Genomic DNA, 129,007 nt, shown 5'->3' with positions numbered 1-129,007 from the left:
CTACCCTTTTCCTTTTCTGTTGTCGACTTGTATTTGAGGTAATTTAAGATAGTGATGGTAAAAAGACTACGTGAAGAATGGACCAAAAAGGGAGTGATGCAATGAAGATAAATGGAGCAAAATTGGAGACAAGACATAACAAGCTCAAATTATACTCCATATAACTCCATTGCCCTGCAAATTGACAAGTCTGTGCAGGGCCATTGACCCCAAGTCTTTGCAAACTTACAAATATTTGCTCATATAAAACTAAACATTTTTTATTATCCAACTCAACCGCCATGAAGTTCCAAACTATTAATAATCTCCTCCTTCTCCTCCTCCTCCTCCATATCTTCCCAGTGACAACAAGTGTTGCCACCACAGTGCCTGCTTACACGCCAGCTGACCGTATCCTCCTCAACTGCGGTGCCTCAGGCATCTTCAACGACACCAGCCACCGGAGTTGGGTGGGCGATGCCGAGTTAAAATTCATGCCAGCAAATGCAGCTGCCATATCTTTTTCATCCACAGCCTCAAATATAGATCCCAATGTTTCTCCACTCCCTTATCACACCGCTCGTATTTTCACTAACTCTTTCACCTACACATTTCCCATCACCAAAGGCCAGAAATTCCTTCGCCTCTACTTCTACCCCAGCATTTACTCCCACCATGACACTTCTAAATCTCTCTTCTCTGTCTCTGCAAATTCCTTTACCCTACTGACCAATTTCAGCGCTTTCCTTCATTCCCGGAATTCTTCACAGCCATCTTTCATGAAAGAATTCGCCATCGATGTCCAAGATTATAATCAAACACTAGTTTTAACTTTCTCCCCAGAGCCATACTCCACCGGTTTCGTGAATGGCATTGAAATTGTGTCAATCCCGGATGAACTCTACTTACATAGAAATGATTCAATCAAATATGATGGCAAGAACACTCAGATATTTTATCAGGGTCGCAGTTCAGCTCTTGAGACTCTTTACAGGCTAAACGTTGGCGGCGACAGAGTTAATATTGAAGACGACAGTGGCATGTACCGGGCATGGTACCCAGATGATGGCTACTTAAGTGGCCAAGCTTTTGGCTACACTCAGGCCATCGGCAATTCCGAGGTTAAGGCCACTGTTCCATACACTGCTCCAGAAGTAGTCTACACAAGTGCCAGAATGACCTACAACACCAGTAGCTTAAATTGGGAATTTCCAGTGGATTCAGGGTTTAACTATCTTGTCAGGTTGCACTTTTGTGAATTTACGCAAGGTGTAACTAAGTCAGGACAAAGGACTTTTTCGATTCTCTTAAACAAAACCGCTGCTGATATTGCAGCTGACGTTGTCTCTTGGGCCGGCGGTCCTCTAATTCCCACCTTCAAGGACTACATCATATGGCTACCTGATCACCACAACGATCGTGGGAAACAAAACCTGGGCCTGTCTTTGTCTCCTAACTCTGCAAAAGATCAACAGTATCGTAATGCTTTCTTGAATGGCCTTGAAATATTCAAGCTCAATCGTACAAACGGGAGCCTAGCATCTGCCAACCCTGAGCTTGCGGTCAAATCTATTGAGCTGACGGTGAAGCCCAAGCAGGAGAAGAAAATTCGAGAATTGTCTATAATTTTTGGGAGTGTGGTTGGCTTCCTTGCAGTGGCTGGAGTCACGGCTTTCCTGATTTGTCGAAGGCTGAATAAAGGGAAGGAAGCATCTAATGGCAGTGCCGCCGAGTCATCCTTCCAACCTTCTTCAATCACGTCAACATACACAACTAGTACTACTGCAGATCCGCATCCTTGGAAATCCTGCAGATATTTCGCGCTCGCTGAGATCAAAGCTGCAACATCCAACCTAGATCGAAACTCCATCATTGGGAGAGGAGGATTTGGGTGCGTTTACATGGGAGTCATAGATGACGGTGCCACCACCGTGGCGATAAAACGGCTCAACCCGTCGTCAAATCAAGGGGCTCATGAGTTCCTAACCGAAATCCACATGTTGTCAAAGCTGAGGCACCTCCACTTGGTATCACTAATTGGCTACTGCGACGAGGATGGCGAGATGATCTTGGTGTATGATTACATGGCCCACGGCTCTTTACATGACCATCTCTACACCTGCCGCAACCCCCAATTATCGTGGAAGCAGCGCCTCCAGATCTCCATGGGCGCTGCAAAAGGACTGCACTATCTCCACACCGGCGCTGAACACGCCATCATACATCGCGACGTCAAGTCCACTAACATCCTACTCGACCACAACTGGATCGCCAAGATATCTGATTTTGGACTGTCCAAAATGGGAGAGTCGAACGATTCGTTCACTCATATCAGCACCAACGTCAAGGGCACCTTCGGGTACTTGGATCCGAAATACTTTTCGACTCATCAACTGACAAGAAAATCAGATGTGTATGCATTTGGAGTGGTTCTGTTCGAGCTTATTTCTGGAAGAGCGGCGGTGGATGTGAGGCTGGATGAGGAGCAGCATAGCCTGGCTGGATGGGCTCGATTTTGTGTGCGAGAAGGAAGAGTGGACGGACTCATTGACAGCAACCTTGAGGGGCAGATTTCAGCAAGTTGTTTGGATGTGTTTGTTGGAATAGCAGGGAGATGCATACACATTCAGCCATTGGAAAGGCCTACCATGGCTGATGTGGTGATGGGCCTCGAATTAGCAGTGTCGTTACAGGAGACAACCGTGGTGGAAGATAATGAAAATGATGCCGGAGGGATTCACAGCGATCGGAGCCAGGTGGCTGTTGATGTGATATGTAGCACAGATTGATGTGATATGTAGCACAGATTGTACTATCAAATATATACTATATCTATGCATGATTAGGAGTCCCTTTTTATCACAAATTTTAAGAATTTTGAAGGAATGTGAGTTGAAAATGTAAACAGTCAATGGAATCAGTAGCCTATGGAGTACTATTCAGAACAAAAGTAAAATATGACTTGTGTAATACAAGTGGATCAAGTCATGCATGAGGAATAACCTTTCTGGTTGTATCAATCCCTTTCTAGTTGGGAGAACAGCACTAGACAGCCTAAATATATTCGTAGAAACAGCTGGTAGATGCCTACTGGATCGTGGAATCGACCGGCCATCAATGAAAATGTCTTATTTAGAAGCAAGTTATATAAGCAACAGAGACACTAATATTGGCTTATCACCTTCAAATTACTATGTCTATCAACTATCAAGGACTCAAAATTTACCTTTGATCACATTCGTCAAGCTGCAATGCTTTGCCCAATTTTCGCTTCACAGCTTGGAATCCAGATGCACGACCTAAGCAAGTCCAATAGCCAGAATCACGAGTCGAAGAAAACCGAGACTTCCATCACCAAACACCACATAAAATCTTAGTTAACAACAGCCTAAAATAAAATATAAACCCAATTACTCTCTTACTTTATTGGAGTATTTTTTTATTTTACTCTTCTATTTTATTCTCTCTTTATTTTACTCTTACTTTTTGAACATTGTCTTTTAAAATTTCATGTCCAAAAGAAATGTCTTAACTTATAACCAGGCTGAGAAAATATCATTTTTCTCATTTTTGCAAGTACACCAAAATTAGTAGTACTATCATTGTAATTTTTGAAAAAGTGAAAACTTATAGTACTAGGAGTACTTTTCTTGACAACCGATGACTCGGAAGGTATTTCGGATCCAAATACTCAAAGGTGTCGTTGATCTTGATGATCCGACAAGGTGCCTTTGTGGGAATTATAGAGATGGTCATTACATGAGTGCAAATACTTGGTAGTTCGCAAGCAATGGAATCTGATGAATCCACTATCCTCCTTCAGAAGTTACAAAATAGAAAACACGTACTGTATAAAGGAAGACGAAGAAGAGGCTGGCCTCACCATCATTTTGCTCTTGATTTATATCCAGATTTTGAGAGGTGCATATAAAGTGTATCTTTAGCTACAAAACTGCCAAAAAACAAACATTTATAGGAGATGCTTCTTCCCACATTCGAACATGATTAAAGCTCTTGTGGTAAATGCATGCTACTTTTGTCTCACGCAAAAGGTTTTAGTTCCTCGCACAACGGGATCGCAGTCTTGCCAATTTTGATCATCCAATATCGGCTTAACTGAGGGAACACCTCTGGTCCGAGGATAAGCACCAACACAATCAAGTTTGAATAACTCACTGAAAAAGCATAAAGGCTGCGAGTGGTGGAATGAGAAATATGAGGACCATGACCAAAACATAATTGAATTTCAGCTGCCTTGCATCTATGTTTCGAGTAGTGTCGGCCTCAGAGGGGGGATCATGCTGCCCTGCATTGGCTTCGGTTTTGACGAATCCTTTTGAGCATTGCCCTCCATCTAGAAACAAACATTAATCACGCGTTAACCCCAGAAAACATATGTTAAAAATCATTCATAGTAAACAATAATGTCTTGCAAAGTAAAATTCAAAAACGTAATTACAGGAGAGAGCTGTGTGATAGAGGAAAGAAAGATAAGCTTGAGATAAAAGCTAATAATCTGATGCACTACTAACATCTTTTACATGCCTGGCAATTACTATATACGAGTAGAACACATGTATGAGTGTATTCACGAGATTTAAAATATCCACACTGACGACTTGGAGCAAGCATTAATCAAATAAGAGGCTTACAAGTGAACTATAGTATTAAGGAAGGAGAGAATAACAGAAACACCAAACCTCATAGTTGATGGCTTATGGTTCAGTAGGTGAACCGGCGAAGCTATTGGCTTATGGTTCAATTAGTCAGACCGAAATACTATAGCAAATAGAAAATATATATAATAGTATATGGGTAGTGATAAAATGCAAAGTCTATATATTGTACAAACTCCAAACTATGACATGGACCATTAGAAAACGTCAATAGATACAAAATTATAATAACAACAAATGTCAACACAGCATCAACCGTTGACTTTGTGTTGACATTTTTTATTGACGTTCCAGATCATAGTTTGGAGTTTGCATATGATTACATCGCGAATATATATTATATAAAAATATCATAATTTAGTGAATGGTGTAAAAAAAAGATACTAAGTCTTTAAGTTTTTAAGTTTGTAAATAACATAAAAAAATTGATCATTTCGCCAATCAGTAGTTTAATTGGGGATTCATTTTTAACTATCCATTATACTTAGACTCAAGAGATTTAGCATAGCACTGAATCAAATTTAGAATAAATAATCAAACTATATGTATGATTAATGATAAATGAAATGAAATGATAAATGTAGCAATCAGACGCTCAAGAGTTACCAAATCTGGAGTATCCATGGCCCATGAATTGCAAACAAAGAAAGATGCTCAAATGACATCTTCACCAGCTCAAGATTATGCTCTTCTCTGATAGGGAATTGCGAGACAGAATCAGACATGATTCTTGTGTACGAGCACATGGAGAATGGGACACTCTATGACCATCTGCATGATGCTTTAAAGGATCCCCTTCCATGGAAGCGAAGACTTCAAATCTGCATTGGTGCAGCTCGGGCTCTAGAGTACATTCATTTCACAGTCAAGCAGACAATGCTTCATCTTAACCTGACGTCAACCAACTTCTGGTTAAATGAGAACTGGACTCCCAAGATATCTGGATGGGGTTTGTACAAAATTACAGGAAACAATCAGGTGCCATCAGTCATTTTAGATTCAATTTATATACGCGGAGAACAGTGAACAGAAATGTCGTGTGTCTACTCATTTGGTCTGATTTTGTATCGATCCCTTTCTAGTTGGGAGAACAGCACCAGACAGCCTAAAGACATACTTAGAAACTGCTGGAAGATGCCTAATGGATCGTGGAATTGACCAGCCAACAATGACAGATGTAGTGGCAAGACTTGAGGATGCATTACAGCTCCAAGAAGCAACAGAGCTACTAAGGGTATCCAACCCCGAAGGAGCTGACCAGTAACCCATATCTGGCATGTTTGCAAGGCAAAGGATCAAGAATGTCCCAATGTGTCGACGCGAATCAAATGTAGTTCAGGGCTCTGAATTCTCCCTTTCTGATTTTAACTAGTTAAAATAAGTTGTGTGTAAAAAACTAGATGAAGACACAAATCCTTATCCATTGCACCATGCTACCATGTAAGCTCAAATAAAAAAATGATACACCATTGTAAAATGTCATTAAGTGGAACACCTCAAAATGACATGGTCAAAAACTTACTCATATTCTAAGTGAGAAATTGTCAATATATGTGGGATATATCACAGTCACGTTATCAGAAGCACAATGAAACTAAAATTTAATTCATATTCAAGTGGAACATTTAAGTCAATATATGTGGGATATATCACAGTCACATTATTAGAAGAACAATGAAACTAAAATTTAATTCATATTAAATTGGAACATTTAAGTCAATATATGTGGGCTATACAACAGTCACGTTATTATAAGCACAATGAAATAACAAGGCTATTATGAAGTAATTTAATAAGAAATAACCTTTCTGTGAATTGGCCCCACGAAGGAGTAGTTTATGACGGGAGGAAGCTTCCATATCCAATTCTTCTCCGTGAACACAGCTAAGAAATAAAAAGGAACAAACCAAGAATTGAAAAGATGCGAAATGAAAATATACTGCATGAAACAATAGCCGACAGCAGACTACTTTTCCAAACAAATCTTGTGACTGAGCAAGAGCAAGATGATGCAAATCGACAATTTTATCTTTAAATAAAACAAGAGACTTTAACAGTTGACCAGAGAAAAAAATATACATATCACAATATAACAGGATATGATCTATACCTAGCTTACATCCTCTCCCACAACACAACCCATCTTTCGAGAAAACAAAGATTAAAAATGTCAGTTTCAAAATTACCATTTATTCTCATATTCCTGAGTTTGTTGTGCCAAATCTTTATCATATTTGCCAGCCACATTCCTGCTACTACTAATCCCCTGCCTGACAGTATTGCCATTTCTTGCGGTTCTTCGGGCAGCTTGGCCGCGCTGGATGGACGTTTTTGGATGGGGGATTCTGGAGTTGAATCCACCTTGTCACTGCAGATCAATGGAAAATCTTCCAACTCAAGAGCCATTCACCAACTTGCTTCATTCGATCCTGTGCCCTGCAGGACAGCTCGAGCATCGCACAACACATTCAGTTACATCTTCCGAGTCAAGCCCGGACAGAAATTCATCCGCTTGCACTTCTATCAAGATTCATACAAGGGGTTTAAGAGGTCGGAAGCTCTGTTCACTGTTAAAGCAGGTCCTTACACACTCCTCAGTAACTTCAGCACAGTTCTTGCTGCTGATGTTTTGGGTGAAAAACATATCATCAAAGAGTACTGTGTTAATATTGATGATGGGTGGGCTTTGACTATAACTTTCTTACCAGCTCAGGGGAAAAAGAAATCAGATAACTTCTATGCATTTGTCAATGGTATAGAGGTTGTCTCAATGCCCACTGGTCATTATTTCACTCCCGAAGGGGAGTTGGGTGCTCTTGTTGTCGGAAAGAAGTACAGATTCTTTGTTGATAACAGCACAGCATTAGAGCTGGTTCAACGGTTGAATATTGGTGGAACCTCCATCTTGCCGGCTCAAGATTCCCACCTGTTCCGCCGATGGGATGAAGACTCCAACTACTTGCTCGAAAGAGGTCAAGGTGCTCTTCCTGTTAATACTTTAACCACAGTTAGATATGCAGACATGTTAACATATGTTGCACCAGTTAAAGTATATCAAACGTCAAGGATGATGTTAGCAGACACTAAATTGAGTGCCAGTACTCTTAAATGGAAACTGTCAGTGCACTTAGGATTCAGATACCTAATTAGGCTCCATTTTTCAAAGTTTGATCAGCAGACGATGGAGAGTCCCAACAAGAACTTCTCTGTTCTCATCAATAATCAGATAGCTGAGGATAATGTCAATATCATTCAATGGGGTGGAGTATCTGGAGTTGCAGTCTACAGAGACTATATAGTGATGATGGAGGGAGATAAGATGGAGGAAAAGAGCTATCTTACCATCCTGTACCAGCCAAAGTTTGAATCAACAGCTGAACAATTCCATAGCACACTGATTGCCTTGGAAGTATTTAAGCAGAGCAACCCCGACAACAACCTAGCAGGAAAATGGCCAGTTCCTGAGCTGCAGCATTCAAACTCAACACCAAAGCAAAAGAAATCAAAATCAAGTTACCGTATAAACTTGATCTCGGCTATCCTCACAGCTATACTAGCATTAATGAATGTTGCAGTTTACAACCTTAAAAGAATTTCAGACTCCAGTTCCAGAAGGGTAATGGGATCATCCTTGGTGGAAGATCGATGCCGGAAGTTTTCAATTGAAGAAATACGTTTGGCAACCAACAGTTTTGATCCTCAGTTTCAAATAGGAAGTGGAGGATATGGCAGAGTCTATAAAGGGAACATCAACAATGGAGCAACTGTTGTTGCAATCAAGCGATTGAAAACAGAATCTCGGCAAGGAGAAACTGAGTTTCAGACGGAAATCATGATGCTATCCAAGCTCAGGCATGTCAATCTTGTTTCACTTATTGGTTACTGCAATGATGGTCAGGAGCGGATTTTGGTTTACCAGTATATCAGCCAGGGAACACTTGCCGACCAACTCTACAAAGCCAACGGAATTGGAAGGTCTAATCTTCCACTTTCTTGGGAACTTCGACTCAAAGTCTCAATTGGGGCTGCATGTGGCTTATATCATCTTCACTCGCAGCACGGGATCATACACAGGGATGTGAAAAGCACAAACATTCTGCTGGATGAGAATTGGGTTGCCAAGATCTCAGATTTTGGGCTGTCCAAAATGGGACCACCAAATGATTCATTCACCCATATTAGTACGAATGTCAAAGGCACATTTGGGTACCTAGATCCAGAGTACTTCTTAACTCGTAAATTGACGAGAAAGTCAGATGTCTATGCATTTGGAGTGGTTTTATTTGAAGTTCTTTCTGGAAGACCTCCAGTGAACATAAGACTTGACGAGGAGCAACACAGCCTGGCTGGATGGGCTCGATATTGCATACGAGATGGAAGAGTGGATCGACTCATTGACCCCAACTTGATGGAGCAGATATCACCTGCTTGTTTAAAAGTGTTTGTTGGAATTGCAGGAAGATGCCTACACATTCAACCCCAGGGAAGGCCTTCTATTGCAGATGTAGTGGTGGGCCTTGAATTAGCTTTGTTATTACAGCATACAAAAGATCCTATAGAACAGGAGGAAGAGGATGAAAATTCTGGAAGAAGTTACAGCGACCATAGTGATGGGGTCGTTTGTATGGATGATATAAGTTTCCCCACTGGAGAATCATACAGGATTAGCAGTGAAGATGATCCCAGCTCCAGTACAACCAACGGAGGCAGTGATCAGAAGAGCAGAAAAAAGAAGGCCAGGGATAATGGCTTGAACAATGATTACACAAGATGGTGGTGGGACCCATTTGGGATTTTACCAAGAACAACATCAAAGTCAAAACAGCGAAGTGAGGTAATCCACCAGTTTTCCCTCCAGGAGATTCAGAGAGCCACAAATAATTTTCACAAAAATCTCATGATTGGCTATGGAGGATTGGACAGTGTATATAAAGGATGCCTAGATGGTGGTAAAAGAAATGTAGCAATCAGACGCTCAAGAGCTACCGAATCTAGAGTATCCATGGCCCATGAGTTGCAAACAAAGAAAGATACTCAAATGACCTCTTCACCAGCTCAAGATTATGCTCTGTCTCTGATAGGGTATTGTGAGACAGAATCAGACATGATTCTTGTGTACGAGCACATGGAAAATGGGACACTCTATGACCATCTGCATGATGCTTTAAAGGATCCCCTTCCATGGAAGCGAAGACTTCAAATCTGCATTGGTGCAGCTCGGAGTCTAGAGTACCTTCATTTCACACTCAAGCAGACAATGCTTCATCTTAACCTGACGTCAACCAACATCTGGTTAAATGAGAACTGGACTCCCAAGATATCTGGATGGGGTTTATCCAAAATTACAGGAAACAATCAGGTGCCATCAGTCATCAAGAGTAACTGGGGAATTTTGGATTCAAATTACATACATGGAGAACATTTAACAGCAATGTCGTGTGTCTACTCGTTTGGTGTGATTTTGTTTGAGGTGCTGTTTGCTGAAAAGGAATCAGACCGCTGGCTCAATGAGGATCATGTGACTCTAGCCCAGTGGATCAAGACATGCACGAGGACTAACCTTCCTGGTTGTATCGATCCCTTTCTAGTTGGGAGAACAGCACCAGACAGCCTAAAGATATTCGTAGAAACTGCTGGAAGATGCCTAAAGGATAGTGGAATTGACCGGCCATCAATGACAGATGTAGTGGCAAGACTTGAGGATGCATTACAGCTCCAAGAAGCAACAGAAGCTACTCAGGGTATCCAGCCCCGAAGGAGCTGACCAGTAACCCATATCGGGCATGTTTGCAAGCAAGAGGATCAAGAATGACACGAGTCAAATGTAGTTCAGGGCTCTGAATTGCCCTTTCTGTTTTTAAATAGTAAAAGTAAGTTGTGTAAATACTAAGATGATGAAACATATCCTTATCCATTGTACCATACTACCATATAAGCTCAAATTTATGCCTAATGCTCTTCACATGTGCTTCTACTGGATTCTTTCATGTTAAGAACAATACAAAAGGGGAAGCAGAAGTTCAGCAAGATAATGTCTTATTTCTCCAATTTGAAATCACATCATATTCTCAGGAGTCAGAGAAAACTGAAAAATCCTTGATAATACACTACATAAAATCTTAGTTAACAACAGCCTATGATATAATTCGAACTGAATCACCAAGACGGATTAAACAAGCAAAAGCTAAAAAAATCAACAATGCGGTCTAAGTTCCACAGAAGCGCGAATTCGTATGTCACATAACCAATACATGGAATTCATACTGTCAAATTATAAAAGTTGGAATCAAAGTTGGAATCAGCGAGAAGCAGAATTGAGAGGAATATACCTGAATCGCACCGAAGACTCCTGCGTGCTAGCGCGCATCGCACATATTTTATCTATATGCTCCATATATGTATGAACATGATTGATTAAGTTTTAATTATGGTAATTAAGGTTTAATTAGGGTAATTATGTGAACGCCAATGATGCTATTCAAATAATTAAGGCTTATCGCACCGAGGGAAAATTAATTAGTAAGAATAATGTTTTTATTTATGAAAAAAAATAAAATTGAATGAAGTGTTTAAATTGAAATAATTATGAATACACATGCAATGCAATTTAAGATGATTATTTTTCTTTTTTTAGTTTATTGAGTAAACTGCGTCCTTAGTCCTTAACTTTTTGAGCTGTGACACCATGGATTCCTAACAAAAAAAAAATAGTGCAAGAGAAATAAAGTTTTATTTAATCACGAATACATTATTTTTAGCCACTTTTCGGACGAAACTGCCCAAATTGCTTGAAAGGCATTTTCGGCAATTCTTAAATTCGCTGACATATGAATTCTGTCACAATTCTGTCGACAACTTTTTATATGATTTCCTAAAGTTCTGGTACACATAGTGCAATAGGCCAAAGTGCAAAAAGCCAACTAAATAGAGGAGAGCAATAAAGCTAATTAAAGATGAGTAGTGAGTGTTGAACAGAAGTCTCTACCATTTTCTAAATATTTTGAAGATGATTTTTTGAAATCCGCTCTTACCTCAATTAAATAGGTTTGTGAAGAACATGATGTTAAAACCTATCCATGTAAGTTTTATATGGCGAATTTCTCTAACACCTAACCCATCAACTTCATCATGTTAAGATTAATTTTACTGAAGAATTAAAACTAATAAAATCAGTTCCATGTTTAGGATTTCGTCTTACCAAATCAAATCTCCAAGCAGAAGTCTTTTTATCATCACTCTAAATGTAGCTCCATTTTCTTTTACAAAGTGTGACCATAATATGCTAGCTAGCTAATCCAAAACCACAAGAAAAGATATCAAGGGTAAATATAAACTGTGTAGAAATCGAAATCAAATAACAAGAAAAAAAAAACCAATTCATTCAAAAAATTCTTATTGGTTAGGAATAAAATATCTCTAAATTTGAATCAGCCATGTCCACAGATCTTGTGTAAATCCTCTCAACAATGGTGTGTAGAACACAACACTGAGGTTCAAAAAAGGCCTCAATTTCCTTTAATTATGAATATTCGCAAAACACCTTTATTTTCTCAAAATCTAAGTCAACTTTCTACAATTCAAGAAATATTCATATCCGAAAATATCACCTGAAATTTGTTTGAAGATATTTAATGGCGAACAAAAAATAAAAGGGTCAAAATTTATAAGTTGGGAACTTGGGATAAGAAATAAATATGCAATAAAGATAATACTTATATGCAGAACATTACCGTGGCCAATTTATTGTTTGGGCTATCAATTTCACACCTACCTATCTCATTTATTATGATATGATATTTCTCCAAATTAACAAAAAAACAAATCCTAGACAACAAATAAAATTAATTTCCTACGAAATTGTTGATCATGTTGACTCTAGTAAGACTATGTCTAGAAGGCGACTTATGCTGCTTCCCAGCAAACTCCTCGTCATTGAATTTGATATTTAGCTGAGATGAGTAAGTCAAAGTCTACAAGATCAGCTGCTGATGCTTCTAACTAAACAACCTACTCCTCATTGACTTCGAAATTCATCTCTCTGACTATTCACTTCATTCATTCCAACAAGTTGCTCAGATTCCACAGATACACAAAGATCACACAGAGAATAATGCATCACTTTTCACTTTCCATTGCTCTGTTGCTTCTTTTTCACCTTGGTGCATTTCCAGTAGCAGCAGCAGCAAGTAGTAATGATCCAGTTACAACCACATCCAAGCTTTCCATTAGTTGTGGCTCGGTTGCCACGTCTGCAGCTCTCAACGGCAAACAGTGGATCGGAGACATACAACCAAAAGGATCATCCCTGCTACAGATTAAGGGTTCATCAACCGACTCAACTGTCAGGCATAGCTCCACCTCTGCTCGTCAAGTTCCCCACAACACAGCTAGAATCTCTACTTCTCAATTCTCCTATGCATTTCGAGTCAGCCCGGGTGAGAAAATTCTCCGCCTTCACTTTAATCCCGCACCATATAAAGGCTTCGAAAGGTTGAACGACTTGTTCAATGTTGAAGCTGGGCCCTTTACTCTGCTCGCTAACTTCAGCGCTTCGCTAACTGCTGCTGCTCTTGGTGTCAACACTTTCTCCAAGGAGTTCTGCATAAGCATAGAAGAAAACCAAACACTGAGCATAAACTTTTCTCCTGCAACTAGTCGATTAGGAGATACCACATATGCTTTCATAAACGGAATAGAGATAATCCCAGTACCTCTACGTCTTTCATACTTGAAAGGAAGAGATCATCGAGCCCAAGTGGTAGGCCACAAAGCTCTTGTGTCTATAGACAATACCACTGCACTTGAATTAACATACAGAGTTAACATGAAACAGTATCTAGTATCATTTTCTGATGAATTTGATGATAGAGCAAAGGAATACGAGTTCAACGGTCTTACCTGGAATACACCGGTGGATGTTGGCTTTAGGTACTTGGTCAGGATTCATTTCTGCAACCTAGGTCTCCATGGAGAGAGACTCAAAGTCCTTATTGGTCAAGTAGTAGTGGATGCTAACATTTCGATACAACTGGATGATGAATATGGCATCATAGAGTACAGGGACTATGTAATGGCAGTTAAAGGCCGAAAAGAGGAGGGTAAACGAGAGCTCTTGATTTCCCTGCAGTATAATGATGAGTTTGATGGTGCACATCAACTCATCAAGGGATTTGAGATATTCAAACTGAGCAATACTGATAACAATCTTGCCAGTCCGAATGTCTTCCCTCCGAAAAGTGATTCTGCCCCTCGGATTATCAACAACTTAACGCCTATTCTGTCTCAAGGAACTGCAAATACAACTCTTGCAATAGCTATACTTGCTCTGGTGAATATAATTGTCTATAAGCTGCGGGAAATCTATGAAGGAAGGAGCGTTACGGAGGATGAAAACATACCATCAGTAAAGGCTGAACGACTCTGTCGACGTTTTTCTCTGGCTGAGATTCAATCAGCCACCAAAAACTTCAGTGAAAGGTTACTCATCGGAAGGGGAGGATTTGGTAAAGTTTACATTGGATCTATTGATAATGGGCGAGAGACTGTTGCCGTAAAGAGGTTAAAATCTAACTCAAGACAAGGGAAACATGAGTTTTTGACAGAGATTGAAACACTATGTGAGCTCCGACATATTAATCTTGTCTCTCTAATAGGCTACTGCAGTTATCACAGGGAAATGATTCTTGTTTATGAGTACATGCCCAGTGGCACACTGGCTGATCACCTCCATGAATATGCCAGGGAAGACAATGTTTCATGTTCTCTCACTTGGAAGCAACGCCTAGATATCTGCATAGGAACCGCCCGAGGATTAGATTATCTCCACACAGGCAACAAAGTCATACATCGCGATGTTAAAGCTTCAAACATCCTCTTGGATGAAAATCTCATAGCCAAGGTCTCCGATTTTGGGTTAGCTAAGCATGAAGATCTAATCAAGCTACAGAGCCATGTTAGCACAAGAGTTAAGGGCACCCCTGGGTACATGGACCCATATTATCAAAATACTGGCAAGTTGACAAGGAAAAGCGACGTATATGCCTTTGGTGTTGTGTTGCTGGAAGTATTGTGCGAGAGAAAAGCACTAGGTCAAAGGTTTGGAGAGGAAGATTTCTATCTCACCATATGGGCTCGAAACAAGATTAAGGAGGGGGAGGTTAATAAGATTGTATCTTCGAGTTTGTTGGATGAAATCTTACCAGACAGTCTGAAGGCATTTGTTGAGGTTGCTGAAAGATGTTTGCACAACGAACCAAAGCAAAGGCCAACGATGGCTCAAATTGTGGTTCAACTTGAGTCTGCTCTTGAGCTTCAGGAGAGTGGAAAGACTGCTGAACCAAATCACGTAGCACTTGTTGATAATAATGCCTGTCCAACAAATGAACATATGATGTTCTTTGCAAACACTGCACTATCAGCAGAAGCCGCTGCAGACGTACATGTTGATATTCCTCCTCCTATGGAACAAACTAATCGAAATCACTTTCTAGATGGAGAAGAAGATTGGAGAGAACCAAAATCGTATAAGGGACGTTTTTGGGCATTGGATACACTGTGGAACAGGTTAAAACCATCCAAGAGAAAAGAAATTAGCTTAACATCAGGTATTAACTTGTTCCAAACACTTTCTATAATATGCTAATTCTTCAACCCATTATTAAATCATCAATCTGTATACTCCAAGCGTAAGATAGAAGTGTGCAACGATTTTGCAGAATTTGGTGAGGCAGACATAAGAGTACCCAAGTATGATTTTAGCAAGCTTGCGGCTGCTACCAATCTCTTCTCCTATTCCCATGAGATTGGAACAGGTGGATCAGCTCGAGTCTACAAGGTGACTCTTCAAGGCTGATGATTTCCCTTTTTTATTCCTTTAGATATGACGATGGGAAATGAGTTGATTCTTCTCCAAACTAATTCGTATTTGAATCTTCGTATAGACTGTATTACCCAGAGGAAGGTCAGTCGCAGTAAAGAGATATTCTTCTACACGAGACCATGTCCCATGGTTCAAAAATGAGATTCTCTCAGTTTCCAATCTCCATCACCAGAACATCATTATACTGCTTGGATATTGCATTCATGACAAAACATGTATGCTTTTGTATGAGTTCATGGAGAACGGAAGTTTAGATAGATATATATTTGGTTGGTGATTTAGACTCTTTCCCTAGTTTTTTTCAATTTCAAATGGATGGATAAATATAGTATCTAACATTTTTTTCTGTTTCTTGAATGTAATGGAACATTTGCACATAGAAGAAGAACGACGTCGTAGGTTCCGATGGTCAGATCGCTTCAAAGTCATTATTGGAATTGCTAAAGGAGTTATCTATCTTCATCAAGAGTCAAGTCCGAAAATGATTCACAGGAATCTTAACTCAACCAATATATTACTGGACGATGAGATGAATCCTAAAATATCAGGCTTTGGCTTTGGCTTAGCCAAAATTATTGAAGATGACCAAAGACAAGTGTCAACCCGTGTTATTGAGACCGCGTATTTTTTTATATATGCATCCTTTCCTATCCACTCTAACTTTGTCTTTCTGAACCCCGAATATTGATATTTTGTTTCTTTGATTTTTGTGTGCAGATTTTATCCTCCACCAAAATTTTATAGCAGAGATCAAGTGTCAGAAAAGTCAGGTGTCTACAGTTTTGGTGTATTAGTCTTGGAGATATTGAGTGGCAAGAGATATAATAGAGAAAGGGAGAATCTCATTGGCAGTGTAAGCATAACTAACTTTTGTGATATTCTATGTATATATAATGTGTATGCAATGCAAGTTCATAATGGATAGTAAGGATTGATTTTATACAAATAGATGAACGAGAGCAGTCTTTTCAGTTACTATAGAACATACCAAGTCGAACCACTGATGAAGCATTCATAACTTTTCAAAATTTGTCCTACTTGCTGCCTTTAATTCACATATTATCATACTATACATACATGAAATAAAAGAGCAGAACTCAAGTGTGCAAATAGACAAATTCCATGAGTATATACACAGTACAGCGGTGTCAGAGTGCATTTTGCCAGTTTATGACCGTGAATGCATTATGATATGATGAATGTCCAGGCTTGGGAGCTGTGGGAAATAAATAGAAATGTATTAGCGATGGTAGACGAATACCTTGGAGGATATTTTTCGGCAGAAGAAGCGGTGAGATGTATACAAGTATGCCTGTTGTGCACTCTATATGACCCGCAGCAGCGCCCAACAATGGCTTCTGCACTGAGAATGTTGCTTGGAGAAGACTTATCGCTACAAGAGAAGATGGAACAGGCACAACGCCTTTCCAATGTCGGGCAGAACAAGCTGGCAGACTCAGAGGTCTCACTGTCTCAGTAGCTTCCAGTTGACATTTTTATGTTAAATTTAGTACCCTTTAAAGAATTCAGTTACATTCTGCTTTTTTCACACTACGAATGCAACATGCATATCCTTATTTTAAATTCCTACTATATAAGATGATAGTCATTCTAAATTTAAATTCTTTCAAATTTTAAGAAAATAAAAGTTATACTCCTATTTATGTGTGTCTATTTTATATAATTTCATCAAGTGTTATACTGTTATCTACCTAAGAACAAATAAAAAAAAAAACAGAAGCCAAGCAACATAATACAGGAAAAAGAGTTTTGCATCACCAGATTTTCCAGAAATGACCAAACATATTAGTATCAGTGGTTCAATATGTATAAAGTTCATACGCTGCGGTCTCAGTTCCAGAGAAGCGCAAATTCATACATCATACAAATTACAACCAATAGATGGAATTCATACTCTCAAATTAGTACTATAAAGTTGGAATCAAAATGCAATCAGCGAGAAGAAGATTGAGAGGAATATACCTGAATCGCACCGAAGGGCGAAGACTCCACTCCTGCTGGCTAGCGAAGTGTAATATTTTTATTTTAAAAAAATACTTCAAATAGTTACGGGTACAACTTTGTTTATACTTGAAAGGAGTAATTATTATGTTCAATTCAAGATGTTCATGATCCTTTTTAAATTTATTACAATAAATATATTCTTTTTCCTCTTTTAAATAAAACATGTTTATTTATATATCTTTATTAAAATATTTAATTATACATATCTGTTTCAATAACTTTATTTAAAATGTGTCATTTAAGAATTTAGTTAATCTTAAATGAGACGAATGGATTAGAATTCAACCAAAAATTGGTACCGTTAAGTAATAGTTGGGCTTAATTTAAAATTTACACCAGTATTTTGTAATGCTTGATTTACTTGATACTAACACTTGGCTTATTAGTTAAAAATAAAACACGTCTCATCTAAAAACATTTGATTTTCTAATAATATTTGGGAATGGGAGTGTTATATTGCTAATTACAATTAAATAATAGTCCTTAGATATTCAAATTAAGAGCCTAGATCATCAGCTCCGGAATGTCAATATAATCAACAAAAAAACGTCAATAAGGATATTAAGATCAATTTACAACAAATTAGTTGTAACCAACGTTTGAAAAATATCACATAACTTTAAAACGCATACAACTTTCTCGATTTAAATTATTTTTTCACAAAACGTATATCAAATTAAAGATAATTTCATAAGGATTCTAATAGATCTCACTTGCATATGTTCTGATGTCAAAATTTGAAAAAAAAATATAAAATTTTCAATTTTTTCGTATAGCAACAAATGTCAACGCGTAGTATATAAAATATGTCAATATAATTACGGGTACAAGTTTGTTTATACTTCAGATAATTATGACTATGAGTAACGTTCAATTCATGTTCATTTTCCTCTTTGAAATAAAACATCTTTATTATAACTCTTTATTAAAATATTTTATTACATTTTTCTTTTTTCATAATATACTCAATAACTTTATTAGAAATCATGTTTCATTTAAGAATTTGATCATCTTGAATAAGACAATAGATTAGAATTCAACCAAAAATCTGGTACTGTTAATAACGTACCAATAAAAATTTTCGCCCCTACCAATATGACCTAGGCAGGTTGTTAATTGAATCTATTTTAAGAAATACTTGGGGGAATCAGTCTATTAATAGTAACCATAGATTTATTTTGATGACCGATTTAATATAGTTTGTAATTTTGCATGCCTAGGGAAACTTTTTGTGTGAAGACTTGATCAGTTATTCAGTCACAAAGTAAATGGGCTTACATCAATGATTTTAAGTCAATGGATTTATTATATGATTTGTCAATGGCAATGATTTGTCTTAGTCAATGGACATACTATTAATAATATTTATTTAAATTAAATTAATTGATATTTTAATTGAAAATTAATCAGTAAATCTTACTCCTTAGAAATCATCTCATGCCAGTTAAATCCTCGTTTAAAGTTAATTAAATTATAATTGGAGATTATTAAATTTTTTTCATAATTAATCAACTCTCAATTATTAGGATTAGAGGATTCCTTTTTTTCTTCTTAGGATCTCTCCCTTCAATTTTTTTCAAATTCTGATTCATTCTTATTTTCCACTCACAATGCAGAGTTCTTATCTCATACTACTAGTTCTTATTTTCCTCGTTTAAAGTTCTTATTTTGCACCACCAATTTAATATGCCTAATGGATTAATTAGTTGTATTATTAAAGATTTATATTTTTTATATGCAAATTTAATGCTACTATAATTTAGCTAGTTTTACTTTAACCAATATTTAAGTTTCTCAAGAAACACAAACCCATATATTAAGACAATAGATATTAACTAGTATTTGCGTTTTATTTCTCGTGTTAATATTCGCCTATAATGGTATTTTCCCAAATGAAAAATAGAAGAAGAATATTCATACACAAAAAATCATCGCATTTGTATTGTGGAGGCTCCAATTTTATGGCGTCCTAATAAATTATTAAATCTTTTTTAGTTAAATGTTTTTGTTAGTTGAGTGTAGGTTTAGATAAATTAATTAAAGAATTAAGTACAACCAAATAACCAATCAAACAAAGCTGAATAAACAAACGGCCGAAAAATGCTCAAAATATAAACTGCATTGACAATTAATGAAACAAAATTTGAACATTTTAATAATTGCTTTGTTTGAATTAATCCTCAACAACAAACTACAAAATGCACCACGACAAACCATAGTAATTTGATCAAACATCCAACACAATATCACTCACTACAATCTTTTTCAACTTGGGAATAACCCAATTATATCCATTTTGTATTCATGAGTAGGGAATAGTTTATATGTCACCAAAGACGGCGTCTAAGACTACGTCAAAAAATGGTGTAATCCAATGAAAGTCTAAGACTACGTCAAAAAATGGTGTAATCCAATGAAGATGGATGGTGAATACATAGAGAACAAGTCCTAAAAGTTGTTTGTTAAGTTTAAAGAAAGTGGAGCAAGACACAGGTAGTTCGGTTACACGAATATAAATATCAGTTTCATTGACATCCATACTTACCAGTCTTTGAATCACATTGTCCTCAAAACTATACCTTTCCTCTAGCCCCACTACATTACAAAAAACTCGCAGTTTATTGACTTACACATCCGTTAGTGAACAATGTAACCAACGAATTTCTGTCCCAGACTCCGCCCGCTAAGTATTCCAACGACGTATCTGTTGGAATTTCGTCGTTAACTAACGATAGATTTCAAGCCGTTGGTAATTCCCTCAGTAAATAGCATCTTTTTTATAATGTACACAACAATCATGAAGCTCCATAGTATCAATATTCTCCTCCTCCTCCATATAAACTTCTCAACAACAACAGAGCCTGCTAACACTCCCGCCAACCTTATCCTCCTCAATTGTGGTGCCTCGGGCATCTCCAACGACACCAGCCACCGGACTTGGGTGGGCGATGACCATTCAAGCTTCTCGGCTGTATCTTTAGCATCCACAGCCACCAATATGGATCCCAATGTTTCTCTCGTCCCTTATCAGACCGCTCGTGTTTTCAACAACTCTTTCACCTACACATTTCCCATCACCAAAGGCCAGAAATTCCTCCGCCTCTACTTCTACCCCAACATCTACTCCCACCACAACACTTACAAATCTCTCTTCTCAGTCACTGCAAATTCCTTCAATCTATTGAGCAACTTCAGTGCTTTCCTTTACTCCCAGAATTCTTCACAACCATCTTTCATGAAAGAATTCATCATCAATATCAAAGATCATAGTAAAAAACTAGCTTTAACTTTCTTCCCCGAGCCATCCTCTACTGGCTTCGTGAACGGCATTGAAATTGTCTCAATCCCGGATGAACTCTACTTGCGTAGAAATGAGGTCATCAAATATGTCGACGAGAACACTCAGATATATTATCTGGATGGCAATTCAGCCTATGAGACTCTTTACAGGCTAAACGTTGGCGGTGGCAGAGTTAGTATTGAAGACGACAACAGCATGTACCGGGCCTGGTACCCAGATGATGATTACTTAGTCGGCAAAGCTGCCGGTAAGACTTATCGCGCCAACAACAACATTGAGATTACCACACTTCCACACTATGCTCCAGATATAGTATACACAAGTGCTAGACTGACCGCGAATACCACTGTCATCTTGGGTTGGGAATTTCTGGTGGATTCGGGGTTTAACTATCTCATCAGGTTACACTTCTGTGAATCTACACCGGGTGTAACCAAGTCAAGACAAAGGACTTTTTCGATATCCTTGAACAATATTGAAGCGGATAATGCAGCCGATATTGTTTCTTGGGCCGGCGGCCCTCTACTTCCCACCTTCAAGGACTACATAATATGGACACCTGATTACCGCGGCGATCGTGGGAAACAAAACCTGGTTCTGTCTCTGTTTCCTGTCTATGCAGAAGATCCACAGTATCGTAATGCTTTCTTGAATGGTCTTGAAATATTCAAGCTCAATCGTACAAACGGGAGCCTAGCATCTGCCAACCCTGAGGCCACAGTGAACCATTTTCACCCATCTCTGAAGGAGAAGAAAAGTCGAGGATTGTCTGTAATTATTGGTGTTACGGTGACTCTGGTGATCGGCGTCCTTGCTGTGGTTGGAGTATTGAGTTTTCTGATTTATCATAAATTGAAGAAGCAATCTTATGGCAGTATGGCCGAGTCATCCTTCCTACCTCCTTCAACCACGTCAACATCCTCAACTACTACTGCTGATTCGCACCCTTGGAATTCATGCAGATATTTCTCGCTCGCTGAGATCAAAGCTGCAACATCCAACCTAGATCGAAACTCCATCATCGGGAGAGGAGGATTCGGGTGCGTGTACATGGGGGTCATAGACGAGGGTGCCACCACCGTGGCAATCAAACGGCTAAACCCGTCGTCCAATCAAGGGGCTCGCGAGTTCCTAACCGAAATCCACATGCTGTCGAAGCTAAGGCACCTCCACTTAGTGTCACTTATCGGCTACTGCGACGAAGAAGGCGAGATGATCTTGGTGTACGATTACATGGCCCACGGCTCTTTACATGACCATCTCTACAGCTCCCACAAACCCCCTTTATCATGGAAGCAGCGCCTCCAGATCTCCATGGGCGCTGCAAAAGGACTGCACTATCTCCACACCGGCGCTGAACACGCCATCATACATCGCGACGTCAAGTCCACTAACATCCTACTCGACCACAACTGGATCGCCAAGATATCTGATTTTGGACTGTCCAAAATGGGAGAGTCGAACGATTCGTTCACTCATATCAGCACCAACGTCAAGGGCACCTTCGGGTACTTGGATCCGAAATACCTTTCGACTCATCAGCTGACAAGAAAATCAGATGTGTATGCATTTGGAGTGGTTCTGTTCGAGCTTATTTCTGGAAGAGCTGCGGTGGATGTGAGGCTGGATGAGGAGCAGCATAGCCTGGCTGGATGGGCTCGAACTTGTGTACGAGAAGGACGAGTGGACGGGCTCATTGACAGCAACCTTGAGGGGCAGATTTCAGCAGGTTGTTTGGATGTGTTTGTTGGAATAGCAGGGAGGTGCATACACATTCAGCCACTAGAAAGGCCTAGCATGGCTGATGTGGTGATGGGCCTCGAATTAGCAGCAGCGTTACAGGAGACAACGGTGGTGGAAGATGATGATAATGATGCCGAAGGGATTCACAGCGATCAGAGCCAGGTGTTTGTTTCTATGGATGTGATATGTGGCACAAATTGTTCAGAATCAACCGGTTAGGCCAGCCGAAATATTGTTCAACTCCACTGTCATCCCTCCCAAGTTACAAAATAAAAAATACACTCCCTACAAAAGAAAAGGAAGACAGAGTGGCCTAAGCATCATGTACCTCTTGACTTGTATCCAAATTTTTAAAGGTGCATATAAAGTGTACGCTTAGTGACTTAGTCACAAAACTGCCAAAAAAAATATACTTCTTCCCGTGTTCCAACATGAAGCTCTTGTTGCAAAGGCATGTTTCCCTTGTCGCACGGAAAAGGTATTAGTTCCTCCCTCAACGGGCACGCAGTCTTGCCAATTTTAATCATCCGATATCGGCTGAACTGAGGGAACACCTCTGATCCGATGATAGGCACCATAGCAATCAAGTTTGAATAACTCACAGAGAAAGCATAAAATCTGCGAGTGGTGGAATGAGAAATATGAGGACTATCACCAAAACGTTAATTGAATTTCAGCTGCCTTGCATCTATGTTTCGTATAGTGTCGACCTCAGAGGGGGGATCATCCTGGCTTGCGTTCGCTTCGGTTTTGATGAATCCTTTTGAGCATTGCCCTCCATCTAGAAAACGTGTTAAAAATCGTTCATACTAGTAAACAATAATGTCTTGCAAAGTAGAATTCAAAAAAGTAATTACAGGAGAGAGCTGTGTGATAGAGGAAAGAAAGGATGAGCTTGAGACAAAAGCTAATAATCTGATGCACTCCAAACATCTTCTTCTGGTAACTCAAAAAGTACTTGATTGGTTTTAGTTTATTTTATTCTTTTACATGCCTGACAATTACTATATAAGAGTAGAACAGTTGTATGAGTGTATTCACGAGATTTAGAATATACACACTGACGCCTTGGAGCAGCATTAATCAAATAAGAGGCTTACAAGTGAACTATAGTAGTATTAAGGAAGGAGAAAATAACAGAAACACCAATCCTCATAGCTGATGGCTGAAGAGCCTGTTTTTTCCTCATTTAACTTCTTTTTCAGGAATTCCATTCTTGCTAGTATTATTTTTAGAGAGCTTAACTGCTTCTACTTTGACTACAGTTCTAAGAAATTCATTGCAACTTTCTTCTCTTTTACTAAGGATGATATCTTCGACATGAAACACAAATAACCGTTAGTGGAAAAGTGGAGACTCCTTAATTAAAAAAAAAAAAGGAATATTCTAGAATTTCCAAGTTTGGCATAGATCTCTTTACTAGTACATCACAATCACTAAAATACTCGCAGGTGACAAGCCTAAGACTAAGCCTATAATTAGTGAAAAAGGATAAAGCAAAAATAGTAGTACACACTTTTTCACTCATACAAAACCTTTTCTTTTACAATTTTTAATATGTTTTATTAGGAAAAACTGATAATAAAAATATGGGAAAAATTCACTATACATTGAATATGTAATTTAAATTTTATAGAATTTTGTAAATTTATTAAAAAAGGATTGGAATGTTTTAGTAATAATGAATAAATGAGAACATTGAGAATATAGCTGTCACTATTTAGCAAATCAGACACACTTATAATAATATGAGTACGAAGATATTTTCTGAATTTAGCTGTCACTACAAAGATAGTTTGTGCGTCCACCCCAAGTACGAAGACTACGTCAAAGGGCAATGAAGATAAATGGTGAATACTTAGGGAACATGTGTCAAATTTGATATGGAACAAAAGTGGAGACAACAACAAGACATAACAAGCTCAATTATACTCCATATAACCCTCCAAACTGACTTGTCTTTGTAGGACCATTGACCTGCAAACTTACAAGTCTTTGCTCATGTAATGATAAGAGGTTTTGTGAATCAAATTCAAACTGAACATTTTTTTACTATCCAACTCAGCGACCATGAAATTCCATACTACTAAATATCTACTCCTTCTCCTCCTCCTCCATCTCTTCCCAGCAACAACAATGTCTGCTGCCACAGTGCCTGCTTACACCCCAGCTGACCGTATACTCCTCAACTGCGGTGCCTCAGGCATCGTCAACGACACCAGCCACCGGAGTTGGGTGGGCGATGACAGGTGTAAATTCATGCAAGAAAATGCGACCATATCTTTATCATCCACAGCCTCCACTATGGATCCTAGTGTTTCTCCAGTCCCTTATCACACCGCTCGTGTTTTCAATAACTCTTTCACCTACATATTTCCCATCAGCAAAGGCCAGAAATTCCTTCGCCTCTACTTCCACCCCAACATTTACTCCCACCAAGACACTTCTAAATCTCTCTTCTCTGTCTCTGCAAATTCCTTTAATCTACTGACCAATTTCAGCGCTTTCCTTCATTCCCAGAATTCTTCACAGCCATCTTTCATGAAAGAATTCGCCATTGATATCGAAGATTATAATCAAACACTAGTTTTAACTTTCTCCCCCGAGCCACACTCCACCGGCTTCGTGAATGGCATTGAAATTGTGTCAATCCCGGATGAACTCTACTTACGTATAAATGATTCAACCAAATTAATTTGGGAGAACATTCTGGGTCGTAGCAATTCAGCTCTTGAGACTCATTACAGGCTAAACGTTGGCGGTGGCAGAGTTAATATTGAAGACGACAGTGGCATGTACCGGGCATGGTACTCAGATCATGACTACTTAATTGGTCAAGATTTTGGTTACACTCGGGCCATCGGCAATTCCAAGATTAAGGCCACTGTTCCATACACTGCTCCAGATATAGTCTACGCAAGTGCCAGAATGACCTATAACACCAGCAGCTTAAATTGGGAATTTCCAGTGGATTCAGGGTTTAACTATCTTGTCAGGTTGCACTTTTGTGAATTTACGCAAGGTGTAACCAAGTCAGGACAAAGGACTTTTTCTATTTTCGTTAACAATGAGGCTTATCCTGCATTCGATGTTGTCGATATGGCCGGTGGCCCTCTAATTCCCACCTTCCAGGACCACATTATGTGGCCCTCTAGTTACCACGATTATGGGAATCAAAACCTGATCAGTGTGTCTTTGCATCCTGACTCTGCAGAGTATCGTAATGCTTTCTTGAACGGCCTTGAAATTTTCAAGATCAATAATACCAACGGGAGCCTAGCATCCGCCAACCCTGAGCCTGTGGTCAAATCTTTTGAGCTGACGGTGAAGCCCAACCAGGAGAAGAAAATTCGAAAATTGATTTTAATTTTTGGGAGTGTGGTTGGCATCCTTGCAGTGACTGGAGCTTTCCTGAGGCTGAATAAAGCGAAGAAACCATCTTATGGCAGTGCTGCTGAGTCATCCTTCCTACCTTCTTCAACCACGTCAACATCCACAACTAGTAATACTGTAGATTCGCACCCTTGGAAATCCTGCAGATATTTCTCGCTCACTGAGATCAAAGCTGCAACATCCAACCTAGATAGAAAATCCATCATCGGGAGAGGGGGATTTGGGTGCGTTTACATGGGAGTCATAGATGACGGCGCCACCACCCTGGCGATAAAACGGCTCAACCCATCGTCAAATCAAGGGGCTCATGAGTTCCTAACCAAAATCCACATGTTGTCGAAGCTGGGGCACCTCCACTTGGTATCACTAATCGGCTACTGCGATGAGGACGGCGAGATGATATTGGTCTACGATTACATGGCCCACGGCTCTTTACATGACCATCTCTACAGCTCCCACAACCCCCAATTATCATGGAAGCACCGCCTCCAGATCTCCATAGGCGCTGCAAAAGGATTGCACTATCTCCACACCGGTGCTGAACACGCCGTCATACACCGCGGCGTCAAGTCCACTAACATCCTACTCGACCAAAACTGGGTCGCCAAGATATCTGATTTTGGACTGTCCAAAATGGGAGAGTCGAACGATTCGTTCACTCATATCAGCACCAACGTCAAGGGCACCTTCGGGTACTTGGATCCGAAATACCTTTCGACTCATCAGCTGACAAGAAAATCAGATGTGTATGCATTTGGAGTGGTTCTGTTCGAGCTTATTTCTGGAAGAGCTGCGGTGGATGTGAGGCTGGATGAGGAGCAGCATAGCCTGGCTGGATGGGCTCGAACTTGTGTACGAGAAGGACGAGTGGACGGGCTCATTGACAGCAACCTTGAGGGGCAGATTTCAGCAGGTTGTTTGGATGTGTTTGTTGGAATAGCAGGGAGGTGCATACACATTCAGCCACTAGAAAGGCCTAGCATGGCTGATGTGGTGATGGGCCTCGAATTAGCAGCAGCGTTACAGGAGACAACGGTGGTGGAAGATGATGATAATGATGCCGAAGGGATTCACAGCGATCAGAGCCAGGTGTTTGTTTCTATGGATGTGATATGTGGCACAAATTGTTCAGAATCAACCGGTTAGGGACTTGAAATATTGTAGCAAGTATACTGTATACACGATTAGGAGTGCTTTATTCTTCGCAAATTGTAAGAAATATGAAGAAATGTGAGTTGAAAATGTAATAAATTAATGGAATATATGGCCTACTTACTAACTTAATGAAATGTGAGTAACGGTAAAACCTGACTTGCATAATACAAGTGTATCATGTGACTTTAGCCCAGTGGATCAAGTCATGCACGAGGACTAGCCTTTCTGGTTGTATCGATCTCTTTCTAGTTGGGAGAAGAAAAAGCTGGAAGATGCCCACTGGATCGTGGAATCGACCGGCCATCAATGACATGCACTACAGCTCCAAGAAGCAACAGAAGCTATTAAGGGAATCCAAGCCCGAAGGAGCTGACCAGTAACACATATCGGGCATGTTTGCAAGCAAGAGGATCAAGAATGGTACCGAGAAAAATTAAGTAGACAGATGGCACATATCCTTATCTCATGTAGTACTACCATACTACCATGTAATCTAAATTTATGTAATGGTTTTCAAATGTTTTCTTCTGGATTATTTTAAGATAAGAACAATACAATAGGGAAAGCAGAAGTCATCAGGAAAATGTCTTATTTAGAAGCTACATAAGCAACAAGACACAAACATTGGCTCCTCGCCTTCAAATTACTTTATCATCTTAATAAATAAACGGCATGTCTATCAGACTTTAAAATCTACCTGTAATCTCATTCGTCAATGCTTTTGCTGAATTTTGGTTTCAAGGCTTTGAATCCAGATGCACGACCTAAACAAGTCCAATAGCCAGAACAAATAGACTAATAAACCTAATCAGTACTTTTTACTCTCACCTAATTCAAACAACAATACAACCAGCAAACTCTGGATTTCTTTGGTCCAATTTGACATTTACATCACATTCTGGGCATTCGCTTTGCTCTCCGCATAAATTTTCAAGACTCGAAGAAAACCGAGACTTCCATCACCAAACACCGCATAAAATCTTAGTTAACAACAGCCTAAGATAAAAGCTTAACTAAGAAGATCGGCGCTGCGGTCTCAGTTCCAGAGAAGCGCAAATTCATACTCTCAAATTATAAAGTTGGAATCAAACGTGCAATCAGCGAGGAGAAGCCGAATTCAGCTGAACTTACTGGAATCGCAATGCTCTGCGGAATGCACAACAAAAGGCCCGGTGTATCTATATTGCATGCAATTAAAATTTACCTCCAAAATATTAGTGGACAAATGTAGGGCTGCTTAATTGTATAATGGGCATTTGTTCCACTCCCACATAAGTTATTTGTAGTATTTCTTTTTGAGATGTTAAATTAATTCATTTTCTTTAGCAAAATATAACTGTATTATTCTCTCTGAAAAATGATATGTTACATATTTTGAGCATCACTCTCGTTTGACGCACGATTAGTATCGATCATTTTAATTTATATATTCAGTTTGATTCTATTCATTAAAAAATGTTATTGAAAATTTTAATTTCACAAAATTCATAAAAATCAAAGCTCGATTTATTCGTTTTCTTTATAATTTCGAATAAGGTTGTTGTCAATGAGCATGTCCACTTGTCCTTCCCGTACACATATTCGAGCTCATCCAGCCAGGCTATGCTCTCCTCATCCAGCCTCACATCCACCGCTGCTTTTTCCAGAAATAAGCTCTAACAGAACCACTCCAAATACATACACATCTGATTTTCTTGTCAACCGATGAGTCGAAAGGTGCCCAAGACATTGAAGATCCGACAAGGTGCCCTTGTGTGAGTTGAAGAGATGGTCATTACACGAGTGCAAATACTTGGTACTAGTTTGCAAGCAATGGAATTTGATGAATATAATCAAGTGTCTAACTCCACTATCCTCCTTCCCAGGTTACAAAATAGAGTAGAAAACACGTAGTATAAAGGAAGACGAAGAAGAGGCTGGCCTCACCATCATTTAGCTCTTGATTTATCAGATTTTGAGGTGCATATAAAGTGTATCCTTCGTTACAAAACTGCCAAAAAAAACATATGGAGTAGTGCATTTATAGTAGATGCTTCTTCCCATATTCCAACATGAAAGCTCTTGTTGCAAAGGTATGTTTCCCTTGTCGCACGGAAAAGGTATTAGTTCCTCGCTCAACGAGAACACAGTCTTGACAATTTTAATCATCCACTATCGGCTTAAACTGAGAGAACACCTCCGGTCCGAGGACAACACCAACACAATCAAGTTTGAATAACTCACTGAGAAAGCATAAAAGCTGTGAGTGGTGGAATGAGTAATATGAGGACTATCACCAAAACGCAGTTGAATTTCAGCTGCCTTGCATCTATGTTTCGAGTAGTGTCGACCTCAGAGGGGGGATCATCCTGCCCTGCACTGGCATTGGTTTTTGATGAATCATTTTGAGCATTGCCCTCCATCTAGAAACAAACATTAATCACGCCTTAACCCCAGAAAACATATATTAAAAATCGTTCATTATAAACAATAATGTCTTGCAAAGTACCGTCTCCAAGACAGATTTTCAAAAGTGAAATTCAGAAAACGTAATTACAGGAGAGAGCTGTGTGATAGAGGAAAGGATAAGCTTGAGACAAAAGCTAATAATCTGATGCACACCAAACATCTTTTGGTAACTAAGTACTTACTCGATTGATACATAGTATAGTTTATTTTATTCTTTTACGTGCATATAAGAGAACTTAGAGAGTTAGAGTAGAACTCATGTATGAGTGTATTCACATGATTTAAATTAAAAATATCCATACTGACGGCTTGGAGCAGCACAAATCAAATAAGAGGCTTACAATTAAACTATAGTATTAAGGATGGAGAAAATAACAGAAGCACCAACCTCGTAACTGATGGCTGAAGAGCCTGTATTTTCCAAATTAACTTCTTTTCCAGGACTTCCGTTCTTGTTATTATTCTTAGAGAGCTTAACTGCTTCTACTTTGGCTTCAGGGCTTCCAATCAAAGAAACTGAAGGGTCTTTTACCCGTTGTAAGAACCTCACTGCAACTTTCTTCTCCTTCATTAAGGATGATATCTTGGACATGAAACAGAGATACTCGTTAGTGGAAAAGTGGAGATTCCTTAGCAAAAAATGAATATTCTAGAATTTCCAAGTATGGTATAGATCTCTTACATCACAGTCACTAAAATACTCGCAACCTCCTTATTACGCAAAATTTCTTTTATTTGCAATCTACTTGAAAAGGTAACAAGCCTATAATTAGTGAGTAAAAGGATAAGAGAAAAACAGGTACATACTTTTTTAGCATGAAAGCTGAAGTAACCTGATTTAACAATTTTTCTGCGTATTTACAAGTCAGCTCTGCTCTTTAGTCTTTACCTATCCCCATCCCTTTCATTCAATTCGTGATACTAGATTTAGAACTTCATCATGTCAGTATTTTTATGACCCTCCATGCCACATATATCCATAACAAAACACATGATGCAAATGCAGAATTCTACAGAAAAAATGGATTGAGTTTGATCCCATAACCGACTTGGATTTTGTTACGATACTGAAAGAAGGTTTTTAGCCTGCATCCTCCTTAATACCAAATAAATTACAATATTAGACTGCAGCATTATGAATGTGCTGGTTCTGCCCCCATAATCTTTCAATGAATTTTTTTTTTAATACTAATAATTAAGAAAATAAGTGCAATACATTGAAGATCCCTACTAGGATAAAACTGTCGGAGAAACACATAAATTAACTATTGATAAATCTTCAAATATTAGAAAATAGAGATCAGCATTGAAGCACTCAGTAAGGAAAACCACTTTAGAAGAGATGAAACAAAATAATTTGCCTTCTATATTTCCGAACAACACCATAGTCATAAGCCATACACATATACTAGCTAGAATAGGACGTATCTCAAAATCAATAGAAGCTTACAAGCATTGGGAACTAAAAGTTAAGGAGTAATGCAGAAGCATTGTGCTCCTTAGGCAAATATCCTGAGAACATTTCTTAGAATAGTTTAATGAGCTCCTTATCCAGAACCTTCAGGCACACCCCACAAAACAAATGTTTTAAATTAAAAGGAGTGGAAATCCAATAAACAAATAATATGACCAACCCCTATGACCAAAAGAGTCTTTGTTACCAACTTCACAAGTTTAAATTGTGCGAAGAAGTGTAGCTAACCTGCTTATGAAGGCGCTCTCTTTCAAGTGCCAACTGCAATACCAAATCTGTAATCAATTTAGTACGCACCCTAATATCTTTTGCAGTTTCATTCTTAGCTTCATTGGCATGCTGCAAAGAGGTTTCTAAGTGTTCCACTCTACTGGTTAGAAAATTTATGTCATCAGTCAGTTCCGCATTGGATTCAGATAATAAAATACACTTGTCTTCAGCACTCTCAGTCTGACTTTCGGCCCTTAGAACCTTGGATTTTAGATCTTCAATTAAGTTTCCCATGTCCTTGATTATGCAATCTAGCATGCTTTGCTTCTCTTGACTAGCTTCAGCAGATGCCACGGCATGATCTCGCTTAATCTCAGAATCCTTCAATTGTGTCTCCAATTGTTCCACCTTATTAGTTGCATGAGTAATGCTACTCTTCAGGTGGATGACATCTGTTGTGAGCTCCATGTTAGACATCCTAAGCTTTTTACACTCAGCTTCAGCAATCTCAGCTCTCTTTTCAGCTTCAGAAGCCTTTTCTGTCAATTCATTATTTTGCTCTCTAAAATTTTCAAGTTTAGATCTCAACTCCCCTTCTCGTTCAATCAACCGATTCATACTAAGCTGTGCCATCTGGATTCTCCCACTTAGTTCTTTTGAAACCCCAGAGAGTATTTCAGCACTATTTTCTGCCTCAAACAATCTTTCCCATGTATCATCAGCTTCAGAAGCCTTTTCTGTCAATTCATTATTTTGCTCACTTAAATTTTCATGTTTAGATCTCAACTCCCCACCTTGTTCAGTCAACCTATTCATACTAAGTTGTGCCAACTGGATCCTCCCAAATAGTTCTTTAGAAACCCCAGAGAGTATTTCTGCACTATTTTCTGCCTCAAACAGTCTTTCCCATATATCTTCAGCTTCCTGTTCCATGCAAAATACTTCTTGCTGCAGCCGAAGTTTTAACTCTTCTTCAGTTTCTCTTGCCTCATTTAGTTTCTTCTCAAGATTCAATTCCCGAGCTAAAGATTTCTCCAGCATTCTCAAGATACTCTTCTGCTGTTCTGCTGTCTGCGTTTTTATCTTTGCACTCAAATTTCGATCGTTGTTATTTTCCAAACAACCAACATCTTCGTTATCTTTCCCTGTCAATAGTTCAAGTTATTATTAGATAAAGAATCACATTCTCTATAAGATATAACTCTCAGAGGTCACATCATTGAAAGTGGATATGAAAGACCACAGCAACTCCTGCTGGACAACATGGCCTCACAATCAAAAGTGACTACATCCCATGTTAAAGAGGTTAAAGTACAACAAAATATAATTTAAAAACTTACGTTTTTCATCACCAGAAAAAGCTAATAAGATCCTCTGGAAGTTGGCAGATTGCTCCTTTAAGCCAGAAACCTGCTCGAAAGACTGCTTCAAAGAATCCTCACAATCATGCAACTTATCTTTTATATCATAAAATGTATCACCAAGTTGCGTGAATGAAGAAACAACTTTCCGAGAGCTGACAATATCAGTATGAAGAGCTGATAGAAATTTCTCCAGTTCTGTAACTTCAGAGTCCAAAAACCCAGATAGGAGGTCAAATTCTAATGCTTTCAGCATCGGACCTTCCTGAGTATGATTTTCTACCAAAAACGCCTCAAAATCACTTCCCCTTGAAGCCACATGCATGACGAGTACATCTAAATTAATCAACTTCTCGGAGTAATGTGCTATATCTAACTCAACTTTTGTTAAATTTTCTGCTACACTTTCAACTTCGCGCATAGTGTCTCCACCAGATGATACAACTTCAAGTGAATCAACATTATTTGATTCAGACTCTAATTCACCATGATTGCCATTTTCAATTGAAGAGGGTTTGTCTTCAATACTATCTAAGTCCATTTCAAGTCTTACAGTAAATTCTGTACTTGTGTTCCTGAAAAAGAGAGAATACTTTGTGTTTTATCATATTGAAAACTACCAGAAGTTAACCTAACCCAGTAAAGAAGATGCATAATATCAGAAAAAAGAACGAAGTACTATACACAATCCAAACTACTTGCAAGTATAAAGAACGTTTGCATGTTATATGGTCAAGTGAAACAGGAAACATGAAAGATGAAGGAAAAAAAAGTTCAGTACAAGTGTTCCTTAGCAGTTTCAGTAATGCTACCTAAATCTGTAAATTGTGCACTAAACAACATAACTTTTAACCACCAATAAAAGTTTATCGCATTAGGACATAAGAAGTGAAAAAGTTTAACCAATGGAACTGATGGTTAGTGACACATGAATGCCAACACTTCCACCCTGTGAAGGAGAAACTCGATTATAGATCACGTCTGATCATAACAAAATTCGCGGGTTCAATACGAGAATGATAGCGATGTCTAAATCTAAATGCACACTATCATATTTTTTCATGTCCCTCTGCCTTCTAATTCTATGCATTTTCCAAGCCCAAATTAACCTCAATGTTTTAACAGCTTCATTATTTTTTTTCTATCTCAGTCTGTCAGTCAAGTGGAGATACAGATACTATAAATCAATAAACTCATTTTATTGGAATACCATCATCCTAAATGCACAATTTGCTTCTGCCACGTCCAAATTTTAAAAAGCAAATAAACTCAAGTATTTGTGATCAAATTTTTGTATCCATGTAAACCCAATCCTACAAACATAAAGCCACCTACGGCGCCATTTTATAATTAATTAGTGAAAACATGAGATTTTAGAAGTACAAGGTCTTGTTCTCTCTAGATGATCCTAAAATGTTCACTAGTCAGTGGCCACGATTGAAATTCCTAAAACAATTATGGAAGCACCAAATCCAAAATACAAGCAATCATAGTTTACTGATTGAATTTCTTAAACAAAAATATCCTATTATTCGATCGATATACTATCATTTGCTTCTACATGGCGCAGGCAGACAATCATGATTCATGATGATTGGGGAAAATCAGCAGCTAAAATTTGCCTTCTAATTCATAATTCAATTCAGCAGCAGCTTCCATATAAGATAAACATAGTTCCGAAAACCAAAAAATCTGCAGCTCCAACAAACTACCGTATCATTGCTTACACACACAGATGCAGCAGCACGAATCAATTCTCGATAAATTAAACGAAAATGCTCAAAAATAAGTAATTCGTCAGCTGACAACAATATGGCGTAGACAGGATTGAGAGTAATATGGATGATGGAAAGAAAATAAAAGCAAAGGAAATTATTAAGAACGAACAGTTCAGAAGTGGCTTGGTGAGTGTGGAATTAATTTAACTCTTTATTTATTATTTCTAGAAAATATGATTCAAATTAACCGACTCAGAGCTGTTTAGGCCGCACGTGTGGTCACGTGCAGATGATGCAGGCTGTCTGCTGTTTTATTGAAGCATTTGGGCCCCACGATTCATCAGCATCTTGGGCTTTTTCTTAAACAGAATGCTTCCTAAGCCCAATAAGAAACCCACTTCTTCAAATCTCAATAGATTTTTCTGGGGTGAAGCTTAAACTTTAAAATTATAAATAAATAACCTATATTTTTTTAATAAAAAATTGTACTCCTTATCACCGAACTTTGAAAAAAATATATCTTCAAATTTCAAATGAAGTTATAATAGGCTTGAGCATACACTTCAAGGCTCGCTATGACGTAGAAGACTCAAAGTTAACATAAAAAGACTTGGAAATTCTAAATTTCACTCAGATAATATCCAACATGGTATTAGAATTCTATCATCCATTTAAAAGATTCAGGCCTCCGGTGAGATGTTCCGGGTGGAATTTGGAATGTCCACATCAACTTCAAGCCTAACAGGTCATAATTCGAGTTTCAAAATATAAGCTTGTGTCATTTTTACATTTTTTTTGAAAATTCAGGTCATATATTTATACTTAAAATTTGAGTTGTTTTTAGTTTTTACATATGTGAAATAATTGAGACGAAATCCTATCAGAATATATAAACAATGTTAAAAAATTCTTTACATTCCGATTGATCACCATGTGTTGTCCAGCCATGAAATATCTCCTATGGCATGCAGAATCTATTTTGAAGATTCCTAAATAATGCAATAGAATTATTTGACTGACATAAGATATATTAAGATATCAACTTAGAATCTTAATTGTTTGCACACCATAAAAGTTACAGTATTAGTTTATAGTATTAGTTTATCAGAAGTCATTTATTTTACATGTTCATCCTAGTTTAAATATGCAAATTCAATCTATATGTCTTTGGGAATTGGTGGTGCACACCCGAACTCCACATCAGTATGATATTGTCCGCTTTGGGCAAAACTCTTATGATTTTGCTCTTGGGGTACTCCCAAAAGGAGTCATACTAATAGAGTTGGGGTACTCTTGTTCATTCTCCGATGTAGGATATGGTTTGCCCTCTCAATCCTCCCCTCAAACCAAGACCACCAAACCAAGACCACATGTCTGCCTCATGTTACAGATCACCAGATCACTGCAGGTCTTGGTCGAGCTCAAACAGAGACATTGGAGAACTTGCAAGCATAACCACCGAACCCCGAGCCACACAGGCCAAACCCCGAACTAGGCTCTGATACCGGAGTTGGGAATCGGTGGTGCACACCCGAACTCCACAGTAGTATGATATTGTCCATTTTGGGCAAAGCCCTCACGATTTTGCTCTTGGGTTACTTCCTTAAAGGCCTCATACTAATGGAGTTGGGATAGTCCATTTATATATTTGCAACTTTTGTTCATTCTCTAACGTAGGATATGGTTTGCGCTCTCAATATGCATACATCACATCTTGAATGTGATCCCATGTGAATGTCACTGTACTGCAAAGAAAACGGAAATGATGCAATCAGGCAGTATTTCTGGCAAACTCGTGCAATTTATAAAATGGGGATCTCAAATTTAAAATTGAATGATCTCGTTAGAATTGGGCTTTTATGAAAATGGCAAAATTATAAATATCCACCACAATTTATAATATATATTGGAGCTAAATTAAGTGTATTAAAAAAAACAGTACTCTCTGTCCCAAGGAAGATGATTCATTTGGCAGTACGAAATTTTATGTAGCTTTATTTTGTGTGTTAGGTGAAGAAAATAAAGAAAGAGAGAAAGAATAAAGTAGAGATAAAGAGGTTTTTATTTTTAGTAATGGATCATCTTCGATGGGATGAAGCGAGTATTATGCAATAAACGAGCATGATGGTCAAAAATGATATTTATATAAATTATATAATTTGAAAAGATAGGACCCACATTCCACTATCTTTTTTCACTAATTTTCCTTTACATTTCTTAATACCTGTACCGAACTCAACCGGGACTCCTAAAGTGGGACGGAGGAGTACTTTTTTTATATATTTATATATGTGTGTTGAACAAAGATTATCTTTATTAACATGCTCTCTTTATTAACATACTCTCGAAGATTACCTTCAAATGTTTCCAGAATACTCTAATTCTATTTTAAAAAATCTGAAAAGGATAAGAGCAAAATCACATTGATGTTTTCAGAAAATTCAAATTTTCGTATTCAGACTTCTGGACTATGTGAAAAAATTGATCTGTGAAAAAGATGGATAAAATTTTGCTTTTGTCGGATTCAATAAATACTATAATAAGCCATTATCTATTCATATTTTTATTGGTCAGAATATTGATAATATACTTATTTAGGCGTTACCCTACCCATTATTTATAATCCCTAGATACCAAATTACTCAACGGTCACTGTTTTTCACATCTACTAAACTATAATTACTGAAAGACTATTTATCCAAGAATTGACAAGTAAGTCGTTGCTGGCCATCAACCTTAGTTAGTGGATTTGCAACATGATTTGTAAAATTATGGACTTGCACCCTTTAATTTAATTATAGTGCATAACAAATTATTTCATACGTACTATTAGTACTACTATTATTAAGAAATACGACTGCATGCAGTGTTATGCTAAAAAAATACTATTTGCGGTATTTTATAATTACGAAGATAGTAGTTATTTAAATCTCGAAATATGATTAATTTTTATCAGTTAGTATCATATTGTAAACAAAATACTAGTAATAAAATTTTAATTTTTTAAAAATTACGTGGAAGTCGATCAATGATTATCATAGCACCGGCCACCTTATATTGACATGAAACCCACCAATGTGTACTGGTATTCGTCAACTCGTAGTAGCCTTCACAATCATATTCAAATTCACATTACTTAAATAAATAATTTTCGTATCATCATGCTAATATTTATTATTATTGGGACTTATACTTACGCGGCGGCCACTATTTTCCTAATAGACTGAAACTGATGTAGTTGATTAGCATCAAGTCCTAATCACATAATTAATAAAATAGAATTAAGCTTTTTTTAAGCATTCACAATCATTTTAGAGGCCAGGAAGATGCGTCGTGATTCCGAATATTTAATCACCCAATCAAAATTACTGCGAGATTCCAAATAATCACCCAATCAGCAAAACTCAGTAATATGTGTATCCAGGTGTCACAATGAGAGTCACAAATTATTTTAAAGATATTGCATAGTAATGTTCAATTTGATTATGATTAACTATTTTGCCTAACTCCGTTTCCATGTCCACATATTAAAATAACTTATCAAATTTTGAAACTGTCAAGATGTATGTGACATCATAAGTATTGGCCTTTTACCCATGAAATCATCCGAGTTTGCTTTGATTCGGCTTTAGATACGACTTCTATTCTTCTAAAACTTTATTTTAGTGGTTTTCATTTTTCATTTGTAACAAAAATAGACGATGTCAGAAATTTGTGATGATAAAAATATGTTATGTGACTTCTGTATAACAATAATTTGTGAGAGGAGTAGTAGGTTATGCTGAAATCAAAATATCTAAGAGGGGATATTTATCATAATTATGAAATAGATTAAGATAAATACTAAAATTTATAACAAATATATATATTTGAAATTTTTGAAGGAGCATTTGCCCCTCCTAGATAGACGTGTTAAAATGGGTACTGGTAATCACTCGACCCGATACTAGAAATTGCTAAATGTCGGGTATCAATGTAATTACCAAATAAAAATCTTGATTATTCAATGTCATTTTGGCATAACTATGATTTAAATTTCTAGATTTCAACACTTCACTGTTCACAAATAAAAAAATTCGAATTCAAACTTCCTCTCACGCGACTTTGTCAATCTATCCCTAATGCCCCTTTTTTCTTTATAACTCCATGTTGCAACCACCATTATCTCGTGCATTATAGCCTTTAAGTTCAAATCCACACCAACTTAGTCTAGTTTTGAGTTTCTAATGTTTCTTATAAAAATTTGAACTCGCTAGAGGTTCTGATTAAAGAATCGTTGTTTATATGTAGTTTGTTATTATCTTCAGTTTTTCATTCTAATATTCTAAGAGGTTCTGATTAAAGAATCGTTGTTTATATGTAGTTTGTTATTATCTTTAGCTTTTCATTCTAATATTCTAGTTTAATAATTGTTGAGATGTTGCTCAATTACTAAAAATTGTCAAAGGATACATCGTTATGTCTATTCGTTTGCTCAATTACAATTTAACTTATATCAAATCTAGTCGAGGTTGATGTATAAAAAGCTCCCAAGTATTGGTGCAAGCAATTTCCACATAGTTACTCCTAATATTAATCAGCCGCAAACGTCACATCATTTATCTAATCACAAGTTAGTGAATTTAGGTTAAGAATTAAGAGCATCCGCACCGGTGCTCAAAACGTTGTCCGTTCGTCCGTGCCAGCGGCAAGGACGATCTCGTCCGCCGCTGCGAGCTGTCCATCCGTGCCGTTGAGCAGCCCTACGTGGCGTCTTCTTATTGGCCAACGGCATAGCCGTTGGCATATTCAAATTTTTTATTTTTTATTTTAAAAAAAATCGAAATTTATTTTAAAAAATGTTTTTAAATAAAAAAAAATTATTTTCCCACTTCCCAAAAAATTATATCCGTTTTCTACCCACTTTAATTTATTTTTCTGTTTTTTTCCCCCAAAATTCACATTTTCATCTATAAATACCCCATCTTCAACACAAAAAAAATCACATTCTCATCTATTCTACCATCTGCATTCTCTCATCTTTTTTCTCATATTCTCTCATCTAAATTCCCACCACACTACACAATGTCCGGCTCCGGCGATCACCCTTCCGGCAATCGCGGTTGGAACCACGATTGGTTCAACTCCGACTCATCCCCTAGTCCGGAAACGCAATTTACAGCCCCTCCTCAAACCCAAGGTTCGCAAGCTCCGGGTGACTACCGTCCTTACCCGGTGCACGACCAAAATGCCTACTCCTACTCCTACTTCTATTTCAACTCCTACTCATCCTGTCCGTGGCACCTGCACCCCGTACACTCCGGGTGAGATGATGGCGATGTTCAAAGCCTACTTGGCAGTCTCCGAAGATCCGGAGACTGGCACGAACCAAATCGGAGAAACGTGTTGGTGGCACATCACTCGTCTTTACAATGAAACCCGGCCGGGGGAACCATCTATCGCAATGATAGTATGGTGCGCAATTGCCTCTTCGGATGCAACGAGACAATCGGTAAGTTACAGGGGTATTACCTCCAGGAAGAGCGGTCGGCGGGGAGCGGCACGAGCGAGCTCGACATTATCACTGCCGCCTTGGCGACCTACCAACGCATGGAGTTCAAAGCGTTCAAGTACCTCGATTGTTGGCAGGAGGGGCGCTTACATCCGAAATATAAGGGCGGCGTAGTAGCATCCTCCTCCAGCTCCTCCAGCAAACGGTCGAGGTCGGTAGCCCTATCCGACGGCGCCTCCGATGATGTGGCTACCCAGCTTGCCGGAACTAACTTGGATAGCCCCGACGCTGTCCCGAGCAGTTCCCGCCGGCCGTAAGGAAAGAAGAAGGCGACGACCACCCGCCGTCGCGCCTCGACTCTATCCGCCCCCGCCCCCGCTCCCTTTGTGCCTCCTCCACCCCCGAACAACACGTTGTGGACCCTCTTGGGTTTTCAACTCTATTTGAACGATACGTCTAAGATGACTCCGGATCAACTTGCAACACATGAGCAAATGATCCGGGGTCTCAAGAGGCAATTGGGGATAGAGGACTAGTCTTCCACGTGTGTAATTTTTAATTTGTAGGATTTTAATTATGTATTTTTATTTTTTAAGATTTTAATTATGTAATTTTAAATTTTTAATGCATTTTAATATTGTGGAAATGTTTTTATTTAAATTGAATAATAGAATAGTGGGACCCTTGAGCTTGTCCTTAGCTAAGAGCACGAATATGAGTGTTGTGCTCTTAGCTAAGGACAAGGAGTAAAAATGGATCTGGACCCACTTTTGTGCTCTTAGCTAAGAGCACGGATAGAGATGCTCTAAAGTAACCCTAGTCCCCAGACACTACATGGCATTATTCAATTTATTTACTTAGTCACTTAGTTGGATATTCTATGATAATATAGATTCATAGATCCCAAAAATTTGCTCTCATACAATTCATATAAACGCTAATGCCAAAATATGTAGATATTGAAATACTCCACATTACATCTATAAAAATATATAGAACTCATACAATTCATTTAAATATTGGCAAATTTTAGGACCGAACGATGGCATATTGGCATGTGTTTCAAATTCATTTCAATGATAATCCCAAATCCAAATTTATTCTACTTGCGTATGTAAATTCATTTATATTTTGATCTAAATATGCTTTGCTAGACTTACCAGCAATTAACTAAAAAAAATCGAAACTTCATATAAATGGACAAACAAAAATAAATCAAATTGTTAACGCGTCTCTGTCCAAACAGAAAGGATCACCTAATCCCAGGGACGAATCCAATTCATAGTGAGAAGGGGCAAATGCCCCACCTCAATTTTCCACGTACATGTACATTTATATAGCAAATTATATTAATTTATTAACTAAGCACTAAATTGCCCCTCCATATATTATAATAAAAAAGTACAATTGCCCCATCTAATAAGATAAAATGCAGTCAGAATCCAAAATAATAGAAAACATGGATAAAATATTTTCTTTTTCCTCAGATAATAGAACATGTAGAAAAAACTCAAGGGTTTATAGTTGTCGACGAACAAAAATTGGAGCTTCTTTAAAGAAAAATTTGAATGTTTATATTTTTGCCCCCTCTACTATAATTTTCTGGCTCCGTCCCTGCCTAATCCGGAATCTAATACATTTCCTACTCCACCTCTCACAAACATAAAATATAACGGTGGGGTCTACTATCATGTTTGTGAGGGGTGGGATAGGAAATGTATTATGATCCGGATTAGGTGATCCTTTCTGGTGTCCAAGTAGGGCAGGGAGTCCATTATTGCTCTAAGCTAGGCAAGCTTAATTAATATAATTAATTAATTAATTTATGATTAATCATTTGTAACAGCTAGTAATAATTGGACAAAATGAATATTTCTGAAATTAGAACAAAAATAAAAACAAACATTCCACAAAAAAATATTCACGTGTCTTCATCTTCTTCATTTGGATTTTGTATAAAGCATCGAAAAATCGATCAGAAGACACACCATTCGCGTCCTCTCAAGTTTTTGGAGGTCACCTTTTTCTCTCTCTGAAACGAAGGGGACCCCCAAAGCGAAATCATCCATTGACAGCGACACCTGAGGTCGTCGTTTCATCGCTGGAAATTATCGTTCCATTTACTGCTCGCAGAAAAATCTAAGGTTTGATTTTTTTTCTCTTTCTTCGATAATTTTATGTTCAACAGTGAATCCTCATTATTAATATTATATACATTCGTGAGAAACGTTGCGTGAAGGAATCTTCTTCTCTCTCTTTATATTTGTTGATTGCCCCTCTGTATCAAAGCAGTCATTTGGCGAGATATCGACTTTTCCTTGTTGTTCATTTGTTATTTCGGATTTCAAATCGTTCGATTGTTTGTTTTTCTATTTGTTTCGGTTCATAGATTTTGATAAGAATATACGAAAATTGATGTACACAATCGTATAGGGTTTCTTTTAATTTTGCTTCGTCATCAATTTCTTTGAAGGAATCCTTATTAAGGTAAGCGAGTTCATTAGCTCATCCTTCAATTGCTCTGATTTATCGTAGATAATTTGATTTTCGTTTTGTGAAAGTTATCATATTTATCCTGATTGGAGAAAATTGATCTGGATCTTATTCATTTGTGCAGATTTTTTGTAAGGACTCAAGAGTTTTGTCTATTTTATTTAATTCTAAAACTCTCCTTTAGATAAATTGGAAAAAAAAAAGTTTGAAAATGACGATTGGAGGTGTTAAGCCTATCAAAGAGAAGAAGGCAAGGAAGAGCAAGCAACCACTTGTTGATGAGAAATCCCCGTTGCTGCCCACCAAGCATGGGGAAGATAGTTTTGATGAGTTCAATGGTGCTTCCTTCAGCGGGGCCGTGTTCAATCTGTCCACCACAATCGTAGGTGCAGGAATCATGGCTTTGCCTGCCACCATGAAGGTGTTGGGACTTATCCCAGGGGTTGCTGCAATCATCTTTATGGCATTCTTGACGAATGCTTCAATCGAGTTCTTGCTCAGGTTTAGTCGGACGGCAAAGTCAGTTTCTTATAGTGGTCTTATGGAGGATGCATTTGGAAATTGGGGCAGAATCTTGATTCAACTCTGTGTATTGGTTAATAACATCGGCGTGCTTATAGTGTACATGATTATCATAGGTAACATCTTGATTGAATTTGAGTTGTGTTTGTGCCTGATGTGCATCTTCCGGATCTCAATTGATTGGACTCTTATTCATTGTAGGCGATGTGCTTTCTGGAACCACATCTGATGGAGTCCACCATGCTGGTGTTCTGGAGGGTTGGTTTGGAGTACAGTGGTGGACTGGACGATTTTTCGTTCTCGTTGCAACCACACTTGCTGTATTTGCGCCACTGGCTAGCTTAAAGAGAATTGGTAAGATCCCTTTTGTTTAGTCTATCTATTAATTGGAAGATAATACTCTCTGCAATATTCAATTAGTTGATGAAATTAGACTGCATTGGAGTTGATGAATACTTTTGAAGATCAGGTGCAGTGTTCTTTAGATCTGTCAATATAGTTAATGATGATTGGATAATTTGGATTACATTGTCAGTGAACACCACTGCAGTGCATACATAAGTGGGAATACTAATAATGATGATGATGATGATCATAACAATAATACTAATACTCAACTCCTCATAAATTTTGAAATATCAATCAATGTAGGTCTTTTCCGTTAATATGCAACATAGAACCTCATAATAGCATAAGAGGAAACTTGCTAAGTTTTTTTTTTTCATTATGAATCTTTTATCTGCATGTTTTGTTTGTAGGTTGTATCTCTTTCTGCAGATTGCTGGGCTAAATTATTCTTATATCTGTGTTTGCAGATTCATTGAGATACACATCTGCTTTATCAGTTGCTCTTGCTGTTGTATTCCTTGTTATTACTGTGGGGATAACACTCTACAAGTTGATAGATGGAACTGTCCAAATGCCTAGATTGTTCCCAGAAGTTGCAAATATGACGTCGTTCCTCAATCTTTTTACCGTAGTTCCTGTCCTTGTCACTGCATACATCTGCCACTACAATGGTAAGTAATGAATGTGCATTGACTAGCTTGCATTCTGATGCCTTTCCATTTTGGAGGTTCATTGGCCATTTGAGAGTTACGAATTTTATATATTTGAAATGGTCATTGTGGCACTAGCTTTTGCCTAACATTATTCTTCCTCGACATGATCACTTTGATATTATATATAGTCCTATCTTCTACACAGTAATAGATTGTTAATTAAGTCTTTCGGATGAAAAATCTCTGGTATCATGCAAGTTTGAATATGCTTCTTCAATACACTGCTGGAGGAGAGAATTGTGTATGTTCTAGGAGTTGCTTATACTGTGCAATAGCAATATCCATGTAACTGAGATGTTTCATCGTTGGATTTCTAAGCCTCAGATTAATTCCGAATCACATAAGCTATTTGCTTCCTTGACCATGATTCAATTTCTTTTCTTTGAGCTATTACTATTTTAGATGAGTAGCCTATTTTGACGACAAGCTATGTTTGCAGTTCATTCAATAGACAATGAACTTGACGATAACACAAAGATAAAGGCAGTCGTCAGCAGTTCCCTTGCTCTCTGCTCAAGTGTGTATGTGATGACTAGCATCTTTGGGTTCCTCTTATTCGGTGATGAAACTCTCGATGATGTATTGGCCAACTTCTCCACTGACCTCGGGATTCCATTTGGATCCGTACTTAATGATTCTGTGCGCGTTAGCTATGCAGCCCACTTGATGCTTGTCTTCCCTATTGTATTTTATCCATTGCGGTTAAACTTAGATGGTCTCATTTTTCCAGTGGCAAGTCCTTTGACTACAGATAATACGAGGTTTGCCTCACTCAGTATTGGGCTCATTGCTGTTATCTTTGTGGCTGCAAATTACATACCAAGCATTTGGGATGCTTTCCAATTCACTGGAGCAACTGCAGCTGTTCTAATCGGTTTCATCCTTCCTGCTTCCATTACTCTCCGGTAAGTCAATATTTTCATGCATTTCGGTGTATTAAACTATTACTCTGTCAATGTATGCCTAAATACCAAGCATAATTGTAGCATTAGAGTTAATCGGGAATCAATGTTAAGAAAATAAGTTAACTAATGAACCAGGCCTGCCAATATTCTTCATTGGTATCTAATGTATATTTGGTCCAATCTTAACTTATCACCTCTTATTTAATCTTTGTTTTTCTTCACTATACAATATGAGATCTCTGATGAAGTGGGCTTGTGTCCTAGTTAAACCCTTTAGAGTCTTAACTTTGAAGCTTTGCTACTTATCCTTGGCATATTTTTAGTACGAAAGCACAAACCAGAACCAGTAATCTGATAGGCGCCAATCCTTACCAAAAATATCTCCAACTGAACTTGCCTCCTTGTGATGTTTGTTGCGATTCTCATGTGACAGTCCTTTTGGAATCGGAAGGATCTTAAAAAAACTTATGTACTAATGCCCTGTTTGTTAATGTATCTTCTAGTTAAGCTAACACGCTTGAAATTTAGTCATGACTTGGGCTCAAATCATAGCTTACTTATACTATATACGAGGCTCTCTTTGCGTGTATTTCCTCTCCTGAAAGTCTGATTTTCAACTCTCTGATATATGATGGTGTTGTAATTCAGCATGCTAATCATCCATGAAATGTGGTTTGTTTGTGCAGCGATCGGTACGGCATATCCACAAAGAGGGACAGGATCCTAGCCATTGCCATGATCGCCCTTGCCGTCTTCTCCAATGTGATAGCGATATACAGTGACGCCTATGCATTGTTGAAGAATGGCCCAGCTACTCGAGAATGAAGCATCCACCGATCGTTTGGCCCGACTTGGTAGAGAGGTAATCCGAATGAGACTCGTCTTATTCGCAGGATACAGTATCGTAGAACTGTGCTCGGCCAAATTCGATTGTGCCACCGATCTGCTCAACGTAGATGTTGAGTGGCGTTTCTAGAAATGTACAGAGTTGTTTGAGCAACCCAGCATCTTCTATTCCTATGCCATTTGTTGTATTTCAGTGTGTGTTATAGTAGTAATTTTGTTTGCGAGCTAATAATGTGTAAACAATAAACTAAAAAAATGTGTATGAATATGCCTCTGTTTTTGGTTATGCAGTTGAGTGCAGTCTCCTTTCCTATGTACACTATTTTCAATTATATTGGAATTTAGACATATTGGCTTTCTCAAATTATCTTTCTTTAGATTAATTAATTTGTAGTGCATGCTTTTTGCATTTTGATTACCTAGTTCCATAAGATATACTTAGTAGAATTTTTCCAAATTGGTGAAAATCTGAATTGTATTACTTCATATTTGATTTATTAATTCAAAGTTAGTACGATTTAATATGTTATTAATTCTTTTTCTTGTCGCCGCCTCCCAACATATTTATTAAGCTTGCCATCGATCGAGTAAAATAATTTTTTTGTGGGTCTAGAGAAATATATTTTACCATCATTAAACACAAAAAGTAATTTTAACAAATTTTAATGAAAGTTAGTACAGTAAAAATGTTTTGTAAATAATTGAAATGTGAATTATAAAAAATTAGACTCATTCCATAAAAAGAAAAACTTTCTATAAATAAACTAATTTTGATGAATGACTTTAAACGAAAAAAATAAAACAATTTTTCATGAACAAAGTTATAGTACTAATAAACTATAGAAAAGTATTTTACCCTCTTCACAAAATTAGAAATATTTTAGTACTCCATTTCATTTTCAAATTTTTAAACTCGTGAGGAAAGCTTCTGTGGACTCTGAGGGTTAAGTTTATTCCTAGAAAAAAGTTGGCGATTTGCTTGCAATTCACAGAACAAAACGCCGTCGTTTAGTGCTGCACCACCGCCACCAATCCACCTATCTCCGCCGCACGCACAGAAGAACACACACCATGGCTACAAGCATGGGCCCTCCGCCACCTAAAATCGCCACCGCTGACGATGCCGCCGCCGAGCCTTCAACATCCAAGCCTACGGCGATGCCGCCGCCTCCGCCTAGACTCTCGAATCCTTCCAAACCTGAACCCGCCGCTGAGCTATCCCAAGGCCGCGAGGAAGAAGCCGAATTAAACACTAGCAGCAGTGTTTCCCCAGGAAATTCGGATCAAGCTTCTAATTCCAGCGAGAATCCGAGTAATGGCGAAACCAAACAGGAGCAGCCGAATAGTAATTCGGCTGTGCCGTACAAAATTCCTCCGTGGAGTGCCCCCCCTGGCCATGAGTTCTTCCTTGAAGTCCTCAAAGATGGGGCAATCATCGATCGATATGATGTGTTAGTAGTTCTCCCCTTTTCTGTAGCTATTGTATCCCTTTAGTTTTAGTTTATATGCACATTGAGATTTTCATGAGGAGTTTGTCTGAGTTACACTTCTGCTGTTTCTAATTTCAGAAATGAGAAAGGGGCTTACATGTTTGGCCGCGTAGATATTTGTGATTTTGTGCTCGAGCATCCTACTATTTCTCGGTTTCATGCTGGTATAGTTTCTTTGCCTGCCCTTTCTACAGCTATTACACTTAATAGTCTTTTTTTTTATTGTTTTTTGGGTACTGTATATGGCTCCAATAAGCCTTTTGAAGCTTCAGATGATTTCTTTTGGGTGAAATATGTAGCTAATTCACTTGTTTACTCATGAGATTCTTAGTACTTATGTCCTCGTGGAAAACTGTTAATTCTGTGGGAGAGAGATCCCTATGAGAAATGGAACATATATCTTTGGAAATATTTGACTGTTCTGCTTTGCATTGTTTTGTTGTGGTAAATGGAAGATATATCTAATGGACGTTTGACCGATGTTGGATCCTTCGACAAAGAAGGAACATTGGAAATGTTAATGAAACTAAACATAGTTGAATGTTTTATGCTTTCGAGTGTTGTCTTCATGAACTTGAGCAGTCCATGGTTAAGTATTATCTATACATTGTAGCTCTGTTTTTTCCTGATTACTTTCTGTCCAGCTGTGTTTTTTGTTATGTTCCATTGGTTTTTGGTAATAAATATGTAATGAAACAGCCAAGTATTTAGTTTCCATTAAGTACATCTTTTGCATAAGGTATATGAGTATACTATATCTTATATTTGGAAGTTGACAAAGTCTGGAAATTCCTTAAGATGTACTCCTACTAATTTTCTATTATTAATTCCTTGCTTGGTTCCAGTTCTTCAGTTCAAGAGCGACAGAGGCGCATACCTCTATGACCTTGGCAGTACACATGGGACATTTATAAACAAGAACCAGGTACAATTTCCTTTACCGAACTCTCGCGCATGTATTACATCTGCTGATCTGCAATAACTTTGGTTGCTGGTCGTTGAGTTTATATCGTATTGCTTTTACCTATCATTCATGAATTCTTTTTGGATATCATATATTCATATCCCTTGGTAATACACTGGAGGCCCTGGTCACTATTTAGTATTTATTTAAGTCGAAACATTGAGATTATGTTTGAACCATAAATTAGAACGGTATCTCCATCAAGTAATTACTTGATCTTCGTACCATATGCTCCTTGAATGAGGAGGTGAATGTTTGTAACTCTTCATGTATGTACGGTAGACTTCCGGTAAGTTATGATATTCTTTTCTAATTAACTGTTGGGCGAACATCAGGTAAAGAAGAGGATCTATGTGGATTTGCATGTCGGTGATGTCCTCCGGTTTGGCCAGTAAGTAGTATCATTAATAATTTTCCCATGTATTGGATATTTGCATATTTTGATATGTTTTTTACTGTGGCATAACTTGTGACCTCTTTTTTATGCCTGATTTTTTTTTTTTTTTGTGCAGCTCATCTAGACTCTACATATTTCAAGGACCATCTGAATTGATGCCTCCGGTAAGTTTCTTTAATTTAGAAGTCATAATATTAACAGCATTGCTTGTATAAAAGCTATTTAATTTCGAAGGCAGCTGATGTATTGTGGTATTGTTTTGGTAGGAAGCTGATTTAAAGAGGCTAAGGAAAGCAAAGATGCAACAAGAAACAAAAGACATGGAAGCATCACTTTTACGTGCAAAAATAGAGGCTTCTCGTGCTGATGGGATTTCCTGGGGCATGGGCGAAGATGCTGAAGAGGAATTGGAGGTTTGTTGCTGATATTGTTCAAGTGTCATATGAATTTTTTCCAAGATTTTGTACTGCTTGATAGAATATGAGTGAAACTTTAGTATGTTAGTCCTCTACATTCATGGTCTGCCATGTTTCGTTGATAATATATTTTTGTCCAATCTTGCCAAATGGGTAAATTACTGGGAAGTGGGTTACTGTTCCTTCTCTCTATTGGTCATTGTGGTTGGAAAGGAGTTGGTGAATTCTTGAGTATAAAGAAGAGAATAGACATGTTTAATTTAAAGTAGCTTGGTGGGTCTATAAGGATTTATGTTTGCTGTGTTTCAGATGTAGTCATGTAGCTAGATGCTGAAATTGTATTTTTACCTAAGGATGTTAACACTATTTGGGGGGGGGGGGGGGGTAATTATGCTTTATACAAATCTCATTTCTTATACTAAAAAGTGGGGTAAAACTCGAGGAACACTGATCCTATGTTTTCCTACAATGCTTATTGGAAACTAAGAATGAAATTGTGTATATCTGAATAAAGCCTTCGTGAGAATTTCATATTCATATCGGGTGTTCAGTGTTGAAATTGATTTCTGTTTAAGAGCTTTTAATTCCCTATCTAGTTCTTAGTGGAATATGGAACTTGCTCATGTAGGCCGGCCTTGATGAGCAATATGCCCTTGTTTTCTTCATATATCTGAATTCTTGTTGGTTTTGTCATGGCGCATAACATGTGAATTAAATTCACTGTAGTAATACTTTAGAATGGCGAGGAATTGGCTTAGCTTAGTTTATATATTTATTTTACGCTCTACTGTTCTACAAACCAAACACTAGAGACTGGAGTACCTTTAATGTTGTTATTTAATTATTTTCCTTCCAAATTGTGGCATGTTTTCCTCGTCTTATAGCATATGTCCTGTCCTTTGCTTTCTCTAGCTTCACACAAATTGCGTGATTTGTCTTTGTTCACTAATAATATGATTTCTTGTTCTCCACAGTTTTCTGTTTCATTACTCTTGCATGCTTTGTCAAATATCAAAATTTTGTAGCTTCTTTTTATCTCTGTCTTTTTTCATTTGTAAACATTTCTGTATGTTTAGGATGAAGCTGAAGAAATAACTTGGCAAACTTACAAGGGGCAGCTTACTGAGAAACAGGAAAAAACTCGAGATAAAGTTATTAAGAGACTTGAAAAGGTTTGTTACGTGTTTATTGCTTTCATGATCCATGTTAATAAAGCGGCCATGATCCTGCCATGGCATCTTTTTTGTGATTGCTTAATCATCCTGTGTATTACTACTCTTGCATCTATTTGCATCCAAATACATTACTATTGTGATCTTCTTGACATGTAAAATTGGAGAATTCATGTGATATATGATTGTAACATGCATATTTTGGTCCTATTGATCTGTAATCTAAGAGGGAATATCATATGTTTGTTTCCCTCTAACATAGTTTCTTGCTAGCATTTGCAACTCTCATCCATTCATACTTCTTTATGCACTTTTCATAGATATTGAAGTCCTGATTGATCTTGGGACTGTACCACGAAGATTTGGCATCTGACTAAATGTCATTAATTAAGTAGTAGCATATTTAGTGGGTGGTGATTGATGGGGAATATTTTAGTTTTGTGAATGAGTCTCGTTTTCTTTTCCTTGTCATCAAAATCCATTTTAGACACCACCATCATCAAGAAGCAATGTTCTATCTTAGCTTTAGCTTATATCCATTATATAGATTTGCATATATTTGGTAAATTTAAGTCACATTCGATTCTGAACCATATTGCAATTCAGAAGTGAAATTCAAAATCCGCAATATCTTGAAAAGTTCCAAACTAATCTTTCACAACAAATTAATAGAAATGACTACCCAATCAACTTTGTTTTATCTAGAAACCATCCAAATTGTTGAACGGACAGTTTCATGGCAGCTTATCTAAAATGGAATCCTAATTATGGGAAGAAAGATTTTTAGAGCTCTTTTACTTCGTAGTATAAGATTCTAGTCTGAAAGATGTAGTGGGTTAGTTGCACTTGGAAGTGCTGAACTTCTAACTTAGACCATCCTTTTGTTGCAATGTAGCATATCTATCACAGCCATTTAATGCTCTGGCCCATAGGGACTTGGTTTCAGGTCTACGATGAAAGATTAATATGGCTTAGTTTGCTTTATTAACCGGTTCCGCCACTTTTGTAGATAGCTCACATGAAGAAAGAGATTGATGCTATTCGAGCAAAGGACATTGCTCAAGGTGGCTTGACACAAGGACAACAAACTCAGATTGCTAGAAATGAGCAAAGGACATCACAGGTATGAGTTAGGGGTTTTATTTGGTACTTATGTTCAAAGTCTGGTGCTTCTCTTTCATATACTCCCCATTTATGTATTTTCTGTATTTATCTTAGCTGAGTATCGCATTTATTTTTCTGTTTTCTCCAATCCCCTTTTACATAAGGATAGCATCTTCCAATGTGGGTTCACTGCCAACCTATTATCAGAATATATGTACTATGAATTAGTGTTCGGAATTTGGAATCAGATTTTGTAATTCTAATACCCAAAGCTTTATTTAGATAATGGAGGAGCTTGAGAACTTGGAAGAGACTTTGAATGAAAGTATTCGAGAAAGTATAGGTGCAAAAGCTGGAAAGCTGCCTCGTGGTAAGCACAAAGGGCCCATGGGAGATGATGAAGAAGATTATATGAGGTATTACTGTAAAAAAGCTGGTTCACTTTCTGTTTAACAAGAAGCTTATGAATGCTAAATTTCCATTTATGGTGTGTTTTGTCTCTCAGTTCCAAGTACGGTCACTGTAACGAATTCCATTGGAACAGTCAACTGCGTTTTCTTTTTCTAACTGCTGCATGTACTGTATGTTATGTGATTACTGTATGTTATGTAACATCTTTTCTTGTCGGAATGGTGCATTTACTCTCTTCTTGATCAACAGTGACGATGATGATTTCTATGATCGGACGGAGAAGTCCTCAAAACCCAAGAATGGTGAAAGTCAATCAGTGGAAACTGCTGATTCTCTTCTTGATAAGAAAGATGTTCTGGTTAAACAGATAGAAGACAAGGAAAAATTACTTGCGGACGAGGATAAATCGGCAGCGGTGAATGAGATTGCTGAAGCTGGAGATGCACTTGATGCATACATGTCTGCAGTGTCATCTCAGCTGGGTAAGCTAGTTGTCATATTGTGTTATTTAGTCATTTTCATAAGCCAACTACTGTCTCCTTTTATATAAAATGGATGCTCTTTTGGTTGCAATGCTTGATGTCATGCATTCTAATGTGTTTAAAGATACTCACCTAGCATCATGAACTGGTTATCAGTCACCATGCTGATGCCATTTCCTTTCATGTGTTTCCAAAACTTGCCAAAGCACTTACAGCATTGTGCTTGTGCAGAGAGATAATAAACTCAAACGTTATGGAGCTAAAATGAATGCTGCCTCAATTCTCTTTAAGAAAATTAGGGAAGTAATGTTTCCCTTGAGTTGTTTTTCACACATTCTGAACAGTATAAGGCTGGAAGTTTAACTTATTGATTGAAAATTTGACCAGTCCTAAATGGTTGATTTTCCTTTGTTTAGTTAAAGCAATCGAATCTACTCATGCAGTTGTTCCATTGTCATCTCCTCTGCCTTTGACTTTCCTTGTAACTATGTGTTTGTTTCATCTCTCAGCTTGCGCCTTCCTCTCTAAGTATTCTGACCGTGTTTTGTTTTGTTTCCTTGTTTGGTGACAGTTTTGGATAAAAAAGGAAAGATCCAAAAGGAGCTGTCTACTCTCCAATCGGAGTTGGATAGGATTGTTTACTTGCTGAGAATAGCAGATCCATCCGGAGAAGCAGTTAGGAAAAGACAATCCAAAGACCAGAAGCCTAAGATAACCATCGAGAAGCCTGTTTCACATGCAGGCAATAAATCTGCACCAGAGAAGAATAAAAAGATCGACCCTTCGCCAGTAAAGAGTAAAACTAGTGTACCAGAGGCTTCATTAGTTAAACCAATGGAAGAAAAAGCTACAGTTGAGGCAAAATCAGAACCTGACAGTGCGAAGGATGAACCAGAATTAACAAACAATGAGAGTACTTCTACTGCATATACTGTTGCTAAACCTCAATGGCTTGGTGCTGTAGACAATATCAAAAAGCAAGAACCTGTGCTGAAGCCAACAGAAACGCAGGAGAGCGATGAGTTTGTAGACTACAAAGACAGGACATCTATTTTGAACAAACCAGATTCGGCGGGTGGGATAGAAGATGCAGCACCTGGTCTAATCATAAGGAAGCGTAAGCAAGTTGGTCTGTCCAAGGACAGTGATGCTGTAGATTCTGAAACAACTGCTGCTTCCCATTTCAAGGCAGATGATGCTGTGGCCTTGCTGCTCAAACATTCAAAGGGGTACCATGCAGCAGATGATGAAGATGGAGCTGCGACTGAAGACGTACCTGAAAATGAAGAGAAAGAAAAGAAGGGTGGGAAAAAGAAGAAGAGAGTTCTAGGTCCAGAGAAGCCATCGTTTCTCGACGAACCAGATTACAGTTCCTGGGTACCACCCAAAGGTAATTAGTTTACAACTTTACTATCAAGGAACAGCATAATAAAATCTGATATGTGACTCTCTGTGCTCACTTTTCGTTCCACTGTCATTCTCAGGTCAATCAGGCGATGGACGGACCTCCCTGAATGATCGTTTTGGCTACTAAGGCAGCTGCTTATTGGTGTTGGCTCTGATTATACTTGAACGTTTCTCATTCTAATCAGATCTTCTAACGAGCTACTGAATGTCCCTGATTATACGTGAAGCATAGTTGAAATTTTGAACATCACTAATGTGTATATTGATTGCGAAATATGAAAAGTTTTTACATTTATTTTGCATTTATGCCGAAATATGATTGCTAATGTTACTTTGCATGATTTATTATTGTGATTAGTCAGGTGGAAGGAATGGTGCGTTTTACGCTAAATCGTGTGGTAAAAACTTAAACTTGATTCAGATTTAATTTTCCTGAACGCTAATCAAAATAACAAGTTTCTTCTAAAATTGTAAAGAATGAGTATATTTTCACAAGGCTTTTCCAAAGCACAGCCCCTTTCCATCATTGCTCTAAATACACTAAAATATATAGTAGAATTGTCATTATTATTACACCATTATGTGCATCTTAGTAAGATGTACTCCCTCCAAAATATAAACATTTAAAAATATCAAGGATTTTAGTGCAAAATTGTTAAAGCAAAAAAAAAAAGTGTGTTGGTGGAAAATAGATTCTAAATCATTTGAGAGAAAAAATGCTTTAAATGAAAAGTTTCTAATTTTATAGAACAGACCAAAAAGGGAAAAAATTCTATTTTTTAGAGGACGGAAGGAGTATTTGAATGTGAGTAACTCTTAAGTTTGTAATTCTAAAAAATTTGATCTGATTTTTTCCTCAGATTTTTCAAGGTTGTTCAAAAACCATAATAGTGAAACCAAAAACAATTCACTGGGAAATAGTTGCAGTTTACAGTTTACACCATGACATAAAGCAACATACTATCAATTAGGACTCTTCGCAAACTAAAAAATGCACTATCTCCATGCCACGATAACTGACATAACTGAAGACGCAAAAAAATGAGGGCAGAATCATTGGAAAGTCGAAGTTGTAACATGATATACCAAGCGATTTACAACGACACAGCCAGCTTCCCTAAGCAAAGTTATCATCTACATATCCGTTTCCCATTTCAAAACCGTGATCCAAATGAACCAGCCCAGGAGTTGTCTATTGGGACGAGGCGAGCCAATGCCCCAAGTATCGCTCTCTGTTGCTCTAAGTATCTGGTAATAAGAAATAACAGTTCCAAAATTACTAAATTAAGTGGCTATGCTTGTAACCATATCATTGGTGCTAGAAGGTCAGAATTGGCAAATTATGAAACTTCCTTCATATTCCACTTCCACCAATCTAGAGTCGAATCTACAAGAGACTGGTAAACTATACAGTGTTGGACATCTTTGTCCTTCAACATATACCCAATTCAACCAGTATCTATCGTCACGGGGAAAGAGTTTTCAATATGAATTAAAGCTCGTGAGAAACAAATGGATATGTATGATGGCAATGAAAATACATTATCTGCAACTTGAAGACGTTCAAAACATGAAACTGATAACCAATGAAAATGCTAAGATTACTCGCTGCCTGGAAATCTAAATACTAACCTAAAGCAAAGATTAAAAAAAAGTTCTGAGCTATTTCAACTGACCTCCCCTCCATCCTCAGACCTTTGTCCTCACAGGCTTGAAACAGTCGATATTGCACAAAACAGCTGATCTCATCATCTCTCCGAAGCTGCCATAATTAAAATCTGACGGTCAAGGAAAAGTTTTCGCAAATTTGCAAAATACGTAAGCTTAAGAATTAAAGGAATGATAATAACACACATATATAGAGTGAAGGAATTTCATATATCTAAGTTGAGGCCAACCGATCTATGCTGTTCCTAGCTTTCTCTGGCTGCTCAGCGTTATTACTGGGCTTCTCTGTTAACTCCGTACTCTTTCTTGATCTTTCTCTCTTGTCAACACTGGCTCTGGATTTCTCCTTTCGGTCTATACTTTCCCTAGGCTTTTCTCTATGATCTGTGCTTGATCTAGACTTTTCTCTATGATCTGTGCTTTGTCTGGGTCGGGAATCTATACCTTTTTGTGTGTCCATCTGATCCACAGATTCTACAGATCCACTTCTCAGATGCGCTGATTTCTCGATAGCTAGTATGAATTTCTTCAAATGCTTTATATATTCTGGGTAAAGCTCCAGGTCACAGTGATTGCCCCCTTTAACCCATAATGGCTCGTACTTCTCTTTGCACAGCTCCCAGAGCTGCTTACCATGAGAGTAATCTACCACATCATCGTCAGTGCCCTGTTAAATACCAGATAGAGATGCATGTGTTAAGAAAGAGTAGATTGATCTCCCAAGTAACATAAAAAACTTACGCAAGCATGATCTTAGCTATATATAGCAAAAATAGTGTAGGTCATTCCTTGATTACATTTTTTAAAGGATGTTGGCTTATGGAGCATGGAAATGTCTTCATAAAACATTTACAGTATTTTATGCATTTTAGAGACTACATAACGGGTATGGGGTGGATCAGGTGGTACTGTTCGAGTCTCTAGAACGTGTCCTACTGACAAACTACCACTGACTTAATAAAAAATACTACTATAAATGTCATGAATCTAACAGTACATATACTACTAAATCCAACTATTATGCTAGAAAATTTTACCTATCTGAGCATATAATCTCTATTTTTTTCTGTTACAGTATTTCTAGGTAGGGATGATGCACAAAAGTGTCAAAAACCATTCACATGATCTCAAGTTCAGTGACATCTATTACCAAAAATAAATTTAAGAGAAAATGGACAAGTTGAAACAACTGTTGATATTTAACAATGGGCAGTACACAATATCCAAAAATAGTAGTACTCCCTCTGTGGAGTAATAGAGGCGTTTCGTTTTGAGCACTCATTTTGAAAAAATAATAACAAATAGTTAAAGTGGAGAAATAGTAAGGTAAGAAAGAGAATGTTGTAGATAAGACTATTCACTACATTATTCTCTCTCTTACTTTACTCTCTCTCCACTTTAACTATTTATTATCATTTTTTCAAAACGAGAGCTCAAAACGAAACGCCTCTATTACTATGGAACGGAGGGGAGTATGATTTAAAAGCTTCAGTTGAGGATTAATTCTGTATTTTCTGTTCAGAGTTTATTCTCCATCCTTGTTCTGTTCGATCTCTTTTGTTTATACTGTTCGCTTACAGTCATCCTCTGTTTTTACTCTTAACACATTCACAAAGCAAATAGAAATGATGTTCTAAAACCAGCCCACTCATTAAGTACAAACCCTGCAACATCCAAAAGGTAAATCGATTATAAAAAATAGGAAACGCATCACATGACCACCAACAGTAGGGAAAATCAAGCCAAGCCCGATCAGTTATGCTTTCACAATGCGGAGAAATTGGTTAAACCGCTTTGATTCAGTCTTAACTACCAAAAGGCCAAATATATCTCTCTCTTAATCAGTTCAGCAGTCAAAAGCTCTCACTCCCTATCCTCTGCTTTCACTATTTACACCTCTGCCTAACCCCCCCACCCCACATTATCTTCAGCAAAAATATTAATGCATTCTCGTCTCCCTTCTCTAACTCTCTAGATTCTCCACTCGAGATTAGATATTGCCAGTATCCTGAGCCTTTGGATTGACAGCATCACAAAATGCATTAGATACAGATCGTAAAATTTCACCTCCTATTCAGCTGATCATGTCGTCAAATGTATGAGGTTTAGAGTGCATGTATCAGAAGTAATCTGATATCTCCAGATCACATCTTGCCAGTTTCTACATATCTTCACATGGCTTTTGTATCTCGTTTGTTTTCCTATTCCCTTCTTTTTATTTGAACATCTTGTTCTTAGAATCATGAATATGGGGTTCTTTGCAATAGAAAGATAAAGACTGAATCATGGTACATGATTCACAACTATTTTGTTGTTTGAGATGTCCAGATGAAAACAAGAAACTGGCCAACTGAACCATAATTTTGGGTCTAGAAGAAATGTGTGCCTCCATTTATTCAGTTTTGATTGGGTTCACACTTTATGTAATTTCATATTTCAATTTGGTCTATTATGTGACTAACAGATGCTCACTCTTAAAAAAATAGCCTTTGTCTTCCAAAATAATGTCAGCGCTGTGTTGGAGTTTTAAAGGTGAATGGAACTAACATGTTTACCAACAAACCTAATGTAAAATGCTGGAGTTTACAACTAGTCTTATAGATTTATACAGCTAGCAAACAAGAAAAAGAAGATAAGACAATACTTACGTGAATAACCAGCACTGGGCACTGGACCAATGGGATTTTGTCAATATTCTGTAGAAAGAGCACAAAGAACAAGATATTACAATGATATTCAACAAAAGTGCAAAACATGAAACACTAATAGGAAATAATTACCTTATAAATGTCAAACCAGTATGTTCGTTTAACAGGATACATAACTCTAAGTCCTGACAGGATTGGGCTGTGAAGAACCACAGCCCTTAACCTGGACAAACGTGATGAAAGATCCAAAGTAGGACCACTCCCTACCGACTGTCCATACAATATTACATCTTCCTCTTTTACCCCATAAGTTTCTTTCAGGCACTCATATGCAGCTTCAATGTCTGCATAAGTATTCTGCTCACTTGGCTAAGAAAAGAATGACACACGAAGTTAGCCTTTTTTCAATTAAAAGCTCCTCGAAACTAGAGTGATGTCCCACTTCCCATACCTTTCCTGTGGATTGTCCATATCCGGAATAGTCATACCTGCAGCCAGGAAAAAATGATAAGCATCCACACTTCATATTCACTGTTTAGCCGGATTGAAACAAATAAGTATATCATTTATGACATAAAGTTCATATAGGTTCCAAAAATATGAGATCTACATAAGAAAAACTTAATCTGAATTAGATACTCCACATGCAATGTAGTAGTAAAAGGTAAATCCAGTAGATGAATAGATAGTATACGGGAAATTTAACTAGATTGATATAATTATGACCAGTGGCACTATAAGCAATATGCCATCACAATTCAAAATCAGCTCTCAGTTACAATTAACAAATATCCGTATCTAATCCAAAGCTCAATCCAATTCTTATTCCAATCCTTTGCAGGATGTCAGTGTCCTAATCTTCAATAATTCACCTATAATTCCTTATCCTTTTGCAGCTGATGCAGGGAATTGTGATTGAACGCTAACGAGGAGCGAGTGATGCCATCAAGCTACACCGATCGTGGCTAATTTACCACTCATGAAATAATTTCATGATCCACGGTTCCATTCATAACTAATCTCACCAGTGAAACATCAAGAACCTAAACATGAACAAAAATGTAATCACAAATCTCTATGAAAAATACCCCATCAAGTTGACTCGGAGGTGGAAGCTGAGTTCACTGAAGAGATCATACATCTGCCCTAGATCAGCAGCGTTCCCGTGCGAGTACAGCAGCGTCAGCTTCGCCGAGGGATTCTTCACGTACACCGCCACGATCTCCGTCCCCCTCTTCGTCTTCACTTTCAAAACATCGACGTTATCGTGGTTCGCCACCTCCGTCATCTTAAGCTTCCCCGTCTCCTCCGCCACCACCCGGTACGACGGCGGATTCGGAGGAAAAAACGCGAACTTCGCCGCCATCGACGACGTCATCCCCCCCATCGCACACTCACAATAATTTACACCCTAGAAATGAATCAGCCAAAAAAAAATCGCGCAATCGAAAATTGAACCTCTGCCTCCTGATTCCAACCAACAGAGATTGTTTTCATGAAAAAATCACAACGAATCGGGTGATTGAACCGAATCTAGGCTCAATTATTGACGTTTTGGGAGAATGTATAAATCGATAGATACAGAGGGAAAGCTATATGTAAAGGTGCGTGTTTGTGTGTGTGTGATTTTGAAAGGGGAAACGGAAGGAGGGATTTCCGCCGTTAAAGTGGATGGTGACACGTGTGAAATCCCCAATGACGATCGCATCGGAGGGTGTACAGTGATCCCCTTCTTCTTAAAATCGTTGATTATGCAAAGCGATTTAAGGAGAGGTCTGTCGACACGTGGCGGATGTGGATTGGATGGGTGATTGTAGTGCAGTGGTTGCGGGTTAAAGTTGACTAATTAGAGAGGTGGGGTTTTCTCAAAATTATTATAATGAGAAAAGGGTGAAGAACTATGCTAAAAGTGTTTTTTTCATTTGTTTTTCAAAATAATTGAAAAGGTGATTTTCTAATAACATGAAAAAAGTTGATTTCTTTTTGTGTGGTGGGGGTTTTCCCTCATGTGCTTAACATCATTGGGCAATTTCTGTTCATTCCAAAACTTTTTATGTGGTAGCTTTTGGCAAGAATCCAAATTTTACTTATGATTTCATATGGATCCTTAACAATGATGGATTTTTCTTTTATTTTTGAGTTATTTACTTTGTGGTGGATGAATGATAATTACTTAGGTAGATCATTTTAGTTTCATAGGATCATATTCTCACAATTATATCAAATATTTGAAACTGGTGACATTTATAAGAATAGAGACTAAAGGCCCGTTCGATGTTCATTAATTGAGCATAAATGGTGTCAAATCATGAGAAAGTCGTCGGTTCGTTGTTCACTAACTATCAATGCATGGCCCTAGTTTGTAGTTGTTGCCTGCATTGTACACTTTGACTTTAGGTTGAAATAATTAAGACGAAGTACTTGATTTTGAAAATTTTGTCCGCTACAGTTCACCAGAATTGTTGGTGAAATGACTACATCGTCCCTTAACTTTTGGGGGTTCCCACCATTTACGCACGGTGCATTTGAGGGTTCAAATTCATTTTATCTTAAATGAAAGACATCGAAATGTTTAACTTGCATATACTATAAATATACGTTTCATTTCATTTTTATCTATTCAACTGCAATTTAAACATTGCACAAGTTTTGAGTAAAAAAAATTGTCCAGTCTATATTGTCTGATTGTCTTATATTGTTAATTTCATTGCAGAATGTTCACAATTCAACTTGAATAACCGAAAAGCTAAAAATTCATCACATTGATGTCTAACCCAATTGCACTAACACTGGATGTCAAATGAGAAATTGATAATGAGAGATTACAACTTAGATGACGGGTATGTTAATTCTTCAATCAATTGTGATTCTAAATATAGAATGAAAATCTAAGAAATTCATCACATCGATGTCTAACCCAATTGCACAAACACTAGATGTCAATTGAGAAAATTGATAATGAGAGATGGCAACTTCAAATTTATAGTAGAATGAGAGATTACAAAATTGATAATGAGAGATTACAAAATTGATAATGAGAAAATTGATAATGAGAGATTAATTCTTCAATCAATTATAATTCTAAATGTAGAATGAATCAACTTCAAATTCATAAAAAAAATATGGAGTAACTGTTAAAAATTTATAGTAGTATCATAAAGATTACGACATTACTAAATTTTTAAAATAATTGAATGTATTTACAGCAAGGTTTAAAATTTGAAATTCAAAATGCAATTTTCTTTATTTTGTTTTATTAAATGGATAAGGATGTGTTAATATAGTGCAAAATTCAAAGTTACATTTGAAAATTCAAACGGTCCAAAAGCCCAGTGGGTTGGCTGGCTGCGTTATGAATGTTCTTTATCAGTGATAAATGATAGACCACCAAATAAATAATGATTGAGCAATAACTCTTTAGGAAATTAGGACTTATTTATAGACACTTTTTAATATAATAGTCAAGCTGCAATAATTGTGATTCTATTATACCTTAAATACTTAATTTATGTGGAGAAGTTGGTGAGTTCATCATTGATTGCTTATGGGAGTGAGTATTGTGAGAGGAAATCTAACACTCCTACTAATTTAAAGTAAAAGATAAATTATCTGAATTATACTTTGGAATTCATTTCTCACAAGTTTGGCTAATTGAGAGTTTGAGATGATGTGTTTCGGTCATGTTTATACTTGCTAAGTCCTAAAAAGTATTTTTGTAAGTATTATTCTAGAAAACATTGTATTGTACTACTCCATCAAAGATCTCAATCAAATATACATCTTAGATTATTAACATTTTCCATAAATTCGCAATTGAAAAAAAAATGAATGTAGAAATAATGTAGTTATATAGTGTAGAAAATGTGAATAACAATATATATCTTTTTATGTGGGATTTTTCTATTGGTGATAAGCATTAAATTTTTGATATGGAATACAAATTTTTTGAAAATGGAGTATGCATCAAAAATTTGATTTTAAAATAAAAAGTTTGAAAATGAATGATTATACCACGCAATTGAGAATCGTTATGACTTATGGGCATATATCACTAATCATTTTTAATAATGATAACCCAGGAGTAGTAACATAGTACTACTAGTAGTTTCTAAATAGGATTATATTAAGTTCATGGCCACCCTATAATTGCATCATAAGTATTGAATTTTCTTTTGTCCTCGTTGTCAATTAAGAATCCATTGAATATCTAGTACTGTCTGACACAGACTAATTTTCTACTTCTATGTCTTAAATTGCAATTACATTTTCCTTTAATAAGAATCATTATTGCTTATTTAAAAGAAATAATTTTCTAACAAATGTAAGGTCAAACCTACCTACACCAATACTACTCCTTGTTAAGAATTTAACAATTTGATTTCAGCGGTTAATTTGTACTCCTCTGTCCACGAATATGAGTTCCATTTTTTCATTTTAGTCCGTCCGCGAATAGGAATCCCGGTTTACTTTTATTATAAATGATAACGGGGTCTCACCTTCCACTAACTCATTTCACTCACATTTCATTTAAAAATAATATATACAAGTAGGACCCCTACTCCACTAATTTTTTTCAACTCATTTTTCTTAACATTTTTTAAAACTCGTACCGCCCATAAATGAGACTTCTAATGGCGGACGTAGGGAGTATAGTGAATCAAATAACATTAAGTGTGAACACATTAACTTCATTCAACTACAATTTACAACAATTAACCACGTTTTTATCAATTAAATAATTCTTATAGGAGTATATATATATTAACATAGTTTGTTTATTTTAAACCCATATTTTGAATATTATAATCGAATTAAAGATTTTTCGCACTCTTTCGAAAGATGCATATAGAATATATTATTTAGAATGATATTACATGAAAATAGAAGTTTTTTGCGTACAAAATGAACAAAATACTAGTACTGTGAAAGAAATTACTAAAAAGGAAGAACAAATAGAGTAAAATGACATTAGTAATAAAATACTACTATTTCACAATTAGTTCAGAAATATATTTTGAATATTATGTACTACTCATCCCGTCCAAAATAGTTAAAGTGTTTCTTTAATATACTTATAAAGTAATTAAAATTGAGAAAATAAAGTTTATGGAGAGAATGCTTTTTTATGTCAAAAGTTTTACATTCAATCAAGTCCAACTAACACAAATAAGAAATGAAACTCGAACTGTGCATTTCTCAGATAAAACTAATCCAAACGCCAAATTTGAAGTATATGTGAAGTCACTTTTACTTTTGCATAAATGTGAACAACCATTAATTATAATAGGCTTATAGCTAGCATAAATTATGTGATCTCATAAACAAAGTTTAGGGCATATATTAATGAAGTGAGTGAGAGAATAAAATATGGAGTAACAAATTATTAACTTCACTTACTTTTACGAGGGATCATGACTACACTCAAGGTACCCACCTTAGAATAAAAAATGTACATGTAACTATTTGTTCACGGTGATGATAACTATTGAGGTAATTTCCTTATAAAATAGAGTATTTTTTTCAGATCAAACATTATAAAACTATATGAGTACCGGTACGTACAAAGTTAAATTTTTATATTTTTATAGAAACAAAACTTGGATCCTTACATGGCTGCAACTAATCTATATTATGACAATTTTATGGATAATCTTCTTTCCTTTCTTGATAACTCCCTTTTTGTGAATGAAAATTTTCATTAAACCCTAATCCAATTCAAAGTGAATAATGTTAGTCTATCATTGTTGAACCACTTGATCAAAATTCGTCTCCACCTTGCCCATAGATTTGAATTAAAATTTGCTTTGAGCAAAAAACTTTAATTAATTAGCAAAGAAAAGTTATTGCACTTTCTTAGTAGGAGTATTTTTGTTTTAATTATGCATAATATAATTTTTTTAAGATGAAGATTGACTGGGTGCTATAGCATTGGGACTTTAATTGATTTATTAATCAGGGGTTTATGTATAACAGTATAAGGACCAAAATCAGGTCTAGCAACTCTTTCATTAATCAATTTTCTATTAAGACGATTTTCCATCAAATTAAATTTTAGTACATGACATGTCAAAATCTCTATGCGGCCTAAAACGACAACGTTTTTTATGTCAAAATTTCTATGTAATACAAAATGGCATCATTTATGTCAACATATGTATGTGGCCTAAAACGATATATAAGTCGAAATTTCTCGGTAACTCAGAATGATACTCCCATTTAGGTTTAAATCAACAATTTATTATTGTTCAAGACAAATAAAACATTAGCTTTGGTACTCGTAGCATTACTTTCTGTCCACGTGTCTGTTCCTCTTTTCTTGAGCTTCTTCACATGATCAACTCGAACTCCAATTCACATTAGACAAAATCCTACTAATCACAAATATTATTCTAATATTCTATACTATGATATGTATAATGATGCCTTTAGATTTGACAATAAAGCACAAATGATCCGAACTAAAATACCTCCTTTGACCTATGTGGTAGTCTTAATTTGGTTCAAAATTCAAAAAAAATTCTACCATAATGAAGCAAATAAATCATAATTGAACACAGATGAAATCCAGATGGAATTTAAAATAAAAGATTAGTAACCGACTAAGGATGATTAAGCACTGATATCAAGATGACTAATGCTCCTCGTGGCCTAATGAGGTGCTAACACCAAAACTACTATCTTAAATAATTCCTTAAAAGGGAAGAAATTGAGTAATTCTATGCAAAAATAACTAGTAGCCCACGTTCTTGATGCTCAGATTAATTTTCTTTGGGAAAATCTCTTTGTTAATCTCAAAAGGAGTGTGTTTACTTTCCACACACCTCACATTTTAACCTCCAAATTTGGTGCTTTTCTTTTCCAAGTAAGAGTAGTATATTAGACTCCATTGGTGAAGTGAGTTGAGTTTGTGATCAATGATTATGAGCTAAGTAAAATAACTAAATCATGCATACATATACTAAACAAGTTGTTTAAAAACTAGCAAGATTCCTTTCCAAATTTTGAATGAAATCATGCTAAACTATATAATTAACACAAGTATTAGGTATCCAAAGATATGCTTTTTTCACTCTAATCTCTCTCTCAGAGATCATTCAACACTGGTAAACGAATCTCTGACTACTGATAATTGTTTACTTAAAAAAATAAATTAAAAAAAACCCTGATGTTTTAATTTCACCTTTTTGCTCATGAACTTTCTAGTATAATAAGGGTAAAACAGCTCATAATAACTGTCAACTTTTGACCTTGTATTTCATGTGTGACTTCCAAGAAAGTTTAGTTTGAAAATACAAAGTGAAATATTATTTTTGCATGGAATTTCAATTACACACCTCTTGTGATATGTACTCCTATATAGGAATACTTATTAAAATGGTGCAAGATCAGCAGTATCTTTGGGCAATGCAGCTACACCACTATTCAAAATTGGCATCTGTTTTCATATGGTTTTATTCAGTACATTTCTGATTATAAAATGTGATTATTTAATCTATTGAGTTTTCCTAAGTCCTGTTTGTAGCCAGAACCAAGCTTAAAATATTCGAATGCAAGCAGCTAGTTGTCGGAATCCTTACCTTTGACTCCGGTTTGAACTCTATAAAACCACACATTGCATTTTCTGGGCTTCTCTGTTCACTACTTGTTGCAATCTGAAATCTAAAATTGAAGTCATTTTTTAACAAACTCTGGAGAAAATAAAGTAGATGGCGCATCGATGTTTTTCAGGATTACTATTGAGTGTTGTGATCATTTTGGTTGCTCTTGGGTCTGCAGAGTGTGATCAAGGTAGTTGTAATTCTTGTTGTATGATTGTTCATGATCAAGATCCTTTTTTTTTTGCTAAAAATTGAATCTTTTTACAGGCAATCTTGGAACAGAATCACAGAAAGATGTGTTTCTTCAGAGTGTGAGTCTCTTTCTATGTTTGGACACTTTGTTTCATATTAGATGATCATGGTAATAATTATTCAGTGTCAATGAAACAGGATGTTAAGATTCTTTTGGGAAGAAAAATGCTGCAGCATTCCCGAGAATCCAACTCCAAGAAGACCGATGAAACAAAGGCGTTGACTGAGGCAGCGGACGAGGTAGCAAACCTAATGCACAGGGACTATGGAAAGATGGCGCGGCGAAAGCCACCAATCAACAATCATGTGCCTAAAGACTGAGGGATGATGCAGTTTCTGTTAGCATAGATTAATTCCTATTGGCTTCACAATTTTGCTCCACTGAGTGAGGCCACTCCACATATATAGTTTATGTAGTCCTAAACAAAAGTTAGTCATTCAGATAGTTGTGTCTTGTTTAGTTGTTTGATCACAAAAAGCAGATGATATAGTAGTTTTTTTTATTAAGTGTAGGAGTTAGTTTGTGTTTCTTTAGCATCATCATCATCAATAGAGACTTGTTAGTATTGTACATTATACAATACACTTGTTTAGTTGTGTTTTATTTGTTTTGTTTGTGTCAAACTTTTAAGAGAAATAAGTGGTGGTAGAGACATCAAACAAGTATTGATATCAGGTTGTTTGCAAGCAATTTCTACCTACATAACCATATATACGTACTCTATTATTTTGAGTTCAAAATACAATACCATTTGTGTATTTCATGTTTCTTCACAATTCAATTGTAATCAATTTTAACCAGCCATTCTTTCATTGAAAAACAGAACTCCTCCTGCAGAGAAATAGGAGAAGAGTTAATTAAGATTAAGATGAGTCTATTATAAGGTCACTTGCCATCAAAATTGATACATGAGTTTGTATTACACTACTATTACAAAAAAATCCCAATCTCAGTTAGTCCTGCTTCTTCTTGCACCATCTCGCGACGCCCATCAAACTGCCTCCAACCACCAATCTCTCTGCACCAACTCGGACACGAACACAAACACGAACATGGCCTTTGAGCCATGTCAACAAGCAGGCATCTCAGTCCTCACACGTTGGTCCCAGAAAATCCTATCCTGTAGCCTCAATCGGGTGGTGTCCATACCATACGAAAGCATCTGTACAAACGATCAACCAGATCATCTCAGTTACCTTTCCCCACCTTCAAGCTCTTCTTGATCATCCATTTGTGTTTCTTCTTTGTTGCTCATCTCTACTCCACTGCCCTCGTTGCTGTCACCAACTTGGCGGAAGAGAACTGCAGCATCTGGCGAGTCCGGGTCATCTTCATAGACATCATCCCCCTCATCACTTTCCTTGTCCCTTGGATTTGAAGTGGCATTCCTGTCCATCCAGGACGGGCACTTCGCTATAGAAGCTAACACTTTGCGCAGGGGTGGTTGGCTTAGAGGGGTCGAGGAATTAGCCGGAACTGCACCAGTTTGGCTACCCCCCGAGCAAGAGCACTCTGCGACAGGGAAAGACAGAAAAGACAATGGTTTCGATCTAGTGAGTTCCTCTGTTAGTCCATCAACTATGTTCCTTCTCAGATGCCTGCGTACAGATGCTATCCACGTCCCGTTGATTTGATAAAGGTGGTCACGTATCTCATCTAAACCTTTCGCCATCACTTTCCTATAAGAGCAGAAAAGGCACATTATGTAATGATAGGAGTCGAGACATCATCCCTCACCACCAAACCACCCAATGCAAGAAGATGACATTGCGAACTTGAAATGACCGCGGGAAAAGATAAACCTCCCAATATATGGCAACGTATTTTTACACAAATTGATTATTGAGCAAATAAGAATACAGCATCACTAGTATTGAAAAACTACCCTAATATAGGAGGTAGAAGTTAAGAATATGGGAGTAATACCTGTCTATTCGAAAAGTTTTCAAGGAGGCAGCCTGATACAGCCTGTGTCCCATTACCAAGCTAGCAAAATTTGGGTTTCCTCGACCATCACGATCAAATCCTGGAACGAACGCATCTGCTTCTACACATATGGTGTAGTCAATTGCTTCCCACAGCAATTTGTGTGCATTGGTTCTCAGCTCCATAACTGTACTCTCTGGCTCATTGTCGCTCTCAGCTACCCAACCCCACCAGCCTTCGATGTTGTAAGGATATTTGAATCTTGCTGGGGGTGGTGGGAGTGGACGGGGACGAGGACCAGAATTTTTCCAAGCATCGGGTTTCTTTTCCACTTTAAGTGGAGGTGAAGTCTTAGGTTTGTCGACAAGGTTGGCTTCACGGCCATACATTTTGTCCAACTCCCATACCATGCTTAAGGAAGTCCGATCTACAACATTCTCGAACATAGCATGAAGGGGAATCAACTTCTTCTGCCCACCAAAGACCTCTCCACCAGAAACGTAAATAATAGTGTCCCACGAATAGCCATAAGCACGAAGAAGAATACCAATCTATAGGAAAAAATAAGTAATCATATCAATTGTCAACCATCATATCACACATGGAATGCTTAAAACGACAAGCACTTGGATCAGGATATTAATCATTACTAGCTCAACATGAATAATAAAAGTAAAAACAGATGAGAATAAGTCAACATACTTCCTCAGGCATAAGTGGACATAAACCGCGAAGTCGCTGCTCAGCTGAATCCACAGTGAGGTTCCCTTTGACGATTCCACGTTTAATCATCCAAGCTCGTTTATGTTGAATGAGCTCAGTGTGCACATCCTAGAAAAATTGGTTGGCACAACACTAATTAATAAGCAAACCTTTGCAGATGAAATTAATATCACCAACTTTTGGTAAACCTATCAGACATTCAGAAGTTCTCCCGCATGATACCTGAAAGAGTTCAGCACAGCCATGATAAGCTAATGATTCTCTTGTCATTCCAGGATCATAGGCTATAAACGGTCGGCCTGAAGATCTTAATCTGTATAGGATCCTTGAGGCAAGTTCTTGGACCTCCTCTCTGAACTTCAGAGCATGGAAAGCAACCCGACACCTAAGCCTTTGGTACTCTTCTAACTGTGGAGGAAGTAAGGCCTAGGAGACAAAAATTCAACCACAACGACATAAGCATCCAGTCGCGCAGGTGAAGATGTTCAATTAACGTTGAGAATCAAACAATTAATTATTCAACCAAACTAGTTCTTCTACAAATTATATTTGGAAATGCATAATGCATATTACTCATTGACCCAATGGCCAAAGGTCTGAGCTCCCCGCCTTCTTTCTGACATTGCTTTGATCATAGTGGCATCAATGATGACAATTGTACAGTATAAACCACCAAGAGACTAGGGTACCTGCAAGCATCCACCATCTGGGACAACAAGCTCGACAACCGCGTGTTTTTTCAGCACTGGCAGAACATGATGAAGATAGAAATATGGAGACGCGGAGCTTGGTACTTTGAAAGAAGGAATTTCTTTCTTCCTTCTTGCTCCTTTAAGATCCTTAGGCAGTGTTTTCACAACTCTGATATCTCCAACCAAAGCTGTCATGAATTGATCCTCGCTATACAGGTAGGCAAAACTCTTGAACTCTGTGCTGAATAACATAAGAGAAATTATAGAAAGATAAAGAGATAAGTTCAGAAAACATTCAAGAAAAATTAACACAACAATGACAGCATCGTTTGGTTGTATTGTAAAAGCATGTAACCATGTCAGGAAAGGAACCGACCTGATCCCTTTGCTACTCGTTGTGGATTGAATCTCGGGAATCACTAGGGTGGCATTAAGAAGCCGAGCAACCACAACAACATCACATATCTGCAAACACATAAAATAATGAACCTCTAAATAAGATTTTTAAAAACAATAAACCAAACTACTGTATGCAGTAATTACAAGAGTTCATACTCACCGAGTTCCTTATTTCGTGAAAACCCCCTCGTATCCTTACAAAAATAAATCTATCCGTCTGTGGAGGAGGAGCTGCAGTGTATGGAGAACAGGGTTAAACAGCAAAGAATGTATTCCTTCTATTCCCAAATATTATAAACAAAGGCTACTTTCAAATGTTAAACCAAGTTCCTGAAATAATCAAGATAAGATACACAATCAACACCCCCAAATGTCACATACATAATTCAACTCTAAGTTTTGATTTATAAACCCTTGATCCGGAGAAAGGAAGCAATGTTGTGTGTGTGTGTGTGTAAATAGTAGTATACTCCATTTTGAGCATTGAATAAGCACACACAGAAGCAGATCTAACCTACATAGTTTGCTCTAGGATTTGCATAGGGATTTAAAGATTCAAGATGCTTCACAGGGGCCCAAAGTCTTCTGTACAATCCAGGCTGCACAAATCATAGATTCAAATCAGCCAAGAATGAAAACCAAACATGATTCTCGAATTAGATTTAAAAAACAAAACATGTACAGTATACTACAGCTAAGGATTTCCCAAAAAAGATAGTAATACAGAGTCAAACAAGACATTCTTGAAAAAACAAACATTATGATTCTGAAACACAAGAAAATAGGAAAACTGGCATCGGAAATCGAAAACCACATTTTATAAGCTAGCAAAAAGAACAATAATTAAAAATTTAACCCCAAAAGATTGACCCCACTAATCTCACCACATAAACAAAATTATTACTACACAATTGTATCTTGCATCAAACACTACTCCCACACCAAAAAAAAAATCACTACTTTCCATGATCCACAACTAAATTCTGCGTTTCCGAAAAGCAAAAAAGGTGCAATCAACCCAGATTCAAACCAAAAACGACGCAACAAAATGAAATTGGAGGAAAATTAGCATAAAAGATGAGATCTTTATGACATTACAGGTGGGGGAGAATTGGCATTCTCGAAAATGGGCCTCCAAGAGAAGATTGTGATTGAAGATTTATACTCGGAAACAGTAGCACCAACGCTGTATCTGGCGAGGAGAAAGTGGGTGAAGAGAGAGAAAGCGGAGAGGACAAGACCAAACAGTCCGACCCACTTGAGCTTGGACTTGAAAAGCAGCGGCTTGGCCTCCCCGCCGGCGCCGGCGCCACCGAGTTTGGTGGGGGAGACCCACTTCATGGTGTGGAGCTATTTCACGCGCAGGAGCAATGAGTGGGCGTGGGTGCAAGAGAGAGGGAAAATGAGTAAAAAAGAATAGTGAGAGGAAGCGATTGCGACGGTGCGAGGAGGTGGGATGTGGAGTGGAGATTAGGAGCATAAAAATCCTTAAGACAGGTTTGTTTGTCGTTTTTATAATTTCATGCACTAATTCAGAGGCTGACCCGCACTCTCGCTGGCGGCGCGTGCACTATACGACAGGAGATCATTGACTAACCACAGCCACATAGTTGAAGGCGAGCCAATTAGACCAAAATTTCAACAAAAGTTCTACTTTTATTTATCTCAAATTACAGCTGTACTTTTTAATTTATGATGTTTTCGATCTTCACTTTAATTTATTTCAATTGTAATATTTTTAGGAGGGAACATCTTTTTTTATCCACGAACTTTGAAAATATCATTTGAGGTCCATCAATTATGAGTTAATATTATTTGAAGTACTTTTTTACTATTTCCAAGTTTTTCTGGACGAAAATACTCTCAATACCTTAAAGGGTATATATTGTTAATAAACTTATCATATACTCATATTTTTTTATAAATATCTTTACAATATATTTTAGACAAATTTTCTAAATATAATTTGACTTTCAATATTATCACTTAATTTTGTGACAGACAAGTAAAATTGTTTCTTCAACTTTTTATATTAATGAATTTTAAAATTGAATAAATAACTTTCCTTCAATAATAAAAAATTGAATAAGGATCTTTTCTTGCATGTCACAGAATGAAGTGATAATATTGAAGGTCAAATTATATTTAGAAAATTCATCAAAAATATATAGTAAAAATATTTATAAAAATATGAGTATATGATAAGTTTATTAGAAATATATACCTTTGAAAATATAGATGGTATTTTCGTCCAGAAAAACTTGGAAATAAAAAAAAAATTATTTCAATTGATATTAACTCATAGTTGGCAGACTTCAAATGATATTTTCAAAGTTCATGGACCTAAAATGATACTTTGGCAAAGTTCATGGACCTAAAAAGATGTTCCCTCTATTTCTAAAATGACAACACATAATTAAAAACTTTGAAAAATCTTTAACTAAAAGTCCTAAAATGACATAATTTAATTATTAAATTAATCTTCATGTTATTATAGTTTGATTTCGTCCATCCAATGTATGTATCCCAAGAGCTTCTAATTACGTTTTCGAATTTATTGCTTCACTCGTCCAACTAATATTTTGGGACAAGTTAGAGCCTTCTACTTAACAACTTCCACTCAACATTGACTTTGTGTGCACATTATTCATCATTTTAGAATTTAAATTAATGACATTGAAGTATCTGTTAGTTGAATATTAGCTGAAGAAATAAAGCTTTTGAATATCACCCTAGCTTGTGACAAGAAATAAAGCTTTTGAATATCACCTTAGCTTGTGTCACAGTCGTATATCTTATACAAATTGGTGATATAGTCATTGAACTAATAGATGTCATCTACATTCGGCACATCTTTCAAAGATGGTTGTAATTGTACTCTAGTGTTCAATCTAATTTCATTACGTTATATATTTTTTGGATATTCTCTCAGAGAGCTTGACTTTTTTAATCTGTTGCTATTCAACGAGTATTTAAATATGTTGATGTAGAGGCACGTCAATAACTTGTCTAATCCATCAAATACTTTTTTTTGCGTGTGCGTAGTGTATGGAATTTTGGTTATTAAATGAAATGGAAGAAGAATGTTTAGATGATAATTGTTTTAAATATAAATAATAAAATTAATCGGTGCCCCCTAATCATATGGGATGTATTATGTATAGAATAGTTGAGCTTAACGGTTTTCAAGTCATAACTTTTTTTTTTTTGCCATTCAACCTTTTCTTTTATCTACAATGATTTTCTTTGAACCTATAGATTAATAAACCAAATTTAAAATGTCAAATAAACTTTTATAAACCAAGTGTGATGATTCGATCTACAAGGTCTTATAATGTGATTCTAATTTATTGCTAATATGTTACACTTGGATTAATGAGTGGATTCATTGTAATTACTAATTAGTACACATAATTCATTACTCGGTGTAGTATGAGACCAGATTAGATGATTTGACCCAAAAACGGAAAATATTGCTGTATGATGAAATTGGTCGGACATCATTATTTAAACCATAACTATACTTTCTGAATCAGTGTTTATAACTAGTCATTTTCATACTGAAAAAGTAGATGCAATTCGTAATAATTCTCCCAAGGTGAATAATTTCTAGTATAGTGCGCTACAGTTTGTATGTAATAAAACTATACTCTTTTCCCCTTATTAGTAAATTATTCCTGCAAATCATTAAATTAAATTAAGCCTTTAATCTATTTATTTAAAGTCATAAAAAGGGTGAAGTGGTGGCGCGTCGCCGGGAGTCAACGGCAGTAGGAAGTCACGTGACTTTTCGCTGTGCGGCACGTGGGTTCTGTAAGCGGGGCCCGCCGGGGGGATTTTGTGAATAGTATAAAATATAAGGAGTGCAGAGAAAGAATCTGGAAATCGGGAGAAGGTTGATTTGTAGTGGAAAGGTGGAATAATTGAGAGGCAGGTATTTGCAACTTGGTCCCTGGGTGATGGCCCAATCAAAGTATTTGGGTCAGATTTGGAATACATATTTGGTCAAGCTATTTAAGTTTGATATGCAGAGGATTGGGTGCAATAGGTCACACTCATTTAATGTTGACTATGATCAATTCTGTGATTTTGACATGGGAGCTTGATAGGTAGTATGGATCATATGAAAATAAATCTTATTCTATTAGTTATCAATTATTATTCAATCTGATTGTGGTGGACAAGAAATAGTTTAGGTAATTTGTTGTATATCTCTATCGAGTTATAAATGCATAATGCATCCACGACTCAAGTCTAGAGATGAGCCAAAAAATCAAATTATAAATATTATTTGAAAAAACATGTTTATTTTCGATGATTAATTATCGATCACTCCAATTATCTAACAATAACATTTGATATAATTGTTTTATACTCCTCCCATGAAATAATATTCGTATTTGTTATTTTAGTTTGTCCATAAAATAATGTTCACATCTCCATTAACTATATTACTAAAAGTGCGATCAGCATTTCACTAATATTTTCATTCATTTTCGTTCATATTTTTTTACATCAACACCGAATCAAAGTGAAATTAATATCCTTTTTAAGTCAACTAAGAGTACTCCAATTATTTAACAACAACATTTATCACTCTTCGTCAACTAATAGAGTATAACACTTGTCTTATTAGGTGTCCACAAAGTCCACGAAGGTTAAAGATTGTGCCTCTATCCTTTTTGAACACTATCATGGAATAGGAAGATAAATTTCTACACAATAAAGAATTTAAACAATCGATAATTATTCATCATTTTTAAAAAAATTTTATACACTACATTAACTTTAAATTTGTAACAAATCACATAATATAATGTTTAAATATTAACAAAATCAATTTACAATGCACAAAATCAATAATCAATATGTATTAAAATGATCATCCGTAGTGCAAAGCATAAAATGAGAACATGAAAGTACACAATCGAACAATTCATACCATATGTATTCGATGAAAGGACAAAAAATTAGCCCAAAATTGGTCCATATTTCATAAATTTTTAATTATTTATCCATGGTCAATTAGTAAATAATCCGCATGTTAATTGTTAAATATGGGGTTGGACAAGCGTTTACATGCACCGACTAAACTAAATTAAATTAGTATTGGAATAAATTAACGGAAATTAATGTGTTTCGCCTTAATCATACAAATATTGTTAATGTCTAGTAAAACCTCCCACTCACTCCACTTAATCACACATTTTAATAGCCTTTAAATCATATATATTTAATATAATATAATTTTTTAAATTAAATGGCAATCTTGTAAATTTCTCCAAAACTTCCCTTTTATATATTGAATAGATTACCATCGCAATATTTCTTACTACTATTTATAAAAACCATATTACATCCAACATCTTAACTTGATATTTATACACCTCCTATACTAATCAAATACTACTAACATTATTTTATCATACGTATAATTGATGCACACACTTATTAGGCACATGGAATACTTTTTTTTATCATAGTATAATTGATGTAATATAAATATATAAATTGATGTGGGGGTGAGAAATTTTGGTAATTTAAGAGAATTATTTTTTTGGGTTCATAGAAAAAGATAAAGATGAAATTATTGGAGGTGTGAAATGATGTTATGTGTTGAGCAAACAGACATCCCATGAGGCATATAACTTTCAAACTATGAAATATTGTTGTCCGTTTAGAGAAATCAATTACTATATTTTCTTGACATTGATTTTTTGGGAGTTATCCAAAAATGAATTTGAGATCAATTATGATCTGGATTTGTATGTGGTTGGTCATGTGTTATTTCACTCAAATCATTATATCACATCACAGAATATAATTACAATCGATGGTTTAATCGCATACAATTGATAAAGTCTAAAGAACATAGCCTTTCTTAAAATGGATCATTGCACCTTTTTACTAAATTGAAGACTTTCCAATATTCATTTTTAGGGGAAATCGACCAGTATTTTAATTTTTGTCACAGAAGGAATCTTCTGTGTCCATGGATCTCTTAAAAAATATAAATAAAAAAATCTTAAAATATTGATCGTTATTTTAAATTTTAATTTATTGACAAACTCTTAAAATAGAATAATACTCGATAATTTACTTTTTCCTTCTAAATAATTTGGTGGAAAGAATGAGGAATGAAAGATCAGTTGAATACCTAAACTATTGATCTTTTAATGAAATGATCACAACTCGATTTAATTTTAATTAAATATCCATTTTTTTTTATTTTTTTAGCATAAATTTCTGGAAGATATGCCATTTATGCAAAATAATTTTCTCGAAACAAATTAAATAATTGATTCGATATATAGGTATGCTTCACACAAAAGGAGTACATTTCATTCAATTTACGCGGCATATCATAATTGTTAATGTACGGATCCTAAAAAATTGACAATTTCAAAACGAGAAAGTGGATAATTCAATTTTCTCTCTCAAGAAAATGATCCACGAGTTTTTATAAAATCAGTAACAGATTATTAGTATTAATTAATATCATTGTCCGTTTTATTAATTTCATTTAATGTCTTAATTTAAATAATGAAAAATATTATCGAAATACTCTATAGCTTCTTGTTATTCACATGTTCACAACGCACATTGTACTAATTTATTAATGACTTTGGTCCACATTTTGTGCACACAAATCATGAGTCATGACGCAGACTGTAGAGGGGGGCAATTTATTTATTTATTTATTTTGATAAATTGGGGTCAAATTTCTGCTCATTCCGTTCGGCGATAGTAGAGGCGTTTCTTTTTGATGTGTCTTTTTTTAAAAAAATTGTAGAGGATAAGAAGTAGAAGTTCATATCCTACAAGTATCTATATTATGAAAACGACACAAAAATTTTCTCTGGAATATGTCATCATTTATGCGGATGTGATAAATTTCATTGTAGAGAATAACCTTTCTAATATATGTGTTGCTACTATAAAAGTAGGACCATTTCATTGATAAATATTTAGTGCATTAAAAACCGTTCATTAAATAATAGTCTCACACTTTTATATGGTAATGTGTATTTAGCAATATTATTAGAAAAATAATACATACTACAAAATAAATTGAAAATTAAATTTTGAAGCGGTTAGAAAATCATAACCAAAATTTTAAAGCACATAAAATAAGTTTCATAGTGAAAGAATAATATCTATCATACGATCTCAATTCCTATAAAAAAACAGTAGTAATAAATTATTAATAGTGGCAAACATAAAATCAAATCTACCGTAATAACAAAATAAATAATCACAGTTTAGCATTAAATCACATTTTGGATTGAGCTAGGGGTTTTAAGTTGTACTCTTAATTAATAAGTAATAGAGTCGAGCCCAATAGAGTAATAAGCCCAATAAAAAAAGAAACTGAAATAAGTTACTATGAATCAGCAGAGAAACACATCAAGCCCAAAACTCTTATTAAGACCGGAGACGTTTTCCGAGCGTTCTTCGGGGAAGACGGTGCAATCGGTCGACCTCGCCATACCCCATCTAGGTCCGTAGGTCCGTCACTGCATAATGCAATAAATAAGCCATTTTAAGGCTTTAATTATTGTGTTTATCTTCTTAATATCTATTAGTACTAGTATTATCTTAAAATCATAGTAATTTATTATTTTTGTTGTACATCATTAAATGCTAACATAAATTTGTTACAATGATACCACTATATCATTGCACTTGTGAAGATAGTAAAAGGTCATCTCAACCCTCCTTTTTTAACGTAGCCACTTTAAGTCTACATACTTATTACTTATAAAAGTACATAATGATGCATTAATCGAAATTAAAACAATTAACAGAAACATCACAATAAGCTCTCATATAAAAGTACAAAATCATTGCTATCAAAGTAGTGCAAAGCACCAATTGGCGTTGACGTTGAATATTCTAAGTTATACTAAGTCATATATTTGATTTCTCACCAAACGCTAAGCCATTTAATTCACTTATTAATTATTTATTTATTTCAATTTGGGATTTTGTTGGCCTGCGATCTAACCACTCCAACCGTGAGAACTAAGATGAAATTATCCACCTTTAATTTTTACATTTTTTGGGTAATTCTATATTTAGTTCCACAATTAATTTTGTATATTATGCTCTCTTTATTCTTTACCAAACCATTGAAATTAAACTCGAGTACTAATTATAACGCCAAAAGAAGAAATGAAAAAAACAATAAAATCGCCTTCTTACCTCAAACTTTCACATCATGTCCATTTTAATTGTATTAAAATTATTTATGGGATAATCCGATAATAGAATACTTTTCAAACAAAAGCAAAGAGACAAAGAAATGCAAAAATTTATAGTAATTCCTTTTTAGGTAACATTCTGGATCATAATAAATTAATTATATTAATGTTTTCTGATCAAATTTTTAGAACACAATCCATTCACCGCGGCTAATTTAATTAAGAACTATTTTTTTATATTTTATTATTGTGTGTTAATAAAATACTCATTGTTAAAAAGAATAATAAAATAAGATGGAAGAAATAAAGATGAAAATTCGTATAAAAATAAGAATTAAAGGCGGACTTGGCCAAGACCAATATACTCTTTATGGACCAAACCAATGATCTTAAAAGTTTTATTAAAATCAAAAGCTGTCTGCCTAAATGATGAATACCAATAAATTTACATAATTCCTTTCACCAAAACCCCATGTGGTTTAAAAATTATTTTGTTTTCCATCTAAATAAAGAGGCGTTTCATTAAATCAAGAACAACTCCACCAATACTATGTGCAGATTTGATTTTTTAAAGTTGATCAAGTCATACGCAGCTGATCAAGAGTCTTCGGTTGCTGTGGTTTGAAATGGGTGAGTTTTCTCTTTGAAGTTCGGTTTTTTTCCAAGAATTTACTTAAAGTTTCTTCTTATTTGTGTTGCCATCGTCAGTTTCTGTTGGTTTTTGGAACAGATTTGTAACTTGCAAGCAGTTTATCCTTGATGCCCTTTTGATGAGGACGTCCATGGTTGTGATAAAAATCTGGTCTTTTTAATCCTTATTTTGTTCTTTTAGGAAAGCCCTTGAGAATTTGAATTTATGTTACTGAAATTCCATAATTTGTAAATGAATGGGTAGCTGGAGTTATGCGAGATGATATTTAAGGGCCCGGGAGAAAAAGGTGCAGTTATGTTGAAAAATGAATTTAAGTGCAATTGAGAAGCATGAAGATGAGGGTTTCTTGTATGCAATCTTTGCTCTATGAAATGTTGGGATGTAAGTGATTGGCTGGATTATAAGGCTGTTATCAAGAAGCTGATTATGAACCTTGGCGTTTCATTATTTTCTTCTATTATCGGTTATTCTGAGGTGTGAAGTATTATCAAGGAAAAGAAGTGGAGGGGATTTGGAACTTTTCTTCCCAATCAAAGGACTATATACGTTGCCTTGAAATGTAACATACTAGCATAACCATATGATGGTGTTGAATTTCTGTTACTTCTTGGTAATTTGATGCAAAATACGTAGTTTGTTCCCACACAGAAATGGCCTATTAGTATGTCGTTGTAACTAAAATATATGTTCTTGTATTAGTCCGATCTATTGCTGTTGTTTTCCTCTTTACTTTCATTATCTCTGCCATTTAACTTGCACCTTTGCCATGTACAGTTGCAGTGAATGAAGTACGCTTCTTGCAAGATGTTCCTGTCTTCTTTTCCTAACAAAAGACCAAAGGATGGTTCAACAGGCTGATTTGGTTATTATTGGAATCTGTGTTGGCTTGGCAGCAGGCATACTTATAGCTTCTCTCGCATTTTTTGGCATTCGCTGGTACAAGAAACGTGCTCGTCTTCAGCAACGTGAAAATGAACGTTCTCCTTCTACTCTTCCAATACGTAGACATGGCTTAAATACGAGCGTTGATTTTAGTGCATCTCTTTCAAGTTCTGTGACTAACGGACCTATCGAGCCCATCCAGAAACCCCAACATTCTTGGTGGAATAATCATACCAAAGACCGATTTGCTTCTGTATCTGGCATTCTAAGATACTCGTACAAGTATGTAACCTGAATGGTTCAATTCTCCTCATATTACATTTTCCTCAAGTGTTACTCTCGTCGCCTTCTTGAATAAAGTATATCAACAACTTATAAATGGTAGTCATTAGTAAATTGTGATATTGAAGAATTATATGTAACTCGATATACTTTCTTGTGCATATTCAGAGACATTCAGAAGGGGACACAGAACTTCACTACTATTCTGGGACAGGGTTCTTTTGGCCCTGTGTATAAAGCTACAATGCCTGCTGGTGAAGTGGTTGCTGTGAAGGTTCTTGCGTCAGATTCAAAACAAGGGGAAAAAGAGTTTCAAACTGAGGTAAATGGCAATGTCCTTGACAGTTTGCTTTGATTGATCCTTGAATAAATACTATATTTTTACACACTCCATGTCCCAGCTAGGCATTAGTGTGAGCTGTCATGATATCATATGCATCAGCTGTCACATAACTTATGAATTATTAACCCCTTTGGGGGGGAAGTTTACTTTTCATGATTGATAACAGATGTATTCTTGAGTATTTTTATCCTTATTATCCGGATTTCTCCAATCCTACCCTTTCAATGGGATATGAATGAAGCAAAATTGGCTCAATGATAGAATTTAGCAAGAGCCTTGTGATATTCTAAAGTTATAACCCATCTAAGTTAACAATGGATTAGCCTATACTAAAGTATTACTTTGAAAAAGTAACAGAAACGGTGGAGCAGTTGAGTTCAAGATTTTCTAAGTGAATCTTTTTCGAGTTCAGAGTTTTGACTGAATATTCTTAAGAGCTTTTGTGTTTATTTTATTGGTGTAATCTCATACTCCCTCTGGTCTCCATAGTAATAGGGGCATTTCATTTTGCGTACTCATTTTGACAAAATAATTGTAAATAGTTAAAGTAGACAAAAAGTAAAGTAAGAGAGAGAATATTGTAGATAAGACTCTTCTCGACATTATTCTCTCTCTTACTTTACTCTCTCTCCACTTTAACTATTTAATATCATTTTTTCAAAACGAGTGCAGAAAATGAAATGCCTCTATTACTGTGGAATGGAGGGAGTATATATTTGTGTGCATGCTCATGCGGATCAAGTCAGCTTCTTGTCTTATTATAATTTGCTATTCTTCTTTTCAGGTTTCTTTGCTGGCTAGGTTGCATCATAAAAATTTAGTGAATTTAGTCGGATATTGTGTTGATAAAGGGCAACACATGTTAGTATACGAGTTCATGAGCAATGGAAGCTTGGAGAACCTTATATATAGTAAGTTAATAAGTTGAGAGTTCTTGAAGAGCTACTGCATGTTTTAAATGATTAATTCTTGCTTCTTTATCTTGGTTTCTTACATTTCAATTATTGCTAGACTTCTTTGTAGGGTATTAAAACTGTTCAAACATTTTGTGTTCAACTCTAGCTTACCATGAAACCTTTTTTATTTCTTATGAACTGCTCTCTCTCTATCACTCTCTCTCATATTGTTTTGGGTTTAATAAGACGTGCTCGTGTATGCTCAGATGATGTGGAACAAGCATTGAGTTGGGAAGATCGGATTCAAATAGCACTAGACATTTCACATGGCATTGACTATCTTCATGATGGGGTAGGCTGAATGGTGTGATGATAATTTAATTATTTTGCTATTTTGGGGTTTTGATCACAAATTTGTTGGATTTTTTGAAATAGGCAGTGCCTCCTGTCATACATCGAGATCTTAAGTCAGCTAACATATTGTTGGATCGTAACATGAGAGCAAAGGTAAACATGTATGAATACAACCGCACACACCTTTTTCTCTTCTTTGTGTTTGATGCAATTTTTACTGTCATGAATGCAACAAAAGAAAGTTGCTATGACTTAGAGAATAGGTTTTCCTAGAACTAGATTCTTGAACAACGGCATGGCCTGGGGATTTATTTGTGTAATTTTATCAATGAACTAATATACATCAAATAAAAAATAATAACAATAACTTTGATTGTAATTTTCAATAAATCACAATCTCTAGTAGTAGGTTCTGTATCTGGATGTGAGCTAAACCGTATAAAAGAGCAAGGACAACACTTTGAGCCTAATTATTTTGTTCATGGACAGATCATATAACAAAACAATAGAGAAAAATAAAATTCTGGGATACACAAATATGTAGATTTGAGCTTACAATTGAGTCTATTATTAAACTGCATCAGTTAAATGTCATTTTTCCCTTGAAGTTTTTTTTATAGGTAATCAATTGCTGACATCACTAAAATATAGGACAAACACCTTTCGTACCATACGTAGGTATGAGTGATATATTCCAGGAATTGTGTATTCATGCAAAATTCGTTTAACAGGTTGCTGATTTTGGGCTGTCGAAGGAAGAGCATTTTGATGGCCGCAACTCGGGCCTTAAAGGTACATACGGATACATAGATCCCATGTATATATCCACAAACAACTTCACAACAAAAAGCGACGTGTACAGCTTTGGTATTATACTCTTTGAGCTCATCACAGCCATCCACCCCCACAAGAACTTAATGGAGTATGTCAACCTTGTAAGACCTATGATTCTCCCTCTCCTGAATTTTGCTAACAAGAGCTTGCACTTTTGTCGATTTCCTGACATAATTTTCTCGATCTCCTCTAAGGCCTCCATGAGCCTGGATGGTGTGGACGATATAATTGATGCAAAGATGGCAGAGACATGCAACATCGAAGAAGTGAGGAGTTTAGCCAAAATTGCTCACAGGTGCTTGCACAAAACACCCAGAAAGCGGCCTTCGATGGGGGAGGTTTCCCAGGCCATTGTGAAGATAAAGCAGCAGAGGAGGCGCCTTGTTAAAGAGGACACCATGTCTTTTGCAGGAGAGGATTTATCGAGGGCTGTGAGTCGAATCGAATGCCAACAGCTGGAGCTGAGACGAATGGCCAGCATTGAGGAGAGGCCCAATGAATGATTTTGATTCTTTTTGGAGAAAGAGTTACAGTCTGTAGTGTCTATATAGATTTAGGGCTGTTAACTGTAATGTGAGTCAGGACTCATTACTTGAGTTTTTCAATTATAAATACCTCTCTTTTTTCTCTAAATGGAGTCACCACAAATATAGAAGGCAAAAATTTATTTAGACGTTGAAAAGGCGTGTAGCATAACATTTCTCTATAAATGATATTTATCACTTGATATTGCAATAAAAATCTTGAAAGTGTGGAATCATTTCCTAAGAAATTGAAATACCAAAAAAGATGGTAAGAAAGGCAAAACATGTTTCTCAAATGTTATCCAACAATCAGCAGCAGACCTATTCATTTTCCTAACAGAGTTTTCTACAATCCTGCAACTCAAAGGGTGATTTGAATCTGTACAGATTCTTAAATAAAAGAATCGTGTAAAGGCCGGCCTCATCCTCATCCTCCTGCAAGCATCTGTTCTCATAGTCTACACACGAGCTGTGTGCTGTCAATGTAATCTACACGAGCATAATATACGTGCCAAAAATGTCAAGTATCTGCAGCAAGGCATTCCTGTGGGTTGCTATAAAAGTAATCTTCCTCCTTCGGTCTGTCTGGGATTATAGCGCGCTTCTTGGGGCTCCCCACTCGGTTTTCATGAGCCTCCTTCACGTGGAATGAGAACTCGTCCCAGCTCAACGTTCCTTCGTTGTATTGATCGATCAAACCAACCAAAATTCTCCTGTTAAGTAGAATAGTCTTCTTGAAACCTAAATACCTGGGAAAAATTACAAAGCTTTTTTAATCCACCTAAATAGTTGAGTGGGAAATCACAATGCAAAATGCTGTGTATTTTTCCTCGACCAAGATCAGAATGCACAGCAAACCAGTACATATGTTACAACTATGAAAAGATGGCTAAATACACACCTGCGATGTCCTTCTACAACTCTAGCCATATTTCCATCGTACGTGGGAACAAAAACATCACTCTCCAATGAAACAAGATAGTCCAGAGCAGCCATCTGTGACGAGTGATTCTTGAAAAACGACAAATCAGAGGGCTCCAGCAACATTTCCTTTGTAACCTGTTTGCAGATTCAGCACCGTGATCAGAAGAAAGTATACTTTTTTAACAAGCTACATATTTAGGTCTTAGCACGATCATTTGCTGACCAGATTGGGGAACGCGTTAGTTAAACTTTTCAGTCGCCTTTTGCCACCATAAATCTCTCCAGCTGCTATGTATATTTGAACATTAGGATCGATACCAAGAGCCCTCAGCACTAAAGCAGTTTCTTCAGGCGTCAAAGGGCATAGACCGTCTTTCCTTTTAAGGTCGGGATCTATGACTTTCTCCTTCCACCCAGGGTTAGAATATCTAGTTACATCAGGTATTCACAATCAGTAAAAGAATGTCATACGTTGTCCTCTATGTTTACAAGAAGTAAAATAAATTTACCTCATTGCAGTCAGTTCATTTATCTCATTGGTGTTGCAGCCTCGAGTGCAGCCAGAAAAGGACAGCATGTCCATTTCGTATCTAAGGTGGAGCACAAGGAAAGAACCTTTTCGTCTCAGCATCCTGACCACTTTTCTGCCCAACTCCTGGATTGGGGTAGTAAATCTCAGTGCATTGAAATTCACTTTGCAACGTAGCTTCTGAACTTCGAGTGGCAATCCGTTGTTGGCAAGGCGAGCATCAGTTTTATTTAAGCGTACAACTTTATGCCTTTTAAGAAGTGGAAGAATCTGCAAATATCAGAAGATCATCATCATCATTGCTAAGAACTCATACATGCCATTGGGCCCACAAATGTCAAAAAAGGTAACATTTAATCATATAAGCAACAAACTGTTATTCTTCCATCCGAAAGACCAACCTGCTGATGGTAGTAAGAAAGATTCGACCAACTAACAGGAGGCAACTCATGGGACATTCCACGTTCTACTCTCCTTTTAAGCCGTGGTGGAAGTTCTTTCAGTATCCTAACCTCATCCCTCAATGAAAGAATGAAGTGATCAACATCGAATATATCCTGAAAATCACTGCAGCAGAGATAACAAAATCTAATAAGCAAAAGACACTGGTGATATAGGATGTGAGTACATGGAGTAATTTCTATTGACCTCGGATCCGCCCAAAACGATGTTTTATCCAATTCAGGGACAATTAGAGTAATGTTAAGGTGTCTGGCTATGGAAACCATATCACAAATCTGCAAAGCAGAAGATAACAGCAACTCTGGTTAGGGAAAAACCAAAAAGTAGTTTGTAAGAACAAACTAAAAACTACGAAAAACTCACAGCTGCTCGCATTTGGTTGAGCCCTCCATTGCAAGAAACAACAAGGTAACCATTATTGTTGTATACTCCTAAAAGAGACCAGAATCAGATCAAGCTGATTTGAGCAAAACAGAAACCATAATCATCCAAAAATGGAAACAAGCATATAACAAGTATCTTCAACAATTTAGGAAAACCAACACATCTCCCAAAACAATTAAACAGCTAGAGATAAACTAAAAAAGCACACTATCCCAGAATCAAACACTAGACACCAAAACCAAAACAAGAAAAAATCATGAAAAATGAAAACTAACTCTTAGGTGGAAGATGAGGCCGTTTGGGCAGAAAAGAAGACACATTAGTTGCATCATGCATAATGGGAGGGATGGAACAAGAAGGCCAGCTCTTCAACAACTTTGGCCCCCAATCTTCTCCAACTGCCACAAATTGCATAATGCATATCCATATCAATAATGTGGTGATTAATCTCAGAATCCATAGCTTCATTCTAGCATGAGAGAGCCTCAAATACATGGTCTCCGCAACTTCCTTTCCACCCAAGATATTCATCCCCACATTCCATTGCGGATGGCTCTCCTCTGCCTCAACCCCATCCTCCAATTTACACATTTTCACGCCCTCAAAACTTCATAATCAAGCAATGGATTTTCAAGAACCAGAGATAGTGAAAAGAAACTGGTGTGTGACAGTGAGAGATTGATGCTAAAAAGTCGTTTCAACCGGCAGCAGAATGAATATATATATATACTTCAGAAGAAACACAATAAAGATATGATTTTTCAATAATTTGAAGCTGTCTTTACGCAAAACAAGGCGAATCTAAATTGTGGAAAACTGGTATTAAATGCAATCGCCTCGAGAAATCAAGATTTTCTAATTGGAAATTCACAATTTTGTTAATCCAATTCAAACACACGCAATTGTTTCATCTAATTAAAATCCAGCCACAATGCGAGACTTCCACATGAATCTTGAAAACGAAACGGATGAAATATGAGAAATCGAGAGACCCTATTCAAGAATTAGGAATTGCTGAGTGATGAAGAGCAGTTGATGGAAAAAGTGTTGGGGTTTTAAAGATGCTAAAAAAAACTGAAAGTGGCAGTAGTTACGGTCGGTGCAAGCCAATTTTTTTTCTTCTTTGTTTAATTTGTTAATTAATTTTTGATGAGAATGAGGCGTGTATTTTGGAAATATAGTTTTGTTTAATTCTAAAAAGATACGATAAATCTTGCTAACAGAATATACATAATCTTTTTATGAAAATATATTGATTTTATTCCTTTGTGAATAAATCAATAAAATATTTTATTATGTATAGTATACTTGTATGGATAACACTAGTAAATAAATAAACTCCAAATTAATGGAGTATAAAGTATAATTAAGTTTTGTAGCCTACTTAAATTACATATTAAATGTTTTTGTTTTATAAAAGAGATTCTGTTTTGAACTCTAAATTGGAGGTGAATTGTTCACTAATTGTAATGTACTAACTACATTAATGTATGTAAATAGTATTAAATGTCGATAAAAACAACATAATTGTTTAGGTAAATAGTATTATAATAAGTAGTAGTAGGCTTCAAGAAAAACCTAGTGGCGATAGGAGTTAAAATTTTTACACGTGGAAATATGTTGCTGTCACAGAATATATTAGGTGGAACATTAACGATTTTAAATATAGCAAGAAAACTATAATAACTCAAAATTTAGAATATTTTGGGTACGATAAAATTCCAGGCTATTTTCGGTAATATTCATGTCAATGATCTTGTAATTTCAGTAAAAGATTTGTGAGCTGGTGCAGTCCAAAATTTTTGGTTGCATTTGCCTATTTTAAGCTTTTATATATTTTTAAAATTACATGGAAGATATATTAAAAAAGAAAGGAAATAAAAGCATTTATTTTAGTAAAATAATATCGTTTAAAATATTATTAAATGAGTGAGAGTCGTGAGATGATCGAGAAATTAAATTATAAAGTTTTGATAGTAAATACAAATTTTATACCTTGTGAAAATAACCCTAAATAGAACTTTTCAAATTAGGGTTAACTCAAAATAAAGAAATAAATTAAAATATAATTAAGAAATCGAGTCTAACATTTTGAATTGCTTTTCAATTGGTTATGATTTATTGTATGATTGTTCTGTTAGTGCAAAACGCTCCAACTCCACTTGGTTGACTGCATCGATTAGTTCCGATTTTTGGCAGGAAAAAAATATAACTTAGTTAATGGAGTAATTTATTTTTGAGTCGATCGAGTAATTAATTTTTTTTTTATATTAGCACTTTAAAATGTATATTAAACATAGTGTATGTATGTAGTCTTATTAACTATCAATGTGCATCTGGTTAGATGGGCAAGAGTCTTGTTTGATTCCAAGTCAAGTTTTAGGTAAAACATCAATAAAGGAAGGGGAAAAACCTTATGCACTCTTAAATTTATTCTAAGTGGTTATTATTGATTTCAAAAGGCTTCCCTGAGTTTCGTATCATTTTAATAAATAAGGAATAAATTAGAGTATCACCTAGACACCTAGTATACTAGCAAAATTCAATCAGAAGTAGTATTAATTTGGATATATGCACAAGCATTATCATAAAATAAAATCAGTATATGTTTTCAAGGATATTAATATATACAAAGAAGTACTCTGATTCATTATTTTAACAAAATATAAAACATATAAATGTCACAAGTGGAGTAGTAGTTGAGTCATATAACTTTTACCCACCAGCTTTTTGCTTCTACATTTTATTTAGCTCAAGATTCTTAGTTTAATTTCAATACCATATTGTAATCTACACCTGTTTAGAACAATTAGTATTATCCTTTTGAAATTGATGAAATAATAATGTCATATCAATGGTTTAAATGAACAAAAATTAATAGGACACAAAGTTCATAATGACGACAAAATCATTATCTAAGAAGCTAAGCTTTGTGAGCTGTGAAATGATTTTGCACAGATTTGGAATTTTCGAAGGTGACAATAGCCCGTGAGTATTTGGGATGAATTTGTTATTTTTGGCACAACATTGTAAAAATCTTTTGATAATATATTCATACATTTCCTATATATAATCAATGATTAAATCCTGCTTGTTATTTTATGTTAAACCTAATTAGGGTGAACTACAAGTTGTTAACAATAAAATAGCTAAAAATTCGGTATCCTCATTAATAATTCACAGTGCATTTATGATAAGTAAAACATTAAAATACCCATCACCAACAAAATAATTTACATGTTGTACATGTACTGTGACAACATCCTTAAATACTCTTTTATTTGTTTTGCAGCACTTAATTTCGCCAGCTGATTTTTCTCCGGAAACATTAATTATAACTTAATTTATTGTAAAATAAAAATAAAAATAAAAATAAATTTACCTAGTAAAAGTCTTCATCTTAGTGGAGTTACTTATTGGATAGTTGGAAGATAAAACTGGGCAATTTAGACTTAGTGTTAGTTAATGGCCACTTAAAAAGACAGATACAGAAAAGTGTCACCAGGGAATAAGTGTAGGTGAAGAATAAATATAATTTTCCACAATCCAGAAAAACTACAATCATGAATCTTGGAACACATTTTTTGGTTTGGAATCGAGTGTTTAGTCAGCTTTCCAAATGCAATTGTCTCTGCAAAGTGCCTTTCTTCTTTTCTCTAGATGCTTTATTCAATGGAAAGGGACTGTGAAATGAATGGGAAGAGTTGAAGTAGTAAAAATAAGATATAGGGCACTAAAAGTGCACTTTCATGTTTACCAAACAAATCATTTAAAAGAAACACAAGTGCATATTCATTTAATAACTGTACTCCCTCTATCCGGTAACAGAAGTCTCATTTTTTCATTTGGATTCATCTGTCAATAGAAATCTCATTTTACTTTCACCATAAAATGAATAAATGGGTCGTAACTGACTAGGATCGCAAACCACGTTCTATTCTCTTTTTCAACTCACATTTCTTAAATCTCATGCGAAAAAAAATCAGACTCTTAAACGTGTACGTGTACTGATGGAGTAACTGTTAAATGACTTGAAAGTGAAAGCCCTTTCTGCAACATATGATGAAATAAAGGAAGTTGGTTTTATGATTGTGTAAGCATTGAAACACCTGGGTCCATTTATAGTCACAGTTGGCAAGGTTGGGATGTACATCCAAAACAGAGGCAAGGGAATTTATTAGACCATAAATGAATACTACAAATCTGCAATGGCAACATTAAACTTTTTTGGCCTCAGTTTCTTGCACATGTAATGTAACTATACAAAAAAGAGCTAACAAAGTAACTATATGGTCATTTTCCTAGATTTATGGAAGCATTGACAAAATCCTCGCACCTGGTATATCCAGAAGCTAAAACATCGGACAAGGCATCCATAATGTCGAACGACTCCTGTAGATCGGAGGCTGAGGTGATTTCCTCCAGCCATGAGAGTAGCTCCTTGGAGAAAGCTACCATGTCCTTCACATTTGATAGTCTCTCTTTCATGACGACCTCCCAAGTGGATTGGTCTTCCCCTCCCGCCCCTCGTGTTTGGACCGTCGAAGACTTCCTCACCTTCAAGTATCTCTGGAGCTGCTCAATCAACCCAGTGTACACGAGCATGGGCTGAATGTTGGAAAATAATTCGTCAGGCCCACTGCCATCTCCCGACTCTGCTCTACGCTGTGCAGAGCGACCTTGACGTTGCATGTATGCATGATATATTCCCCGCTGTAAAAAGGCCCGCCGATGCTGCAACCATGACTCGTATGATTCTGAAAGGAGTGAGCTGACCATCATGAATTGGACAGTCTCCTCTGTTCCGCTTGAAGGCTGTTGTGTTCCAGGAGAAATTGTGGAAGACAAATAAGTCGAAATGGATTTAGCCAGATTATTTCGTTGAGAAGAGTCGTGGTCTAAAAGGTGCCATGCCATCTGTATCATGAAAGGTAGAAATTTGGAGTTGCTATCCTTTCCACCACCTCTACAATCAGTGCTGAATGACGCGCCAGTGGCAAACCGAGCTAGCATCTGCAGATGCATTTTACATTGTTTATAGTATAACTCTTAAACCTAAGTAAGGTCAGAGAAAGCAAGAGGTAGACTAATAACCTACCAAAACAATGTCATATGTTAACAACCGCAACCGGCTTCCATCAGCGCGTCCCAATGCAGTAAGATAGTCCCAGTACTGATCAACATAACGCAAGTATTGTCCCGTTGGAACAGAGGGTCCTCTCAGGGGAAACAAATTATTGCAGAGAGTTTCATTGTTCCTCAAGGCAGCACCATCCCATTCCTTCTTTGGAGTTCTTAGGCCAGCATCAGCTCGTTTAGCCTCTTGATGGCATTGGAAATGTATGATGTTGAAATGGCTGACAGTTGTATAAACACAATCACCACGGCCACTTCCAGAAGTTCCACCACCCAAGTTCACACGCTTACTGTAAGTATAGACACCCAATAAATCAGTAGGTCTCAATCGGTAGCCCTCCCGGCAGACCATGCAAGCTAGCCCATCTTCCTCATCTTCAACGTCTTCAAAACCCTCAAGAACGGGCTGAGCAACAACAATTCGCTCACCACCATCTGATGTCACTTGCCGCATTCCAAGCCCCTTAAACCACAAAGTAATATTTTACTCCAAAAGTAAGTAAAAGCAACTTATTTACAACAAACACACATCTGCTTGTAGTCATCATCTTCTTTAAATGTTACACGTAAAGGTATAAGCTGCACATCATCCCTGGTTTTATTCTACAGTTTTAGTATTATTTGATTTTTGGCGAATCTTAAAGCTACATGTTCCAGCCACGTATTTGATGCAATTACTTCCATAGGAAACACAAGATTCATCCTGGCTGTGATAGGGAAAAAGATACATTACTTAAAACTGAATATTAGTTACAAAAGAAATGAGAAGTACCTGAAGCAACTGTTCTCTTTTCTTCAGAGCTAAACGCCTCATCTCATCACGGGTTGCATGTCTTAGTTGGCGAACTTTTTCTGCTAAGAACCCATTTTCTGTTCCTTCCTTATCAGTAAGGGTATCCAACAAGTTTTCAGCCTTCGCCCCTATCTCGTTTTCACCAGAAACACTCTCTAAAGCATGGAGCAAAGGTAAAACTCCTTCCTCATCTATGCACCGCTGGGTACCCATGTGACCCATTGACAACCCCCTAAGCATAGAAAGTATAAAGGGAACAGAAGGCAATGTTAATTTAGCTGCCCAGTCCCCAGTTGATTTAAAACCAGCCTGTGCTACACACGCAAAACACACCTTCAAGTGTGTCACAGCAACTCTAGTAATCCCTCTCTCCAATATGATATCTTTCAATCTCTCACCACAAGAGCTTGTCTTAAGAGATTCAGAGACCCTGATGAAATTCTCCAGTGCAAATTTTTGTTTGGCAGCTTGCTGAGCAATCTTCTCATCCTTGGGGTTGTCTTCAAATTGCTTTTGTAGCTGGTCAAATTCACTCCAATTTTGCAAATGAGGCTCAAAGTGCTGAATGAGAACTTCCATTGCCGCAGGTTCTCCATAAGTCAAGTATGGAAGGATTCTCGCAACCATCTCTGTATTCCTCTGCTGTTTACTAGATTTCTTAAGTCCTGAAGGATGAGATAATCGTTCCAGGAACATGAGAACAATTTTCTTAGCTTGTTCACTGTTACCAGCATCTTCGCTAGAGACTGTAAACACCCCTGGTGTAACGCTGATGTTATCGCTCTCGTTTGCTTCCAGAGTGAGACTCTCCACAATTAAAAGAATTCCCTCGGCTGGTTCCATAGCATCAATCCAGAAGGCACGTCTTGCAGTTTCAAGCAGTAAACCCAAAGCCCCCAAGCTTAATAATTTTCTTCTGTTATCCCTTGTCTTGCAACAAAGCATTAACAGATTTAGCACAGCAATTAACTGCTCTTGGTTTGACTTCAGATCATCTCGCAGACGCTGTTCATGTAGATCAAAGATTAGAAAACCCAGAAAACGAGAAAACGGAACTAACAAGGATAAGAGTTAAAACATGAAATGACCCAAGCTTCTACTCTTAGGTTTACTTCAAGACTTCTATTCAGTAAACACCCTCTCCAAAAGGAGGGGCCGAAACAAAATAAACACACACACACACACACAAAAAAAAGGATATGAAAAAAGGTTAGTAGGGTGTAAATCCATTCGTACTTGAACCATGCTCAATAGAATCTCCAAACCACCACATTCTCGTACAGCGCTGGTTATCGCAAACTCAACCTCAGGATCTTGAGATTCCTCTCTATCCTCATCCACTTCTTTAATCATGGGCTCTGTAGCTTCACCATCCAAACCCTGTGGATATTGGAATCACACATAACATTAAATAGGGAGATGAAAAAAATTGAAAGAAAATACTTTCCATTTGATAACAAATTAATAATCCAAGGGGTGAGTTGCTAAAAGGTGTAAACAATGAAGATTGTAAAGGCAACCTGAAGCCGGTAAGTCACAGTCATTGGAGGACAGTCTCTGGTTGTTGTGGTAGCATTAACAGACAAAAAACCTGTCCCAGAGGCTGCAGCTAAAGTCTGACTATTTGATTTTTTCCAGACTTGCTCATAAACTTGAGGAACACTCAAATCAAGAGAAATAATGTTTCCTGCTACCAGCAATTCCATGCCATAATCATCTTCTATCAGTCCCAGGAGGTCCAACTGGTGGCATATCTTATTTTTCACATCACGCATCAGAGGGCCAATTTCAACACTTGAATAAGGATTCTTGGTCATTGATCCCCTAATAAATTCCTCCTGAGTATGTGCTTTGTTCAATATTAATAGATATACTGGCTCAGGTTTCGTAGGGCAGATCAAGTTGCAGAGCTGTTCCAAAATAAACTGTGAAATAGACAGTGTGATGGTTAAATTTAGCTCATTGCACAGAATCAATAATTTTAAAATGAAAGGAATAGAAGGCTCTTGCATCAATAAATAACAAATGGTAAAATAAAGTAATTTTCAGAAAAAAGATGCATTTTTTTCAGGCTCAACTTTTTGTGAAGGAACAAGTTTTCTGTTATGAACTTGTTTTCTCCCAACAAAAAATCACTAATAGGATAATACAATATCAACCTAGTAAAGAATGAACATGAGATGGACAAAAGTAGCAACCATATTACAGAATCCTCTAAAGTCAGAAAAGTTTCTTTCAGTGAATTTTCATAGTAAGGGTTGATAAATAAATCAATTACATACCATCGAAGTGCGCCTTTTCTTATCCTCTCCATGAACCTGCAAGCCACCAATACATGCCTGGATGAAATGTCTTTTGTTCTCGTTGCTCTCAAGCATAAGACTGTCAAGAAGATCTTTAAGAAGCCGATTACAATCGCTAATTAGTTTAGTCTTTTGAACAATTAATCCCCTAATCACAATCAGCGCCTCAAGAACATCGGATAACAACTTCTCTTGCATGAACCTGACAGCCAAATAGGAGAAGTATTACTTAACCAAATATAAATGTATGCAAAAACACACACATAATATATTTAATTGGAAGGAAACTGAACATGATAAATACAAACCTTGATCTGATATTCGGAACCTCCAAAAATTTTCCAAGGAGCTCTATGAGCTTATGAAGAATAAACCCTTGTGATATATCAATGTGGAGGCTTCTCTCCAAAGATTCAACATTGCTCACTTCCCGCATGATTAGCTTGCATATTGTAGATAAACATCCTCGAACAGTCAAAAATATACGAGCATCATCTGAATCTATCATTTTAAAAAGCAGCTCAAAATACTCAGCTGCATTTTCACTAGCAGAAAGAGTAGCCGGTAACAGAGACATTAGCAAATTCAGCAACCGAAACTGTCTGGATGAACTTTGACCACAAAGAAGATTAACTAGCATGCACATCTCAGATCTTATAGATTGTGAACAAGCACTTAGTATAAGTTCAGTAACCCAGGAGCCAAGTTCAAACAATTTTATTTCGCTCTGAGCTGCCTTACAAGAACGTCGCTTCCATCTGAGACCATATTTCATGGCCAGATAATCACATCTCTGAGGCCGAGATTTTTGGCTGACTCTGACTGCCTGAGAAACTTTATACTGCCGCCTCACAAAATCAAGATAAGATGCGCCCTTTTCCCATTCAGAATAGCTTAGTAACTGCATGTCTTGAGTCTTCGAAGAACCATCCCAATTTTTCTCAGACGGCTCTGACACAGATCGGTTTGCATTCACAACTGCACTAGAGCCAGATTCATATGAGTTGTTTTCATTTTTCACGGGTAGAAGTGAAGTTGGCTTTCCACTCACTGGCTCTTTATCCACCGAATCAGGTTTTGGTGGTGTACATGCATGCAATATGATCTTCAGGCAAGGTAGAATAACATGCTCAGATATAGCAGGATGTTTGGCACCCAGCTTGATTGATTTAAATAACAACTGGAAGACAATCCGTAATCTTGACTCCCAGAATTCATCTGCTAAGAAGCAGACATCTGAAAGCAACATTAGTTCTTCACGAGTTGTCATAGCTATATCAATGGAGTGATGGTGTTCAAGACAGTAAACAACTTTCTTCTGTAGCAAGCCATTCAACTCTGCTACTGCATTGTCATCTCCCTCTGAGAAGGCACAAAGTGCTGCCCTAGCTTGAACTCTAGCTGTTTTTGGGCCCTGATGTATGTTGTTCTCGAACAATTCTCGCAGAATGCCAGAAGCAACAAGTTGCTTTTTAGAACTGGGATGTTTTGAGAGCACTTGTAATATCTCGAGACACTGGGTCACAAATGTACTAGCACAGCCATAACAACTATTTGGAGATCTCAGCACAACAAATCTCGAGGCTGCAGCATGATTATCAGCATTCTTCTGGTGCAAATAGTTCATCAGTACCCTCCGGAGGCCTTGAAGAGTCTGAACACTTTTACTCACAGAATCAAAGGCTGCTTTGCATTTCTCACCATAGAGCACACCAAGAAGGGCAATCTTACGGTTGATCTTGCAGGAAGGTCCAGGCAAAGATACCATCATTTGCTGCACAGAATCTTTCTGTTGAGAATCCATTTCATTCTCACCAATGCTTGAGACAATCTTCAGTAATGGTTTCTTGAAACCCAAGAGCTGTTGATACCGTCGATGAGCATTTTCTGATTCAGACTCTATTGCAGTTAGTCCTCTTTTCATATCGTCATCATTTTCCATGCTGTCAAAATTAAAGCTTGGCTTCGCCATGAAGTTGAATTCAAAGCGACCATATTTGCTGAAACCACACTCATTGCACAGAAATGAGTCCAGATTCTCATAATTAATATTACGGCATTGCCTGCATTGATAAGCATTCTCATGGCAGTTGCCACAGATTCCATGTTTGTCAGTCACAGGTCTACTACATCGTGGACATTGCAGAGGTTCGAGAGATAATGCTTGAAGATTTTCATAGAAAGAAGCCAACTCAATCATAAAATTACATGCCGTTATGGGAACTGGAAAGTCCACTTTGAGTTCTGTCTGATTGAAAGCAAGATGGCATACCTTTGCCCTCTTCCACAAAGACCAGTTATTTTTCAATTCTGACAAATCAGCTACAGGTCTATTGTTGTAGTACAAATTTAGCACTTTCACTGGTTTTGATTTACGAGCATCATGAACATTCATTGTGACACTCTGAATGGTGTAGCTACCTGTGCATTTAACAATGATACGATTGTCTGTGAACTTTGTCTCTGACTTCAGACTTTCGAGCTTCATTCGACTATATGGGACTTCAGGTGAGCTACATGCAACACAAGGCTCACTCTCAAGATAATAACCATCAAATTCAACCAAACCACTCAATGTGTTGTAGATGCGTGAATTTGGATGGTTAGCCAGAAGTTCATTCTGCGAATGAAGCGTCTCAAAGATGCATTTAATTACATCAGAGGTTAAGCATCTGTCAATGATTTCACCATTTTGTTGCTTTAAGGTGTTGTCTGGTGTTTTTCCAAGCAACGAAGCGAGAAGTTCAGTATATTCAATGATGTTCTGACCATACAATGGTAAGTGTTTCACTTTTTGCAAGAGAACCGTTAGCATAGTCTCCTTGAATAACTGCTTCCCATGGTACCAGGCACCAAGAAGAACAAACTTGGCTTCCCGACGCACAGTACTTGAATTCCATTCCAATAGAAATGTGTCAACAAATTGCCTCAGGCAGTCATCACCACGGTCCGTAAAGACAGTCAGTGCCTGTTCCATATCCATGTATGATTTCTCCAGTGTAGATTCACTTCCTTCTTCACTCTTCTTTTTCTTCTTAGAGTCAAGTGATTGTCCCCCAAACTTATTCGAACTCATTCCTCCGTCTCCACCTTCAGCCTTCTGTGAGGAGTGATTCATGTCCTTACCAGTGTAAAATGCCAAATTCAAAAGTTTCAGGGACTGGATAATGCATTCTTCACCAAAAAAGAAAACTCCATTCATGAGGAAGGATAAGACACCTGCATGCCTCAAGCAATACTTCTGCCAGTTTCTAGGTCTTGCTGCAGATACCTCAGTAATTGTTAAAAGGCACTTCACCATTTTGACACTTCTTTCATAAGAAATGGCTCCCTGGAATCCACCAGATTTACTAATGTGTTTATTGAGCTTACTAATTTCAGTAGAAAATTGCCAGGTATCTCGTACACTGTAATAGTGTGTCTTGCTACCGCAAACATGCAAAAACAGCCGCCTAGCATACCTCCTTATGAAAGTTGTATGTGGATTGTTGATGTAACTGCAAAGGACATCTTGATAAGCATCAAGCTTCAAATCCCTACCAGAAGGAATCTTGTGCGTCTTCTCTTTCTCCCCACCTTTATCGTGCTTTTCAGGTCGAACTAAACAGTAAACCAACCGAAAAGTATTCTCGAGCAATAGACGGTGGTAGTCAGCAAAAATATCTGAACGGTGTGATTTGGCATATGAATCTGAGAAGAATGGTGAAAAATTGCCAGCAGGGAGCTCTCTTCTGATTGTTAACAGTGCACCACAGCCAGGACCAGTATTTGATCCTTGAGTTTCAGCACTTACAGAGGGAGACTTAAAGATGTGCACAAGCTGCTGCAGTATGTCCATGAGATAATTAATAAAGACCTGTTGCCTAAGAAAGCTGCACGCTCTATGCAGAGAAGATGTGAAGTCACTTTTCTCTAGGCTGTCGGAAGTAGATGAACTTGATAATGATACGGAAGATAAGATCTGGATGGTCGTCTTGTCCTGGGAATCTGTTTCCCCGCCAGATTTTGATACAGTAACATCACCCCCCGGTTGGTTCCAGTTACGCAGCATAAGGGTGAAGAACATAAAAATAAGTATCATCACTTCCCCAAAAGATGAACGTGTCCGGGCTTCAAATGGTTTATCCATTTTAATCTCATCTATGAACCACTTTATTAGCTTCTCCAAATTAAAGCTCTCAATCTCCACACTACCAGCAAAAGGACCACCAATAGCTGAGGACAATCGGTAAAATATCTGCATCACAGGAATAGCTTGAACTCCAGAAGTACTCTCTGTCCATCCTTTTAGTTGTCCAAGGAGCTCAGAGAGAAGTAAAGAATTGACAGCCCTTTTAGATGCAGATATGGTAACAGGGTCAACCGTTGAGTACTCCCCTGACTCATTAGGCTCCAACTCATGAATTGATGGATCTGAATCATGTATGTTGACATCAGCAGCAACTGGCAACATATTAGCGTCACTTAAATCATCCGTGGGCAGGTGAACTTCATTACTGTCCCCACTGAATGTCTCTACTTCAATTGAAATTGCAGTCATTCGATGATCTCTAGAATGTGGTTGAGCAAGTCTCTCTGCATCTAGCACTTCATAACATGCTTCACATAAATCAAAATCAGGACAAACAGTACAATGCCATCTGCGCCTCAATATAGGAACGGTTGAGCAACCATCACAGCAGTATTGCACAGAAGAAGTAATGGAATCTTCTTCTACCATAATTGGATTAGTTCCACTAGTAGCATTTATAGCATCTGCACGAAGGGAAACAGATGTTGCATTCTCCATGGCATCATCAGCACCTAACATTGTCTGCTTTGGAAAAGGGACCTGAAGCAGTCTAGAAGATATAGCCAAGCTGAAAAGTGAGCAGCAAATGTAAGTGCATGGGCAGTATACGAAGGTTAAGTCAGTTCACAAATCACAACTTTCATTATAAATGTACCTGCTGGCGCTTTGAACAGCCTCATTAGTAGAGAAAAGAAGCCTTTTGAATAAAGTAACAGCAGGGGCTACAGATGGCAATCCTGAATCTTTTCCATGTAATGTCAGGCATTCCGCAAAACAATAGGTAAGTTCCACAGACGAGATGACAATGTTGTTCATAGTTTGAGAGTTTGGCTGCTCTACATCCAAAATTCCCCACAGCACTTGCATAAGCCCATCGACTACGTCAGAACCTACACAATAAGCAATGCTTCTTATATATGATTTAACCGGGAGTAACTAAAATCATCTCCATACACAATGAAATACCCTCATTATAAAATGAACTTGTGAAATCACAGTGAGTAGATAATCTAGTAACGAAATTATTGCATGTATCTAGTATGGCGATTAAACATTACCATTACTCTCAAGAAAACTTGCTAAGTTTGAGCGCCGATGCAGTGCAATCTTGGAAACTACTCGCATCTGCGCTGTAAACTCCTCAATAATCCACCCTGCAGCAAGCTCCCCCATTCCCAACTTCGACAAGAGTGTGGCTATAGACTTTACCACTCCATTAAGACGCATGTTGTCCTTCACCTGAACAGAGTATCCAGAGCCAACATGAACCAAATGAATAAAAAACCTCAAATAAAACGAAGTTTGGTGAAATATGACTAGATAAGCAAGTATCACATCAGATATCAGGAATTACTTGGTAATAGATCTCTCTTCTGGGAAAGACAGCCTGCAGAACCCGGCTGGCAGCAGTCTGTAACAAAGGCTCCCTATCGCTCTCGAATATTGTTTCCAGTACTTGCATACATTTAAGGTGGCTTCCCTCCACTTTATTATCTTCAATCTTCGGGGATCCCTGAGGTTTCCCAGACATATAGATCCTAGATAGGAGTTTAAGACCGTCAGCTACCACTTGCTCCTGTATAGAAGAAGATTGCATTGACGGAGACTTTCTGGCTGAACCTATGGACCATGAATTACCACCAAGCACCCGAGCTTCCATATCCAAAATGGTATCCATCTTCTCTTTCCAACCAAATTCATCTTTCGCTCGGCCATATACTTCTAAAGAGTCTATTCTTGGCAAAGCAGATCCACTAAAGGTTCGACCAATAAATATTGTAAATTCTTCATCAGCTAGAAGTGATTCAGCAACAGTGAAGGGAACATCATACCAGGAGCGCATTCCTTCATCCAGTTTTATGATTCTCTGAAATATAGTAATTTCAGAAGGAATGTGGCTTCCTGATGTGTTACCAACGTGCAAGCGAAAACCAACCATGACAGTGTCAGGATTTGAATTGGACACTGTTATCTAAAGAGCCAAGAAAGGTATTGTTAAATAATTGAAAATATAAGTTATAATACAACTAGTTTCCATACACTGCATAATAAATGTCCATGTCAGTTCACCACAACAACAAATAGATACTCAGTCCCATTCATTCTATCAATCTTCCCGAGCTTTGACGCACAAATTTATAGATAAAAAAATGCCCCAATTAACCTAAATTAATGAGGAGAAGAATGTGAAAAAACTATGACATTTGGGAATCAATATACTTTGACCTAATTAATGAGGAGTTGAACGGATAGGGGTAATTTTAGTTAAAAAGAGAAAAGAACAACTGAGATGCAAAGAACTGAAAACTAAAAACAACTAACAGAATGGGAGAGAGTAAAAATGAAAAATGCACAGCTTCTTCAGCAGTAGATCAAGTTAGATTAATCATACGATGAAATCCTATATTTCAAATAACTACACCACATAAAATGTAAATCCATTATCATTTTTATTCTTTCTAGGAAATATTTTCACATAATTCTACCATTAGAAGTTGTTGTAAGAGCACATTCCATTCTGATAGCCCATACACTGTTCCTAATGAATGCAAGTGGGTACCCAGAAATTAATGCAGATCAACTCAAAAGGAGTAAACTACGTTTATTGATCAACTGCATCATGTTAACAAGTGCACGCATGAATAGATGAACATTATGTATGATCTACAGTGAGGGAAGTCAGATCGAGACAGAAGCAAACTTGTGTATAAGAAAATGGAGACCTGTAGAGATGCTTTAATCCAATCAAAACAATGAAGTAGCATTACCTTGAATCCAGCAGGGTTAGGCCCCTCCAGAAATCCATCTTCAGATGCTAAAGTTTGCTTTGCTCCCTCAGAATCACTATTCCTAACGGCATCACCAGTAAATTTAACATCTTGTGTAATGCAGACAGTTTTCTCAAAGAAATCAAGTGAAAATTCTGGTTTTGCACCCCCATAAGCTTTGTTTTTCAAAATACCAGAACCCAATTTCTTAACCTTATCTGACATCAAATTTACACCGGTCTCCATCCCAGCAGGGATGTGGGAGTATATCTGAAGACTTCCATCTTCATGCAGAAGAAGACAATGGATTTTGTCTTTTGCTAAAGGCCTATCAGCAGTAACTCCAACCAAAGGAGAAGTTGAACCCCCGGTGTGTCGCAAATTCTGTGCAAGCACTTCATGTTGTCCCAAAGAGATAGCAAGTATCCCATTGGATTTTAGATTAGAATAGCACACAAATAGCCCACTACCACCCAGTAACTCTTTCCAACGATGCAAACCAGCAGGCTGGAGCTTACCATCAACGTCATTCTCATGCACTGCAGATGTCTCTATCACAGATGTTACATCTGGATTAAAGCGGCCAATTATGGAACTCCCATCTTGATATGACAGGAAGAGCAATTTGTGAGTAGGTGAAAAATACAGTGAGGAGCCCTTTCCAGTTTCAGTTCTGCCCTCTACTTGAATGATTTCCTTTAAAGGCGTGCTACTGACATTGACTTTTGCTGACAATTCCAACCTATACAAGTTTCCAGACTCTGAAAGGACAATGAGAAACATTCTACAGCAGGAAGCCACCAAAAGGGCTGCATCAACAATTGTATCGTCAGGCAATGTGATATAGTGTACAGGACTGATATTATCTTGAGAGAGATCATAAATTTTTATGAATCTGTTTGTCACCACCATCAGCTGAACCTGGGAACCGGGAACCCATTCAACACGTCTGATATATGCACCTTGTAGAGCAAGCTCAATCGCTAATCGATCAATCACCTCACCTCGATGATTGATGGTAAGGACCTGGCAATCTTCATAGCCAGCTACAACCAGATAATTCTCAATAAGTGCATTGAAAAGAAGATGAACGATCTCAAATCGAACAACATTTTTAGAAAGAGGCTTCACATTAGCCTTATCTGCAGTCACAGGAGCAATAGTAGCTTGCCCAATTAATTGCCCAACATCAAATATGGCCACTTTATCACCTTCACCAACAGCTAGTCGACCTCGGCCACTGACACTAAGTAATGATTTGACTAGAGATCCACTTGTCAGATGAGATTTGAGCTCCTTTGCATTTGAATAATCTGCTTTTATCTTCAAGTCTAGTGAACCGCTTTTGTATGCCTTCTTCAATTGTAAGAGGTCGTTACTGTAGTGGGGCACTTCCACTTTTGCTAAAGAAACTTTTTTATCTCTTATCATGTTGGAGTCTCTGTTTCCAGTAATGTAAGGTAAGAATGATGAGCAAACCCCTAATATACGACTTTCAACCTCCAGTTCGTCAAGCAGCAGCGGCATCCTTTCCTGGACTTCCATTGGAAGAGATAACCTGGTAGAGGAATCCAGTTCTATCAGCGAATCCTCATCAACATCTGAACCACTGTCAGGAAGCTGATCACCATTCTCTGAAAGAGAAAGAAATGACTGAAAGTTACCAGCACTACGTTCAGGTGCACTATTACTTCCAGTAAATTTTCGTGGCTTCAAGCACTGACAACTGCTACCTCGAACACCTCCTGCACCACAGTCACAGAAAAACCTACTAGAGCGGGAGTACACAACACGATGACCACGATGACAAACTTTTGCACAGACGGAGCAGCAGCCTTTCGAGACTGTAAGATCACACGTATAACAGAAGTACCAGTGCTGTTCCATAAAGTTGCTGCCACTAGAAGTGAAGGTGCAAACTTTAGATGCAAGAGCTCTCTCAGTGTTACTATCCTCCTCCTCATCCCTATCAATGCTACCTAACTCACCATCTGAGGTCCCATCATCTTCATCGTCGTCAACTGAAGTTGCATCACAGTCAACAGATGCTGGAGCTCGATTAGCAGATGGAACCAAATCATCAGCATTTTTCCTTGAACCAAGAGTTCCAGAAGACAAAGTCCCTAAACCTGAACTACATCTAGAAAGGGATTTCCCAGAGGACTTCTCCAAGGTGCAAGTGGCAGACCCACAATCACTGGTGATCATTGTAAGGAATCCAAAAAGATACTTCAGTCCTTGAATCAAGCGCTCATCATCAGAGAGTTTCTCCATCAACTCAATAGTTCTCTGCAGCAGTGACTTAATCAACAATTCCCCTTTGGAGAGCAGAATGATAAAATTGTAATAACTTTTAGCTATATTGAAATCATATAGAGAAAATGCACTCTCCAGAGGAATTAGCAAGGCTTGATGTAGATGGATCTGTGCTTCCTGCAGCTTGGATTCACTAGTGGGAGACACAAGACTCGTAAGAAAGTTCATGGTTGATTCTCTTAACGAAACTGAACCTCCTTTTGTAGTGTTAACACTAGGTATTTCTGCAAGAGATCCCAGTAACCTCATCTCTAGCCACTTTGATAGAGAAATCAAATCCATGCCAATAAACTTCATCTGCAACTTCACTTTGACTTCAGGGTAATCACCAGACAAAAGATCTGTAAAGAAGTTGAGCACCCTCATATTTACAGATTCAGAAAGGCAGTGATCTAGAGCATCAAACAGAACCAATATATCTCCACGTTGGGACTCCTGGAAGTTCTTATTTTCAGAAGTATCCTGCATAGAGAGAAAAAATTTGAAAATACTGCTCCTTGAAGGATCTCCCTTTAGGCTGTTGGCCATATTAACCATCTTCACCACTATGCATTCATGGATACTTCTATCAAAGTCTTTTTCTTTATTGATACTTCGCAGAAATTCTTCCATGCGCTTCATAATGAATAAACTGATGTAGTCTGGAGCATCAGGACCCATTTTCAAGGCTTGGCAAATGTGATCAAATTTACCCTCAAGACTTTGAAAAACCTTGTCACACTTCATCGACAAGACTGATTCAATAATTTCATTGATCACCTCATTTTCCTCCAAATCAGCTCCTCTTGAAACTTCTATATCAAATAGTCCGTCAAGACTAACAACAATTCCTTTCATGTTGAGGATGCATGAAGACAGAATTTCTGTTGGAAGTTGAAGATGCAGGGGAAATCCATGGAGTGCAACCTCCCAGAATATTTTAGATCGAATTCCCAGAGCAAGTTTTTCAACAATTTTACTTAACCTCGACGGAAGCTCATAAAGAGAGTCGAGAAGGCATGGTTTGGTGCCCAACTTTTGGGGAAATTCATCCTGCATGTTGTTATCTAAACCAGCATACTCAAGAAGCAAAAGAGGGACAAAATTAACAGAAGAGTGAAGCCCATTTTGGAAGATTGAAGCTAAAGCCCTCTGATAAACCCATAAGTATCTCTTCAGTAAAGATGACAATACTTTGAATAGCATCGCAATTTGATCAGCAGTGAAAGATTTGTAGACAAGTTGTTTAGTCAGCCCGAGAAACTCAGCATCCAGATCAGTGATATCTGGTTGATTAGCTGCCTCTAGTTGGAGTGAATTTCCATTGTTGAGTCCCTTGGTGCTAGTAGAAAGCATGGATAGTACAAAAGAAAGCCAGGATCCAGTCCTGAAGAAGTCCCACCCGAGTTCCTCGAAATCATCCCGCATAAGTGAACCATGCAACTGCTGAAGCAAATTTAACAGAACACCTGGGGTGGTGCTGTAGTCATTGCTAGGGTGGGATTGACCTAATATAAAATGACTGGTAAAATGAAAGTTCTCCATATCTAAGACATCATGAACCTTGACACCACTGAACGGAACTTGCACACGTTTCAGAGACAATCCCTCAGTTGGACTTGGAATATCCCAGCAAAGCACAAAAAGATACCGCTCAATAATAAGCTCATCAGCACTGGCAGCCTTTTTACCATTCCAAAGTCTAAGAATCTGTGAGAAAGTGGCAATTGTATTTTCCCAACTCAAACCAAACCCTTCCACTGCTGGAAAATCTCTACACAGAGAAGCTGGAAGGGGAGCAATATCAATTAACTGATTCAGCAAAGTCATGTTTGCTTGTGTTCCACTGGAATTCATTATATCCTCCAGAGCAGTGGCTGGCCAGGATGACCAATAGTTAGTAGAACCAGATGTGCTTAGCACGGAGGATCCCCTCAATTTAGTTCTGAAGTCCAACAGCAGCAATGATGGACAAGCACGCGGGTGATACATCATATGACGCAGTACCAAAACCAACCTTGAAACCAGTAAAGACCAGCATGACAACTGCATACTATCAGAAGTCGCGGAGGGAATATCAATAGCTTTAAATGATGAAAGTATTTGATTTGCCAGCACGCCCTTTTCCTCATCAGATGACAAATGAAAAGCCATTAACATAATCTCAATGTGAAACAGAGAGGGCAGAGTTTCAACAATATCTTTCAAATCAGAGCTTGTTGAGCAAATTGTTTTCGCCTTTTGATGAATAAATTTGAAAAACAGCTGGTAGATTTTGGTTCTTAATCTAGAACCAGAAGAACCCTCTCGACAAACAAGTATGTGGGCAAGCAAAGCTAGCATCAGATCATTGTAAAGATGCGCACCATTCTCAACAGTCAGTATTTTGTCAACAACTGACTCCTCAAGAGATTCAGGGAAAGCTCGAAGCAGTACAAGTTTCTGCAGCAGTTCAAAGCAATACAAATGAACAGTCCCAAACTTCTTTTCTTCATGCACAATTAGATTATTATCACAAGTCCTTTCTTCAGGATTATAGACCTGACAGTTGAGTATTGATAGCAAAATATCAATATGGTTGCCATTAAGCTCTTTAATCGCATTTTGATACATTTGTGGATGTGACTGAGGAGAAAATACACAATTTTTTAGGAAACTTAGCAATTCAGTTGCTGCTTGAAATGGCATATTACTGAAACTGGGTACAGAACTGTGTGTAGCATTTGACTGTTCACACGCATCAGCAGAACTAACAGAGCGAGCACCCTCAGAAAAAAGATCCCCAAAAAGGGCTTCATCTTCATGACAAACAACACTTTCCACTTCACAGGTGATAGAAGCTTTCGTCCCGTTGGAACATGATCTTTCCAATAATGGCTCTAATTTTGTGCTCTCGGAATGAAGGAAGAAAAGAAGATGCATCACATTGTCCAGCCATTGAACTGCTGATGGAAATAATATTTCAAGCAAGTCCACCACAGTATGTTTTTTCAACAATATTACTTTCTTAGAACCAACATGGCATGAAGGAGAATTGAGCCCTAATTGACTGTCTGGAAGCCCAGCATCATCTAACTCAATGAAATGAAGAGTCTGATCCTTTATATCTGAAATGAGTTTTAGAACAAAAATAACCACCCTCGGAAAGTAAGCCAGGGGGAGTTTGTGGCTGGGCGAATATTTATCAAACCTCCAGACATCACAACCCAAATTCTGCAAAACAGAAGCCGCCACACATGCTTGGATGTTCTGGAACACAAAATTCTTACAGAAAGTTGCTTGCATTACTCGAAGAAATTCTTCCAATATGTGGGCAGCAAGACTTTCATAACTACTTTCAACAACAGTGTTGGCATTTACAAACTCAAAACCAGTTCTGAACAATATAGGTAATATATCGATGAAGGAAGCAGCAGAATGCAACAGAAGGTTGTCTGAGTACAAAATCGGATGACTCTTAGTAACACTTCCCAGCAAATTCAATATTCTTAGACAAGTTGAAAATTTTCTCCGCAAATTTAGACTGGTCTGTTTTTCATCAGGTGACACTGGAAGTTCTACAACTTCTTTGCAAAGTAAGATAAGACGATGATTGCATCTGAGATGAATAACAGCCCAGTGCTGAGAAAGAGTTGTCAACTTATTTGCATTGGCGGGAATAGACTGTGCAACTGGATTCACAAGATCAACTTGTATGGACTCGGAAATAAATTGAATCAACAGATCATTGTCTGCTTCTTTTTCCAGAGAGCAAATGGACCCTTCAGAAAGAAAGAAAAAATAGGAGACACATTAAGGCAGTGAAAGAGGATAAGGACAAACTATGATCCTATCTTTTCTATGAAACAATACCTTGAAGCATACACTTAACATTGTCCTGCCACAAAACAGCATCATCTTTATCAACAGAACTAGGCAACAAGTCCACAGGAATGCTTGTTGGACATGACAGAGAAATGTCTGATTCCTTATGCACCCCATCAACTAGCAATAACTCCAACAGTTGTAGCATTGTATTCTGGAAGAGGGAGATAATTAAGACAAAGAAAAAGGATGATATATGAATATTTCTACAAACAAAAATATAGTAATAAAACAATTGGGCAAAAAGTGCAAATGAGTTCCTCAGTGAGAATGAACAACTTGCTGGATAGGTTTTTATATCCTACAGTGCACTCAACCCAATCATATACTTGTATCATGAATATAATTCATGAAACCTTAAATCAGTATTACTAAGAAAATAAGAAATTATAGTTATAAAAAGAATTCCAACTGCGAATCAACAAAGGCATGCATAGGGGTTCAGAATTATCTAGACATAATTGATCCAAATGAGGAAACCGCTGAGACAATCTCAGGTCAGCCAAGAGCATTATGACTGGTAGATATGAACAAAGCAAATCACATGCATAAATGGAACCTCTATAGTATAGTCATGATTGGAGCGAGCTAAAGAAATTGCGCATCTCCTATTTTCTAACAAGCCCGATCACGCTGGAATCCACCCAATAACAAATACTAATATCCATGCTGCAATACATTATCTGAAGACAAACGAATAGCATTGTGAAGGTTTTCTACCAAGGATCAGGAACCAACACTTCTATGCATAGATTTCACCCACAAGGCCACAGGCCCACAGCATACATATCTGTTGAAACCATTCACTAGTTACAGATACAAAATACCAAGCATCCCAAAATATAATTAGATCAGCAGACAAAAGACTGGACAAATGCAATTGCAAATGGGGGCACAACCTTCTAATAGCAAGTTTTTATAGTGAACTGCTACATAGGAGAATCTATAGCCAAAAGCGACTAAAACACATTATTGAACTGAAACAATGCTACCGAATCACCAAAAGTTGCACAGCATAGAACAGGAAAAATCAGACAGTCTCACAGTAATCATGCGCCTTGAGTAAAATAAAACAGTAAAAACAGGATTCATATAAGAACAGCATGACAACAGAACTTGAAGTAAATCAGTCTCTTCAATATGTAGCGAGAAAACCTGAAGAGCTGAATCTTCACTTTTCCCAATCCATTTCTCCAAATAACACAGAGCGAATTCAATCGACTGCTGGACCACCGCCACAACCACAGGCTCTACTTGCTCAACTGCCGCATACAACAGAACCACAGCCAATTATCACTCATCCGAATGATATCTATAAATCCGAAGCCAGAGTAATAACTACCAAAACACATACCAGACAGAGATCGGATTGCTTTAACAACAGCAATCGAGACACACGCCAGCGCGTGAATTCGAGTTTGCTCCCAGACCTCCAGCCCTAACTTACCGCCACCTTTGCCGGAATCAAAATCGACCGGCCTCACCGACTGCCTGAGGATTGAATAGAGCTTCTGGAACCCTACTCGGAGCACGGACGCCGACGCATCGGAGCGGAGCCTCTGAGAGAAATCGTCGGACGACAGAGCGGCGACGAGAGCAGCGATCTCCTCCGCCATGACACTCCGGAGGGCGTGCAAATGCGCGATCAGCAAAAGTTCATGAAGGCAATTGATCGGAGAGCGGAAGACAGCTCTCGCGATGGAAATTAGAGAGTGAGGTGAGATTTCTCGAAAGGAATTTGCAGAAAGTGAGTGAGAAAAGCTGACAGAAATTTTTGCTGTGGCGAGGGTTTAGACGGGAAAGCTTGAGAATTGAGTTGGAAAATGGAAAGTGTAATTAATTTTGAATTTGTCGTTCATAAAATAAGATTAGCATTTCACGTTGGTATAAGTATTTTAACTAAATTAATTCCATTTCAGATTGATATAATCGTGTCAATGACATTAATTTTTATTCATCCACGTAAATAGTAAAAAAATGATTAACATAGTTTGTTTCCAATCTACTCCTATAAACTGTTTTTTTCTCATTTAAATTGATAAGTCGAATGCCACGGACACAAAATTTGACAATATCGATTGTTCAATGATGAAATGTACTATATCATAATAGGACCTAATGGAGTAGTTTTTAGTATTCATGTTAATTTAAAACTTTTTATAGCAATATAAATTAATCATTAATCTTTTAAAGCTGATGGAGTTTATAAGAATAATCATTTTAGACCTATAACTCCTTGAAGTGGATATATTCACCATATAAATCTGCTTACTTAATTTTGTTATTTCCTCAAATTTGTTCAGGATAAAAGACAAAACCTTTTTTTCGTTTCCAAGCAGATAGTATATGTTTTCAATGTACAAACATATTGTGTTAATGGTTTTAATCGATTATGTGACACCACTTTATCATGTATTTGAAATCATAATAAAAATTAGTGTGCATAATTAATTAAATCTTGAAATTGGATTAAATACTTATCAATTTTGTGAAGTTTGAAATGGAACATTAAATGTCGACGATGATTAACTTTCTTCTAGATTGTTTTATCTCCGATCCTTATAAAATACTGTATTGTCTTTTGGCAATATTCAAAACAATATAATTTCATTAAAATAAATATTTACTTTAGTGGAATAATACGAGTATCATTTTAAACGTAAAAGACGATATATAAAATAAACAATTGGAATGGCTAAGACGAATACAGATGAGAATTACATGTAACATGATTAAAGTAGCAAAGCTAAAACGCAACCAAGCAAACTAAGTTTATTAATTCATCATTATACATATACTATATATGTATATATAGCTGCAACATCATCACGGATTAGGAGAGACCTCAGCCGGCGGGCCTCCCGGAATCCCAGGTGGCAAGAACGGAACAGGAGGGACAGGCAGCGGAGGCAGAGGCACCGGCAGCGGAGGTAGAGGAACCGGGAGTTCTGGCGGCGGCGGCGACGGAGACGGAACCACACCCGGAATAACCGGCGGCAAGGGCAAGGGCAAGGGGAACGAAGGCGACGAGGGCGGCGTCGGGAGAAGGGGAGGAATCACCGAAGGCGGCGGAGTAGGCAGCACCGGCGGAATCAAGGAAGGTGGCGGCAGAAGGGGGTTGGGCGGTAGTAGACCGGGATTCAATGGATTTGGCGGCAGAAAGAACTTTTCCGGCGCGGAGGGGGGATCATGCCTGGCTTCTGACAAGAATGGGGAAGTGAGCAGGATGAGTGTAAGAATCCAAGACATTCTGACTAGTTGTGATTGTGTACTTCTCTACTAGATGGGAATGCTCCTTTTATAACAAGTTTATGACTAGTATTGGCCAAGTTTGACTGGGCACGGATATTTAAAAAAATAAGTGGAAAAGTTAGTAAAATGTAGGTTTCACATTTTATAATAGAATGTGATTTAGTTGAAATTGTGGTCCATTTACTGAAAATGGAAAAAAACAAAGTGGACAGTATTTCACGAACTGACTAAAATGGAAAAACTAGACAACATGTCACGAATGGAGGGAGTACTGTGATAGAGCAACCCATACAAATTTGTAATATTTGAAAAGGGCATTGGTAGAAGGTGGCAGCAGTTATTTTATTGAAGGCAAAAGGGAGTGAATGTAGGAATTTGGGGTTGGGATGAGTTATCTTATCTTGGTTGGCTGATTTTAATGTTGATTGAAGTTTGTTTGGGAATAGGGTTGTCCAACATTTGATTCACGAGAAGCTTATAGGATTGGAATTCACCACACAATATGATTGAACTAACTTTCATTAAAATATACTGTTCTCCAATTTAAGTTAGGGAATGTGTGTTGAATGTTATCACATCAAATTAATATTGTTTATATATATATATATAGAATTGGTAAAACACACATATAATGTTTGGGTATTTAAAGTTACATTGAACTTGAAAATGCATACAGCCTATGGGCTTTGAACGCATTTGTAAAACACACATATAATGTTTGGGTATTTAAAGTTACATTGAACTTGAAAATGCATACAGCCTATGGGCTTTGAACGCATTTGGCCTTCACATTTACATATAAGAGCATCTCCAGTGGCAATAGCTACTCTCTCTTCCTGCCACATCATCAGTACTAAAAATCCATATGCCACATTATCATTTTAATCAAATAGGTTAGCCTAAGGCCAGCCACAGGCTAGCCGCAATAAAAATAAATAAAAAACAACTACATTTTACGGAATTAAATTTACGATAAATTACGGAATTAAATTTACAAGACATATACGGAAAAATTCATTCATTTCATTCAAATAAAAAAATGATACATAGATAAAAAAAAATACATAAAAAAAAAAAAACTATCGCCGTGCAGTCTTCCGTGCCCACAACTCTTCAATTATATCCTTTTAGAGTCATATGAGCATTCGCTTGGCGCATGTCAGCATGTGCCTGGAGGCGGCCAGCTTCATCGTGAGGTACCACACGTCGTACGTTAGCGGTGGCCATGTCGTGGCTTGGACCGGCTTCATCGTCGTTGACCCAATTAGTCAGTTGTACGCCTTCGTCTTCGACGATCATGTTGTGCAAGATAAGATAATGCAGGCATACATTATATCACCAATGCAGCCGACATCCCACAAACGCGTTGGACCCTTGATTGTTGTCCATCGAGACTGGAGAACACCAAATGCGCGCTTTACGTCCTTGCGCATCGACTCCTGCCGTTTCGCAAAGTAGGCCTTCTTGTCACCACTTGTGTGCCTGATCGTCTTCACAAAGACGGGCCACCTAGAGTATATACCATCCGCCAAGTAGTAGCCCATATCACGCCGGTTGCCGTTGGCCACAAATGAGACGGCCGGACCGATGCCCTGACACTGCTTGTTGAAGAGGGGCGACGAGTTGATGACGTTGAGGTCGTTGTTCGACCCGGCTACCCCAAAATACGCATGCCAGATCCACAGCCGGTAATCAGCTACGGCCTCGAGGATCATCGTGGGATTCTTTGACTTGTAGTCGGTCGTGTAGGCCCCCTTCCAGGCAGTCAGACAGTTCTTCCACTCCCGATGCATACAATCTATGCTGCCTAACATCCCGGGGAACCCATGCTGCTGCCCGTGCATCTGCATCAGATCCTAACAATTTTGGGGGGTAGGGCTTCGAAGGTACTGATCACAGAATATTTCAATCACTCCCTGACAGAAATACATCAGACATTCCAGGGCTATCGACTCACCGATGTGGATATACTCATCCCACATGTATGCCGCGCCTCCGTAGGCCAACTGCTTGATTGCCGTCGTGCACTTTTGAATAGGGATGTGGCCGGGTCTGCCAGTTGCATCGTGCCTGAAGCGGAAATAAAGTTATCGACGCTCCAAAGCGTCAACGATACGCATAAACAACTCCCTGCGCATTCTAAAATGCCGCCTGAACATGTTTGCGGGAAACCGCGGGTCCGGAGCGAAGTAGTCGTCATATAGCCGCTGATGTGCAGCTACGTGATCCCGATCAATCACTGCTCGGCGGTGGACAACCGGTGTAGGGCGAGGTACCGCCTGCTGTTCGACCCTTCGCATGTACCGCTCTATCTCGAGGTTAATGTAGGCCTCCATAGCCTCGTTCATCCTCCGTTCATACTCCTCAGCACCCCACCACTACCACCTCTGCTACCACTCATGTTACTAATCGCTCGATGTTGCTCTTGTGTAGAAATGTAGAGAGAGAGAAAAAAAACTCGTTAAAACAAGTGGTGCAAATGAAAATGAAACTAAAATCGCGTTTATATAGTTTTTCAAAAATAAAAAAAAAAAAAAAAAAAAAAAAAACGTTGGCCGATCTGCCACAGTGGCGGCCAGCGCTCGGTAATCGGCCAACGCTCGCCTATTTTCTCGCCGATTTAGCCCTAGCCAATTACAATAGTTCGGTTAGCCGACCGGCTAGCACTGGCTAGCCGCCACTAGAGGTGTGTGAACTGGGTGCGAATCCTACTTGACCCATTTCATGTCATCGTCTTTTGATTTTGCCTCCAACTTTGTAACTCTAAATTTGAATTTAATAATAAATCTACAAATATAGATGTTGGGGAGAGATCAATTGCTAACTCATCATTTAATTGCTAACTACAACTAATTTATGGCCACATGATTTTAAAAAACGTGTGGTCTATAATTTGCCACATGTAATTTTCGTTTTTATTAATTAAATCGAAAAAAATTAAAAAAACACCAAATTAGGGTTTTGGATGAAAATGTCAATATAGTGTTTCGAAAATATCAACACAATGCTTTGAGAATGTCAACACACATTTAGGATTGACATTGTATATGCTTTATATTGACATATTATCTTAGCTGTATTGACATTAGCCTGTGTACGAAAATTACGAAAATTCTAGATTTTTTTTTTCAAATTTTGACGTCGGAACGTATGCATGTAGTATATCGTTGGAATCCTTATAAAATTATCTTTAATTTGATATATGTTATATGAATTTAAAGTTTTGGGATTTCTTTTAAAAGTTAATTATAACTAACTTGACATTAATATCCCTATTGAGTTTTATTGAAATTAATCCTATAGTCTTATTAACGTTTTTTGTTGATCGTATTGACATTTTGTGGTTAATGATCTAGGCCTTTAATTTGAATATCTAATGGCTATCATTGAATTGTAGTTAGCAATTAAGCATTGAGTTAGCAATATAATACTTCCCGATAGATGTTTATATTTAAATATAATCTAAATAATTTTATATTAAAATTAGTGTAAGTCGGTCATCGAAAGATGATTATCATTAAAATTTTAAATTTAGTTAGATTCGTGCTTTTATTCTTTGACTTTCTAACATTAAATGATAAGTGGAAATTTTTGGCAATCGACTATATACGGTGTGTGCTATATTTATATATTATTTGACTATTTGTGGAGTGTGTTTTGCATGTTTATGGATTACGAACGCTATCTATATATATATTAACTGATTATATCTTTGGTGTGTTATACATGTTTAATTATGGATTGCGAACATTATCTATACATTAACTGACTTTATCCGGAATGTGTTTTACATGTTTATGGATTACAAACACTGTTTATATATTAACTGACTATATCTCGAGTGTATTTTACATGCAGTGGCGGATTCAGGAATTTTAATTCGGAGGTTTGACTTTTACATTGATTTAGAGTACTCTTTCTGTATATATATTAACTGATTATATCTTGGGTGTGTTAGCGAACATTATCTATACATTAACTGACTTTATCCGGAGTGTGTTTTACATGTTTATGGATTACAAACACTGTTTATATATTAACTGACTATATCTCGAGTGTGTTTTACATGCAGTGGCGGATTCAGGAATTTTAATTCGGAGGTACGACTTTTACATTGATTTAGAGTACTCTTTCTGTCTTAATTTAAGAGTCCTAATTAGTTAGTATATGGATTTTAAGAAGTATAAAGAAAAGTGAGTTGAATAAGTTAGTGAAATATAAGTCTCATTTATATATATATTACTTTTATAATTATATTTTAGTGAAATAAGTTAGTGAAATGTGGGGCCTACTTATCATTAATGGTAAAAGTGAAATATGACTCTTAAGTTGGAATGGGCGGAAATGGCAAAACATAACTCTTAAGTGGGACGTAGAGAGTATTAAAATTCGATCGATCTTTTTTCTTTCATTTTATTAGTTGTGACTTGTGAATATATTTATATATAAAAATATAATACTACAAAATATATAGAAACATAATAGCTATGAAAAAGAAAGAAGAAGAAACAAAATGGAGCAATATACATTGTATAGTAATAAATAGCAAAGCATAAAACAAAAGGAAAAACATAAAACTTGAGGGTAAAACGCGGTGCCACCGCTGGGATTCGAACTTGGGAAAGTGACACCACTAATCAATATTCTACCGTTGGGCTAAACTATGTGTATTGTTAACATCTAAGAAATATATAGTAAAGAATCAAAACTTGGGGTACAGTGGTACCCCCTTGTCCTACACGGGATCCGCCTGTGTATTGATTGAGATCACTATAATCTGTCCAAATTGTTTTATGTCATAATTGCTTTTTATCTAAAATTTCAAATATCATTATCCCATCATAATGCAACATTTTTAGACGGGAAAAAGAATTGAATAAGATTCCAAGTTTTTAGTCCATTATTTAATTACAAAGCCCTTTAAAAATGTTCAATGAAGTTGATATCGTCACGTGGTGTGCTACAAGATTAATTTTGAAAATTTGCTAACATTATTTCTTATATTTCATACGTCCTTTACAAACATATTGATACACTGATAGTGTGAGCTGGTAAACTAAAATATAAAATATGATATGAAAATATTATTGAAGAAAATCGAAGGAATTTAGATGGGCAATGATATAGATGGGTTTATTTCTGTTTCTTCACGGGTAGTGAATTGAAGTCGCATCTTCATGGGCGTGTGTTTATTCTATCGTAGGCGACAATACACGTCTTTTGTCGATATATTTACTATTTATATCGCATTGGAAAATAATACATGAGGTATTTGTCTTCATATAGGAAGAGAGGCTCATAATATATCAGTATTTAAAAATTAAAATAAAATTTTACGACTTATCTTTTACACTCACACACCCTAGTTTTTTTTTTTTCCTTTTTTTAGTCGACACTAGTTAATTTCTTTATATTATTAAAATTCTCAGTCCACAAATTTGATTAAAGTATCTTATAAAATAGTCGAGCAAAATGTATGAGTGGTATAAAGTTTTAATGTAATTTACATGCACGGTATATATAACCCTCGTATGAAAATATTTATTGCATATATAATTGCATCTCTAATTGTATTTATGAAATTTTTAATTCATAACTTTAGATGAATGCCAGAAATTTTTGATACGAAACTAAGATCATTGTCATTTATGTATATTAGAAAAATTTAATACAATTAAATCAAACTTTGTGATTTTATAAACAATTAATGCAATAAATAATCTTAATTCCATCATCTCCACTTCAAGAGTTACTAAAAATGTAATATGCATGTTAGTATTATTTTATCGTAAATGCGAAAGAGTCATAGCTGTATATATTTGCATCGGCTAGCCAAAAGTTTCAGTGTACTATAAAATTGATGGGGAGTGATACATCGGTAACTCAATACTTAATTACTAAGTGAAACTAAATAATAATTATTAAATATTTAAATTAAGGATCTATATTATCAATCTCAAAATATCAATACGATCAACAAAAACTGACAATAAGAATATTAAGGTTAATTTACAGCAAATTAGTTGTAACTAACTTTGGAAAAACATCTCATAACTTTAAAATGCATATAACTTTCTCGATTTAAATTTTTTTTTCGCACAACATATATCAAATTAAAGATAATTTCACAAAGATTCTAACAAGATCTCACCTGAATATGTTCCGACGTCGAAATTTGAAAAAAAATCAAAAAATTTAATTTTTTTCGTACAACACAAATGTCAACATAGTATATAAAATATGTCAATATAATACATGTTGAATGTCAATATAAGCAATGTGTTAACATTCTCAAAATATTGTGTTGAAATTCTGAAAGCATTGTGTTGAAATTCTTAAAGCATTGTGTTAATATTTTCGAAACACTATATTGACATTTTCATCAAAAATCCTAATTTGGTAGTTTTTTTTTTATCTTTTTCGATTTAATTAATAAAAACGAAAATTACAAATGGCAAATTGTAGACCACAAGTTTTCTAAAATCATATGGTCTTAAATTAGTCGTAGTTATCAATTAAATGATAGTTAGCAATTAATCACTCCCTTAAAATTGATCATATAAATAAATACTCCATGTTAGGGTTGTGATCAATTGCTAAGTAGCAATCACAAATTAAGATCAAATCTTAGTCATTAGATTTCTAGTGGTTGAAATAATGTCACATTAATTATATTTTAAATTAAAAAAAAAACTCCAATTTCAATTTAATAAACTTAAAGGGTATTAATGTCAATTCTTATATATGGTAGTTAAAACTAACCAATTTCTCTCTTTTCAAAATCATCTTAAAATTTTAAATTTACTTAACTCTCTCGATTTAAATTATTTTTCGTAAAAAATGGTATATCAAATTAAAGGTAATTTCATAAGGATTCTAACGAAATCTCAATTGCATATATTCTGACTGTGATCAGATTATGAAATTTTATAAAAACAAATTACAATTTTTGTATATGGTGATAAACATTTCATACCAATAAATGCATCAAACAATTTCAATATAATGCATGTACAATATCAATAAAACTGTATTGATATATTCTGGTACATGTGTTCAGATTCTTATGTCACTGTGTTGATATTAGTAATATACTACGCTATGTAAAAAAAATCGAGAAAATTATCATGTTATAACAAATTGACTATGTTACCATTTCATTGAAATACGTGAATTTTAATCTCATCCATTTATTTTAAAATATAATGGTGTAGAATTAATTTTAGTTATGAATTTGATACTATGTGCATTTTAACACTACCCATGTTTTATCCATAATTCTTAGAAATTTAGGCTAAAATGACCTTGTGACAAAATTGAGACTATATAATCTCATTTTAAAATCGCATATTGGAAGAATTAGAACAAAATAAAGTTGGTGAAAATATTCACACAATTCATTAGACTTTTAATCATATTAATCCAGTGGTGAAAATATTCACACGACTTTAGAAGATTCAAATTTTATCCAACATCAGCACAAAAATGAAATTATAACGTCATAGTTTAAGGTTTGGAGTTTTAATGGTTATTTTTTGTCATAACCAAATGTTTTAATATAAACGAAACTGGTCACCGTAGCTTTAAAATGGTCAAGTCAAGTCCCCTTTTAATAGTGCATGTCATATCATAAACTATACTGAATAATACATTAAACTATAGCTTTAATTTGGTCAAGTCCATTTCAATTTGATCAAAATCCTAAATCGTTGAAAACTATAATGTCAAAGATAGTTATTACTCCTTCCGTCCACGAATAGAAGTCTCGTTTTTTAGACTGTCTGTGATTAGAAGTTCCAGTTCATTTTTACCATAAATGGGAATAGGGGTCTCACTTTTCACTAACTCATTTCACTCACATTTCATTTAAAACTAATATATATAAGTGTAACCCTATTCCAATAACTTATTTTCACCCACTTTTCTTATCATTTCTTAAAACTCGTGCCGTCAAGAAATGAGACTCCTAATGGCGGGCGGAGGAAGTAGTACTACATTTAGACAAAACACACACGATTTATCGGTGAAATGGGCCAAAAAATCCAACCCATTCCGGCTTAATATTTCCAATTTATCAATAATTTTTTTTATACATCAATTTAACAATCATATTCAATACTTTTCACTCGTATCATTTTTATTTTTTACAACTGAAATTTCACTCCAAGCAGCAAGTCGTAACTTGAAAACATATATCAGTAATCAATTAACGTACAATTAAACACTGAAATTAATAAAAATAATCATAAATATCGAACTATAATCACAAATTTTTGCATAGTATATAACTACAAATCACACAACAAGTACAAATAAACATAATTGCTATGACGAAGCGGGGGCCGGAGGATTTGTTGAGAGACTTCACGGCCCGAGTGTCGACATGAGTCGCCATGATTGAAATTAATCGGTAGCCGAGCGAACTTGAAATTGAACTTGGAAAATGAGGTGTAAGGAAAGACGGCTAGCGAAAAAACAATGTATTCGGCGGCGGAGGAGCGGAAATATTTGGAGGGAGAATTAGCGGCGACGCGTTAATCGAGTCTGTTTCAGTTATTCTAGAAGCTTTATAATTTAACAAAGTTTTGTCCACCAATACTCAATTTGGGCCCATAATATTTTGATTTAAGTATTACTCATAATAGAATAATGTTTATATACGTAAGAAGAGATCAGAGGATTTGTTATTTAAATAGATGTTGGTGATTTGAAATTATATACTCATATTAACAAAAAAATTAATTTAACTTGTCAATAGTATTATTGTCTAATTAATACTCCATTCGTCCATAAACAATAGATCGTTTTGTGTATGGTACGAGTTTTAATGTAAAATTGGTAAAGTAAGTGAGAAGGGAAAAAAGTAAAAGAGAAGGAGAAAAAGTAAGAAAGAAGTAATGTTAGTAGAATGATATGTAGGATTATAAACTTACCATAAATAACTGTGATCTATTTCTTGTGAACGGCCAAAAATGAAAATTGTGATCTATTGTTTGTGGACGGAGGGATTATAAAATTAGTTCCTTCGGTAGCAAGCAACTACAAATATAGTAATCACTTTACTTTTTTACTTTATATTCTTTTTTTTAACCTTCAAATTTGTACCCTTTCATTAATTTTTTTTCACTCACTTTTCTTATCATTTCTTAAAACTCGTGCCGTCAAGAAATGAGACTCCTAATGGCGGCCGGAGGGAATACTCTTTTTCTGGGCCTTAAGTTAACTGAGTATGACAATGAGTTTTTAGACAAAACACACATGATCCATCGGTGAAATGGGCCAAAGAATCCGGCCCAATCCGGCTTAATATTTCCAATTTATCAATCATTTTTTTATACATCAATTTAATAATTATATTCTATACTTTTCATTCGTATCATTTATATTTTTTACTACTGAAATTTCACTCCAAGCAGCAAGTCGTGACTTGAAAACATATACCAGTAATCAATTCAAATACAATTAAAAACTGAAATTAATAAAAACTATCATAAATATCGAACTATAATCACAAATTTTTGCATAGTATACAACCACAAATCACACAACGAGTACAAACAAACAGAATTGCTTACGACGAAGCGGGGGGCGGAGGATTTGTTGAGAGACTTCACGCCCCGAGTGTCGACATGAGTCGCCATGATTGAAATTAATCGGTAGCCGAGCGAACTTGAAATTGAACTTGGAAAAGGAGGTTTAAGGAAAGACGGCTAGCGAACAAACAATGTATTCGGCGGCGGAGGAGCGGAAATATTTGGAGGGAGAATTAGCGGCGACGCGTTAATCGAGTCTGTTTCAGTTATTCTAGAATGTTTATAATTTAACAAAGTTTTGTCCACCAATACTCAATTTGGGCCCATAATATTTTGATTTAAGTATTACTCATAATAGGATAATGTTTATATACGTAAGAAGAGATCAGAGGATTTATTATTTAAATAGATGTTGGTGATTTGAAATTATATACTCATATTAACAAAAAATTGAATTTAACTTGTCAATAGTATTATTGTCTAATTAATACTCCATTCGTCCATAAACAATAGATCGTTTTGTGTATGGTACGAGTTTTAATGTAAAATTGGTAAAGTAAGTGAGAAGGGAAAAAAGTAAAAGAGAAGGAGAAAAAGTAAGAAAGAAATAATGTTAGTAGAATGATATGTAGGATTATAAACTTACCATAAATAACTGTGATCTATTTCTTGTGAACGGCCAAAAATGAAAATTGTGATCTATTGTTTGTGGACGGAGGGATTATAAAATTAGTTCCTTCGGTAGCAAGCAACTACAAATATAGTAATCACTTTACTTTTTTACTTTATATTCTTTTTTTTAACCTTCAAATTTGTACCCTTCCATTAATTTTTTTTCACTCACTTTTCTTAACATTTCTTAAAACTCGTGCCGTCAAGAAATGAGACTCCTAATGGCGGCCGGAGGGAGTACTCTTTTTCTGGGCCTTAAGTTAACTGAGTATGACAATGAGTTTTTAGACAAAACACACATGATCCATCGGTGAAATGGGCCAAAGAATCCGGCCCAATCCGGCTTAATATTTCCAATTTATCAATCATTTTTTATACATCAATTTAATAATCATATTCTATACTTTTCATTCGTATCATTTTTATTTTTTACTACTGAAATTTCACTCCAAGCAGCAAGTCGTGACTTGAAAACATATACCAGTAATCAATTCAAATACAATTAAAAACTGAAATTAATAAAAACTATCATAAATATCGAACTATAATCACAAATTTTTGCATAGTATACAACCACAAATCACACAACGAGTACAAACAAACAGAATTGCTTACGACGAAGCGGGGGGGCGGAGGATTTGTTGAGAGACTTCACGGCCCGAGTGTCGACATGAGTCGCCATGATTGAAATTAATCGGTAGCCGAGCGAACTTGAAATTGAACTTGGAAAAGGAGGTTTAAGGAAAGACGGCTAGCGAACAAACAATGTATTCGGCGGCGGAGGAGCGGAAATATTTGGAGGGAGAATTAGCGGCGACGCGTTAATCGAGTCTGTTTCAGTTATTCTAGAATGTTTATAATTTAACAAAGTTTTGTCCACCAATACTCAATTTGGGCCCATAATATTTTGATTTAAGTATTACTCATAATAGGATAATGTTTATATACGTAAGAAGAGATCAGAGGATTTATTATTTAAATAGATGTTGGTGATTTGAAATTATATACTCATATTAACAGAAAATTTAATTTAACTTGTCAATAGTATTATTGTCTAATTAATACTCCATTCGTCCATAAACAATAGATCGTTTTGTGTATGGTACGAGTTTTAATGTAAAATTGGTAAAGTAAGTGAGAAGGGAAAAAAGTAAAAGAGAAGGAGAAAAAGTAAGAAAGAAGGAGAAAAAGTAAGAAAAAAGTGGTGTTAGTGGAATGATGTGTAGGGTTATTATTTGTTGAAACTTACCATAAGTAACTTTGATCTACTTCTTTTTAATGACCAAAAATGGAAATTGTGATCTATTGTTTGTGGATAGAGGGAGTATAAAATTAGTTCTTTCGGTACCAAGCAACTGGAAACATAGTAATCAATTTACTTTTTTACTTTAATTTTTTTTAACCTTCAAATTAGTACCCTTATCTTATTCAAAGTGGAATATTTATTTTCTAACGAATTTTTAATTAATTGGCGGAAGCTAGTTTGATTAAGCCGCATAAGACGCAACAACTTTGTATTTGTGTTTCAAGACAAAGTTATGTAATGAGTAAACAGATAAACTCCTTATATTGATCTGCATCGCGTTATAGTTCATAGTATTTTAGGACAGAATACCGAGAATTCAAATTACTAGCAACACATACAACACACGGCGAATCCAAACAAACCTTGAATCTACACGACCCAATGAACCCGCTAAACATAAAAACCAAAATTTGTCTTCGACCAAATGAAACAATTACGTCAAAACCACACTACATACGACAAGGTACTTTAAGCTTTTTCAATCCACACGAAGAAGGTAACCTCTAGTGGATTAACTAGTGTGAAATGAAGTCGATCCCCGACTCCAATTCCATTGTCACGAATGTACCTTTTCCACCCTTCTTTGACCCAAACTTTTGACGAATTATGCATGATTGTGAGCATCCACGTATTCTCAATCGTGAGGAAGTACATGGGTGCTTTAAGTGCACCCATCGGGATATGGCATCGCCAATAGCCGTATGGTATCATGGTCGTGCCATTCAAGTGAGAATCTGTGATCGTCACAACAAACCCAGGCCAACCATCCAATTCTAGAGCACCGTGTCGTCCTCATAATCCGAACCATCACTTGAATCAGTGTCAATATCTGTTGGATGATAATCATCAGATGCGTCGGCGTCGTCGACGGGAAATTCGTCATCCGGGACGGCTACATAATCTACACAAGTTCAACCGTTTGTTAAACTTGGAATTTAACATGGTCTTCATATAAAAAAACATACAAAAAAGGATTCGGTTTTACGAATCACCTTCACCGTCATTTTCCGACTGCAGCCGTCGTCGTCTAAAGGTCTTTGACACGAAAATCAGCCAAAGGTAAGCCACATCCACGATTTTTCTGACCCATTTCCTCTTTTTCTAGTTTTATGTTGTTTTGGTTGTGACTAGTAGTCTCCGACCAGTTAGACGCCCTTTTCCGACTGCAGCCATCGTCGTCTGAAAGACTTTAACACGATTATCATCCAAAAGGTAAGCCTTATCCACGATTTATCTTTCAGTCAATTTTTTGAATTGCATTTGGATTATTTTCGTGATGTTGAATTTGGTTATATTGAGTCTATGTGATGTAGTGAATATTTTGTGCATTTGGTTGTGAAATAGATGAGAAACATCGGTTTTTTGTGCCAATGCATATTCTTGATCTTAGAGGATTTGGTTCAGCTGCTGCAAGTTGAAACCACAACCCTAGTCCATAGGTATTTGAAATGTAAGAGCCGCCGTAGGAGACGTGTTATTTTAGATAATGCACGGCGCTATAGTGTACTTAAAAAAAATGCCAATGCAAGTCAAGCACCTAGATCGATTGGTTAATGTCACCGTCTACGATTGCATTTGCTAATCTAAGGATGGACCGGAATGCCTTCGACCGTCTTTGTCGCATTCTATCCGAGCGTTGCGGTTTGAGAACATGGAAGTGTGTTGGTGTGGAAGAACAAGTGGCTATGTTTGTCACTATGTTGGCACATCATAAAAAAAACGTGTAGTCAAGTTCCAGTTCTGGAGATCGGGTTCAACTGTGTCGCATTATGTGAACAAAGTATTGGCCGCTACATTGAGTCTTTATGGGATATTGTTGTCCAAACCGGAGGCGGTAGCGGGAAACTGTGTGGACTATCGATGGAAATGGTTCAAGGTGGGTTCGGTTGTTATCCATGGTCACCATGATTGAATTTAATCGGTAGCCGAGCGAACTTGAAATTGAACTTGAAAAAGGAGGATTAAGGAAAGATTGCTAGCGAACAAACGATGTGTTCGGCGGCAGAGGGGCGGAAATATTTGGAGGGAGAATCGAGCGGCAACGCATGAATCGGGTTCGTTTAAGTTATTCTAAAAGTTTTATAATTTGCTCCAATTTGACTATCAGAAACAATGGAACCATATTAACCATCCTCATCTCGTATATGAAAACAAATCCGTATATCTCGTGTAACAGCTCCGATGAATAAGTATACCTCAGGATTGGCTCGAGAAAGAAGGCTCTTTATAATCGAATCCTTGTGCAATATAATTGGGGGAAGTGTTTGTACCATTGGAGTGTTCAGCTATTGTATGTCAATAAAATGATATAAAATCCTCAGCAGTGTTCAGCTCTTGTGTGTCAATTCCAAAATCATAAAATAATGGCCAAAAGACTCTACACTGATAGTAAATGAAGAGATAAAGCTACATACTCTGTATTCTACAAGACAATCGTGGAAAAAAGAAAGCCTCCCGAGGGTTCAGCTTTCACCGGGTCTAGACTTCGGTACACATCAATGTTGATTTCCTCAAGTATTTGTGGCAAACGTCTTGAATTGCATCGAGCACAAATACCAGTAATCAATTCACATACAATTAAAAATTGAAAACAATAACAAAAATCATAAATATCGATTTATAATCACAAATTTTTGCATAGTACACAACCATAAATCACACAATGAGTACAAACAAACAAAATTGCTTACGACGAAGTTGGGGCCAGAGGATTTGTTGAGAGACTTCACGGCCTGAGTGTTGGCATGAGTCGCCATGATTGAATTTAATCGGTAGCCGAGCGAACTTGAATTTCAACTTGGAAAAGGAGGTTTAAGGAAAGATTGCTAGCAAACAAACGATGTGTATGGCGGCGGAGGAGCGGAAATATTTGGAGGGAGAATCGAGCGGCGACGCATTCGGGTTCGTTTCAGTTATTCTAGAACCTTAAAATTTAGCAAAGTTTTGTCCACTATTACTCAATTTGGGCCCATAATATTTTGATTTAAGTAATAGGATAATGTTTATCCACACAAGAAGAGATCAGATGATTTGTTATTTAAATAGATGTTGGTGATTTGGAACTATAAACTCGTATTAATAATAAATTTGATTTAATTTGTCAATAATGTTATTATTTAAGTAATATAAAATTAGTTCCTTGGATATCAAGTAATTGGAAATATAGTAATCACTTTACTTTTTACTTTAAATTTTTTTTTTTTTTAACTCAAATTAGTAACCTTATCCTATTCAAAGTGGAGTGTTTATTTTCTAACGAACTTTTAATTAATTGGGAAGCTAGTTTGATTAAGCTGCATAAGGCGTAACGACTTTGTATTTGTGTTTCAAGACAGAGCTATCTAATGAGTAATCGGATGAATTCCTTATATTGATCTGCATCGCGTTATAGTTCATAGGGTTTTAGGACAGAATACCGAGAATTCAAATTACTAGCAACACCGACAACACACGGCGAACTCCAAACAAACCTTGAATCTACACGACCCAATCAACCCGCTAAACATAAAAAACAAAAGTAGTCTTGACCAAATGAAACGATTACGTTAAACCACACTACATACGACAAGGTACTTTAAGCTTTTTCAATCCACACGAAGAAGGTAACCTCTAGTGGATTTAACGAGTGTGAAATGAAGTTGATCTCCGACGCCAATTCCATTGTCACGAATGAACCTTTTCCACCCTTCTTTGACCCAAATTTTGACGAATTATGCATGATTGTGAGCATCCACGTATTCTCAATCGTGAGTAAGTAGATGGGTGCTTTAAGTCCACCCATCGGGATATGACGTCGCCAATAGCCGTATGGTATCATGACTGTGCCATTCAAGTGAGAATCTGTGATCGTTTCCACAAACGTAGGCCAACCATCTAATTCTAGAGCACCGTGTTGTCCTCATAATCCGAATCATCAATTGAATCAATGTCAATATCTGTTGGCTGATAATCATCAGATGTGCCGGCGTCATCGACGGGAAATTCGTCATCCGGGACGGCCACATAATCTACACAATTTTAATCGTTTGTTAAACTTGGAATTTAACATAGTCTTCATGTAAAAAAACATACAAAAATGATTCGGTTATACGAATCACGTTTACCGTCGATTGGGGGAGGTATGCTTGTGTGCGCATCGTATCTCTTCAAGTGGAAAATCCCAACATCGGCCATGATGAAAATCCCAAAATCCCAAAATTCCAACGTCGATTTGGCCTTTCATATGTTGTAACCTCCAATATGTTTATGAGGCGCCTTAATGCCGAGACCTCTCGTGTGGCCACTCCTATCCTATAAATAGGTGTGGATTTGAGAGATGAGAACACACCAACAATCATTCTCTCTTCTCTCAAGCTCTCAAGCATTCTAGTTCGCATTTTAGGAGCATTGCATAGCTCGGTTCTCGACTCCAATTCAAGTTTGCCGGAGCCTACGAGTTTCAGGTGCTTCAACTCGGTAGGAGGAAAGTCGTTTCATCTTTGGGGACGTTGCGCCAATCCGTGAGCACTAGCCGGAGCGTATCTCGTCTTGCGGAGAGAGAGTTACCTCGACTCGACTTGAAGAAGACAATAGTTTGCATCTTGTTCTTTTATTGTATTTCTTTTGTTTTATTTACCTTCTAGTTTTTTTTGGTTCTTTTATAATAGCAAGAGTTGCCCGTGTAAAGGCTACACTATTTCAAACATGACTAACAACCAAAAAACTTAGCAGCACCTACCATTTCGTCCATATTGATCGCGGCGGAGAAAACCCGAAGAAAGGACGAGCGACGCAGGTATGGAGAATATTGATCGCGGCGGAGAAAACCCGAAGAAAGGACGAGCGACGCAGGTATGGAGAGTCCTCCGTTTGGCATGGCTCCGGCCTTTGCAATGTACTTTGAACTACTACTTCATTACAAATATGCATATAGTTGTATTTACCTACACAACTCACTCATCTCGATTTGCGTAAAAGGCAGTGTGGCGTGGTCAACGAAGCCATAAACAAATTTGCGTCGAATTCGAAACGTATTCAAATTTTAAGGATGAATGGCTTAAGCCCTCGCCAAAAACAAATTTATTATTTTTAAATATTTAATATTTGTTGTATAAATTATTATACAAAATCCTGTGTCATTAAAATATTGTATAAAAAATTATTTTAACATTTTAAATATAAAATACTATAGATTTATAATTCTACATTTACAAATAAAAACTACTACTTCTACTATTGTTTGCAAATTACATCTACTACAACGGATAAATAAAAACTATACATAGTATACTAGATTTGAAAAAAAAAATTATGAGGTTATAGTTCATAGTACTAAAATTTACGAACAAATCTTTTAAATACTCTATAATTTATGTAAATAACAAATTATGTGCTCCAACAAATCCCACTTAATCATGTAAAAATCTAACATGAGATTTGGTATACGTGACCATTTTGTTTTCATGTCAAATTTGTTCCGAGTGAGAACTACTTTGAAAATTTATAATTTTGAGACATTAAAAAAAAATCCAAAACATTTTTTCAATTAATACTTAGAAATGGTTAAGTAGTTGTATAAATGAAATTCAATATATTAAATATAATCCGATTTTTTTGGGCTTTTCTCGGTTCTGAAAAAAATAATTAAATGAATGAAAAATCCAAATTGTGAAAGAAAAAAAAAAAAGACCAATTCTATCTGAATAATTTGATTTGGGTATTCGAATGTGGAGTGTTACCAATATTTTGCTCGCACTAAGGTTTGGAATACCTGCATGGGAGTAGTTTGTACTACTGTCTAATTATTTAATTTGTGATTTTTAAGAAGCTAAATAGAATCTCAACTAGAAATTAATTAAAAATATTTTACAAAGTACTTTGAAATCCAAAGGCGTGGAATATTTTGGAATTGTTTGTGGAGGAAAAACAGATCATGTGATAAAATAGAAGCATCAATTTCGAGAGCCACATTAAACATTAATATCATATGTCATACTTCCTTCATCCCATTAAAAATGACTCACTTTTTTTTTTTATTTATCCTAATTAAAATGACCTATTACTTAAAATGGAAATACATTTATCTCTATTTTATTCTTTCTCTCTTACTTCACTCTCTCCCCATACCATATAAAATATATCTGCATAAAATTCTGTGCCGCCCAATGAAGGACATCTTCCTTGAGACTTATTTAACAAATACAATAAGTCAATAACTATTCCATGTGACATATTTACTTCACATCTTCCTCAAATTCCACGCATAATCGAGTTTATTTTAGCATCATTCCAGTATGTTATAGTAATACTTTATAACCTAAAGTCGTGGCTCGTGGTGTTTTTTTATGGCAACGTATCACATGATTTGACACTTTGTGTTAAATTATTAGTATTTTTTTTATTTATATATGGACAATTAGGCATATAACACTGGGTTTTAATAGGGATGCTTTTCCAGATCAGGTTGGTTCCAGTTAATTCATAATGTCAAACAATTTGATTTTTTATGATCACAGAAATTTATCTTTTTTTTGTTTCTCTTTTTATGGTAATTAACATTTTTCCGGTTAATCAATTTGGAATCTAGTACTGTTAATTACCAGCATTAATGACTTTCCTTTTATGTTTTCGTGGTAATTTCGTAGAAAATATTAGTAGTGGAAAAAAAAAAGATTGGAAAATTGGTTTATCGTTTACCATATCGTGGAAATTGCTTCACTTCCCTTTTGACAATTAATAGAGTTCATATTTTACTCATTTCCCCATTTACACTTCCAAAAAATTGAGAGAGTGTGACACATCGAACACGTCAAATCTCTAGCCCTTATTAATTTGATGCTAATTTAAAGGCTTAGGTGCATTGAATGGAAAAAAATTATAATGTGCGATCAACCCTAATTTTCAGCTATATTGAAAACTACACCTATCATTTATATCTCAATAAAATTTAGAATAAATATATGGGGATCATAGTATTGGTGGCCACATTAGGATACTTAAAAAATGTTTATACCTTTTTTTAGTAAGAAAAATGTTTTTGAGACATAATGACAATGCCATAATAAGATTAAAATAGTCATGCTAGATTGTTTTATATTTTTATTTAAATAAATGTTTTGTGCATATATCATGCTATCTTTGTGCACATAAAAACATTTATTTATATTTAATAGTACTTGCTTAGGAAAGTTGTGTGCAAATATTGATGGCATGCTTTAAGCAAATATATACTCTAATCATCTCACCACAATCTCCAATCTCTCTACCTAATCTTCGGCTGCATCATATATTGGCTTTAATTTTATATTCCACTATTTTGTTTAGGAAGCGTACATAAATTTCAAAATTTTAAATACTCCAATGATGCTAAATTTTAATTATTCTTTCTAACTTCAATCACGATTTTTATTTAAAAAAAAATCTAATATAATGAATTTGAACTTTATTTTAAATAATACATTATACAATCAAATTTTTAAATTCAAAACTTATAGGTACTTAATAGATTTAATACTCACTCATAATTTTCTTATTACAAAACATTATTGAATTTAGAATTTATATTTATAAAATTAATAAATCAATTTAATTGCTTGAGTTCTTACAACATCAAATAAAGATGCGAAATTTATACATGCTTTATTTTATTAACGGACAAAATGTTAGGGAACAATAATTTAAATCTGTATACTAGAATTAAATTGTTACATGGTTTCAAAATAAAGTGTTTTAGCTATAGAAATTTAATAGTCATGTCATGTAGGTGTGGGAATACGGATATCGGGTATTGGGTTTATCCGTACCCAATCCGATATTCGCCGGGTATTGAATACCCAATATCCAATTTTACGGGATTGGGTATGGGATTGGGTATTGAAATTTAAGATAAATCGGGTATTGGGTAACCCGAATGGGTATCGGATATTATCCGAATATCCAATTTATTATTTAAAGCAATTTTTAAATTAAGTTCAGTGATTTTGGGCTTCAAGAGCTAGGCTAATTTATTTACTAATTACAACTTACTAGGTTAATTTTCTCTAAACTTATATAAATAAGTCAATCTCTCTTACTCTCTAGGTCACCGCTTCTCTAAACTCTCAAGTTTTACATATT

General features: G+C 36.5%; 11 protein-coding genes, 1 long non-coding RNA gene and 3 pseudogenes across 28 annotated transcripts; 9 read left to right on the top strand and 6 right to left on the bottom strand.

The window, feature by feature from the left end:
- The first annotated feature begins 281 nt into the window (after positions 1 to 281).
- On the top strand, positions 282 to 5,912 carry LOC125206857 (receptor-like protein kinase FERONIA pseudogene; annotated as a pseudogene).
- A 651-nt stretch (positions 5,913 to 6,563) lies between these two features.
- Positions 6,564 to 10,591, top strand: LOC125207707 (receptor-like protein kinase FERONIA). The gene has a single exon (XM_048107165.2). It carries the CDS (start codon positions 6,823 to 6,825, stop codon positions 10,417 to 10,419), a length of 3,597 nt encoding a protein of 1,198 aa, XP_047963122.1. The 5' UTR covers positions 6,564 to 6,822; the 3' UTR covers positions 10,420 to 10,591.
- Positions 10,592 to 12,429: 1,838 nt separating this feature from the next.
- Positions 12,430 to 17,591, bottom strand: LOC125207709 (uncharacterized). 2 transcript variants are annotated; one of them, XR_007174009.2, is made up of 4 exons: positions 17,518 to 17,591; positions 13,554 to 17,014; positions 13,367 to 13,450; positions 12,430 to 13,253 (listed from the first exon to the last, which is right to left on the bottom strand). It is a non-coding gene; the product is annotated as an uncharacterized LOC125207709 (long non-coding RNA). The 2 variants fall into 2 exon arrangements; XR_016132328.1 differs by having other exon boundaries at positions 13,554 to 17,049; positions 17,518 to 17,565.
- LOC148923803 (putative receptor-like protein kinase At5g39000) lies at positions 12,766 to 17,083 on the top strand. 2 transcript variants are annotated; one of them, XM_089059979.1, is made up of 6 exons: positions 12,766 to 15,259; positions 15,371 to 15,489; positions 15,596 to 15,803; positions 15,918 to 16,155; positions 16,252 to 16,387; positions 16,742 to 17,083. In XM_089059979.1, exons 1-6 carry the CDS (start codon positions 12,766 to 12,768, stop codon positions 17,012 to 17,014), a joined length of 3,468 nt encoding a protein of 1,155 aa, XP_088916105.1. In that variant the 3' UTR covers positions 17,015 to 17,083. The 2 variants fall into 2 exon arrangements, with proteins under 2 accessions (XP_088916105.1, XP_088916104.1); XM_089059978.1 differs by having other exon boundaries at positions 15,915 to 16,155.
- A 2,765-nt stretch (positions 17,592 to 20,356) lies between the features above and the next one.
- On the top strand, positions 20,357 to 22,822 carry LOC125206855 (receptor-like protein kinase FERONIA pseudogene; annotated as a pseudogene).
- Positions 22,823 to 24,671: 1,849 nt separating this feature from the next.
- Positions 24,672 to 27,285, top strand: LOC148923802 (receptor-like protein kinase FERONIA pseudogene; annotated as a pseudogene).
- A 1,668-nt stretch (positions 27,286 to 28,953) lies between these two features.
- On the bottom strand, positions 28,954 to 34,560 carry WIT1 (WPP domain-interacting protein 1). Of its 8 annotated transcripts, none has more exons than XM_089061183.1 (6): positions 34,357 to 34,560; positions 32,624 to 33,219; positions 31,302 to 32,428; positions 29,988 to 30,182; positions 29,482 to 29,504; positions 28,954 to 29,373 (listed from the first exon to the last, which is right to left on the bottom strand). In XM_089061183.1, exons 1-6 carry the CDS (start codon positions 34,362 to 34,364, stop codon positions 29,292 to 29,294), a joined length of 2,031 nt encoding a protein of 676 aa, XP_088917309.1. In that variant the 5' UTR covers positions 34,365 to 34,560; the 3' UTR covers positions 28,954 to 29,291. The 8 variants fall into 8 exon arrangements, 7 of the variants coding, with proteins under 7 accessions (XP_088917309.1, XP_047963123.1, XP_047963124.1 ...); XM_048107169.2 differs by having other exon boundaries at positions 29,283 to 29,373; positions 29,482 to 29,553; XM_048107171.2 differs by having other exon boundaries at positions 29,283 to 29,373; positions 29,482 to 29,509.
- A 7,284-nt stretch (positions 34,561 to 41,844) lies between these two features.
- On the top strand, positions 41,845 to 45,966 carry LOC125205109 (amino acid transporter AVT6A-like). 2 transcript variants are annotated; one of them, XM_048103924.2, is made up of 6 exons: positions 41,845 to 41,997; positions 42,471 to 42,984; positions 43,070 to 43,222; positions 43,684 to 43,887; positions 44,369 to 44,834; positions 45,521 to 45,966. In XM_048103924.2, the coding sequence occupies exons 2-6, from the start codon at positions 42,558 to 42,560 to the stop codon at positions 45,657 to 45,659; spliced, it is 1,389 nt and encodes a 462-aa protein (XP_047959881.1). In that variant the 5' UTR covers positions 41,845 to 41,997; positions 42,471 to 42,557; the 3' UTR covers positions 45,660 to 45,966. The 2 variants fall into 2 exon arrangements, with proteins under 2 accessions (XP_047959881.1, XP_047959880.1); XM_048103923.2 differs by lacking the exon at positions 41,845 to 41,997 and adding an exon at positions 42,043 to 42,340.
- A 615-nt stretch (positions 45,967 to 46,581) lies between these two features.
- Positions 46,582 to 53,849, top strand: LOC125207241 (SMAD/FHA domain-containing protein). Its single transcript, XM_048106504.2, has 12 exons — positions 46,582 to 47,131; positions 47,249 to 47,334; positions 48,016 to 48,095; positions 48,470 to 48,525; positions 48,647 to 48,695; positions 48,798 to 48,944; positions 50,024 to 50,119; positions 51,129 to 51,242; positions 51,506 to 51,639; positions 51,884 to 52,116; positions 52,688 to 53,506; positions 53,601 to 53,849. Exons 1-12 carry the CDS (start codon positions 46,752 to 46,754, stop codon positions 53,648 to 53,650), a joined length of 2,244 nt encoding a protein of 747 aa, XP_047962461.1. The 5' UTR covers positions 46,582 to 46,751; the 3' UTR covers positions 53,651 to 53,849.
- A 565-nt stretch (positions 53,850 to 54,414) lies between these two features.
- LOC125205790 (alpha/beta-Hydrolases superfamily protein) lies at positions 54,415 to 59,518 on the bottom strand. Of its 4 annotated transcripts, none has more exons than XR_007173853.2 (7): positions 58,928 to 59,518; positions 58,291 to 58,327; positions 57,972 to 58,208; positions 57,840 to 57,887; positions 55,378 to 55,858; positions 55,200 to 55,285; positions 54,415 to 54,771 (listed from the first exon to the last, which is right to left on the bottom strand). XR_007173853.2 is itself a non-coding variant. In XM_048104913.2 (7 exons), exons 1-6 carry the CDS (start codon positions 59,224 to 59,226, stop codon positions 55,213 to 55,215), a joined length of 1,131 nt encoding a protein of 376 aa, XP_047960870.1. In that variant the 5' UTR covers positions 59,227 to 59,509; the 3' UTR covers positions 54,415 to 54,771; positions 55,200 to 55,212. The 4 variants fall into 4 exon arrangements, 3 of the variants coding, with proteins under 3 accessions (XP_047960870.1, XP_047960872.1, XP_047960871.1); XM_048104913.2 differs by having other exon boundaries at positions 55,422 to 55,858; positions 58,928 to 59,509; XM_048104915.2 differs by lacking the exon at positions 54,415 to 54,771 and having other exon boundaries at positions 55,026 to 55,285.
- Positions 59,519 to 65,454: 5,936 nt separating this feature from the next.
- LOC125203130 (uncharacterized) lies at positions 65,455 to 66,295 on the top strand. The gene is made up of 3 exons (XM_048101421.2): positions 65,455 to 65,627; positions 65,705 to 65,748; positions 65,828 to 66,295. The coding sequence occupies exons 1-3, from the start codon at positions 65,546 to 65,548 to the stop codon at positions 66,008 to 66,010; spliced, it is 309 nt and encodes a 102-aa protein (XP_047957378.1). The 5' UTR covers positions 65,455 to 65,545; the 3' UTR covers positions 66,011 to 66,295.
- A 252-nt stretch (positions 66,296 to 66,547) lies between these two features.
- On the bottom strand, positions 66,548 to 70,885 carry LOC125207140 (O-fucosyltransferase family protein). The gene is made up of 9 exons (XM_048106360.2): positions 70,529 to 70,885; positions 69,945 to 70,029; positions 69,591 to 69,661; positions 69,408 to 69,496; positions 69,029 to 69,272; positions 68,562 to 68,765; positions 68,319 to 68,447; positions 67,617 to 68,167; positions 66,548 to 67,369 (listed from the first exon to the last, which is right to left on the bottom strand). Exons 1-9 carry the CDS (start codon positions 70,769 to 70,771, stop codon positions 66,883 to 66,885), a joined length of 2,103 nt encoding a protein of 700 aa, XP_047962317.1. The 5' UTR covers positions 70,772 to 70,885; the 3' UTR covers positions 66,548 to 66,882.
- A 7,155-nt stretch (positions 70,886 to 78,040) lies between these two features.
- Positions 78,041 to 82,510, top strand: CRLK2 (Protein kinase superfamily protein). Of its 3 annotated transcripts, none has more exons than XM_089061215.1 (8): positions 78,041 to 78,264; positions 78,365 to 78,419; positions 79,061 to 79,450; positions 79,619 to 79,772; positions 80,578 to 80,704; positions 80,956 to 81,041; positions 81,125 to 81,196; positions 81,775 to 82,510. In XM_089061215.1, the coding sequence occupies exons 3-8, from the start codon at positions 79,128 to 79,130 to the stop codon at positions 82,378 to 82,380; spliced, it is 1,368 nt and encodes a 455-aa protein (XP_088917341.1). In that variant the 5' UTR covers positions 78,041 to 78,264; positions 78,365 to 78,419; positions 79,061 to 79,127; the 3' UTR covers positions 82,381 to 82,510. The 3 variants fall into 3 exon arrangements, with proteins under 3 accessions (XP_088917341.1, XP_088917340.1, XP_047960417.1); XM_048104460.2 differs by lacking the exon at positions 78,365 to 78,419 and having other exon boundaries at positions 78,048 to 78,264; positions 81,775 to 81,978; positions 82,072 to 82,510; XM_089061214.1 differs by lacking the exon at positions 78,365 to 78,419 and having other exon boundaries at positions 78,042 to 78,264.
- Positions 82,511 to 82,649: 139 nt separating this feature from the next.
- On the bottom strand, positions 82,650 to 85,762 carry LOC125205487 (rhamnogalacturonan I rhamnosyltransferase 1). 2 transcript variants are annotated; one of them, XM_048104458.2, is made up of 8 exons: positions 84,976 to 85,761; positions 84,680 to 84,747; positions 84,503 to 84,591; positions 84,256 to 84,421; positions 83,835 to 84,124; positions 83,549 to 83,753; positions 83,303 to 83,460; positions 82,650 to 83,150 (listed from the first exon to the last, which is right to left on the bottom strand). In XM_048104458.2, exons 1-8 carry the CDS (start codon positions 85,289 to 85,291, stop codon positions 82,922 to 82,924), a joined length of 1,521 nt encoding a protein of 506 aa, XP_047960415.1. In that variant the 5' UTR covers positions 85,292 to 85,761; the 3' UTR covers positions 82,650 to 82,921. The 2 variants fall into 2 exon arrangements, with proteins under 2 accessions (XP_047960415.1, XP_047960414.1); XM_048104457.2 differs by having other exon boundaries at positions 84,256 to 84,591; positions 84,976 to 85,762.
- Positions 85,763 to 88,848: 3,086 nt separating this feature from the next.
- On the bottom strand, positions 88,849 to 107,980 carry LOC125203976 (auxin transport protein BIG). Its single transcript, XM_048102508.2, has 14 exons — positions 107,505 to 107,980; positions 107,306 to 107,412; positions 106,139 to 106,304; positions 99,992 to 106,047; positions 98,578 to 99,195; positions 98,282 to 98,462; positions 97,879 to 98,113; positions 93,241 to 97,791; positions 92,912 to 93,134; positions 92,150 to 92,554; positions 91,866 to 92,009; positions 90,609 to 91,634; positions 89,799 to 90,299; positions 88,849 to 89,713 (listed from the first exon to the last, which is right to left on the bottom strand). Exons 1-14 carry the CDS (start codon positions 107,764 to 107,766, stop codon positions 88,994 to 88,996), a joined length of 15,195 nt encoding a protein of 5,064 aa, XP_047958465.2. The 5' UTR covers positions 107,767 to 107,980; the 3' UTR covers positions 88,849 to 88,993.
- Between the last annotated feature and the right edge of the window lie 21,027 nt (positions 107,981 to 129,007).

The sequence above is a fragment of the Salvia hispanica genome, chromosome 6 (assembly GCF_029641045.1).
Source record: "Salvia hispanica isolate PSC_SH4W2 chromosome 6, Shi_PSC_v1, whole genome shotgun sequence".
NCBI lineage: Eukaryota > Viridiplantae > Streptophyta > Magnoliopsida > Lamiales > Lamiaceae > Salvia > Salvia hispanica.
Note: the sequence above shows the minus strand (reverse complement) of the source record. Positions and strands in the feature narration are given on the sequence as shown.

What these genes read in the sequence shown, in the direction of transcription:
- LOC125207707 (XM_048107165.2), top strand. Translation starts at nt 6,823, where the DNA reads ATGTCAGTTTCAAAATTACCATTTATTCTCATATTCCTGAGTTTGTTG.
- LOC148923803 (XM_089059978.1), top strand. Translation starts at nt 12,766, where the DNA reads ATGCATCACTTTTCACTTTCCATTGCTCTGTTGCTTCTTTTTCACCTT. An exon ending in TTTAGATAGATATATATTTG is followed by an intron (nt 15,804 to 15,914) that starts GTTGGTGATTTA and finishes ATTTGCACATAG; the next exon opens with AAGAAGAACGACGTCGTAGG. An exon ending in GGGAGAATCTCATTGGCAGT is followed by an intron (nt 16,388 to 16,741) that starts GTAAGCATAACT and finishes ATGAATGTCCAG; the next exon opens with GCTTGGGAGCTGTGGGAAAT.
- WIT1 (XM_048107166.2), bottom strand. An exon ending in TTTTTCTGGTGATGAAAAAC is followed by an intron (nt 32,429 to 32,623) that starts GTAAGTTTTTAA and finishes AACTATTGACAG; the next exon opens with GGAAAGATAACGAAGATGTT. An exon ending in CTTCAGCCATCAGTTACGAG is followed by an intron (nt 29,554 to 29,987) that starts GTTGGTGCTTCT and finishes GTTTGTTTCTAG; the next exon opens with ATGGAGGGCAATGCTCAAAA.
- LOC125205109 (XM_048103924.2), top strand. Translation starts at nt 42,558, where the DNA reads ATGACGATTGGAGGTGTTAAGCCTATCAAAGAGAAGAAGGCAAGGAAG. An exon ending in AGTGTACATGATTATCATAG is followed by an intron (nt 42,985 to 43,069) that starts GTAACATCTTGA and finishes TATTCATTGTAG; the next exon opens with GCGATGTGCTTTCTGGAACC. An exon ending in ATACATCTGCCACTACAATG is followed by an intron (nt 43,888 to 44,368) that starts GTAAGTAATGAA and finishes CTATGTTTGCAG; the next exon opens with TTCATTCAATAGACAATGAA.
- LOC125207241 (XM_048106504.2), top strand. Translation starts at nt 46,752, where the DNA reads ATGGCTACAAGCATGGGCCCTCCGCCACCTAAAATCGCCACCGCTGAC. An exon ending in GATGAAGAAGATTATATGAG is followed by an intron (nt 51,640 to 51,883) that starts GTATTACTGTAA and finishes CTTGATCAACAG; the next exon opens with TGACGATGATGATTTCTATG. An exon ending in TTCCTGGGTACCACCCAAAG is followed by an intron (nt 53,507 to 53,600) that starts GTAATTAGTTTA and finishes TGTCATTCTCAG; the next exon opens with GTCAATCAGGCGATGGACGG.
- LOC125205790 (XM_048104914.2), bottom strand. Translation starts at nt 59,226, where the DNA reads ATGGGGGGGATGACGTCGTCGATGGCGGCGAAGTTCGCGTTTTTTCCT. An exon ending in CTCCGAGTCAACTTGATGGG is followed by an intron (nt 58,328 to 58,927) that starts GTATTTTTCATA and finishes TCCTGGCTGCAG; the next exon opens with GTATGACTATTCCGGATATG. An exon ending in ATGGACAATCCACAGGAAAG is followed by an intron (nt 58,209 to 58,290) that starts GTATGGGAAGTG and finishes TTCTTTTCTTAG; the next exon opens with CCAAGTGAGCAGAATACTTA.
- LOC125203130 (XM_048101421.2), top strand. Translation starts at nt 65,546, where the DNA reads ATGGCGCATCGATGTTTTTCAGGATTACTATTGAGTGTTGTGATCATT. An exon ending in GTCTGCAGAGTGTGATCAAG is followed by an intron (nt 65,628 to 65,704) that starts GTAGTTGTAATT and finishes ATCTTTTTACAG; the next exon opens with GCAATCTTGGAACAGAATCA. An exon ending in AAGATGTGTTTCTTCAGAGT is followed by an intron (nt 65,749 to 65,827) that starts GTGAGTCTCTTT and finishes TCAATGAAACAG; the next exon opens with GATGTTAAGATTCTTTTGGG.
- LOC125207140 (XM_048106360.2), bottom strand. Translation starts at nt 70,771, where the DNA reads ATGAAGTGGGTCTCCCCCACCAAACTCGGTGGCGCCGGCGCCGGCGGG. An exon ending in TTCACGAAATAAGGAACTCG is followed by an intron (nt 69,497 to 69,590) that starts GTGAGTATGAAC and finishes ATGTGTTTGCAG; the next exon opens with ATATGTGATGTTGTTGTGGT. An exon ending in AAAACTTTTCGAATAGACAG is followed by an intron (nt 67,370 to 67,616) that starts GTATTACTCCCA and finishes CTGCTCTTATAG; the next exon opens with GAAAGTGATGGCGAAAGGTT.
- CRLK2 (XM_089061215.1), top strand. Translation starts at nt 79,128, where the DNA reads ATGGTTCAACAGGCTGATTTGGTTATTATTGGAATCTGTGTTGGCTTG. An exon ending in TTGACTATCTTCATGATGGG is followed by an intron (nt 81,042 to 81,124) that starts GTAGGCTGAATG and finishes TTTTTGAAATAG; the next exon opens with GCAGTGCCTCCTGTCATACA. An exon ending in ATCGTAACATGAGAGCAAAG is followed by an intron (nt 81,197 to 81,774) that starts GTAAACATGTAT and finishes TTCGTTTAACAG; the next exon opens with GTTGCTGATTTTGGGCTGTC.
- LOC125205487 (XM_048104457.2), bottom strand. Translation starts at nt 85,291, where the DNA reads ATGTGTAAATTGGAGGATGGGGTTGAGGCAGAGGAGAGCCATCCGCAA. An exon ending in TCAACCAAATGCGAGCAGCT is followed by an intron (nt 84,592 to 84,679) that starts GTGAGTTTTTCG and finishes TCTGCTTTGCAG; the next exon opens with ATTTGTGATATGGTTTCCAT. An exon ending in TTTCTTACTACCATCAGCAG is followed by an intron (nt 84,125 to 84,255) that starts GTTGGTCTTTCG and finishes TGATATTTGCAG; the next exon opens with ATTCTTCCACTTCTTAAAAG.
- LOC125203976 (XM_048102508.2), bottom strand. Translation starts at nt 107,766, where the DNA reads ATGGCGGAGGAGATCGCTGCTCTCGTCGCCGCTCTGTCGTCCGACGAT. An exon ending in GTTCCGAATATCAGATCAAG is followed by an intron (nt 93,135 to 93,240) that starts GTTTGTATTTAT and finishes TTTGGCTGTCAG; the next exon opens with GTTCATGCAAGAGAAGTTGT. An exon ending in CTGTGACTTACCGGCTTCAG is followed by an intron (nt 92,010 to 92,149) that starts GTTGCCTTTACA and finishes CAATATCCACAG; the next exon opens with GGTTTGGATGGTGAAGCTAC.